A 107,435-nucleotide genomic window follows, 5' to 3' on the forward strand; every position below is an offset into this window, starting at 1 on the left:
ATATGTATTTGTGTGTTTGGCCAGATATGTATTTAATCAGAAAATCCATGCTGCCTATGTTTTGGCATGTTTTCAACAGGGGAGGCCGAGTACAGTGATGCAGTCTCTTAGACACAGGCATGCTGATGTCACCGCGTGTCTGCTTGGCTGGTTAAGCCCCAATGATAGATGGTATAAGAAGACTTTCATTCTGTGCAAACCAATCAGATATGTCATGAGAGGCTTCTGTGACTGCCTGGCCTGTGCAGGCTGATGTTAAATGGTAGGAATGTCAGTGGCAAGCATTGCAGAAACATTCATGAGCCAGGGGTGTAGCACACGTCTACTAATGTGCTATGTGCAAAAGTGTTTAAACCAGGACATTCCAGATTAGTGGGTACGTCGGTGTGTTTTATACATGGACACGTCCTGAATTGTGTTGCGCTTTTGGGTGTCATGGTTCAACTGAAGCAGATTAAAGTGACCTTGTGCTTAATTCCAGAAGGAGAGAAAAAAGTCATGTTTTGTTTTGTGTAGAAAATGAAAAAGAGAAAAAAATTATTACCTCAGTAAATTCCAAGGTTGTTAAAACAAACTAATAAAGTAGGACAGTTATTCTTACGTGACTCATAAATGCAGGGGATAATATATCTGACTTCACAAAAGTTTTTCTCTTGTGAGTTCTCAAATTATCTAAATGACCTTGTTTAAAGAAAACAAAATGAAACTTATAAATGTTATCTTACAATAGATGACTGTTTTATTTTGTATCATTGATAGTTGGTGAGTTTGCCGAAGCTTGTATGTTTGATCAAGATTAAGAGTTAAACAGAACCTTTTCACGGATCAAGCATTGACTCATAATAAATCATTTTCACCATGGTGTTGAGCCTGAAAATTATGTGTGGGCTTGGGACTGAGTGATGTCACATCGACCTTCTCCATTTCTCCTTTGAGAAAGCGGCCTGGCCGGCTTCCTCCTGAACTGTGCAAACACTGAATACAGTCCCCAGCAGATAGCTGCTATAGCCTGGGACAATGAATTCACAATGGGCTGATGGGGCGTGAATCTGTCTTACGTGCCATTGTTTGACTGGGGAGCAGGGGGATAAGCCTTCCCGAATTCCAGCTTCACCTGCTGATCCCTTTCCAAAACAGGCAGACAATGCCTGGCCGGGGGTGGGGGGGGGGGGGGGGGGCGCGGGGGTGTTAGCATTCAGCCAGTGCATCCTACACACTGAGCTAAACCATGCGAGGGAAGCACGCAGGCAGAGAAACAAAGTGAAAGACAAATCCTCAGAGAGGATAGGAAAAGGAATTAGATCCCAAAAAATAAAGACTGTCTTTAGTTCCTTTCTTACGCAATGGAACCACAGGAATCAGCCAGCTGCTGTTTCATTCCAGAATTCTTATTATTGTCTTCAGTAGTGCCAATGTGTGAAGGAAATGTTCATTTATATCTTTGTTTAATTCTTTTTATGATTGAGTTTGTCATGTCCGTTAAATATTTAGCTCTTTCCTTAATCTTAGGTATTAGTAAAGCAATATTTACAGATTTTAATTTTGTATTGTATTAATTGTATAATTGTATTACAATCATTATGCTTTACGTTGGATTGAAGAATAATAAAAGAATAAGAATCAAAGTGGCAGTAGTTCTAGACACTTTTCCTGGTCCTCACACTCTTTCATAGGGAACAGAACCAGTGGGGCCTCTCGTGATGAAGTACGATGCAAGGGGGTGGGGTTGGGGGCCGGTGCTGAATGTCTGGGGGTGAGATGCTCAGGCTGAACTGGGCCACCAGGGGAAGTGTCAGCTGTGTCGTGGAAGACAAATGATCACAGCAGGATCCATGTTCCCTCACAAGTAAGCGTCTTTCCACACTCGCTCATTGCACTGCTGCCACCAAGGCGAGCTAGTTCTCCCCCCATGGAGCCCAACACTAGTTTCAGAGAGAATTACAAAGAGAGGGGGGTAACAAAAAAGAAAAGAAATTTGATGCCTGAACAAAAAAATTCTTAGTCTGATTATGTGCGATGTATTATATAACCCCTATTTTGACAGTGATTGACTGGGTCGGGTTCCGTTTTTTTTAGCCTTTGTGTGTTTTGGGGTGTTTTTCTTTTTAGAAGAAATGAATGGAACTTAATGAATGGAGTTTTCTCATGTCTAAAAAAAAAAGACGTCTGAGAAATTGGGGTAATCCGTCACAGTTAGGTGCTGGACACTCCTCTGTGGAGCTGTTTGTTTTCCATGCGGTGACCCATTAGGGATGAAGGCACACTGGCTCAGATATCCGTTAAGCTTTTCTTGAAGAGGCTTCCGCATCAACGGCCAATCTTTACTGGCAGTGAAAAAAAATCTAATAAAAATTTACATTCCAGGATGCTCAAAGGCGATCTGGAAACACTCATGATAGTCGAGTCTCCAAATGACTTTCTTCCTACAGCACGATCGCTCAGCTTCTTTGCGTTTCTGTCGCATTGATTTCTGGGCCCTGTCTCTACTCTAAAAGGCTAGAAATGTATTAATGTATTAGAACTCACAAGCCATGCATGAATTCAGTCAGCAAAAAATTATTTTCTTTATGTGCTGGCATTGACATGGTAATGGTTATCGCTATCGTAAAAAAAAAAAATTCTGAAATTGATTGTCTTAAACAAATTATCACTGGTACGTTTTGATTCGTGAGTTGAATGAGACAGAACATTTTCTATTGGCTGAATAATAGATCTGAGTTCTGTGATGTCTGTGTTGAGTGTTTGTTTATTTTTCTTACGAAAAATTCAGCCTCTCATCATTAGAAAAAAATGACATTGAGATGTGAGATATTTGATGGACTAGTACTTAACTAATCAACAGAGGCCAATAAAAATAAATGGCTTATTTTCTTATTAAAAAAAGGCACAAATTCTTCTGATGTTTTTTTTCCCCAAGAATTTCTCAGCCAGCTGTGGAAACTCCCAGATTCTGTCTCTATTAAAAGATGGCTTTGTCATAAGGAAACATGGATTGCATTTTCCATTCCGTGTGACGCATCACAGGAGAATCTGAATGTGGTGCAGTGGGAGGGAGGGAGGCAGGGAGAACTCTCTCTGCAAAGAAGAACCGTAGAACTTCCTGTTGCTCTTACAGCTGTCACCTGGCAAATACAGCCTGTCACTGCTATAAAAGACCTGTGGTGCCCCCCCTGTCCCACAGCCCCCCAGTTCTTATTTAAATCTTTGCATGGCTGTCAGTGCCGCTCTGCCTGATGCCACTCAGACAGGGCAAGGGGGCATTTTGCACTCCTTTCCCACCCCCTCAGCCTCTCACTTTTCTCATAATCCTCCATCTCCACTCTGACCCATTTGGCTGTAAGTGCATTTTGAGCTATTTAATTAGCTCATTTCTTAATATTTGTTTTTATTCGCTTAACAAATGCCGTTTGTCCAGAGTGAATTGTCCAGCTGATATTTTATACCAAGTAAAAATGCAGTCCAGTTGGATGTTTACTGAGGTACCTCAGATCTAAGCACCTTACTCACTTAGATGAAGCATCTTACATCTTACTTATGAAATATACAAAAATATTCTCTCTATTATTCTACCACACCGCTACCTACTTTAGTAATGTTGGCTTGCCTGGCACATAGCTCCACTGGGGGGTCAACTTCTGCAAGTGACTTTTTTCTCCTGTTAACCATTTACACAGCTGGGCTTTTTCCAGCATGTAATTCAGGTTAAGTTCCTTGCTCAGGAATACAATGTAAGGAACTGAACGTAGGCATAGCGCCAGCTGTGAACCTGATAGGTCAAACCCATACTGCCCCGGTTTGTGTTCATTAACCCTCACAGTGTATGGAAGGAAATGCCACATCCTAGCATCATGAGGTTCATGAGGATGCAATATTCGCTCCATTACTCGACTTTTTACATGCACATTTTACCATTACATAAAGTGAATATATGATATATGTGGAATTTTGGAAAATATAAAGAGAAATAGATATTTCACAGCAGCTTTAAAAATATACTGCAATGACTATAAACAGCAATGTTTTGTTTTGTACATTTCGACATAAACATGTGGCATAAACTATTCGTTTACTGATGCAATTCGGATTAAGCAACTTCCTCAACGGCATAATAGCAGCATCCCACATGGGAATTAACACTGCACCCTTCGAGTTACAAGGTCTTCTCGTAAATCATTATATTAGAGTGTTATAAACCAGGAGCTTCTTCTGACCTCCTTCCCAGTTCGTAATAGGTGAACATACCTCCGGAGCTTTCAGTGTGCCACACACCGACACACCAGGAGTTCCTGTACTCACCCCATCATGTGCCAGACCTTTCAGATGAGTGTCACCTTTTAAATTGCAACCCTAATGTGTAATGGTGCACAACCACAAAGCTCACAGCTACGATGTGCTTAGATAAACTGAAGTATAAACATGCTACCTGAAGTTGAGTTTCCTCTCAGAACATGGCCAGGTTCCTTCATGTATTGTGTTCCTTCTTTATATTTCCATCATAATCATTTGTGCTTGAGTTTATTTAAGCATATAAATGTCTCTAGTCTGTTGACTTCTTGTTCATTTATTGTTTGAATTGCTCATTACCAAACTAAATTTTTGCAATTTCCTGCAATGTACTTCTGCATGGATTCCTTTTTTTTCTAATTTTTGAAAGACTCCCCGCAGTGCATTGTGGGACCTGCTCAGTAGGCCAACCAATAGCTCACACACTCATGCCTGTCTTGTGTATTTATGTATTTATTTATACTGCCGTGATGATTACTGTGTGTTTTCTCTCCACTGCTGATCTGACAAATCACTTCCAGACCAAAGTTATCTGCCGCAGCTCATTCTGCCTGTGGCTGAATCAAAGCTGTATAGCCTAACTGTGGAAATGCTGCTGCCCAGGATGGGAGGTGGTTAAATCCCACAAAATTATTTTGTGGTGTTTGTTTAGGACCATGTACATGTGGGAAAGTATCAAATGGCTCCATTAACGTCAGAATTTCCTCAGAAATTCACTGTAATAGTTGTGTAAAACATTTTAGTAAATGAATTTACAGATAATAACATGCCATTTATGCTGTTCCATGAAAGTGGCCTCACGGAGCAGCGTAGGCGCAGTTTTGTGTGGATATCTGGTTTGGGGTCCAGTGGTAGGGAGAGGTGCTGTGGAATGAATGAGCAGAGTAATTCATTATTCTTGTATTACCATGAAAAGGTGAACTCCATCTCGCCAGAGCATGTCGTGCGTTTATTTTCCTGTCCAGCGGTAAATAATGTTCTCTCAAGCGGAAGACCTCGCCAAACACAAAAAAGCACGAAGTGGAACTTTTTAGACACACTACCTCATCAGCTTTCAGCTGTGTCTGACACACAGAGAAAGAAACTTTACTCTCCCTATAATATAAACATGGCTCCCATATATTTTTTCCCACATTTTCTTAATGTTTATTCCATGAATTCCTCATATTCAATGTTTTTCTATTCTTTGCTTAGTTGCTTTTATTTAGCATTATTTTTTTGCAAACAAGTATATGGTTTTGGCTGAAAGCTTCTCATTTGTGCTATAATGTCCATCAGTCATTTCTAAATTACTGTTGAGCATGCTTGCGGTGGCCAGGGCCGGCCCTAGGCAACAAGTTTGTCGAGCGAGGGTGGGGGGGGAGTCTACTTGGTAAAATCCTTCCTACATGACATTTTTATGAACTGTTGCCGTTCCAATTTCAATTTATACCGCTAGTTTAGGCGATGAATAACGTAAACACGAAAACAACGCTATATACCTTAGATAAACATTGGATCGTGTGGCCCCCCCTCGTGGTCGTGTGGCCCGCCCCTAGCGGTTGTGGCCCTAAATGACCGCATAGAGCGTTTATGCCACGGGCCGGCCCTGGCGGTGGCTGGCCTCTCTCAGCCTCTCAGAGTTGATCCCTGGCACTCTCATTTTGAGCCAGGCCATTTGAAGATCTCACCTGGAGAGTATTGTTGTGCCGGAGGTACGAGGGGCTGGAGAGTTCATTTGCAATTTAATGATTGAGTGCAGGAACGCAAGTGAAAGTTGACATTTAATTTTGCTGGAAGGAATGTTGTTAATGCACCATTATGAAGTTCTCCACCACAGCCACAATAATTGGCATACACCCTTAAAAATACTAAAACCCTTTATTTCCCCCTTGTGAAATTCTTAAATTGGCTGTACGCCCTTCCTTTCTCCACCTACACCTCAATAACGGTTATAGTCTGTCTTTATACCCTGCATTTCTCTTTTGCAGCAGTGCTCTTTGTGGGAGATGAACCCACCCATAATAGCACAAATGAATGAAAGCCTTTGACATCTTTCAGAAACGTATCCGGTCTGTAAAAAAGCATAACAAAAGCCAAGAAATCAATGCTCTCCTGGAGTCACCGAGGGTGTCATCTGTAGGTCAGCCGGCTATCCTCCTGTATACCTGTGTCTCCTCTCCTGACATTGTACTCCTTTGTTTCATTTCTGTATTCAATGAATACAGCCATAGTGCTTGGACTTCCCTTCCAGATTTAAATTCCTGTTAAATATTTTACACCGGTCACGTATTGCAGCTGTGCACATCCATAACTTTTTCTGTGGTCAGTTGTTTTTATTGTGCTGAGCATCAGGAAAGAGCAGATTGCAATACATAAATTACAAGCTTCACACACAACCCCCACCCCCAGATATACTCAATGAAGGGCGTTCTCACAACTGTCAGAAAGAAAGCAGAGGGAATTCCATGGGCGTCAGCACATTGGTTTCTCTCTCTTTCTCTCCCTTTCACTTTCACCCACTAGACAAGCCATTTCAGTTTAACGAGGAAGTGCTCGTGACTAAGCCTTCTGATTCCCCATTCATTCGCAAGGGTGTGGGCCACGCAAAAAAGAAGCACCCTGTAAACCAATGTCCATTAATGAGATGCGTTTCTGTATGACAAAGAGGAAATACATAGACACGGCAGGGACGGGTCCTGTTTTTGCACTTCAGGCTATGTTAAATGAAGACAGCTCTCCCCGACAGAGGAGCACAAACATTCTGCACTTAGGGAAAGGCTGAGAAATGAGGTGTGTGACAGCCTGTGTGTCAGTTCCAGAGGAGGGGAGAGGCTAAAGGGTGTGCAGAGCCGTTTATCAAGTCTTCATGTGCGGTGTCCCGACGGCTTGTGCCTGTCCCGCAAGCCTTTTTTTTCTGCACATTAAAAAAGGGAACACATCGCTAATGCCATTTTTAGCAATGACCTCAGGAGTCACACCGATTGCATCCATCTGTTTACAGCTTGAGCCTGCAACTGGAACGCCAAAGTGTGATGTCACTGTTATGCTGATAGCTCTGGACAAAACATGCTTCTGAGCCACGTGCAGATAAGTCTTGGAATGGTATTATACTTTTTTTATTTCTGTTAGTGGACTGCTATAATCCCTATGTGTTCCTAAAGAAAAACAGTTCAGTCCCAAAGCAGGACACTGTAGGCAAAAATCCAAAAGTACAATTGAAAAGATAAACAAATAAAAAATCAAAAGCCAGAAAAGTCAGGTAATCAATAGGGGTTATCTGAAAACATATTCCTTGACACAGAGAAAAGGAGGTTGCGGTAAATATGATAAACAATGGAAAGTTTTGGCTTGTAAAAACAAAATAAAGGAAACATGATGGTGTTCCGACTGTCATATCTCTCCAATGGGTCTGGTGGTTTCACGATGGTTGTTTATTAGTGTGGAGGGGCCCTCTTTACTCCATGTCTGTCTTTGTCTTCCAGGAAACCAAAGGCCTTATCCACAGAGTACGATCTGGTACCCAAATCTGTGTTTTCCACTTCTGTTGAAATAGCGTGGGTAGATTAGTTTTCTCATGGGACAGTGGAGTTGTATTCCTGGTGCAGAACTCCAGATGATAGTATACCACAGTGCATGCAGGCAGTACTGGCCCCACTGGTGGCTGAACACTCTGAATTCATTTTGAATTGGTGTTTACATGTTATCGCTGACTGCTTGTATATGTCCAAGTATCCTATGACTATGAAGTCATATTTTGCAAATGCAAAAATTATATTTGATGATTCACTGTGGCCAGGTCAGCAGATTTTTTCAGATAGGGAATCAATCATATAACATCTTCACTGCCAGAAATGGGTATGCTCCCTAGGGATTATGGTCCTGGGCTGAACAGAGGGATAGGCTTCAGGGAGAGATAGACTTTGGTATATCAAGTTGATGGTCCATAGAAAATCCCTGATAGAGTGACATGAATTCCCTCCGTCTGTTGATGAATCAGCTGATTGCTGGGATGCATGGATATCTACCTCTTTAAATGTTGCCCCATGGTCCTAATGAAACAATATCTCTCTTCCCCACCTGACACATGGCATGCTGGCCCCCTCAGCCAAGCCCTGAGCCTATCCAAAGTCAAGCAGCTGACCGCCGCCCCCAGCCAAGCGCCCGTGGATGGATGAAATACCACCTTCTAAATTCAAAATTGAAGCGCTGCTCCTAGAACAGGACAGCCTGACACTGATATCAAAGCAGGCATGTTGTTATGATGCCTGGAAAAATCTTCACAACAACGATCCTGAAGTCATGTATAAATTCTGTTAGGCATCTTATGCATTTTAGACATCTTTAGGCACACTTCTCAAACACTGCCTATGCAACCAAAGCATGCATCAATGGGTAAACGTGTTATGTTCTGGACTGGCCAAGTCAGTCACCTGATTTAAATCCAATCGAGCATGCATTTCACCTGCTGAAGGGGGCCTGAAGACGGAAACCCCCTGAAACAAAGGTCAACTGAAAGCAGCTGCAGGCCTGCAGAAAAGCATTTACAAAGATACCAAACGATCAGTGATACCAATGGGGTTTAGACTTGTGGCAGTTATTGCATTTCAGGACTATGCAACCAAATATTAGACTTTATTGCATTGATTTACTTTAAAGTGCATCTATTAACTTACTTTTGTGTGGCTGAAAATGGGGGGACTCAACACAAAAACACCTGTTTTGGAAAACAGTGAAACATGAAACAAATGTAAATGTAATTACCATAATATATAAGAAATATATAGCAAAAATAATAGATTTCACTCTATTCATACTTTTGTAGGGAACTGTATGTTTAAACCTGAGATGTACCCTTTGTTTCCAAACTGCAACTCGAGGGTATAAATTACATGGAGCGGTCAACCAAACTCCTTGGGACATAATAATACAGCTTATTTCAATAAGCTGAAGCTGTCAGGGCTGTGAGACGCTCAAAGGAAAATAAACCAGCGCACAAGGGGTAAGAATAGAAGAAAAGAAACAGAGATTCCAGCCTTAATGGGCTGAAGTCAAGATAACGAGCAGATCAAAAAGGGGGACTGCAGGAAGAGCTCAGAATTAATGAAGAGACAAGGATCAAGTGATCAAGGTAATCATCATTACAGAACCCAAACCCAGCCACACCACGCATACATTTGCACACGCTACTGCTCTACACTCAGACAAGCCTTCACTGTCACGGTTGAGGAGGGTGGGACGCAATTGCGGACCGAGGGGATCTAAAAGTTAACCCTGAGGGGTAACCACAAAATCGCCGAGCGATAGAAAGGGAAGGGGAAAATACCAAATAAAGAGCCAAGTAATCGCTCCCTCCACTCACTGAAACTTCGGTCAGCGGGCTCAGAAAACTAAAAGAAATGAAACACCGCCGCAGTGTAGCTACCCAGAAAGAAAAACCCCACTAGAAAAACCGAGTGGAGTCACTTACAAAAGAAAAAGGGCACTCGCAGACTAGCAGGTAGAAAACAAAAGGAAAATTAAAGAGACGAGGGCAAAATATCCTCCACAGCGCAAAGAGATAATCAGCTCGAGAAGAAACTAAATGGTGATCAAATCTGGCAGATAGGATCAATACGGTAACTTCTGCCGATTCTTACACCCCTACACACCAAGAGCATGACAAACAATGAGTCTGCGCTGAACCCCAGAAATCAGGGGCTTGATATAGGCCTCCCACACCTGACCCTCATCAGGGACAATTAGCTCAGAGCAAATGCCTGTGAGGTGCCATCACCTCACCATAGCACTCACACACCTGCCCCTCGTCAGGGTCAATTAACCCACAGAAATCAGAGTGAGAGGTGCCACCACCTCACATTCACGTCTCACTCCTTCCTGTGGGATACTGAAAAGAAAGCTTTAGGAGAGGAACACACCGAATCACACTGGTCTAATCTCACCAGGAGTGCTCTCCCCTGCTCGCATAGGAGTCACACTTGGCTTGCACCTCAGCACCAGATTCGGTCAGGAGGTGAGAAACAAATGTGCCGGCCTGCGGGTCACAGCCAGACTCAGGCCAGAGCTGAGAGCAACGGTCATTATTTGGATAGAAGGTGATAATACATAGCTGGAACTGTGCCAGAACTGGCCTGCACATGCTGTGGATCTGGATTCTGCCTGCACACTGTGTTGACTCGTTGTACGTGTGGCAGCCGGGCCAAGTCACTGTTAGGGCTCCAACCCAGATATTGAGGTGGACTCGGAGCGGATCCAGGCCATACGCGTGGGACAGTCAAAACAAGTATTTTAAGACGACAAGTGCTGGACAGTACCAGATGATTGATTGATTGATTGATAGATAGATAGATAGATAGATAGATAGATAGATAGATAGATGTAAATATATAGAGTAATTTTTTTAACATATTCACCAGTAATACGTTAAGTCTAAAGTCAAACATTAGCAGAACCAGAAAGGATCAGAGCTTTTAGCCAAAAGTAACACATTTGGCCAGCCAAAATAAATGGTCATTTTCCCTACGTCATAAAAAGGCTTTGATGATGAAAGCCTGCCTTCACCAATCCGGGTGCATTCCTGCATTAAACGAGGCACAGCAGTCCCAACAACGTGCAGACAGCAAACAGAGCTTTAACTAGCCACAGGTTTTAACAGGACACTGACCACGGGCGGTGTTTGGGGAAGGCATAGGGCTTGGTCTGTTAGAGTGCTCTTTTTTTCCTTCAGCGTCTTACGAGCCTCTCCTCCCACAATGGATGCAAATTGCCAGCTAAAAATACAAATGAAGAGTTGTTAAGTCTTATTAGAAGGTCACACAAACCTGTCTGTCTGGTTTCAAGTCCCCATGTGGTTGGCTGTCTGTCCTTGAGCAAACATTTTTTTTTATTGTAGTGCTGTGTCTGGATCGGGAAGGAAAACAGTGAAATGTTTGTTCAGTTAGCCTTACAAATGTATCCTTGCTGTTAACTTTCATCACTCACAGGTTTCTGAAAACAAAATATAAATGATTCAAATTAAAGTGATACACAGATGTTCCAAGCGAAATTATATATTTTAAATACAGCCTCTGTAAGGAAGAGAGCACACTTTTCTTTCTCCCTGTTATTTTCTCCTCAGTTTGAAATCCCCGCTTGTGCCTCTCAACTCAGACCCCTGCAAAGAGCACTGTCTCCACGCTCGGGTCCATGACTATTTTAAAACTCACTGGTCACACGGCACTACAGTACCTCACAGCACTAGTATCGATCTGTTGGGGATAAGTGCGTCTCTCACAGGCTGCAGCTGAGTGCATGTGGGCATCTGACGCTTGCTTGGGAGAAACCAAAGCAGTAAGTTCCCTGTTGTTCAGTGGGCCAGTGTCTTTAGAAGTTCTTTTTCATTTCCTTTGGGACTCCATAACTAGGCACAATTATAAAGATAAGGAAATAAAATCCAGAAATGATAAATAGGATAAGTAGCCACAGGAGGACAATAACCAGCTTGAGTATGCGCAGCATATAAAAGATGTTTTAATGAAAACAAGTAAAAACATTCTTTACCAATAATAAATGGCTGTAATGTATGTCAAGTACCATTGCTTTTGTAAGCTTTTTAGTCCCCCTTGATAAGAGCTGGCTGTCTATTTTTGTTTCAGACATGATAAGATTATCTTGTTGCCTCTAAATTCAGGGCACCGCCAACTTAATTTCTACTTGCTGAATAAGTAGCTGAATGATGTTCAGAGTGCAATATCTGGATAGAACCGTAAGCCAAATGGTATTCAGACTCAATTCTTTTTGAAGATGTTCCAAGGTATTCATAATTTTTTTCTGAATACTTTAGTTTCTATTCTTGCCCTTTCAAATATTACTTTGTATATTCCTCACCTAGTGCATTGTAGATGGAGATATGCAAACATATATTAAACGAGTGTAATAATAATAATAATAATAATAATAATAATAATAATAATAATAATAATAATGTAATTAACTGGGAAATGTGATGTAACAATATAAATCAAATGATTCTGTTATGCTAGAACATAACATAATACAAATTAATATTAATACATTTTTTCTATTTTATTGCTGTCATCACACCATATTTAAACCATATTTAGGAAGAAAAAGAAAGAACAAATTGTCTTTTTGTCTGACTTGGACAACCGCTAGTTTTCTTTAGCTACTTTTCGTGACAGGAGCTGTGATGTAAGTGCTCTGGTCAGTTGGTTTGAGGGAATGAACAAGTGTATTTATATAACATGACTGAAGGGACCCAACTGAAAGCAATAAAAATGACATTAAATCTCAGGCTTTGTGTTAAATATGCCGTCTGATTTTGTCAGTGAACACATTTGATCTTTGAAAGTTGTATTACCCCGGTTTGACCCGAGCGGTGTTGAGAACACTCTCTGGACGAATGAGCAGAGAACAGCTTGTCCAGCAAATCTCTGAAACTGGCGCTTTCGCCCCTTCATGGAAACAGTAAATATTTGCAGACTGGATATATCGGGAAGGTTTATGCACGCCAGAGCTGAAGCTTGCGGTCGTTAATTATTCAGTTGACTCAGCATTGCTCTCCCCAAAATATTTAATCAAGAGCAACCTGTGAGTGTATACAGTTTATAAATTAGCCACATGTGCACTAGTACATGGCTGATGTGGAGGTAGTTCATGCCGAATAGGAGGAAGATGCTTTTTTTTTTCTTTTTTTTTCATCATAAAGACATCTGTCCCACATCTGCTCATGAAACCAGACTTCATGCTACTCTTAAAGGAGAGAGAGAGGTGTGAAAGGATGTGCATTGCACACAGCGTTTCAGATCACTGTCTCTTCTCTGGAGTCTTAGCCATATAAAAGAGAAACTTAACCACCACACACACACACACACACACATACGTGCGTACATACACATGCATATGACGTACAAATAACAAACATAAATATTTTAGATAACTACGCTTACAACTACACCACACACGTACACAAATCTGCCACACACACACACACAAAACTACACCCACATCAAATTACATAACACACACACACACACACACACACACACAACCGCACACATAATATGCTAGAAAACAACACTTTCAACTACATCACACATGTACACAACTATGCCACACACACAAAAACTACACACTTCAATTGCATTACACACACAAACACACACACACACAGAAAACTACACTTATATACAACTGATTAACAATCACAAACACATACCCCAGTGTACGCACACACACACACACACACATACACAGAAAACTATACCCAAGTGTATCTACGCACACACACACACACACACTCACACACACAGAACCCTGCCTTTCTCTTACTCACAGCTCAGCCACAGTAAGGATAGAGAGAAAGGTCGTTTGTTCCGGGGCATGGCTTCGCCTGGCGGAGGCCCTCTGGCATTCACACACACACCGCTCCCACGATCCAGCCATTCACCGCACGCCACAGAGAGCCCAAGTTCACCAGACTTGGATCTGGCTGAGGCGGTTTTGTTTTCCTCCATTGATGTTCCAATGGGAAAGTAAAATGCCATAGGGCTCCTGCCTGGTGTGGCTGGCTTTAATATCACCCGTGAATGGGATTCTGCTGTAATGTATCCCTGGATAGAAATACTATCCGCTCCAAATACCAGGGCCAATGCCACACTGAGGGTAACAACAGCGACAGTGCGACAAATATGCGATGCAAAGATCATCACTTTAGGTCCTGGACTGGTTCCTGGCTATTTTCACGCTAACAGGCATGGCAGCTTAAATAGTTGCCACTAGCTGGCAGACAGCTATTTTTGCTTCATTCATATCTGCAATATCATTACCTCTCTGAGCTCATTAATCAAAAAATGCAGCTGGTTTTCTGTATAAAATAATAAAATTATCTACGATCTCTTGTGTAATCAGAATGATTTAACCCAGTATTTAGGTCTATAATCATGATTAAAACTGTCTAATGTGAAGTGTGGAAAGATACTGTTATGTTGCAATATAAGAAACAACTACAGATGAAGGAAATGGCCCAGCAATGAGAATTGGTATTTAGACTTGTAAGGTATTAGTTACAGAGTGTTTTAGGACCTTTTACAGCTTAAAGGTCAGTTTTATGCCTCACTTTCTCTTCCTCACAGGCTTCCCCTGCATGACAGGGATGTTCCCAATATTCTACGCACGAGACACAGCCAAGACTGGAGCCAGCAATCCAGAGAGCACACAGACTATAGTGTATAGATTATATTGAGGGGTTTAGCCCACATAGCATTAGGCAGATCTGATGCTAATTCAGCTCACACAAGCTCTCACTACAGGGACTGCTTATACTGGCAACAATGCAGTAGCTTAAACTAGAGATGCAAGATTTAAAAAAGGTTTCATATTTATAATTATTAGGGATGATATTATTTTGTTCTGTCATGAGGGTCGTTTTGTGTCAGAGGGCAAAGGTGTGGGAGTCTATGGTAGATGGGGGAGTTTAAAATGAGGTACGTCAGGTAGTGAACAAAAAACATTTTATTATAGGAATTAATTGTAGATGGGGGATTTTTTTGGAGAAGCAAACAAGCAAATGGCAACACTGAAGACTACTTGCCTTTGTGAAGCTCTCTAATCCTCCCTCAGAATCGTCTGGAATCTTCTCCCTTTGACATTCTCTGAAATGATGGTTTCCTTCCATCTTACCCCACTGCTTATCAACCTTTCACATGCAAGATGCTATGCAGGAATATCCTATAAAAGATTTTAGTCTGGTCATGAATATCCACCATATTGTGGTAATATGCTGAAATGTGCAGTCCTCTCCTCTCAAAAAGACACAATGTAATACATTTAATTTAGTATTCACCCTGACAGATATAAAAAACAATCTATGTTATTATCAAATAATACTGTCAAAATATCATCCTTACATAAGAAGGAAAATATTTTACAAATTACATACAGATGCGACACTAAGTTTGCTACACAGTGATGCATTTTGCATTGAATCCTCCTGGTTGATACACTGCCCTTCCATCCATGGAATACCTGTTTTATGAAAATTAACAGTAAAACAAACATTTCCTTTCCCTTTCTTCAGACTTAAAAAATTAAACTCACATACCATGATTGAGTAAAACAATGAAAGATTAGGACTGGCAGGGTTGCTTGTAAAATATGACATCTGCAAAATTGCCTGAATATTTTGAAATATAGAGTCCACATATGAAAATGATCTTTGAGTAATTATGAAATAATTTTTTGGGGGGAAAATGACCCCCATTAATGGCCCAGTGCCAAATAAAACAGCAGAATTTCTGGAAGAAGAGGATAGTGGGAGAAAGTGGTTTCCCAGGTTCATAACAAAAAAACGATCTGTCATTTTTATACCTCTCCAGCCGGGCAGTATTTTAGCCCCATAGTGGACCAAAGGACAGGACTGACATCTAACATACAGCGGGAATTCGACCCCTTCCACCAGGGCACCTCCAAGACTCCCATGATATTCACAAAAACTACCACCCGTCAATAAATCCTCTCCATCCAGGACATCCTGGTTATATTGGCCCGCAAATCATCCAATGTAAAAAGAAATAGTTCTATAATAAATCTTCGTTGAAATCACAGGTTTAACATAGCGTATTTACTTCTACCATCTGTAAATCGTGAGGATTAACGAGGATAAATGAGGATAAATGTTGTCTGTGTAGGACAACATTTTTTTCCTCATATCTCCATGCCAGTCCTACTCTCAATTGACTGAGGAGACTCCAGCACTCCAGTCAGGCTTGAAACCACAATGGAGAGTTTCACATTAGGAGAAAGGGGGAAGTAGGGGTTAAAATTGGTTTAAAAAAAGAATAATGCACTGAAGTTGAATTGCATTGTATTATGTTTCTCCATCCCATACTTATTAATGATGACAAAGAGGTATTTAAAATAGCTTAAGAGTAAGCCAAGGGATAGTCATTTCTTCCACAGTCTTCCACAATAAACGTCACTCAACTGGCCTGCATATTTACTGTCACACATTTTGTACTGAACTTCTGTAATGCCACAAACCAAACATAACTTTGCTGATTACAGTAATGAATGTGTTTAAGCCATTTAATTGTACCTTTCATTTGGTCTTTTTATCTTTTTGTGTAAAACATCTGCTTTGCAGTCTAGTCATTGAGAATCTTCTGCCAGTGTCTGTGTTCCAGTGTCATCATTCATTCATACTTTCCTCTAAGCAATGTGCGAAATTTGGCGAGTACCTCAAAGTTGCCTGGATGATCTTTCGTCTTTAAATCTAAACTCTTTGGATTGTGAGCCCCACATGAGTAATACAGTGTGGTGGAGACAGGTGTCAAATCACAAATAAATAGTAGTTGCTGGATAAGACGTGAGGCATAACTACAGTTCACACATTGCATTACATTATGATCTCTTGGCAGGCATTCTTAGTGACTAACTGTAGAGGAGAACACCACTGCTACTCTCAGGAATACAACAATCTGATATGACCAAGAAGGCACAGAGGCCCATTTATAATTAAAAAATGTAATGCCTAACCTAACAACAATTTGTATGGCAACAGAAGAAAGTACCACAATCTTTACATAGCTATACCTATTCCACTATCCCAAAAGGAAATTCAAAGAAAGAAAGAAGGAAAGGATATCTATAGGGGATCAGGAGAGCCATGATGCAATTTAAAGTGGTGAGTCTTCCATCTGTGTCAAAAAATAATCTTAGGTGGATAAAATAATGAAAAGTCCAATGGCCCACATGGGTTCAAAGCCATTCCTTTCTTTTCATGTTAATGGGACAGCTTGAAAGGTACTTAGTTCGTGACAGATTTAATAGGCTTTTTACACCGGTTTTGCACTTAAATGTGTTTCCCTTAAATTAGTGCTGTTGCCAGCAGGAAAATGGATGGTGCTTTACACAAATCCAGTTTCTAACTGTTGCGCTCTCAAGATGTCCACCCTGATAAAACAAAACATGATTTGTACTGACAGTACATGGTAGTAGTTTCCAGGTACCCATTTGACTCAGGAGAGTCCTGGGAGAAAATGTATGACTCATGCTCAACAAAAACAGTAGTACGTTGAGTTTAACTGACAGAACAAATTTCTAAAATCAGAATTTCCTCTACAAAAGAAATGCTGATTGTGTCAATGAACTGATACTGCAAGTATGCTGGTTTACTGGAAACTTTGCAGTTAACAGGTGAATTGAAGTTGAGTAGAAACAGAACAAACGTGAGAAAAGATTACTAGGACTCGTCCCTCTGCTAAAATGCTTATTACGCTGTCTTCAATACGAGAGACCACTCACAAACTACAAAGATAACATTATACAGCAAAAATTACCCGTTTACCAGGTGTTGTCCATTAGCCGACCTCCATTGTCAACCTGTTAAGAGACAAACAGCCAGCCTATTTGTACCCAAGCTTGGTGGCATGTGCTCTCTGTCTCTCTCACGCACGCACACACGCACACACACACGCGCACGCATTCACGCATGCACACAGTCACAAATGCAAATTTAATCAACTTGTATGACTGCATTTCTTCTTTTTTAGCTTCCTAACTACAACATTCTGTGTAATGTTTATTCATGATTATTTGTGAATGTGTTATGCTTTTAAAATTTATTTTGACCGATGGCTTAGAAACTATGCAATATAAATTAAATATTGACAATAGAACCCTTCTCATTAGCTAGTGCTTCATGATTACATTTTTTATAATTACATACATTCTCTTATAATTTACTATTGTAATCACTTAATATAAATAACGTAATTTATTCTAACAAATATACACAACAGTAAAAATAATGTCATACTCAAGTTTCAGCGAGGAAAAGCAAATCCACAGATTTATTTGTATTTCTTTATTGTTTCCAAAAGACAGTAAAAATATGCAGATCAAGCTACTGTAACACTTAAAAATTCTGACACAGTTATGAGCTGCTGTCATGTCATGTTTTGCATTTATGAAGAGAATTCAACTTGGAATAACACATTCAATGAAGCAACAGTTTTGTCCTTTAAGCAACATTATCATTTCATTTAAATGAATAATGCAATAAATTAAAAATAAACCAAAAATGTGCAGTTAATGGCAAAGGCACATGTCCTTAAATTTTGTTTAATAATCATGAACTTGACTGGTACTACAGAATGCCAAGTGAGACCTTGCTGTCAAGACCCATCTATATACATACTGAACAGAACTTCAGCGTTATAGAGCCAGCAACTGCTGCGTCAACAACGAAGTGATACTTTAAAGGTTCAATCAATATTAAGTGCTTCTCTTCATGTTGCTATTCTGCAATAGCAGCATGGCCTATTCTATAGATCAATACTTTCACTCACACCAGTATACCAGGAATCTTGACCATATGAAAAAAATATAAAAAGTCAAAGAAGCATCTTCTTTTTTCAGTATACTGTAACACCAGTACAGCCAATGAATTTACAGACTCAGGCAAAAAATGGTTTCTGCACCCTATACATAGGACAAAAACCAAGGATACATGGTTTGTCATTGAAGGATAATGTACATAATGTACAGTCTGTCTTTGAGCATATTACTTGTAATTCAGAAACCCATGCCTCGTAAAAGTCAATACACACACACACAGCATATAACAACAGGATAACACAGAGCTGCTTTTCTACTTCTGAAAACATGATACTGGTGTTCCTATGATTCAATTAAAACTTTTTTTTACCTTATCAACATTACATTCCAACACATATAACATGGCAAACATGCAATACAAATCCTTAGTGACATGAGAGAAAAAAAAATACAGTATACATGTAAATTAATGTATAAATATATCAAAATATTTACAAAACACAGAAGATCTATTAATATAAGTTATTTTAAGACATGTTCCTTCTAATTTTACGCAAAGCACTAAGAAAGTGTTGCAAGTGTTCCTTTTGTTGTGTTTGGTGTCTGTTTTCTCACACAGTCATTCAGTGATATACCTGAAAACACACACACAAACAAGCACAAACACACGCACTTACAAACTCACATATGCAAGCACACGCGCACACGTACATACACACAAACAAGCACACACACACACACACACCCACAAACACAAGTATATACATACAAGGAACACTTAAAATTTTGAACTTTCTGGGACTGCTCCACTGGGTCTGGAACCTCGTTTTTGTGTTTCTGTCACAGTGTCTCAGGCCACATTCCTTACCTCTTATAAGCAGCGTTTCTCTGGCTAAAAGGCAGGCCCTGACGGCACTGGCACGCAGCTGGAGCATAATGGAGCCGTAATGACTGACCTCTCGGCAGCAGATAAACACTGCCGTGATTCCAACGACAGTCTGCCGCTGCTACACGCCTTTCAATCGGCTTGACGACAAGCTCCGCCCCTCTGCTCCACGCTCCACACTGCAATGCACGGGGAAGTGCTTTCTACAGATCTCTGAGGCCTTTGACCAAACTGACCCCAGGCGAACCATCTTCGCAATACTTAACGAGAATGCTGGGACTGCGGAAAAAAAAACATAGCCATGGCAAGACAGGCGGACTGTGGAGGCAGCTTGTGGCTTTTTTTTTTTTTTTAGGTTTTTACATACATATATATATATATAAAAAAAGCTTTTAGAATTTGGTCTTTATAGTGCCTCACATATATATATATACATAATGCTAAGCTTCCCCCCTCCCCCCTCCCAACACAGACAGAGCACAGCAGATAGTCTCAAGCTTTAAGAGGGACCAAAAGTGTGGGAGAGTACCGGACAGGGTCTCGTCAAGCACTTGCACAGTTCCGGTAAAGTCTTATTTGGAATGGGTTTTGTGTCGGGAGGGAAACCTCACAGCTGCGGGTGGTTCTCCACAGCCGAATACTCTGTCTCAGACACCCTGGAGGCATCAATGAGCTTGGCCAGGCCTGTCTTGGTGGAGTACTTGAAAATGAAGGCCTTCATGAGATCGTAGCGGTAGTTCTTGTTGATGAAGTTGTAGATGACGGGGTTGACGCAGCAGTGGATGAGGGAGAAGCACTGGGTGAAGTGCAGCGCCACGTACAGGAAGCTCTCCAGCCTGCAGCTGAAGGGCAGGATGCCCAGCAGGGAGAGGGCATCCACCAGGAGCACCCCATGGTAGGGCAGCCAGCAGACCAGGAACACCACGATGTAGGTGAGGATGATCTTGCGGCTGATCCGGCGCTCCTGGTCGGCGGAGGAGGAGATGGCGCCCGCCAGGAGGGCGTAGAAGAAGGCGATGACGGGGAAGGGGATGGCGAAGCCCAGGACTATGAAGCTGAGCTGGATGCCCACCATCCAGTCGCGTGGGCTGTCCGCCGGGTACACCGGCCGGCAGAAGGTGCTGTCCGAGTGCTCCGACTTCACCGCCCGCAGGAAGTAGGTGTCGGGGAGCGAAGCGACCAGGGCCAGGAGCCAGACCAGGACGCAGACGGCCCGCCGCACCGCCTTCTTCCGCCGGCTGTCCGAGTCCCCGAACAGCGCCACCGACAGGTAGCGGTCCACGCTCATGCAGGCCAGAAAGAAGATGCTGCTGAAGAGGTTGACACTGTAGACCAGGTGAGTGAACTTGCACATGGCCTCTCCGAAGGGCCAGTGGCCGTGCTGGATCAGGGAGCTCACCCACACGGGCAGGGTGGCCACCACGCACAGGTCGGCGATGGCCAGGTTGAGGATGTACAGGTGCGTCTCGTAGCGGTTGCGCTCGGCACGCACGTTCACCCACACCACCACCGAGTTGGCCACGAGGCCGATGATGAAGATGAAGATGTAGAGGGTCGACATGGCGTAGAGGACGCCGCTGCGGCTGAACCCGGCCGGGCACACCAGCGTCTCCACGTGGGACACGTTGCCATCCTCCGAGTTGTTGAAGTTGAGGTTCAGTTCATCCCACATGTCGATGATTTCAGAGAGGTCGCTGGCGCTCAGACTCATTCTGGCCTCTCTGGGTGGTGTCCCTCACAACAGACAGAAAACCTGGAGAAAAAGGCAATTAGCAGGTGACCTGTAAAGACTTGACACGGTGTTTGCATTGGATCTGAAATTTCAGTCCTGCAAGTCCACAGTATGCTGATTTTGGGGCACTTCAGCACTTAAACTGGCTGCTGACTGGAAATGCCGCAAAAAATCAGCAGAGACTGCAGGCCTCCAGGACTAGAGTCTGAGATCCCTGGTTTGGGTAAATGTGGAGATTATGGTTAAATGTTGAGAATGCAACCACTTCAAAAAGAAACATCAAAAAGTCTATTCAAATAAACGATCGGCAACAGAAGAATTTTCAAACGCCTGTGGTCCGGAGGCCAACAGAGTGTGAAACCCGACGCCGCTTTAAAGAATGTTTCCTCATTTGTTCATTATGAAGAGACATTTCCCATGGTTCCCTGAGTCCATCACTGCGCTACGAATAACAGGGAAGCTGTGGACGGGTGCAGCGCCACGGCCAGGGGATCAAAGTGCGGATTTATCGCCGGGGCCCTTTGAGACGCGCTGTCCTCGGAGTATGAGGCTAATCCGAGAAAGCAAACACGCTAACCGAGACCATGCCGCTATCCCGCTGAGATCTGCTCCGTCAGGGTCGCCCCGGCGACCTCTGCCCTCCCCGGGCCAGCAGCACTCGGCCCCGCTTGTAGTGCTGCCCCCCGAAGTAGATGTGTTGAGTTTCAGTGTGTGTGTGTATGTATGTGTGTAAATATGAGCCAATAAAAGGGTTTTTAGGTCATGAGATGACAAGCCTCTACCTAAATGTGTATGTGTGTGTGTGCGTGTGTGCTTGATGTGTATTATGGATTGGATTTTGGAAGTGGAAGTTTTCTCGCCTGACCGTGAAGAAATATACCTTGCACATATTTCCAGGGTGAAAAATGAAGGAAAAAATAAGCAAAATAAGTCCAAGGAGGAAACCTAAGGAGAACTTTGCACAACAGGGCTCAACTCTCATCACATTAGCAAAGTGAAAACTACAGCCGGACTAGTGCTTTGTCTGTGGGGTGGGGCGCACCCCATCAAATGATAGAGAGAGCGTGCTGCCATCCCCCACCCCCCGCCACCCCTCTCCAGAGATCAGCCAGAACCCCACTGAGGCCCATAAAAGCTCCTTGATTGACACGATGAATGGGGGGGGGGGGGGGTGCATGGTCTGGTTGGGGTGGGATGGAGCAGGGTGTCCCCTGAACACAGAAGAGGTGAAAGGTCCAACACTTCAATGGCGACGGGCTTTAAACAACACGACACTGCACCCGTGGATTGAGAAACCTGGGGTAAAGGCAAACTGCTGCTCTGCCAAGCCAGGAGTGAGATGTGAAACAGGATCTAAGGACTCAAGGGTGGCCTGCACAAGGGGTCACCAGGCCTTAAATACAGACCATCCACAGTCAAAGTCAGATAACTGACCACAAAGGGCAACTGGTCATAAAGAAGGGCAACCACAAATGCTGCAACTTGAGACCAGTGAAAGTGTGTAAATTGTTTCATGGTTGCTCAAGAAAGACTCTGTTCACTTTTCGCCTAGTGCAAGATTGGGGCAGTTGAGGGTAATGGGGGCCACAGCAAATTCATCAGCCAATGTTCTCTCTGAGATTTAGAGATCTCTGCTGAATTTGGTGCAATAGTTTGAATATGAAAGATCTTGAAAACTCTGTGCCAATGCCAGTAAGGAACTAAAACCACAAAAAAAAACCTTAAACCGCAAGAGACAGACCTCAGGCAACTGAAGTAATCACGCAGTTAAGAACAAATTCTAAATAACAACAAAATGTGTACTTTTGCTACATGGTTCTGCTTGTTTTGCTTTTCTTAAATGCAGAAATGGCACTGCTAAAGCTGTAAAATATCTATGCGGATATAATGCTTACCTAACAGCATACAAACTAGACTACCAGGCCATTGCAGTTGTTTTCTTAAGTAAACATTAATTTTCCCTGGAAATTACCCAGTAAGGTTTTAACGGCAGCTGCCAAATGCCTACCAAAAAAAACAACATCCTTAGTTGTCCACGTTAATCCTTAGATCATAATGTTGTTTTTTTCTTTCCCCTGAACACAGCCATTACATTCAGGGCTACTCTGAAAAAGTCAACGCTGGCAGTTAAACAGGATTGCAGGTAAAATGAGAGGACACTGCAGCACCTTAACACAACTCCAGGCCATCACTCCACGCCAGCGGCAGACACAGAACGGAAATAACAAATCATTTCTTACGCTGAGGCACAAACCCTGAGAAACGGGCGGGACGGAGGGAAAAACTACGCTGGGTTTTAACCTGCGGTTCTGTGGCTGGTTAAAAAAAAAAAAAAAAAAAAACAGCCGGACAGTGAGACTCTGACTGCCTGTTTACAGTGCGAAAACAGAGCGGCCCCTCACCTGATCCCACGGCCCCGGGCAGCCGGCGCTCACGGGCACAAAGGGCTCCCTGTGTGGACCCAGCGGCTGCAGAAGCCCCCCTCATTACCCCCCCCCCCCCCCAAACCACCACCACCTCACACACATACAGGCTCTTGCACTGTGGAAGCCCTGCTGCTACACATTGTCTCTATCTCCAGAGTACACACGAGCCGCCTCTTCAATGCATACACTCTGCCATTATATGTTAAATGCACTGCGTTAAAACCTGAGATATCCTGCTCTTCTGCATCCTTTACAAGCGGAGCTGATCAAGCAAATTTTCATCTGTTTGTGTAAAATGTAGACATATGCTTGCACGCATGCTCATCACATGGTATGATTGTTTAAATACATTTGAATATTATTATGCTAATAATACAGCTTTATGTATTATATGGAAGAAGGCAGCAGCTGAGATAATTGTTTTGATTCTTTGTTCCACTCCAAAAAAGAAGTGAACTTCTGTCACAGTTAATCGCATAATGCAGCACCAGTAGCATCACCATACAAATCGCCATTTAAAGTTTTTCAACGTGCTCAACGAGCGCATAAAACTACAAATGTTGTTTTTGTTTTTTCGTTATATATATATATATATATATATATATATATATATATATATATATATATACTGCAGTAAAATAATTTTGCATCGGATACAGAATGAGCAGGGTGTGATGACGTAGGGTGTGATAAAGCTTTTTATAATGTTAATCCAAAACCGCGGAGGTGCAACAATGGAAATCTGAGCTTTCTTTCAGTGGATGGATTTACTTTCGATGATTTAGCCACCTTTTGTGTTGCAAAAGAAACGCTACACTGAGAGGGATCACGGGTGGGTTCACAAGCTTTATGCGCCTCCTGAAATATCGTTCTTACCCTAGTATTGTGTCAATATTTCCACTATAAAACCAGTAACATCAAAGTTCAGTTTGATTGAACGAATGATGTAAAAAAATACAATAAAAAATAAAAAACTGTTTCCAAACTAATAGCTGAATATAATTTGAACCCGTTTATTAGCGTCTATGCGCTCTGAACATCGCTGTATTCCCTTCGTCAATTTGTTTTGTTGGGATGAAAATATGAACACATTTTCCAGCTATGTTAAGCGTTAAAAAACAATTACCGACCCTCTTAAATGTGTGTGCATTTCCCCGGTAAACAGGAAATGTCTTCATGCGTACAGTATGTGCATGTAATCACATGCATACTATATTGGGAAGTATATTAATTCAAATATTAGGATTACACAACTGTTTGCAAAGTTTGAACAAATACCAGCATTGTGGCATGCATACTTTTGAAAACATCCACCGTAACACCTTTACTTGAGTATAAATACACACGCAGCTGTTTTGTAGATGTAGTTTCAATTTGTGATGAAAATTACTTATAAAATCGTGCGCTCAGACGGGTCCCGGTCTACCTCGGATTGATCCCCATCGAGTACTGCGATTTTTCATAATGACTTTCAAAAATGTGTCCTGCATCAGCCCTATTGGATGCGTATGAACGAAGTGCAACCAGGCGTCTTTCACGGAATAGGAACATTTCAAGAGTTTGGAACTCACTGTTAATCCGTGCCACCAACTGTGAAAGCCCGGGGCGCTCTTAAAAAACTAATGACGACTACTAGCGCCAGCGCCAAAGGTTTCACGTAGTAGCAATGATTAGCTGAGCAACACCCGAACAATATCGCTTTTATCCAGACCTTACAGTATTCATCCGTAACGTTCAAACTTTCCAGTTTGCTTTTCCAAAAGGCAGAAAGAAGCGCTCAATAAAATATTGTTTTAAAGGGCTTAACAGCCGCGGAAGGCAAAACATATGACACTTCGGACGAGTTCTAAAAATATAACGGCCAAACCTTACTTGTGTGTGTAATATATCCTCCGGTGGTGACCCCTTCGATGATGTGCACTACCTGCAGGATACGACGAATCGGGGGTGTGATTCGAGGTCTTCAGAGTTTATCTCTCTAAGGTCTGTGGACTAGTCTACACGCAATACGGATAAGGACTGTCCCAGCTGGGTTACAGCGAAACTACCCAGTACGCTCGCATGCACTTGTTAATATACGGGAAGCTGCAACGCCTCCCGAGGTAATGCGGAAAACTGATTCATTGAAGTTTCTGCCAAAAAACAATAGGACTGACGAACGTGAGAAGCGTCGGATTTCCACTCCTTCCAAAATAGCAGCAAACAAACATTTGCAGTATCTGATAACAAAAAGTTTGTACGTCACCGTCACTATTTTGTTTTGAATTCAGCGCGTGTTGTCTTTCGCATTTATAAAGACTGTACATACAAATGCGAATGAATATCATTTTAGGTCGGTCAGTTTGGTGTTGCAGCGCTCACTTTACTTGCAATGTTTTATGATAAGACTTATAAGTGCCCGCAAATACTTAAAACAATTTATATGAATCTTTATTAAATAAGTTATTGTCAGAGACGGTTGCACTGTAATGATTACATAGTTAATGGTCAAAAAATGATTTAGGTTTTGTATTTCTCAAGGAGTTTCTCTTTTAATAGGAGCATATTTGTATTGATACGATACTTTCTAGGAAAATAATGCGTGCCATTTCCTTTTCACAACATGTACACATTGTATTTCAGGTTGATATTGCAGATACAGGTCAGCTAGTTCTAGTTATTTCATATCTAGTCCTAGCCACTCGCATATTTCACAAAGAACCAGCAGGGGTCAGACATAATATATATCCGAATGAATTGGAATAGCCCTTTAGTATAGTGCTCAGACTTGCTTTATCCAGTGCCTCTCTTAATGAGTGTTGCTATTTGTTAACTACATACTGACAGCTGAGCCTGTATGCAGGAAATTAATGAGTCGGAGAGTGTCACAGATGATTTTCCTAAAAGAAAGAAAGAAATAATTATAAATACATTTACAAAATAAAATAACATAATAATAATAATAATAATAATAATAATGTTTGTTGAGAGACCAGGTGAAGGGAACTTGTTCCTAGTGAGATCTCTTGTTTTGCTGTTGTCCTACATCTCTAGTGTCCTGTGTTATTACTGATGCATATCCTCTTGGAATGAACTCAAAGGCATCCAGGAGGTTGTATTTTAACTCACGTTAGAATAGTGTGAACAAGAGAGCTCACCTGTTCCTCTTCGCCTCAGCTGGAGTCTATATTTAACGGCATCCATTTCCATTGTGCCTGGCCATTGTGAAACAGCCCTGGGGGAGCTAGCTTGGAGGGAATGGACTACAAGAAAAATGTTATTTGTTTTGGAGCACATTGCCAAAGCACCTGTTAATGTACATTGTCAAATGAGTTTAATATGTTACAAAAAAACTGTAAGGTCCAGTATTTGTAATGAAATGTGTGAAGCTGAAATCAAACCAAGGGCATAATTCAATTAAAATCTCTGAACCACTAGATGAGGGGTCATATTTTCTTTGACTTTGACACTAATAAGTCACTATGCACCTCATACAGATAAAGGATTGATAACTGGGCAAAATTATTTTTTTCAATGTTTCCAGATTGTTCTGCGGCATACTAACATTCTAATTTGAAAAACTAGTTTCCATATTGAAAATGTCAAACCTCATGAAGCCCAACAAAAGGTGGAAAACAAAAACTATTTAGGTCTTCAAAGGAGAGAGAGAGAGAGAGAGAGAGAGAGAGAGAAAAATAAATAAAATACAGCACGTGTGTACGTCCCCATTGTCTTCCCAGATCAATAATCTTTGACTGTGACTGTGTGGTTTCAAAAGATCTCAGAGAAGCAGCCGTGTCATTGCGTAAAACCTTTGCCAGTTTCTTGTTTTCTTGTGTCTGGCTGTCTCATGAAAGGAAAGGAAGGATAAGTATGAACTGGCGCCTGGCCATGGCACGGGGAGTAGCAGCTGGGTGGACAATGCCCCCCTTCCCCCTACCCTACACTAAACCTCCTCCATATGCAACGCCCCCCATCTCCTCCACATCTGGACTCCACTGTGGATCACCCTGGCCACAGGAAGGGAAGCTCTCCAACTTCCTGTGCCACCACCTGATAAGGGTACTTTCCGATGTAGCAGTTCCCACAGAACCTGGGGGACTGTGAAACTTCATGAGCTCCTGAGTATCCTCACTTATCGGCCATGTGTCTGGGCTGCCCAGCACAACACGTCTGGTGACAACTGTAGGCTTAACAGAGATAGTTATTTCAGACTGCTGGGAGGGGCAACCCTGGCCTCCCATGCAATTCATGATTCCTGTGCAAGTGGAGAAACACCTACTGCTCATTAAATTCACAGGTGAATCGGCCACTGTTATTTATCACTCAACTTCTCTGCATGTTATCTCATTTTAGAGAACAGTTGTCACTACACTGGAACATGGCTCTTAAGTGAAGCTAACCTCCCCAGCAGCAGCAGAAGCAGCAGATGCTTTGAAGAGCTGAAGGCTCATCGACAGACCAGACCAGGGATTCCTTTTGTGAGGTGAAAGAGTGGATGTGAATTCTTCACATGCACCATCTGACATATTTTCATTTCGGCTTGACAAATCAATTGCAAAGTTGGCGATGTCCAGCATTGTTCATCTGGTGCTGGTTAGAAATGGGACAGAACAAAATAGAAATGAAGGCCTGTTAATATGGACTCCTGTTCAACACGTTTGGCGACTCCCAGGCATGACCTTTAGACAGCATTCAGAGAGGAAAGCAGGGAAATTAAATAAATCATCATTGCCAATGCCCCCTGTCATTTTTTTAATTAATAGTTTCATTAATCTCAGGGGGAATGTGTTGGCAGGATGGAGTAAGTTCTAAAGTAGATTTTAATGAAGGGTTGCCCTTTAATTCCGATTTAACCACAGCAAGCTCCTTTGCACTAAACAGAGGACAATTGTTTATCTGGCTTTGAAGGAATTAATGGAGTGAGCATTGATATTTTTTTCCGATTTAGGCCATTTGGACATGCTAAATCGTAGCCTGCTGAGAAAAAGAAAATAGGGCATTAGCAGTTTCCATAATGTCTCTACATTTACAAAAATCAATGAGACATTTCCTATGCCCGGTGTTATTTGTAGAATACAATGTTCCATTATGGACCCAGATATAAATATTTGAAGGATGGTGTTTGGTTCTAGGGATCTATATGTTAACAGCACACAGGGTGGTCCCCTAATAAAAGCTGCACATGGTACCACTTCAACAAACTATACATTAACAAACCAGCTTATCAAGCTAATAAAAAGCTGTTTATCAAGCAAGCAAGACCCATTCTGTTTGATTACATGGTTGTTTCAATGTACATACAATCCATTTTTTTAAACCCTTAAAATAAGCTTATGGGATTTGAAATTTGTAGTGCTTTGAAGTACCATTCACAAAAGCAGCTCTTTGGGATTTTTGAGTACTGATGAAACCTCACTCACAAAAGGGCATGCAATTAAGGTAATGCTCAATGTTAGTTCCAAATGATGATGGGGTCAGCTGGAAACCAATGAGGATACTGTCGCATTTCCCAGAAATTTGCCTATATCCCTGCAGGCATATGGAAAGTACATATTTTAGGATGGGTATTTGTTTCAGGAGGGCTGTTAACAATATTAGCATGTTGCTGATGAATACTCATATTATGAGAAGTGAAGATATATCAACCTCTGAGATCTCAAGTATGTTAAAATTATTAAGCAAATAAAATAAATTAATACAGCTATATCAGCCAATTTTCATTGCAAAACTGAAGTATAATGTGCAATGAGCTCTTGCAACCAGACAAATCCTTATTGTAAGCATATGATTGCAATAATTTAAATAGTGTTGGAAACACTCCTGTTTTTGTCTCACTATTGGGAACTGACAGTACTGTCATGCTGTACAGGAAAAACTTACTTTTAATGACATAGCTTTGGGTCACTGAAATATGTACAATCGATGAATTAGCATACGTATGTACACACTCACTTCAGGCAAATGTATACGTAGAGCTCCTGGTTATGACATGGATTACTTTATTGTTTATCTATGCCTATTAGACATTTCTGCCAGCTGCACTCTGGTAAATTAGAAAATGAAAATCAGATCATTAACAAAGAAATAAATTCGATTTAATGCATTATTGTGGTTTCATAATGTTGTCGAAGGAGAGCTGTGAACATAAAACAGAATGAATTCGGAAAGAATAAAATCAAAGTAATTAATTAATTAATTTAATTGAAGTATTCATAGCTAATATAAGACCATGACTTGGATACCACGCATTATACATGAGGTATTAACTCACATATCCTCAGAGGGAAACAGTGTATACTTGTAATTTAGCTTGTAATTTAGTATCAGATTGCAAATATCCATCCATCCAGGAGTATTTGCATTGAGCAAGACGTAGGAATACACCCTAGACAGTTCGCCCCTCCATCACAGGGCACACACACACCTTTGACTCACACACTCATACCTAGGCATTTTCGACTCTAATTGGAATTTAGACTCCAGTTAACTTAACCTGCATGTCTTTGGGCTGTGGTAGGAAACTCGAATAAAAGCAAATATTAGCTGGATGTTGAATTTATTGAAAATCATGAAGGAAATGTGCCATGGGTTCATATTAGAACACTTTTGATATACCACATAGTGTAAAATCACCAAATAAAACAATTCATTACATTACATTACATTATAGGCATTTAGCTGACGCTCTTATCCAGAGCGACTTACAACAGTGTAACCAAACTCAGGATCAAGTCCACTTAAGTCCATTGAACAACATGCAGATAAAAAGCCTTTACTATGATGCATACATTAAGGAGAAACAAGATAGTCTGAACCAAAAAATTTTTTTTTTTTTTTTTTTTTTTTTTATAGTTATGGGAGGGGGTTTAGGGAAGAGGAGAGAGGTACACAGAGAAGAGGTGCGTCTTGAGTTTCCGTTTGAAGGTGCTCAGACACTCTGCTGTTCTGACCTCCACTGGAAGATCGTTCCACCATCGTGGGGCCAGAACTGCAAAGAGTCGAGACCTTGTTGCTGCTCGTGTTGGGGGAGGAATCAGCCGCCCTGTAGTAGCCGATCGGAGCGATCTGGCCGGCTTGTAGGGTCTGATCATCTTCTGCAGATAACCAGGAGCTGACCCCTTGACTGCTTGGAAAGCAAGCACCAGTGTCTTAAACCGGATGCGAGCTTGCACTGGTAGCCAGTGGAGGGAGATGAGGAGGGGAGTGACGTGGGAGTCACAAGGGAGGTTGTAAACCAGACGTGCTGCTGCATTCTGGATGAGCTGAAGGGGTCTGGTGGCTGATGCTGGGAGGCCAGCCAGGAGGGAGTTGCAGTAGTCCAGACGTGACAGTATCATGGCCTGGACCAGGAGCTGTGTGGAATAATTGGTGAGGAGTGGTCTTATTCTGCGGATATTGTACAGGATGAACCTGCACGACCGGGTGGTTGCCGCGATATTCTCAGAGAGTGACAGCCTGTTGTCCAGCACAACTCCAAGATTTCGGGCACTCTGCGAAGGGTGTAGGGGAGTGTCTCCTAAAGAAATGGGCAGATGAGAAGTGGGAGAGGTAAGAGAAGGAATATGGAGAAGTTCCGTTTTGCTTGTGTTGAGCTTGAGCTGGTGTTTGGTCATCCAGCTCTGGATGTCACTCAGGCAGGCGGACATGCGATCGGAGACCTGAGTGTCTGTGGGAGAGAAAGAGTAGAAAAGTTGAATATCATCTGCATAGAGATGATATGACATGCCATGGGCGGCAATAACAGGGCCAAGGGACCTAGTATACAGAGAAAAGAGGAGGGGACCAAGGACGGAGCCCTGAGGGACCCCAGTTGTGAGGGGACGAGGAGCTGATACTGCACCGGCCCAGGCAACCTGGAAGGAGCAGCCGGAGAGATAGGACGCAATCCAGTTGAGGGCTGGTCCGCAAATTCCCAATTCTGTCAGGGAAGACAGAAGTGTAGGATGGTCAACGGTGTCGAAGGCAGCTGAGAGGTCAAGAAGAAGTAGGACAGATGAACGGGATGCTGCGTGTGCTGCGTGGAGAGACTCAGTGACGGAGAGCAGGGCAGTCTCCGTCGAGTGACCGGGTCTGAAACCAGACTGCTGAGGGTCTTGGAGGTTATGCTTAGAAAGAAAAGAGGAAAGTTGGTTAGACGCAGCACGTTCGAGAATTCAGTGACACCAACCATCTTTAGGGCAATTAGTGTAAATGCATTTGTCACAGTAAACAGAAAATAATTGTGCTCTGAACTAGAAATGTGTTACTATGACTATTTTATGGCAACTGCTTGATCATACAAAGGCTGATTATGATCCCATAATGTAGACGATCATGTATACACTGTCCAAGGACTCGCTTTCATAGTTTTATATCTTGTGATTCCCTGTTTAAACTTCAGTGGCAGCTTCGTACCTAATTCTTGTGCAATTTTAGGAGGTCTGGAGGAGTTCCAGGAGGTATCAATGTCTGTGCAGAACGCACAGCTGGTTTCCAGGCTCCTGCTCGAGTTCTTTGGCCAGCGATTTGGGTCCCCATGGAATTTAAGTCTAAGGGACCGTGACAGCCAGCTAGTGACCTCAATCCCCCTCTGCTACAATCAGGGCTCATACCACTGCCACTGTGGCAAGTGGCATTATCCTGTTGTTGTACAATTCTAAAAATGTATAGGATGTGCTAATCTGCTGAAAGGATATTAATCAGTTGAGCAATTCAAGTCAAGTAGAGTTGTTCGTTTCAGATGTGTCATTATTTTTGAGAAATGAAAAGTAAAAGGTAACATGCTTTAATGTTGAGGTGTGTGTGTGTGTGTTCACAATGATTAAAAATAAGTTTTATACATAAAATTAAATTTTATATATATATAATGTAAAACTGATTGTATGTTGTTGTTTTTCATTTTATTTTTTCTTTACCATATGAATTTCTGCAGCAATGAAGAAATGCAGCAATGGGCTGGAGAGAAAAATACATTATTTTTCGCAGGATGATAAGGGAATCCCACAGCAAACAAAAACTGAATACCAGCCTCTTGGGCTTTTTGTTCAATATACGCACAATGGAAATCAATCATACTGCCTAGATTATTAATGTAGCAAACTGCATTGCCATAAAAGCGTTGCTTAGTTCAACCGTCAAATGAAAGAGGTAGAACAAAGTTGCTATGTCAAATAATATGCAGTTATATGATTATGAATTGAACATGAATAAAAACACGACTAAGGAGTACAGAAGCGCACTTTCCACAATTTTCTGAATCCATAGTTTCACCCTGAAACACGGAGAGTAGAGTTCTGTGAACAGCACTGCGCAGGCGTAGCGTCTCGTTGCTAGACGATGTGTTGTAAAGCAAGATTGCAAACACGCTGAGGTTTCTGCGGCAAGTAATTTGCGAAAACTTTTGCTGACACTGATACAATTTGCAACAGAATATTTTTGGGCTATCCTTTAAGTAAATTTAACTTAACGCTGATTGCGAACGATTGGTTTAATTTTGTTCACTTGAACCTGCAAACCTGTTTGGTTAAGGATACGTGCATAAACTTAAGCATTGTAAATTCAGTGTATTCGCTTCTACGTGTAATTAGACTCTATCTAATTCCACATTTAAAAAATAAAATTGTTATACGTGTATACCTATTAGCATTTTCTGTTTCTGATTTTTTATTCTTTCATTTTCCTTCGTCAATCAGTGGTGTATAGTTGAACTGCGGAACTGTGGAGTTGTTTGGGTATTTACCCAAAGTGCCATGATCTGAAGACAGAAGAGATTTCTGGGGACCAACTGTGAACAGCTGGGAACTATGTCACACAGGTAAAGCCGACTCCGTATAGCTGCGTATTGGATAACTGCGTTTTGTTGCATGGAATAGGTTCCCAATTTAACCCCGTTGATTTTACTCATGTCCGTTTTGTACTAGCACAGAACGTCATAATCGCATCAATCACACTATGCCTTTACACACTTACACTCTAATAGCTCTAGCATTGTAGTCTGGGATAGTGATGTAAAAAAAGTCCAGTTCCATCCGTGCGCACGCAAAACATGTATATTATTCCACATAAAAGGCTGTAGTTTTATTTTTATTTATTTTTGTTAAATTCAAATGAAGCTTGCTCTGAGGCACAAGCATGAATATGTTGATAACATCTACAATACTAATGATGCCCTTTGGCATAGAAATGATCAACATTATTAAGCAAGCCATGTCTTGAGATTAAAGGGTTTGCTCTGGGGCTTTTGTGTCATCCATGGTTATATTTCTCTTTGATAATTAGTCTCCCACTAGCATTTCCATAATTTAAAAATTAATTAAGGTAAAATATCCAGTGAAGTGACCTGCACACCTGTTTTTACACAACAGAAAAAACAATACTGTTATTTCCTCTTTATATAATCTTTGCGCAGATGCATTGGTCAAGATCATGTGTCAAATGTTAAGAGTTCTGAGGAAAATATCTCAGAATAATCCCCTTGTGATCAATTTCTCAAACTTTCAATGCTTCTCATTTAGAAAACAGTATTGATTGACTGAGGGGAATCACTTTGATTACTAATAACCTTGTCTGAAATATGTTATTGGCATTTTAATTGAAATGTATAGAACTTTCCATTTAGAGATGCCATGGAGTGTTTTGTGAGCTTTGTGGTTGTATTTTGCTTCATGCTGCGTGGGAATTGGAAAGGCTTTTCTGCATTGTCCTCCATACTGTAAAATTCTCAGCTTCACCCACAGAGGCCATGATTATGACACAATGGGGAGTGCTCTTTCTCTCACTGTCCTCCCGGTAGATTTATGAAACTGGGGAGGTGGGGGTTCATGTGGAGGGATCCTCGCTCTGCATAGAGAAGGGTGTGAACGAGCTCCCAAGGAGAGGAAGTGCACATTGTGTTTCTGTTCCCATGGCAACAGAGCCATCAATGTGAACCTGGCCCTTTTTAGTGGACCCCCAAAAAAAAAGGCAGGGCAAGCAGATGTGTCAGCATTGTCATGATGGCAAGAACAAAAGACAAAAATGCTTCCATTTCCATACGCCCCCGTACCTACGCCCTCACCTCTGTGAGGAGCCCACAATCATCGGCTGTCAACCTGTTAGTCTCTGTCTAGGGCCTTCCTGATGTGTCACTCGGTGTTCAGGTTTGTGAAAGCCCTGTCTGGAATTCTTTAACCAGGGCTTTTGTTGCCACACGCGGTCAACGACAGGGAGGAGGAGGGCTCTCTCTATTTTTGTGTAAATCTCCTTTTCGCAGATTCCCTCTTATGCCTCCGCCCTCCACTCCAGCCCCCTCCCACAGCCCTTCAACACCCACTCCTGTTGTCCCCTCTTTTCATTTTGTGTTGCCCTCCTAACAAGGGTCACGGTGGGCAGGGTAAACACCCTGGGGCTAGCCAACAGAACGGGGGCCTCATAGGAATATGAAAAGAAGCACTAAGCGCCCTCCCTGTGGCCCCTCATTCTGGTTTTCAAGCACAGAGCCCAGACACTATAAAGACCAAAATCTCCCAATGGCAGGCGCATATATAAATGCCAGTACTGGGTGGGATGAGCCTTAGCTTTCCATGCATAGTTCTTCTTATTATTATCATTATTATTATTATTATTACTGGTCTGATGTACTAGCCTGCAAGCCATAGTGCTTGTCACACAGTATTACAGGAGAGTTTGTGCCAACTGGAAGAAAGGCCGCTCTCTCTCAGATGACAGCTAGTTGCCTGTGGGCATTCTGGGTCATTGCTGGAGGACATAATGCCCAAAGAAACCTATCCAAATGACATCCACCATACCCCTGGCTAGATGTGCAGTTTCAGACTCATTTGGTTATGATTGACAAATTCTCAAACAATTATTCTTCCAGTAATAGGGTAATAGGCAGATTTTATATTGATTTTAAGATACTGCTGTGGGTATATTTATTTGTATAACATGGTTGTCAATTTCCACAATTCAGCAATTTCCAGACTTGGTCTTTGTGTGCATAGAGACAGGGAAAAGCTTTCTAAGTGGTCACAAAAGTGTTAAGAGTTTGTTAAAAATCTAAAAAAAATCTTTCTGACATATACACAGCAAGGAGAATTATTTCAGGAATAAAATTACAAACATAAAACATAATTACATTCCTCTGGCCACGGAGAGTGGTTTTGCACCCCATCTGTCAGCGCACACTGCTCATTTTGAAGAGATCAGTGACATTTACCTATTGCAGGGATCTCAGACTCTAGCTCTGAGGACTGCATAATGTCTGCTGGCTTCAGGCGTGTTTCAGCTCTTTAGTGCTTGATTTGAAGTCCTTAATTGGCCTTAAAGAATCTGCTGAGTTTGTTTCCAAGGCCTAAATTGGCTGTTGATAAAAAGGAAACCACAAAAACCTGCAGACACTGCAAACCCTCTATGACTTGAGTTTGAGATCCCTGACATTGTGGCATGCCTGTTTCACCTCCTCCTCCTCCTCCTCCTCCTCCTCTTCCTCTTCCTGTTCATCAGTACCTATGGGAGGATGTGGACAGAGGCCCAGGGGGCCCTGCAGGACATGCTGGAGGAGGAGCTTCCAGCGGTCCCTCCCCGGCCGCAGAAGGACCGCCTCCTGGTCTTCCAGACCCTGGCCACGTTCTACGTGAAGTACCTGCAGATCCTGCGGAGCCTGGAGGCGGTTTACGACCAGATGGTGCACCCGCAGAAGCGGCGCGTCGTGCGGCACGTGCTGGACGGCGTGACGGGCCGCCTCCTCGAGCTGAAGAACGAGATGGTGGAGCTGGAGTTCTCAGAATTCCACTACTACGACGACATTCTGCAGGACCTCAAACTGACCCCCGTGAGTGCTCCGCCTCTCGTTCGCATTTGGGTTTTGCCCAATTAGGTGATGTTCTTATCCAGAGCAATTAAAGCCCAGTTCAGTTCAAAAGTGCATAAGCAGACAAGAAGAGAGATAAAAGTTTAGGGGAAAAAAAACTTTCAAATGTTGCGAAATGTCATAGGGATTACGCATGTCACAAGAAATGAGCCAATGGACTCAAGATTTGACATGCTGAGTCTGAGACTACAGCGGCCACAAGCAGATGTTCTGTAAAACAATGTTGTTCTCACTGAATCCAATTTACTCTGAAAAGAATATCATTAGCTGATCTAAGCCACCCATAACACTCCTTATTTTTAACATGCAATGCATTTGTACTATTGTAAGTAATTTAGGTGAAGTACCTTACTCAAGGTTAGAATGCCAGTGCCCTGCTTGGGACTCAAACTCGCAACCTCTGATTTACAAGCCTAGGTCCCTAACCATTATACGACGCTGCATTCTACATTTAACACCACTGCACAAGTTCAATTTGCATTCACATTGAACTAGAGTCGAACGTAGGCCTTGATAGGGTGGTGCAACAACACAAACAATTCCCAATGATGCTAATTTTGAAAAGTTGAATTGTTTCCATATGTATTCGTCACTGAGCTCCATTTGGAAATAAGCCTAAAAATGCTGCCAAGGAATTGCAATACTTCATTGAGTCTGCTTTGTAGCCAATTCAGACTGTTCCTGACAGACTTTTAAATTTTGACTCACCAGTTTTAGAAGACCAGTTCCACTGAGTTGCACCTAAATTTGGGATAAGGAAGGATCATAATAACTTTCCAAAGATAAAATATCTATAGACATACATTGTTGTGTTGTTTTTCATTTTTGTTAAATCTGCCTTTCTTACTGTTTTTTTCTTTTTTTTCTGTGATTTAGTAATTTTGTGCAAGATATTTAATTAACAAGGATGAGATTTTGTATATGAGGATGAACCTTATTCATCCTGATATAAAAAGGACCAAATCACATATATTTATGGCTAATTAAAGCATTAGCCTTGTTTACATTTACATTAAGTGTTTTTACTGTTAATGGAGAAATATCACATACTGATGTGCCTTTGTTTCTCTATCAATCCTCAATGCTGGTTTTCCTTATAGGGGGATCTGGAGGTCCCCATTCCACGCTACTTTGTGAGCGAGAAACTGCGTGTGCTGCGGGAACGGGAAAAGTTACTGGCCCAAATTCTCGCCCGTGGGGAACACCTGGATCCAGCGCCGGTGAGGGAAAGCCGTCTGAAATCCTATACTGCCATCTCAAATAGGAGTGACAACAGTACACTGCAAAAATAAAGAGGATAAATAAAGTTTATTTTTGCACATAGCACAATGCAGAATGCCATTCAATCTTATGAAGTTGATAACGACTGCATGTTCCTGCAGCACAGGCTGGTGCAGCTAATCGATTGGACTCTTTTATAAAGCATAAAAAAGTTTTCCATCCGTCTCTCTGTATCAGGAAGTCCGAGCGCGTGCCCTGCCCATAGACGAGGCGGTGCGTCTGGTGCAGGTGTCTGAGCGCGCTCGACAGGGCCGTCTCAGGGCCAGCTTTATGAAGGAGATCCGCAGGGAGGAAGAGAGGTACCGTCAGGGCCGGAACTGCAACGGCGACACCTTGGACCCGAACGCGGCAGCCACCCTCATCCAGAAGGTACCAGCTCACATGGGAAAGGCTCACCAGTATAAAACAGTAGCCATGTTTTGAGGCATCACTTACTATAGAAACATGCTCAATGTTTGGAGGTTTCATTGGTAGTCTAATGCTGCCTGGCACACCAAGTGGAGGACCTAAAACAGTGGTAACCTGAGGAGCATTAGCCAATGTAAACCCACCCTGCTAACAGCAGGACAGAGCCAGTTGTGTCCTCCTGCTACAGACCCCCAGTCAATGTCTGCTGATGAGCAATGAGATAACAGCTAGGGACCATCCATTCCATCCATGGCTTTGACATCCTTCAGACTGCTTTCTGTACTTTTATATATTGGCCTGTCATTACGATAGCATTGTAATGAAACAGTCAACTATGATCTACACCATTCACTGGCAATTAGACTACACACACATTGAATGCATTTTCAACAAGCTGTCCCATTTGCAGTATATGCATATTAGTCTCTACCAACTAAGAACATGATTGAGTTTGTGTTTTGGCTCTGTTTGTTGCCTGGCCCCTCTCCTCTAGCACTTGCTGTCTGACGTATTGCTAGTCCTTGTGGAACGTGACAGTCAGAGCGTGTGTTCCTGTTAGTTCCTGTAAGTTACAGAGGGAATTTCTGCACTTCCCAGGAAAAGGGGACGTTATGTGACGCAAGTACAGCTGAGGGAAGGCTTATGAAGAGTCATGTGATCTGACTCATCTTTGAAAACATCTGCTAGATAGAACTACCGGTATTCAAAGTGCCAAAGGGTATCATGAACTCAGGGAACATTTTTACATTGATTCTCTTCCCAAAAAGGGGGTAGGCAGGTTTAGTTTTTTAAGGTGTTCATTTTCTTGAGCTCTGTAATCTTGAAATCTTGTCCCACGCATTGTGATGTCTACAAAGGAGATTGTGCGCAGCAGCTGAAGAAAAGTACTGTCACAGAAGATATAACGTGACTGGGAGCCATAAGCTTTCTGAGGCTCTATGATGTCAAAACTAGGAGAAAAAATGAATGCATTTTTTCATAGGAATGTACTTCTTTTGTGTAGCCTGCCGGGACCTATAAAAATCGATATCGTTGTGGCTCCAGGTACCTCTGAGATTAAAGAGACTTTGTCCCTCAGCACCTGTGTTTTTGCAAAGGCATTTTACCATCAATAACAAGATGGAAAGATAAATGAGTATCTTAAGAACTCACTTGAGCTGGTTATCACTATATCTGAGGAGTTATGGGTCCATTTGAAAGGTGTGTGTGTGCACGCGCATACGGATTACAGATGGTATGGAGAGTGTGAAGCATTTTCTTAGCCTTGGAAACCTTTATTTATAGTTATTTAAGTCATGATATCACAAGGAATGCTACAGGAAACGATTTAGAAAAAGTTAAAAAACAATAAAAAAAACAGCTTTATGTTAAAGGAAAATGGTGGTTAAATCTCTGCCTTCTGCCTCATTTTAAGATGATGTATGTATGTGATATCGATGGTAGTTCTATGATTAGGGACAGGAGCAATATCAGGCAGTATGAAATAAGGTGATGAGCCAGTTTAATCCCTCCACTGTTTATACCCCTGATCTTGTGACTTACCCCATGTCTGATATATGGCCCCGGAGGGCTTAGCCTTTGTTGGCCCTTATCCTATTGCAGTAGGTATCTGCATTAATCATGAGCAATATGAGGAAGGATATCTGATGTTTGAAGGGAATTCTAATCCCAGTCATAACTGAGGATACATCATAGTGAGAACCCTGTGAGAATTATATTTAGAAGTAATATTAAGATTTCCAGTCCTCGGAGTACCATGTTAATTAAAAGTTGATTTCAGTGCAAATAAGAACCCTTATTTCAAGGGTGATCATGGCCGTCTTTTTATCAGGAGGCATCTTTGCTCTGCAAGGAATGGTGACGGGTCCATTGAAGTCAGTCTCTCATTCAGACCGTTTGGATTATGGGTCTCTTGCAGACACTTGCTTAAAGCAGGGGCGTCATATCGAATTCTTGCATGTTGGTCTGTGCTGCAACCTCTACTTGTTGTGTATAATTAACCCACGTATTGACTCAGTACAATACTTTCTTAGAAAAAATAATGGCGCATAAAGACCTACATATGGAGTCTTGACTTCCAAGTGTTAACACTGTGCATTTGGGCGAATAAATCAGGGTAATTGTTTAACTAATCACACCAATTAAGCAGGAAAACCCTTCAGGAGTTTTGACACTCGTGTATTAAATGAAGTGGGTTTTTGGTGATAAACAGTGGAACTGGTATGATGACGTGCTCAACTCTGCAAATTTCCTGTTAGAAAAATTGTCCTCAAATTCCAAATGAATAATGCAAGACAAAAAAATACTTTAAAAATACTGTTACATGAATACAGTGGCATGTTGGTGCATTTTGACAATCATGCCATTTTTAGTATAAGGCAGAGGACGGCAACAAGGGCCCCGTCTATTTCTGGGTTTCATGCAAACTTCTGGCCTAATTACTTACAGCCCTAACAGTTACATCATCTGACGTTTTCACTGCATTGATAAGCTCATGAATGCAAGCGGAAGGCTGTTCTTTTGTTCCCATTTGAAGCCTTTTACTGCGATCTAATCTACGAGTGAGCCAGTGTTGGTGTATGCAGCCAGTCAGCTCATTTAGCCAGGCTAATTGGTAGGTAACAAAAGCCCGCACATGCTCCGGCCCTCCAGGACCGGAATAGCCCCTGGTGTAAGGCATGATGCTCCGTGATATACAGTCTTGCATCATGGACCCTACGGTTGTATTCTGTCTGTGTGTTCCAGGTGTGGCTCGGGTACAGTACGAGGAAGAGGATGAAAAAGGAGCGACTGGAGGAGATGGTGTTTCTGGGGATGGTGGGTATTCTGAAATGCATCTTATTCATTCATACATTCAACAGGGAGGAGTGTAAAATATTTATATCGATAAAGGATAAATTCTGATGCGTGATCCTTTTCATCTGTTGTCACTGAACAGAACAGAGAACTGCCGACAGCATTGCACAACTGCAGTTCAATCATACCGTGTGCAATTCACAAATAGCATCATAAAATGACCAGAAGTGGAGGAGGGAAAGGTGTTTGAAAGATGAATCAGTGATAAAAAGATAAAGGAGAAAAAATTGAATGACAAATGAGCGTGTTTATGCAGCACTCAAAAAAGCATAAACACAGACACTGCGACTTGTACCAGCTCTCTGTGGTGTGCATCATAGTCACCACAAACGATACTTTACATTCATCATGAATGACAGAAAACAGTGCAAGTACAAGCTCAAATGCACACACATGCTCCACAGGAAATGTTTCAGCCTTTTATAACCACTATGAAAGCAGTTACTGAATGAGGAAAGGTCACGTGTTTTATAAGTTATTGATTGCCAAACTTGATTTTTTGCCCGTTTTTGTTTCAGTACCATTGCAGGTCTTTGTGTCAGAAACAAGGGAGTTGCAGTAATTTATGGTTTTCATGGGAAAAGCATAAAAAAGCATGGTCTCCTTTAGTGCAGGCATTTGTAATCCTATTATCATATGAGTAGTGTAATTGCTCCTGGGAAATGAAGTTATCTGATAACATAAGTTAAAAATAGAATTATAGCCTTTAAAAAAATAAGCTTGTCAAGGCCAGAGATTTACCAGTCTGTTCAAAGACCAAACAGAGGAGGTGCAAAAACACTGGTAACACATGCATAATAATGCACACACTCGCAGAAATGTGCACAGTAACATGAACAAACTCTACTACACACAGATTTAGAAGAGTAGCAGAGTCTGTATATATCTGTTTTTGGATTTTGTTCATTTTTTCAGAAAATATTTAGCATAGCACTATGGAATTTTACTTCAAGCAGCTTTGACAAGTCAGTAGTCATTACCTGTTTTAATTACATTCATAACTTAACTGAGTAGGGTACAATTAAAACTTAAATTGATGCTGTGTCAAGGCAGCAAGCAAATTAGCTCAACACATTTAACATTAAACCCTAAACTAACTTAAAAAGTCGAACATGTTAATGAGTAGACCTACTATTAATTTCTTTAACAAGTATTCAACACCATATAAAATGCCTATGGTCTCCCCAAAAGGACACTCCATGTAGATGGCTTTCCACACCATCCTATAGTTTGTTCACAATAAATGGAAGCACCTCTCCCCCTGCATCTTTTCCACAATCAAGCGCTCTGTTGTCCCCCTGCGTAGTACACATTTATTCCCAAGCTAAAATCATGTACGCTGCATCAGAATCAGACAGCGGTTGACAGGCAACCAGTCAGCTGGAACAGTAAACAGAGAAATGAGTGTGTGTGTTGAGGGATGCGATAAACACAGAGGGGAAGTGCCTGTGTGTGCGTATGTGTGTGTGTGTGTGTGTGCACGTGTGTGTGTGTGTGGCTTTGTGTGTGTGCGTGTGTGTGCATGTGTGTGTGTGTGTGTTTGTGTGTGTGCATTACCATCACATACACGCAAGCCCCTCTCCCCTCCCCTCCTCCTCCGTTCATGACCTGTCTCCCAGGTGTTTTCCATTCGTGGTTTCCACCAGCAGGAATGCTGTGTCTCACGCAGGCCTACGGCTCGCGCAGAGCAGCACCCAATCGCGGCCCTGACCCCCCCGAGCCCCCAGGCGTTAGTGGTACACCTCCATGTGGTTAGAGGAAGTGGCTCTCACTGTAAAATCAAGGGCTTGTGCCGCACAGCTGTGCTGCAGCATTTACTGAAGCAGCATGTGAAGGCAATATCAGTGCACAAGTCTGGGAACTGCAGCTTTATGCGTCTGTGGTGCAGTGTGGTCAGCCCTGCTGATGTTTCAGTCCCAGTCCTGCTGAAAACAGGGTGGCAGCATTTACAGTTACATTTGTCTGCCAGATGCTTTTGTTCCAAAGTTCCTAGATGGCGATTGCAAATAGCTCCAAGCTAACTACAATCTCCCGAACGGAGAGCCGATAGTAACATTACACCGCTGCTGTATATCTGATGAGGACTGCATTCAGTTACCAATGGGCAAAGACAAAGATTCTTAAAAACCCAGCATGCACAGGGCATTAATAAACGCAGTAGACTTCGTTAAGAAATGGATTATTGCATTTTGTTCCAACATTAATAAATATGAGTAAATCTGAAATCAAAAAGAAGAGTGTCTCCAGATGGAGAAGCAGTCAAGATGACAACCCCAGTATTGTTGGTTTTTACAGTATATGAACTGAACAATGGCAACAGTACTTATTGTGTGTTCAATTTACTGTCTGGCTTTCTTGGCCCTTTTTTGACTAATACTTTTATTAATTAATCTGAAATGGTTTAGTTGGCCAGTAAAAACTGTAAAAAATAAAATAAAATAAAATAAATAAAATAAAGATGGCAAACAAGTGGGAGTCGCAAGGCTTAATGGTAAAGTTAAAAAGCCTTTATTTGAACATGGCTAGGAAGAATTCAAACGTGCTGGGCCTACGCATTGTAGCCTCACATTTATTAATGATTTCTTATTAAGTTATTAATAACTCATCTAAGACATATTCTAAAGTGTTGCCAACTGCTTTCTATAAACTGCTTAAAAACTGGCTGGATTGATTTAAACAAGGCCGCCCCAAGATTTATGATGTTAAACAAACAGGAGAACAAAGGCACGTTGATATCAGCTTTTTAGGAGGCCATGTGCTTTTGACTATGTGCCATATCTATACTCTGAGTTAAGGGGAATAAAACATGAACTGAAATGAGCTCATTTATAATGTTATGCATCTGAAAGATGAAATATTTAAAAAATATTGCCAGATTTAAGGGATCAAGGCGGTCACTGTAATGTGCTGTATGTTTGGTCATAGAAGATATCTTGCATTATTCTGCAAGTATCGGCATAAACTTGTAGTAACTGTGCAAACTTTCTAAAGACAAATTAATTAGCTACCTGAATTTGACGAATGTCTGTGAATAGTCTTTGTGAATGGTCTCTTCCTACCTTTGCTGTTTCAAAAATGGCAGTGGAACAGATGGCGAATCAAAGATGCCATCTGCGTTTTATGGCTTACATTAAAAAACAATGCAATATTATTTTATTAATTCCCTTAGGGCCAATTTCATGTTTGGCCAGGCTAAAAAGAGTGCAGACACATTTACAGTTTCCAAGATAAATTTCAGCATATACTGTGTACTGCAAGATATCGTTCATATACATTTTTCATATATACGCCTACATTTTATTATTTAAAAACATGAAAATGTAACATGCATTCACCTGTGCTCGGCGTATTTTGTGACCCCCCGCCCCGCCCCGCCCCGCCCCGCCCCGCCCTGCCCCGCCCTGCCCTGCCCTGCCGCCCTGCCCCGCCCTGCCCCGCCCTGCCCTGCCCTGCCCTGCCTTCCCTGCAGGAGCCCCCTCCGCAGCAGGGGAGGCAGAGCGCTGCACAGGTGCGCATGCAGCAGGTGGAATGCACCCGCAGGCTGCTGCAGGAGAAGCACGAGGCCGACTTCCTGCAGGCTAAGGACAAAATCAAGGACTCGGTGAGGGAGGTGGAGGGGCCCGACATGCAGCAGACATTGCAGGAGCAGATTCGCCAGTGGTTCATCGAGTGCCGGTGAGACCCGCCCCCTCACCACCAGAGCTCCGCCCACCCACTCTGTCTCTGCTTACCGTTACATTACATTTATTTGGCACTTTTAGACGCTTTTATCCAAAGCGACGTACAAGCTTGCTGGTCAAGCTTTCTATAATAATAATAATAGGAGCACCTGTTTGTTCTTTGCCTCTGGGGCTGTGAATCTCCCATCGCTGAAAGGGTCCAGTGTAAAAACAGTGACTGTCTTTAGCGGCTCTTCGCAGTGGGGCTAGCGCTGGAGAGAGGCTGGGCCTTGGCGGGAGCCTCCGCAGACCCTCATTAGCGCATTCCTCTGTGATTTACGCGCTCGCAGCAGACTGCGCCGCCCGCTCCCGGGGAGCCCACGGCCCTAAATCATCTCAGCCGTGGGCCCCTGGAGAGGCACGCTGTCCACAGCCCACAACGGCAGCTCCCCGCGGCTTTGAGCAGCTCGCTTTTTCATTGGGCAATAATGTATCTGTGCCAATAATGTGAGGATAGTGGGATCTGAGCAAGTGCCCCACTGACCAGGCTGTGATCTCTTGTGATGGGAGAGTAAGAGTTGAACCCTATGAACCCTATAATAGGTGGAGCTACAGTGTATCAATCACTTGTTTGACCAAATGAAATCAGCTATTTATAATGATTGGTTCAAGTCAGTGAGCCACTGCTGGCATGTTGCAGCTGTGCCTGCTCAGCATTCCCAGGGCCTGCTGTAGGGTGTTGGTGCTCCCTAAACGAGAATGTCCTTGTGGCCCCAAAGTGTTCCAAAAAAAAACAAAAAAACTTTAGTTGTGTGGCCCAGGGATGGTTGTGGCCCTAAACGACTGCACAGAGTGTTTATGCCAGCGGCCTTCCCACTATTCTTTTCATTGTTGTATGGCCCATTTCCATAATGAAAGCTGCGGTATTGCCCGTATGTATGTAATTCTAGACAGCCCCAGAGAGCTGGTGGAAAACCTCTCGAGCCCAGGCCACAGAGGAGTGGTCTGTTTCTCAGCACCTCCAGCTTTTACATAGAGAAGGGCTGAGGGGCTACAGTCTGCTTTTTATTAAGATCTGATTCGAGCCATTACCCCATTACCCCATTAATGGAGACCTGCTCGTATGCCTCTGAGAAAGAACAGGGCCTAGCCTTTCAGTTGAGATGTTCAAATGTAAAATCTGAACAGGATTGCATATGAGATACTTTTAGACCACTGAAGAAACAGAATTCTATGGAAGTACAGGTAAGGTAGGTTAACTACTGTATTTCTTGATATGCTCTCTCCAGTGCCAAAATAGGGGATTTTTAAGTGTAGCTCGTCCTTTAAACTTGAGCTTTCCTTTAAACTGTTTTTTCACTGCAGAGATGCCACTGGGAAGTTTCCAGACTTCCCCAGCATAGATGAAGGGGGGTCGGCAGCCATATTTGCACAGAAGACACCTGAGCAGGTGAGTCCTTTGAGTTCCACAGACCCATGAATGACCCAGTGTATGTGCATCGCGCCACAGTGTTTACTGGGATGCTTACAATGCAAGAAGGATCAGGTTGCAGAGGAGCCACATGTACAGACCCCAGTCATAATTCAAGACCCATCCCATCACTGCAGCGACTGTCCTATTACAGGATGTCCAACTTACAGAAACCCTCCCTCTCTGGGGGATGTTGTAGTGTTTAGGGATCAGCCAGCGGAACTACTGGCCAGTTTCCTAACTAGTCTTGTCCATGAATTTTATGTCCCTGACCCCTTAACCTCTACCCTTAACCTTAACCCTTAACCCTTAACCTCAAACTCAACCCCAGCCCCAACCACAAACTGGTCATAAACCTTAACATTTCATAGTCAGCAGGACATGAGTATTTTATTAAAATGGATTGTAAGAAAAACAGGAAAAGACACTCCAATTTTAAGTTATCTAAGAGGAAACTTTACATATTAAGAAAATATTAAGTCAGCCAATAAAGCATAGACCCTAATGCTGACAAAGTTTTATCATTTTTCTCTGATAAAACTTTGGAACAATAAATACAAGCCTGTTTTTTTGGAAAGTTCCCTTCCTGGCGTTATCTCACATCCAAAGAGTAATTCACTCAGATTTTTCAGTAAGTGTTCTTAAAACGTTTTGTGTTAGGTGGGATGTAGCTCTGGCCTATTGCAGTGATTTAGCTCTAATCCCTGATAATGGATGGTTCCTGCTGGATCAGGTTGAGTGACTATGTCTGCTCTCCCTAGACAAAAGGGCCATTCAGACCCTCTGGAGGGCTTCACATGGTCAGTCGAGTAAAGAACTAAAAAAAGGCATAAACTTTCATCTTTAATGGTGTCCAGGACCACATTACTTTCCGGAGGCTTAACAGTAAGCAGCCTGCATAATTCATGCACTGCAGTAATGCATTTAGGCACTCCATGCATCTGAGCAACACATGTACAGATCTATCCATCAGGTTTTAAACCCTGTGTGTGTGTGTGTGTGTGTGTGTGTGTGTGTGCGTGCACGCATGCGTGCATGTGCGTTGTGTGTACGGTAACTGTTTTGAGGTCATTTAAATGAATTGATCAGTGCAGTTTGTGTGAAAGTGTTTACATTGTATTGACATTAACATAGACAGCAGATGCACAACCTGGGGCCCTTTACTGGCTCTTTAACTGTATGCTCAAATAAAGTATTAAAAATGTGTGTGTTTTTAAAGGTTGCTGCTGAACTGGCTGCCAAAGAGGAGGAGAAGGAGAAGAGGAAGAAAAGTAAAGGGAAAAAAGGGAAGTCGTCTGGGAAGGAGAAGAAGAAAGACAGGAAGGGAAAGGGGAAAGGAAAGAAGGGTGATGCAGATTCTGAGGTAGGGGCATGGCTTCACAGAGAAGATGGGTGGGCATGACATGTCACAGCTCAGCAAAAGGCCTGGTCGATTGCCTGCCACTGCTAACTACCTTTCCATTCGCTTCAAATTATGTCATTTTTACAATGTCAGTTATTGGCCAAATGGAAATTACCATTGTGTGCAATAAAACATCAGTTAGGTGACTTCATAAAAACTATGCCTTAGTATTTGTTACTAATGCTCTAGCTTCAGAAGCTTCTGAAGTAACTGGTCTAGATGTTCTTTAAGGCAGCCAGAAATGTTTCCCATGTTGCTTCAAACATCTACACATTTTAACATCTTAGAAAACTTAAATAAGGTTGCCTTGAAATGAATCCAGATAAAGCACAGTGCATGATTCATGCAGCTGCAGCTATGGATGCTTGTTTGTGAACACGGGGCTGATGTCCAGTTAGGTTTATAGCACTGTCACTCTACTTTTGAGCTAGCTGCTTAACCTGAATTGATTCAGCAAATATCCAACTGTATGAATGAATGGTCCATCAAATATGAACTGTGGAAGACTCATTGATACCTGCCAAGCAAATGAATAATGTCATGTTAAAAGCAGAATCCTGTAATCACTTCTCAGTGAGGACCTTGTGGTTATTGAGACACTGTAGTCACACTGCTAAAATTCCCATTGTGTAGCAGAAGTTAATTGCCGTAAAACTAGATCTCACTGGCTTGTGTGCTGTTCACAGGATCTTTAATGATTATAACATATAACATGCCTTTTAGGACACTTTTAGGTTTATAGTTTTAATAGTTTTTAGGTTAATAATGGTTAATGTTAAAAGTTTAGATATACACACATGAATGTAATGCAGAAATATATAAGGGGCTTGGTATAATTCAGGAAGGGGACCGGGTTCCATACCACAGAACTCCCTGTGCCTCCCTTTGGGAAATACTATGCGCCGTAAATTTCTTCTGTTTTTGTCATACATGCCAGAAATACAGTACCTCATGGGAGCTCACACTGTTTGCAGTTGGTGGTAATTCTCAAAGCAGCTGTTATATCAGTCGCAGAAACTGTATCGCTCCAACAAAATTTGACAGGATTGTGTTTTAAATTTTCCATTGAGGAGGCAAGTGAATTGATCTCCCATGTGAATTAATCAGTTGAACTATTTTACAGTGACACCACTGCTTCAGCTGCACTGTCCAGGTGAACACGAAAAAGTGCCTCCAAAATTTTTTGACACATTTAAAAATATATATATCACACAATGTAAAAATTAAATACACATGTATGCTGTGTGAAACATGGACACCTAACCTGGCTGCTTTGTGCAGGCTGCCCTTCCTCTGATTTGTGTTTAGGGTTCTGAATGAACCGCCAGGGCTAGCCTGTGCTACGTCACCGCAGGACACCGCTTTCAGGAAATGTCTCTGGTCCCGACGGAGCATTCCTCGCATGGTCCGGTAACACCGCGGGCCCAGCGTCCCTTCCCTCTTAAACCTTTCAGCGCTCCCCCCGCCCCGCCAGCTCGCTCTCCCAGAGGGTCCTCCCCGCCCTTTTCTCCTGTCACTGCTCTTTTCTGTTCGGCCTTACGCAAGCGCGTCGGCTACGGCGCGCTGATTAGCAGAGAGAGCGCGCGGAATGCAGAAAGAGGGGGAAAAAAAGACCAGATTCCAATTCCAGTCATTCGTTTAAACCAACGTGCCAATTATTTCTGTATAAAAAATTTAAAAAAACTGCCTCAAAGCATCAGGCTGTGTTAATCAGGGCCCGAAATGGAGGTCAGCATAAATCCAAGTGTAATTAAAAGCTGTGCAGCTGGGAGCTGGCAGCCATAAACCGCTTCGCTTCGCGCCGTAATGAAGTGCTCAGGTAAAATGAATTCATCTGGGCTCTCTGGTTTCAGACGGGGCGTTCGTGTGTTTAAGTGGGTTACCTATACGGCCGTGGCTGCACAATGCACGTTTTGTATGAGGCTCTCCTTTGAAGCTAGGGCCCATTTTTTTGTTCTTCAGGAGAGGACTATGATGGTGGGGTGGGGGGGGGGCGTAATTGGTGTGTGATTACAGGGGCCCTGTATTGGGTGTCCAGCCGAAACCAGATGGGCTCAGCGGAGAAAGAGGCTCTGTCCATCCCGGCCGAGCCCCAGCAGTCGTCTCTCACCTTTGTGAGATCACAGACTGAGAGAGCGAGGAGGACGGCACCACCGCTCTGTCTCCAGCTCGGACCCCGAGCCGCTAATTTAGCCCCGCTTCCCTGGGATGACGTGTCACGGCCGCTGGCGGCTACCTAAACAGTATGAGTTACAAGCGCACAGCAAGTTTGCCTAGCTGTGGTCAGGTTCGCTAGAATGGAGCCATTGTTTCTGTCGAGCACCATCATGAATAACAGAAAACTTCCCCTTAAATTCGTGCTGCAGAAAACGTATCACACATGGCTGGCGCTCAACAATCCATTCCTGAGTCTGCCTTGGAACCGTTTCAAGCGTGATTTTATAGCGCCCCTTTACCATCGGGTCAGGTGGGGTTTGTGATGGGGGGTGGGGGAGGAGAGTGGATATGCAAGAGATGGTGTAGAATTATCAGGATACAGTCAGCCTCCCTAAAATTGGATATTGGATTATTGTATAATCCAGTTGTGTTCCATATAATAGTGTACAGCTGCTCCTGTTTTAATCCCACTGACATCACTTACTCCTGTTACGTGCATACTCTACTTAAGTGCACAACAAACATAGCTGTCACAACCATAATTTAGTTATAGAGAATCGACTGCAGGTAAAAATCACCCTGGGGCAGAAAGACAGAAAAAGATCCGTGTAAAGTACAATCTGCAACAGCGACAGACAGATGGTGAGTGTTGAATGACAGGCGTCAGGTTGCGTATGTTTAAGGAGGGAGGTAGAATGATTAAATCAACCAATTAATCACATTTAATTTCATATAGCACCCAAAGAAATCGAAACCAACCATTTTTCAAGTAAAAACTATAACTGAAATGGACAGTTATGACATTTGTTTAATTGGAAATCACTCTGTGCGTCAGCAGTCAGGATTAATGAGCTGTGGTCTGTGATTCATTTGAGACAGAATCATTGTAATGGAACACTGTGCTGCTACAGAGATATTCTGTAAAATATTTACTCCTGGGGGAGAATAAAATGCACAGTAATGACCTCTGACAGTCCCTGCCAGGTCACTGAGCCATTGGTGAACAGCCCAGATGAAAGCAATGTGAAGAGAGATGCATAGTACAGATTATTAATAAAGGTTCATTTTTATATATAATTAATACAGATATTATTTAAAAGTAGTTTTCTGCATTACAAGAAGTAAATATTGGCCAGCTTAATGATTTCTTGTGTGCATTCTTTTAATATTATGACATACTTTGTTATGGCTCACTCTGTAAACATAGAACATACAACAGTTTAAAGTGCTAATACAGAACTATTGCTAAAGTAAGAAATCAATGACAATAAAAGCCAAAAGATTATTGTGAGATGATGGAAAAATAAAGTTATTACAACATTATTTGGCAAATGCCTTTTAAATTAAACTGTCTATTGGGGACACTGGGGAGGCAGATTCTTCCTAACTGGAACTTTTGCTGAAGGTCACCCTGTAATGTCCTCAGATGAACCCCACTATTACACCACACATATCACCCGTATTCTCCTCAGTGGGTGTACCTACAAGAATGATGTACGACTTGTTAAGGAAGGAAATGCAATTTTAATGTTCAGGTAAACCCAAAACAAGTAATAAATCAGGTTACACATACCAATAATATACAGTGTTTAATTATGGATTTCCTGACTACTGTACTACTGTAAACTAAGGTTTTTGTTTATTATTTCTTTTCTCTTTTTTTCTTTTTCCTTTTTGGAATGCATTCAAGGAACATTGGGTGGAAATATGCACTTCATCTGGTTTTAGCTCCTTAATCTTAAACATCCTTGACCTTTGTTGAAGGTGACCTTGGAGCGTATCACACCACAACCCTGCACATCACAGGAAGTGCAGACAGGACAAGAAGGGTGGAGACATATGGCCAGTGACAGTGGGCGTGTGTTGTCCTTAAAATTCGGACATCCTGGCAGTTCCTCTCCTACAGAGGTGTAATCTAAAAATATTTCCTGTAGAGGGTCCAGATGACCTTGCAAGAGGAGGAACTTGGTTTTAGCCCAGTGGTGCATCCACCATGCAGTATAGTTCATATTTCACCATTGCTGACTGGTAGGGTGTCGGACATGGCGATGCATGATTGGCCAAAGGTCACCCCTCTGGTGGAATATGTTGGAGGGATTTGATGTGCCTGTGCCAGCTTTTCAGATTTTCTTGATATGATACTATCCACCAAAATAAATCTGTGCAAATCCCAAAGAATTACACGTATGCCATGAGGAAAAAAAGGTATACAGGGAGTGGTTGAGCCTGCTATGAGGGAAGTAGCCATTCATCTGAAAAGCATGTTATGGAGCATTACACATAATGTATTCTGGACTGGCTCTTTCTGTTTTAGATGACTGTGGAAAAATGTGTTTACACTGAGGCTTAGAATATGTGTGTAGCTGGTTTTTATTAAAAGAATCATTTCTCCTCATATTCGCTATCTTCTCAGATCTTGGACTGTTTTCTGTATATAAACACAACATCATATTTGGCTGTCCAACACTGCGAGTCAAATAGGAATACTGGACCTTTATTTATTTTCTTTATTTATTTTATGTATATTGTTACTATCTCTATGTTTGATATTTGATGTGTGATGTTTAATTTGTTAACTTTTTAACTTATGGTGCTGTACTCACTGGAAACCTGAATTTCCCTAAGGGAACTTCCCTACGGGATCAATAAAGTTTCTATCTATCTATCTATCTATCTATCTATATCTTGGCATCAGGGGTTTCTGGCTATATTACTTGCATTTTTCCATGAATTTTGTATATACTGTTAGTGAAAACATGCCTTAAAAGTCCTGTTCCACATTTAAAAGCAGCATATATTGACAGCCATCATTTTTGCTCATGTTAATAATTTTACTGTTATCGTATTCTATTAGCCTTTATTCTGATATTCAACCATCAGAAATTTCAACAGGGTCATTCTATCTTGTTTCAGTGGAAACATAATGATTCTTCTCTTATTTCTTTATTTCAGGAGGAGACAGGTTGGAAAATGCCCCCCAGCAGTTTCCTGCCAGCGGTGGTTGAGGGGGCCAATACCTACAAAGGTAAATGCTCAGAATAACTCAGTTTTGTAGCGGTCACAGAGGACACACAGCGATGGATTACATCCATGTAAAGGGCCATCCCTGGGTCAGTTAATTATCTCAGTCCTTTAGACAGCATAACCATTCCTGCAGATGACTTAGAAACTTTAGAAAAGAAAAGATATATTTAAATTATTGTGATTTTGTGCTTTGGTTTTAAAAAAATTTATTTAAAAAATATGCCTGTCTGTAAGTGAGTTGTTTTCTCCCAAGCCAGGGAGAAATGTGACAACATTAATGCAAGTTGCACTGTTAAAAGTGTGCAGTCCTGCATACCAGGGGCTGGGAGTCGACGTAGACAGGATCCTTTTGAGGGAGTGAACTTGGTTTCAATAAGCAAAACTTATTTCAGGGCCATCAGAACCAAAGTAAGTGCTGAACTGAAGCCTGCTGCAGGCAGGAAGGGGGTGTGGGGGTGCTCCCTGAAATCAAGGTGAAATTGACAGATGAGACTTTGGGGATCCCCTTGTTATAAAGCCGATTGAAACTCCCTCCATCTGTCTCTGTCCTCTTGTCTAAGGTTGTTAGTCTAACTGTGTGTGTGTGTGTGTGTGTGTGTGTGTGTGCAATTTACCGCAGCAGTATCCGAAATGCAGATTGAATTGAGCGCAGTGGTGCTTTATTGTTGGTCCCTGGGAAACAGGGCTAGTTTCCTGCCATTGAGTGCTTCCAGAAAGAGCTTCCTCACAGCCTGCGTGTGAGAGACCGGCACTGGGGACAATGGGGCTCTGCACTGGATTGGGAATGGAGCGAGCTGTGCAAACCTGCTCCGACCTGCAGTCCCACTGCCCATGCTGCCAGCTGTGTGATTATACTGCCCTCTGTATCCAGCTGCCAGATCTTACCACCCTCTGACCCGGCTGGCTGACTGTGCCATCTCTGAATCAACAGCAAACAAAAGACACCTGTGTGTGCGGATTATGTGTGTGTGTGTGTGTGCAGTTACTCATGCACACATTATATGTAGAGGGCCACATTACTGTACATTAGAGTAATGTCAGAGTATTACTCTCAACACAGATGACGAAGGACGTGTCATAGTTCTCTGTCTTTATTACTGATGGGCTTTCAAAGACATCTGTATCATTGAGCCGTACTGGGGAGGGGGGGGTTGAATGGGGGGCAGGGGGCAGGGGGCAGGGTGTGTGTTCCAGGAATGAGCAAGGAGGTCAGCAGTATATCATCACGGCCACAGGCTGACAGAGAGACAAATCAATCTGCTGTTGTGACGGCAGCGCTAACTAGCTGAGCACTCCTTCCTGTCTCGCCCTGACCTTGGTCCTAATGGAGGAAGGCTCTGCCTGCTGCTTCCGAGTTTCGGTGAACCATGAACGTGTGTGTCATGGTGGTTTACTCAAACCGAAAACCCGGTGGCACTCCCTCTGTAAGATCCCAACAGGGAGCAATAGAACAAAGAGGCTACTTGGAAACCAGATGCCAAAGTGGGAATCTCCCCTCCAGCTCCCCCCAGAGGGCCCCAAACTTACAGAAATTGCATGCTGGATATTGTATTCTTCACTTTATTGCATTGGTGTTATCGACTTTACTGACTGCTGTTATGTGCGTATGCTGCTTGCACATAATCACAATGGTCCTAGGCATATTTACCTGTCGGGAGTCCTCTGTATACTTTTTCTCTGGTTAGACACTTGGATGTACCTGAACCTCATGCTTTCATGTGCGCAAGGGGGATGTTTGGCAGTGTGCCCATGGTCAGTGCGATCAATATTTACCCAAGTGAAAGTGAAGCGTGGTTGGAAGGCATTCAGATCCAGGGAAGAGATGGGAATCGGCTCCTTGTTCATCTGAAGGAGGCCTCAGTCCAGCTCTGGGCCCCACGTCTGGTGCTCCACAGGCAGTTGGCCTTGATAACTATACCATCACTCCTGAAAACTCCTCATTTCCTCCCTTCTCCTCCTTTTCTCTTATCTGACCTGGTCACCTGAGGTTAGACCCTACGGCTCCCTGGGGCCGCATGTGCTATACAGCTTCGGTGGTCTCTGGATCAACATGCCCTGTGAAAACACATCAATCACAGCAGAGATATTGGAAATCAATCACCAGTGTTATCTCAGCACGTCCATGGCGCTCCGAGCTTAGGCAAAACAACAGAGGCCATTTGAATGAATGATTGTGTCTTTGGTTTTTTATTCCTATCGGTTATCGCCTCCCCTGATATCTTTATTATTAATGGGGTACAGATTGGGGGTTGAATTCATTTTAATGGATGATTAATCAACTCATCTCTGAGTGTTTGAAGGTCACCATGGTGGTTTCACAGCCGCAAAAATCCACTGGCTCAAGCCCTGAAACGGACTTATGGTGACACAAGCTGCAGGTGCGGTCACGGGAGGGTGAAGTTTCATTCACTCCGTAATGGGTTGAGTTACTACATGCTGTCAATCATTTCATTGCCCCAATCGAACTTTGCTTTCCATGGCGAAGCACTAATTTTCAATCAAACCCATGTGTTACTGTGAAAGCCCCACCTAAGTTGTGGGTTGTTGGATATTTTGAGAAAGAAAAATGTTTTTGATGAAAGAAAATCTAAGTTGTAATAATAAGGTTGAAATCCCTTATTTTTGTGTTGTTAATTTGATTGCATATTGACAATATTCTTCATTGAAACCCATTGAATCCCCTATTAAGCACTGGACAATTGTGTTTTACAGTGTGAATGCTTTGTTGTGTTCATCCTCAAGGTAAAAGGTGTGGCACAGAATCACAGGAAAATATAACTTTATTTTAGTATTAAAAACATTTTTTAAAGTAATAAATATATATTCCTAGGAATAAGTGGCAGGCTTTTTATTCTGTCTACATGCAGAATTACTATTATTGTAGTTAGAAAAGGTTACAAAAAGTAAAACACCAGACATGCCTTTAGACATCAGCAGGAAGCAATTATGCACCCAAGTCAAAGCCATTTAATTCTTTTTCGTTATGATTTCCTTCAAGAATGTCAGCAGCCACAACCTGGGCCTAAGGTTACGTTCCTAAAGAATGAGGCCGTGAGATTTAATAGAAAGCAGGCTCCATATCCTGGCTTTACCTCTGCATATACGATTGGTTGAGCATTGTCATGACAACACCCCCCATCCCTCCGTACGTTGCTCATTTGTTTTGATTTTGTGTAATTTGTTGTTGAGCGTGTGCGGTGGAACAAATGCAGACTTTAAAAAAAAATGTTTTTTAATGTCGCTCTGTTATTCAGACAGTGACTTCCTGTGTTATTTGTCCTGTTTGGGCCTGATTTGGCTGAGAGAGGAGAGCTGCATACAGAATCTGAAAGATTCATTTATTCTTTGTGGGAAATGGTGACAGTTGGGTTTTCTTTGGAATGTACCCTCGAGCATTAAGCAAGATTTCTGGGTCAAAACATTTAAAAATGCATTGAAATGCATGCAAAACATCCTGCCTGTCAAGCGTGTGATTTCAAGGAAACGTTTCTGCCGGTCGATGAGCTTCCCATGGGTGTACTGCGCTGTTTTATCAGGTGTCTGTAATTTCTTTCTTCCCGTCGCGTTTTAGTGCTAATGGCGCGTAAACTCGTCCCTCAAAATCCGCGCAGAGTCGAGCGAGGAACACGGGTCGAGACCCAGACAGCGCGCGTCTGGCGGAATCCAACGGCGGCCCTCTAGCCCGCCTGCTGCTGCACCGCCCATCTGCTCTGACGCAGTGAGCACGTCCGCCATCCACCATTCGCCATCCGCCGTCCGCTTCCTCCCTCCCCTCCAGTCCAGCTGGTGAGCCCGCGTGCTGACGTGCCCCCCCGGTGGGAAACCTCGGCTTTTTTGTCCCAGCATGCCAGCGTCACGGGCCAGCAGCTTGGACCCGAACCGTGGATTTAATTTCAATTTCCTGGCCACGGTCCGCGCGAGTGGGAAACGCTCCTGAGGAAGAATCGAGCCCTCCCTCTCGTCCGCTCCGCTCGGACAAAAACAGGTTATTGTCCAGATTAAAGGAAGCACTTGAGCGCTGGAATACAATCGCTGTTGTTTGTGGAGCCTCTCCTTGTGGGGTTTGAATTTTAACTGCAGCTTTATTAGTTACACCTGAATCCTTACAGCGCAGCCTAACATCAGTAAAGAAACAATGCCTTTAATGCAGATGTTTTAAACACATCAAATACGCACAGCAAGAGGATTTAAGTACCCCCCTGACCTCCCCCGCAAAGTCAGCAACACATTTTGCACATAAAATATACCCTCTACTCCTACAGCTCCCACCTGACATCTTAGAGACATTTTAGATTTTTAAGAAACTTGGATATGAAATTATTTAATAATGAGAACAGGCCATTCAGCCAATGCATGCTCATCATTTTCCTTCTGTCTAGTCGTACGAGAATCTGTCAAGCCTGGACTGTAACACCTCAGAGGTCTCTGTCGCTGCTTATGAACTTAAAATATTCAGAAATATAAAATTTATAAACATTATTTTCTTTTTAAAGAAGTACAAAACATTTGTAAATCATCCCTTTTCAAATACAGTTTCCACTCTGAAGAATCGACAATTTTGCTTAACTCCCGCATGGATTCTGCACCAATATACTCAATATTGTTTTCTACTCTGAACTCTGTTAGAAAACATGAATGCTGGTCTACACTCATCTCAGCATAGGGAATACTCTGTTTACTGCAGTTTATGGGCTTACGTGCGGACTCTTTATAAAGAGGGGATGCATCGTATATGTGAAGCACTCAGGAAAGATGTTGCTTATAAAGATGTGTGTGGTCCCTTTGTGGAGCCACTTTCCTTTGACATTAGGTTATGAAATGATCAGCTTGATAATAAGCTTGTGAAATTTAGCATTTGCCTTATTTTAAGCTTAATGGTGTATTTTCTTTGTGCCAGGCTATTGCTAAAAAGGTATCTTTAGCAAATGTTATTAAAATAGGGCTTAGATGCCTGACCTTGAGGCTTTTGTTCGCCTCTAAAACAGGACTCTCCTAAACCCCACTGTTTTCAGTAGAATATAATTAATGCCTTTTTCACACCAAAACTGTGTTGTGGTAACACACCATGATGGATCAAAAAAGGTAATTTGGTGTATCGGATTGCCCCTGGTGCCTTGAAAAAAAATATTTTAAAAAGGAGATCACTGACCTGGCAAGCAGATTACGTTTCACAGTCAGAAGGTTCTTTCTGTTTGCCAAATGAAGCAAGTCCTTCAAGGCACGCTTTCAATTCTGCGGCATTTCAGAGTAATTGTTTTTATCGGGAGCTGTTTCATTTTTCACAAGAGCAATTGAAGCAGCTGTTATTGGGTTGTTTGTTTTGCTTCTTATTTGATGAAAACACAGTAACTCTTGAGGGAACAGGCGATCTGAAGGCTTTCAAACTGCTGAATGGCTGGCATCTTTGAGCTATGCTCAAGAGAATGTCAGCGGGCAGTGGTTTGATGAGTTAATGTGGATTAATATTTTCCAGAAAATGCCTATCTATATGGGCATGGACTAGAGGCTAGGTGAAACAGTAAAGGATGGGTTAGTACCAGCAGAAGCTAAACATGCGTGCGGAAAACATGTTTAAGGACCATATTGTGTGGGACATTTAACTGTGAGCAAGAACTGAGATTTTAAACTTATCTAGTCATACTCTGAGCCACACATGCACAAAATTTAAACAAGTGTTGTTTGTTGTGCATACTGAATTCAAGAAAGAATGCAAGAAAAATACCTGAATGACCTGAAAGCCATTTGCTTTTGGGAAACTGGGCCGCTTACTATCTTGTGTTTGTCTGTAAGGTCAACACCAGACTTCCACCTTCCTCCTATAATATTTTGCTTTGTGGCCCACTTCTATCTGAATTTCTTAATACTGCTGTTTATCTAGAAAGCATAGTCATGGCTCAGTCGAGACACTGTCAACGTTTCTCAGAGTTAAAGCTACAGGAGATGTCATCTTCCTGATTTGCTAACCCCTTGAGACCTTTAGCCTATTTGGCATTGCCAAAGTTTTTGCCAAGTTCCTTATACTTCAAGAAGACACTGAGTCATTGTACATTTAGCTTATTCCTTCATGTTTTAATAACTTTTCTCACTTAATGTAATCGGGGGCATGCAGCAAACTGGTGGCCAAATGTCCCCTGCATGACAAAGAAAGGCTAATACCAAGTGCGATTGAAAAGCTAAAAGAAATATGGGAATTTATACAGTTGTGTTTTAATGCTCATCCACAGAGGAGTTTGTGTGTACCATAGAGTGATTAAAGGCTACAGTAGTGTTGTTATGGTCATTCAAACAATGCCCTTAAAACTGACCAACCATCTGAGTTGAGGGAACTGACCGGGTGTAGCGAGCAAATAACAATAGCAGTGAAGCCTGTCACACGTTCGTGTCCAGAGAGGCAGGATAGAGTAATCATTATGGGAAGGGTAAACATTACGAGAGTAATCCAGTCTTAGTTAATCCAGCAGACACAGGAGGATCGGTGAGAGGGGGTCGAGTGGAATACCCAAAGCACGAATGAGCATGTCGCCATGGCTCCTGTGTCAATCATTTCTGTGACACGTCTGACATGGGATGGTTTAATTGTGTAGAACCTCTGTGGAGTGCCGTGTGGTCCATGGCCCAAATTGAAATGGACGAGCTGTCATAGTGGAATTCTTCAAAGCAATCCGAAGTTCCAGCTCAAAAACCTAGAATCTGCAGTCTTCTGATCCCATAATTGGATTACGTTGGGTGTTTTAAGTTCTGTGGAAATTAGAATGCGTATAAATGAAGGAAAGGGTGGCTCTTTAGCCCAGTTTAGGGTTAATCCAGTTAACCACAGAACGTGAACGTGAATCGGCTATGAATGTGGGGATTGTAACTGAGGATACAGGGAAAAGGGAGAACCCAGGGAATTCATGTTTTTATTCAAACCACAGAATGAATGAAGGCCATTCAATGTCTGAACTCTCTTATTTTCTGGGTTCTGCTTTAGTCAGCAGCAGACTGCTTACAGGATTTGTATGTTTAATAAATTTCTCAGTGGAGAGGTCTGCATAGGCTTGGATTCCATCAACATTTTCATTAACTTTGACTTACACACAAATTGAAGTGTTTGTTTTTTCTTCATAAAGAGACTTTGGCCAGTTCCGCAACATTTGCTTTTAACTGTAAGCTGAGTGAAGGACAAATGTCGATTGAAACCAGGTCTAAATGGATACGGTCGGTGACCATTAACGACAAATGTTTTGATTTGTGCCATTAATTAGCAGAAAAGAAGTGCTTGTCTGTAATTTTAACAGTTCTAACGGCATTAGTGGTCGACTGCTATTTTTATTTTAATGCTGACGAGATGAAGGAGGTCAGGGAGCTCACACCCAAAACAGTTCCAGTTTGGCCCCAGGTATCACCCCACAGACATATGCAGGGGCCAGGCAGGCCATGGCATGTGATAAGCGGAGATACAGATAGAGAGAGATACAGAGTCAGATGGCTAGTGAATATTTTTAATGCACGCTTATGGACGATTACAAGTCATTTTGTTTCAATAAAAGACCAGAAACGTGTTATGTGTGCTGATCACACACAAACTAACGTGATCAGAGTTCAGCAGATATTGCTATCACAGTGGCAAGGCAGCTCTCACCTGCTGATATAAGTAATCCTCAACAGAAAACTGCATACCAGTATGCCATGTTCTACTGAATATTTCAACATTATTAATCAATCGGTTGCAAACTGGGGCCAAATGCATGTTTGACGTATTTAAACTCTTTAGAAGCTGGGAGATTTTAAAATCACTCTACAGATGCTTAAGAATTTTTCACAGAAACATGTTGCTAATAAAAATATAAAATCAAATGAAAAAAATTATTATGTTCTGACTATTAGTGAAACTAAATATTTCCTGTAAAATCATCAATAATGTGCAGGATTACTGGTGTCAAAAAGGATTAAAGTATTCCAGTACTTATTTGACCAGGTTTGATCGCTAGTAGCATGCTTAACCCTAAGGTACAGAGACAGCCTCCCCCCTGAGTATGTTCAATAATTCAGCTAATTCCTACTCTGAATTTCGTTCTTCATAGTGGGCCAGATCAGTGATCAGTGAGAGAGAAGGAGAACTACAGTCTACATTTTTAAGTGCTCTGGGCCTGGTCTGAGCACTGTTTAATGAGCGCAGTCCACACCTGCCCCATGGTACTAATGCATCTGCACTCATCGGAGGGTATTCTTCTACCCAGGATGCACCAGTTAGAGAAAGCCATGTGGACAATGAGCCCCCTCCCTCCTCCCATAGCTTCCTCTTTCCCCTTCTCTGCCTGACAGCCTGCAGATCTTGCAGCTTGATGGAGGACTCAGTGAAGTGTTGTTTTGACCACTGTGGAATCTTAATTGCCAACTTCCTCCCCTTTACCTTTTTTTAGAGGTTGTTTATCGTGTTTCATTAATGGATGAGGAATGCCACCTTTTGTTACACTTCAGCCTAGCTTGTTGGGAGTACTGGCATCATTGTGTTTTAGCCCTGGAGTGCCTGGAGGGGCCATGTGTTCATGCTAAATCTCATTTGACCACACAGACACTGAACTGGTGGGTGGAAAACTGTATCTTTCACAACACAGAAATGGATTAGAATTTTGAGCACAAAATTTCATACTTTCTCATCAAAGATAGCTACAGCTGGTAGGCCTTTTCACATGATCAACCACATACACTTAGAAAGCTATCTTGCTGTTTTTCAGTTGTGAGTATGTGAGGAGTTTCTGGTGTGAGTGTGTCAGGTGTTCCAGTTGTGTTTCAGCTTGTCAATGGACTATTCAGATAATCTACACATAATTAAGATAAGTAAATAAAAACAGAGTTGTTACCTCGTAGATAATGCCCTTGCTTCATCGTATATCTTTACCCATAAAGGAGTTGATTATAGTCTAAAGAAATATTTAGTGTAAGAATTTGTCTTTTTAGTGAAGACAGACCCAAACTGGCATAATGTAAACTGTAGTGTTAAGACCGTCCGAGTGTGAATTGTTGTTTCTCAGGTGTGAATTGTTGTTTCTCAGGTGTGAATTGTCTTTCAGTCTGGGCGTTCTCTGTGTTTCAGAGGTGTGGCAGCACCGAGACGAGAGCCAGAACTTCACACAGACCTTTGACGCCCAGCTGGTGCGGGAGGAGAAGCGGGTGGAGGTGGAGGAAGAGGTCAGAGTTCAGGTGAGGGAGCGGACCCTGCGCACTGGAGCACTCCATCAGTTCGATAAATACAGCCAGCCACCGCTCATCTTCTCTCTGCAGTCAGATAACTGAGCCGAGCAGCCATGACACAAGAAGAGCATGCCTCTGACCAAGCTGGTGCAACCAGACTGCAGACACCTGATCCACCAGAGATGGCGTTGTTTTGTGGTCAGGCAGAGGAATAGCCCTACTTAACCAAATTGGCAGGGCCCTGCAGGTTCCCACGGCCTAGAGCTCTGAAATGACCTTCCGTTCTAGTGAATGCAGCTCTGCTGTCAACACAGTGTGGAGGGAGAAGCTGCAGGTGAAAATGCCTGTCAGTTTCTTTAAGCTTGAAGGGCAGAGCCATTGTTGAAATGACCTGATAATCTTGCACTTACATGGGTGGGTCTACAAGTAAAATGACCCGCCAATCTTGCGGTGTGTCGTGAGGAAATGTTGGTGAATTAGGATGTCAATATTGAGGTAGGGGCAGGGATGCAGGTCAAATGACCTGTCGGTTGTTGTTTGATGGGAGAAAGCCAAGATGGCATTTCAGTATAGATCACAGAAATATTTTGCTCTTCAAAGGTTGATGAGCTGATGAGACAAGAACTGAAGAACCTCAAGATAATAGTGGACCGAGTGAAAGATAAGAAGAAAAAAAAGGGAAAGAAAAAGAGCAAGAAGGTAAAAAGCAAATGTGTTCATATTATTTGACTGCTTTTACTGTAACTTTTCTTCTAGAGTATTACTTTCTGTTCTACAAATTTATGCCACAAGGGTCCTGCATATTTATCTACCATATATTGTACACTTAGGTATAGAAATAGTCTATACCTATGTGAAATTTTAACAGTTTCTGCAAAAAAAAAAAATCTGTAAGAATGCAATGTACTACAAATATTCTGCTGGGTTATTATACAAAGTAATGCTACTTTCAGATATTTTAATTTAGCACATTTTTATTTATAGAAATACACAACACTGAAATATACTAATCATTCAATTTCATATGAAATTGAATGATTAGTATATTTCAGTATATATATGTATATATATACATATACGGTATATGGACTTGAAAATAGGTTGGTATATATATATATATATATATATATATATATATATATATATACACACCAACCTATTTTCAAGTCCACATACTTACAGTCTATTGCAGTTTATTTCATTTCCATAAGGGAAAACAATCGGAAAGTCAGGTCTGCAAGTTCACAAAAATAAGCAGCTCAGCCTCCTTGGATTCCAAGTGGAGTCTGAACAGTAGTAATTGCTATGCTTCAAAGCTCTGATCATGGTGGAACTGGTAATGAACCTTAGCATGGGATCCCCATTGCTCCAGAAACTCATATCCGCACTGGCCTGATTCCAGTGCGGTCCAAGCAACTGCAAATCTGAGGGGGGTGTAAAAACAAGCACTGAAGCTAACGCTGACCCCACCACCACCATCATCATCAGGCATTCATGGTCAGGTGAATCTCTCTGGTCGACCTCAGCAGCATCATTACTCTATCAGCGGTGGCCTTCCTTTCCAGGTGGGATGTCCTGGTCTTTCTCCATCCTTCACGGGGATAGACAGAGAGGCCGCTGGCTGGTTGGTCCTGCCGGTCAAACACGGTCATGTCACAGCTCAAGCGATGCGTGTCTAAGTACACACGGCTGTACCAGGAGGCTGTGTGGGACTCATTACATACATTAAGTGAGTTTTAATGAGTTTTGCACACTGCCACATGTGTGGGGCTTTGAAGTGGGCTTGAGAGGCAGGATGTGCTGGGCCTGTCCTGTGTTACTGTGGGTGCTGAGGCCCCAAGTGGCTCCGTTGGGTTCTTTCTGGTTTTTTGAATATGTCCATTGTAAGGAGCTGCATATAGCCCTATCCAGAAATGAAGACTGATTAATATATTTGGCCACAGTTGTGACCCCATTTCCCATCCAAGAGATCATGTCCCAGTATTTGACATCCCTGTAACAGGTGTCTGAACTGGCATGTTGTCATTAAAAATAGATGATAAATGTTAAGAGTGGTTTATGGCAGTTGTCACAATTTATTAAACCATGAATGTACATTCAGTGGCAACTTTATTTGGTAAACCTGCTCATTAATGAAAAAAGCATGCAGACATATTGGAGAGGATAAATTGTTTTTAGACCAAACGTTACAATAGGAAAAGTTTGTGAGCTAAGCGACTTTGATTGTGGTATGATTGATGGTGCTAGACGTGGTTGTTCCAGCATCTCAGAAACAACTGCTCTTCTGGGATTTTCATGCTCTGCAGCCTCTAGAGTTTACAGAGAATGGTGCAAAAACAAAAAACATCCAGTGAGCAGCAGTTGTGTGGGCAAAAACATCATGCTAATGAGAGGTCAGAAGAGAATGGGCAGACTCCGTCAAGCTAATCTCAGTTTCAGGACCTGTGGTGTGATACTATCAAGTCAAAATGCCTAAAGAATGTTTCCAGCACCTGGTTGACTTCATGCCGCAAACAATTCAAGCTGTTCTGGAGGCAGAAGGGGGTCCTGCCTCATACTAGATAGGTACACCTAACAAAGTTGCCACTGCGTGTATATTATTGTATTATATTTTACTGTATTTAACTGCACTTAGAAAAATTATGTTCTGTTCTGCTTGACTATAGGTTGAAATTGGGGTTTGGATTAGGGTTGAGGTGAGGCCTGAGGGTTGGGTTGGAATTAGGGTTAGGGTGGTAGGGTTGCAGTGTAGGTCAGTTTTGTATTTGGAATGAGATTGAAGTTTGGGTAAGGTCAGGAGTGTATAGGTTGGGTTGGGGCTGGGCTAGGGTTGGGCTATTGGGTTTGGCTTAGGTGGTAGTTTAAGTTTGGATCTCTTTGGATGAGACAACATTGCTGACAGGTCCTTGAGAGAATGAGGAACATTGTTGCTGAGTTCAACACTCATTGTTAGAGGTATGGTTGCAATTTTTTATTATGCTGGCTCCCTCTGTTACTGGTAAGAGATTAAAATAATATTATGACTTCCTCTGCAGAAACATGGCACACATTTTATTGCATACACTAAAACCTTACACCTTTTTTAGAGGGCTGTTGAAGTCTGGAATTTTCCTCGTTGTATGCCTAAATATCTGATTTAGAAGGACAACTTCTTTCCCAATGCAGTGATGCTTGGTGATTTTTCTGTAAACAAAGTAAGACAACACACCCTGTTTAACTCCTGAAAGGGTGCCTGGTGTTGATTAATATCCCTCTTATGTAAGATCTGGCAACCTTCCTTTGTTATAGACAGATCCTCCTGTAGAGCATAATACAGCCAGCTTCTCATCCACTGATTCAGCTTCTCCTCTTCAGGCCGCTCATTTTGGCTGCAATTTACAGGATGCTGAAAGTTGTTCCGCTCTGGGATTTTCTGAAAAGTTGCTCCTCGCCCCATGACGGGTTGAGCGTGGCACGCAGCGCGTCCGCTCCTGCGGGCCTCCCACTGAGGATGAGTTAGGGCTCACAGGGGGGTCATTTCTGCTGGGGTCCGCTCAGTCCTGACAGCCAAAACCCCTTCTCCACAGCCCAACTGTAGGAATGCAAAGTTGTCTGCGATAAAATAAACAGTAAAATAAACAGCATGATGGCTTTCAGGTTTTTTGGAATGTTTTTTTTCAAAATTCCAAGTCAGTGTTCTGGAACTTCTTTGCTTTCAATGAGCAGTAATAACTGTTACATCAGCATTAGAATGTTCAGTTAAGAACATGCTCATCAAATATTTCTGATCATGCATCTTACAGGTTTAAAGAAGTGACTTTTGTGCTTGTAATATGTATTTGCTTGTATGTATTTCATATGTGATACAGGCAGCTCAACTCAATTTTTGCATGGTGTTCTGCTGTTTGCAAAGCCAAATTAATGCAAATTAATTTAGCATTTTTTAAATCCATCCCTGACAGTCATGAATGCACTGCTTTGCAATATCTGATCTGTGTGCCATCAATTTACTGAGAGCAAAGACTGGACCCTATCATTCTGTTATTTTTACACCATCCCTTTGTTTTGTTTGCATTTTTCTGTATAATGCTACTGTCTTATAACTCAAAAAATAAAAAAAGCATATCAAAAGATCTTTTTAATGCTCAATCTCACCCACGGACTCTCCCAATCTGGACCTTATAGCCTGTCACCATGTTTCTTGTCATTTTTCTCCTGTCATTTCAGTGGAAGGATTGTGAGTGACTACAGGTTCACAGGAACAAAAAAAAATATAAAAAGTAGAAAGGAAACCCATACTCTAAAGGTGATGATATAAGAGGGTGTCATTTTCCCACCCAGAGATGACTAACTGGTCATTTGGAGGTCAACATGCGCAGGAGGGAACAGACCTGTCTGTGCCATGTGTTCGGAAAGGCTGAGCGAAATGTTACTGGAAGATTCCAGCCTCACGACTGCCATTGCTTGGGTGGTTTGGAAGAACACAGTGTAACAAAACACATAGCTGAATCCTCCCTGTGGCTTCCAGCCAGTGGGCGTGTGGGTCATGGAGGATCCAAACATTCCATGACTCGAGCTAAGTGCAGTAACCAGTGTATATTCATTGTGTAATTATGTAATATGTTCAAATGTATATAAATATATTGTAACCTTTCATATCACTTTAAATTGGAATCTACTCATGTCACTCACTGAACTCGCTCTTCAGTTTCACTGAAGGTTGCTTTTGTGAATTAATGTCCCTCGGTACTGTATACATTTTATTTTATTGTGTTATTTATTTGGTCTGGAGGTTTTGTTTGTTTTTCTTTCTTTGTGCTCGTTCAATTGCAAAAAAATCTAAATAAATGTCAATATTACATCATAGTGAAATAATAATAATAATAATAATAATAATAATAATAATAATAATCCATGAAGAATCACTATCATCATTTAGAGTTAGACTCTGTTTAAAGTTGCCTGTTGCCCATACCAGCTATCTAATTGTGGTATCTGTGTGTCAGCTCTCCTCAGGTGGTCATTACCCACAGTCCATTTCTTTTAATGCCAAGGTCCATGCATAGAGATGCATTCAGAGACACTGACCACAATGAATCAAGACCTCGGTTATCACTCCATCCAAATGAGCCAAGATACCCTGATATCCTGAGGGTGTAGAACATTATGAGATGCCTTGAGATGTACAAGCAGAACCCACACATAGACTCAGGCCAGTTTTCCTTCATCTGCTCTGGGGCTGGCCTGTTGTCCCTGTTTTGATGTTGATTGATATTTAGAAAAGTTGTGAAAACCTTACATTTTACTGCACTTTTCTGAATTTTAGAAGAAGAAGAAAGGGAAGACTTCTAAGAAGAAGAAGAGGAGGGAGAAAGATCAGACAGCAGACAGGTCTGTGATGGAGTAGTTCTTCTGACAGTTACGTCCTTTGTTGATAAATTAGCTTGGTCATCATTAGACTGAACACAGTAAACACTGCAACGGTCCAGTGCAGCAGTGGTTTCAGGCATGTAAGCGTTGTCCAGGTACGACTTAGATTTAGCATTGAATGGAAAATAGGAATTAAAATGAAAAGTGGAAATGAAAATGTTGTTTTTTGGGTCCCTGGTTCATTTCATGTGTCATTGTTTGGGTTTGTTGTGAAACCTCTGGTGGAGGATTTCTCCATGACCAGTCTTGTGGTTTAGGAAACTTTGAGTACTCCACCTAATTGGTTTTCTTTTAAACTTCCCTTCCCACTAATAGCAAACATATTCTGATGATGTTACTTCCCCAGTGGAGGCTACAGAAAGTTCTTGTACAGTATATTATTTTTTAACCATTTTAGCCCTGATTCTTTTCCATCTCAGAAGTGTGCGCTGCAGGCAAAATTATTTTCACTCTGCTGTTCACCAGGCATTTCTTTTAAGGAGTACAGCTATTTGTGTGGTAGGGCAAAGCAGACTGCAGGAGCCTTAGAGATGTCTGGTTAGACCCTCCCATTCTGGGTGAAGATACAGACAATCTATGTGCCAGTCAGGGCTGCCGGCACTGGCACAGTCGGAATTCAACAGCAGACTGCTGGGCGTACCACCACACTGAACATCACTGCCTTGATAATAAGTAATGCATGTCTGAGGATCTGATGGGCTGCAGTGTTTTCTCTCTTTCTCTCTCTTTCTGTGTTTATAGGACGATAGAGTCCCTGTATGAAGAGCTGGTCTTAGAGGGAGTCCTGATCAAGCCATTGAACGTCAAATTGTCTGAATACATCGGTACTGGACACACCCTGCCACTCTCCCTAGTGTCTGTCCTCTCCTCACTGCTCCAGTGTCTCTCCCTCTACTCACTGCTCCAGTGTCTCTCTCTCCTCACTGCTCCAGTGTATCTCTCTCCTCACTGCACCAGTGTCTCTCTCTCTGCACTGCTCCAGTGTCTCTCTCTCTCTCCTCACTGCTCCAGTGTCTCTCTCTCCTCACTGCTGCAGTGTCTCTCTCTCCTCACTGCTGAAGTGTCTCTCTCTCTCTCCTCACTGCTGCAGTGTCTCCCTCTCGTCACTGCTCCAGTGTCTCTCTCTCCTCACTGGTGCAGTGTCTCTCTCCTCACTGCTGCAGTGTCTCTCCACAGTGTCTCTCATTTCATGTGTTCAATGTGAGGTTGTGTCCCATGCTCGTGTTCCAGTGCAGGCACCATGTTGACATTAGTCTGGATGCATGTCCAGTGCAGTGCAGCAGCTGAGCAGCAGCAGTGATGCACAAGCTAAAGCTGAAACACATTCTGTAAAAATGTGAAGAATGTTTTGCAAAGCACTCGACTCGCAGCCAAGAGCAGAGAGGAGACGTTAGCGTAGCATGACTCACGAGTGCGGTCAACAGCCCAGTCAGGCGGGGTTCCTCCTGCGCCCCGATCGCGCGCTCTCCGTCTCATTTCACGGGAGCGTTCTGCGGCCGTAACGAAAACAGAGGAAACAGGTCACTGAGGGAGCATCGACATTTAATAACATTTATTACATAAACATACGTGTCGGAATCCCCCCCGAAAGGAAACGTAGGAAACAAAGTGAACTCTGCTCTGCTTCTGTCTCCAGCACTCTATTATATATCTACCCCCCACCCTTTAAAAAAATACCCTTATCTAAAGTTGCAGGATACCAAGCTGGAAACACATTTCTCTGTGTTTGTGATGACGGGAGCTGTCACGACAGGGTTGGGTGGGCCACTTATGGATTAATATGGACAGTCAGCAGTATAGTCTCAGGATGAGGGCGTTTTTTGAATTCAAGAGAATTTTGGGGCTTTGTTGAGACACACCTGGAAGGCAGGTCAAGCTGGAGTTTGGTAGATGAAATGGTACTTACCTCTGGACTTTAGCTCGTGTGCATGAGCCCTTTGGCTGGCAGGACTGAAACCAGAAGCATGTGGCTGGTGACTGCTGTTGTTGGCGACGAGAAGAGGCACGTTGGGGAACCGTGATGTCTTCAATCTCCTTAGGAATCTCCTTCAAATTAGCTAAGGATATCACCCATGGATATAGGTTCTAGTAGTCAATTGGATATTCCAAATTAGGGTGGGAATAGGCCATATTCTGCCTCACATTATGTGCCAAATGAATAAATAAAAACAGACATAATTTTCCGCGATTTGTCCTGGTTTCCTTCCAATAGAGATGACTCAGTGCTGGCCCTTCCCGAAAAGGCCCCTCTTCTCGGAACAGAAGTGGTCGAATGGGCTCGCCATTGCAGTCAGGGCGGCCGAGTCGCTTTGGGTCTTCCACAGCAGACTGGAGAAAGACATGTTCACAGCATCTTAGCCAAACGAATGCTGAACCCTGAACAGTCATCATCTCAGCTGGCCCCACCTATGCTACATCTAACTCTACATCCGCAATCCCATTCACCACTTAAAGTATTACATTCTTAATATCCCTGTTAGGCCTACTATGGCACTCAACTTTATATTGTAGGTTTGTGTATGAACTACTTCTATCGACTGTGATCCTTATGACTTGGCATCATTAAATCATTAAAGTCACTGCATGCGATATAAATGTGGTGGCCTTGTGGCAGTGCTGTTTTGTTGTTATGGACACAGCAGGTTGTCTGTGGTCACTGGTGAGTCCTTTCATTTCATAGCTGCAACAGAGTTGCTGTGGTGGTCAAGTTTTTTGAGCGGTTTACTTGGAAAAAAGAATGACGTCAGCGGTGGTGATTCACATTGGTTTCCTTCCAGAAATGCAGTCTCATGACAACCCTCTCTTTTTGCTGTTGGACAGAGCAGGCTCTTCTGATAACTGCTTTTCATTCATTTTCATAGCTGTCCTTGTCAATCATTGCTGCAGTTACATGTGCAGTCACGGTTCACTTAGCGACTTCGGGGAAACTCCATCTGGGCTTTATCGTTTGGCGCTGGTGCGTGAGCTAATCCCACCACTCTGACAGAAACCTATATGTGTATGCCCTGTGACCTCTCCCTGCCCTTCTTGTTTACCCCACAGGTGAGTACAGCTACCTGGGCACCACCCTGCGCCAGGCTGACATCGAGCCCATGCCCTCTCTCTCCGACGTCCGTCAGCTTGTGGCCCTGTACGGGATTCTGCCCCTGGGTGAGTGCTCCATATTTTAATTCATCTGTCCTCACTAATCTACATTTACACTTAAGCATTTAGATGAGTGACATTCATTTACCAAGAGTTACTCAGTTTACTTTGTTTGCTTTTAACCTCACATAATCCAGTTCTCTGAGATACAGCTCCAGTTCCCTAACCGTTAAACTACACTGCCCTTTACCCGCCTGCCAGACGTCCTGTTCCAGGGTGTCTTGTCTTACACAACATTTGCATTTAGCCATGTCACGGGTGTTTAGAAGTGGCCCACTAGGCCAAGGCAAGCATCACCAAATAGGAGTATTAAAGATGGCAACAAGCACCAGAGCAGAGTGCGGTATCACTAAAAAAAATTTGCGCAAAGGCGATCAGGCTTAGCTGCTACACTGGTGAAAGAAATTAATTGTGCAAATATTTGACACATATCTTTCCTTACTACTGATCAAGAGCTTTTCATTTCACTACCAAGGAGCCATGGTGGACAGGCCGGACTGAATGGCACATCCTCAAAGGGCACACTGCCAAGCAACCAAAAGGATAAATGTTTATTATCATGTTATTAGCATTTTATTATCCATTAATATGTACCCAGCAGGTACATTTGTCTAGGTGCCTGACTTTGTGAGCTTTTAAAAGTGTATTTCATTTTATTTGTTTGGAGACACGCCTGATTGAGGGCCTGAAGGAACAGATCTCATGTCCCTGTCAATGTGCGCAGCCAGCCATGGGGAAACCTGGACATACTAGCCCCGGGAAAGGAGAAAAGTGAAATCTGAGACCCAAATTGATCTGCCCATTGATGTTGTGACATTAATATTTAAGGGAGAGGATGAGGTGCCACCAAAGTGCACAGGCCTGTGAACTGTGCTTGAACCCAGCAGGCTGAGGTAGCAGCCTGGGATCCCCTTGTGTCACCCCACCCCCCCACCCCCATTCATCTGGAGTACGGTTGTCAGTCCGATACAAGGCGATGAGCGGTGTAGGGTATCTGTTCGGCGCGTGTTGCATCCATGTTTCGAATTTCGCCCGTATCATAACCAGGGACTCTGCTCAAAGGGATTTGTGCCGGGAGCGGAATCAGAACCCGATCCGGAGGCTTCAGAAGCCGAGGGGCTGTTGTAATTCCTCCCGACCTGCCGGGCCACGACCTCGCGACTCGGTCCCGAACGAAAGCAGCTTTCACCGGCCACGTAGCTGCGCCAGCTACCCCGCGGCAGAAACCCACACGGGTACGCGGCACATCTCTCAGACGGGCGAGTCAGCGGCCTGTGCCAGTGTGCAGCTAGCCATGCCACACTGAGCTCTGGGTATCACATGGGAAACCCTGTAAGCGTGAGGCAGGTCCCTGTGAGAGCGAGGGCGGTGAGATAGACTGTATTTCAAATACAAATGACATTTTAAATACGGTATTTCAAATATGTGTATTTGCACATATATGATTGCTCACCTCTGCAAGGCAACCTGTGCCTCCAGAATTTTAATTATAATTTATAGATGCATTCATTTGGGAGTTATTTTTATTATTTTGTAAGGTAGTACATTTTGTGCCTTACCAAAAATTGGGAGGGACAGGATCCCAGGGGCCCAATTTGTCTCCCTCTCACGTCGTCCTGTTTCCCTTTCCTTGGCAGCAGTGTCCCGTCACGGCGGGTATTCTGCAGCAGGAGCTTTTTATTAGGGCGACAGCTGAAAACGCCGGACGTTTCCCCTCCCTGTTTTGCGTTAGTGCGCTCGAAGCCAAACTGGCGCGTTCTCTCAGGGGCCGCAGGTTAACACATTCCTGGTTTAGGACGCTAGCTCTCGGTTCAGCCCACCTGAGTGTTCTCCGCAGCTAGAGGTACAGGACTTGAGGATGTCATAAGCACAAACATCAAGGGCTTTTGCGTTCCAGCTGGTGGACGGAAAGAATGTTTAGCAATAGAGCCAAGTACAAAGTGGCCCGGAGACATTGGGCTCTGAAAATGGCTGTTTCCTGATTAATCTGGAAGGCTCGCGTGCCTGCCCTCTCCACAAAGCGTGTCGTCATAGCAGCCGGTGACCCGCAGGGAGCGGAGAGGAGCGCCAAGCGGCTTAGTCAGGCAAAGGGCTGTCAGCGAAGAAAAGGGGCGAATATTGTGTAAAAGAAAGGGAGAGAGAGAGAGGCAGAGAAATTGTATAATCAGTATAATCGTGGCCCAAAGGCTGGGGTGGCATTTGAGGGAGTTGAGGGCGCTGTGCAAAATTCTGCTGCAGAATAGTTTTGGCGGTCTGCATCCACCATATCATCACACCTGCACTCAAACACCTACGCACACAAACACAACCATCAGAGAATCAGCTAAACATTTTTCAATGCACAACACTTTCAACTTAAGACCTGTTTTTCTTGATGAACAAACTTGGCAGTTTTGGCAGGGATCACCCAGCACTAACTGATCCTTTGGTATCCATTGTGGCATCCATTGTCCCTTGTCTTACACATTCAATTCCACACAGAAGACACCAAGTCACATGGCATGATTTTGATCATAACAGAGATCATGTTTCAACTTAAAGCCTGTAGTTGCTAAAAGTATTCTGTGTAATGATTGAACTGCCAAATTCAGTACTATTAGGGTTAAAGGAATCACACTGCCTCTCTTGACATCCTGTCATATCCCTGGCCCTGACCCCACCCTGCCTCTGGACCATACCATGTCTGTCCACTTATATAAACACACACACACACACACTGTAAATGCACGATCTTTCCCCGAATCATAACGTGCATGAAATAACAAATCATGATTTATTGGCTGCAAGACACACAGTTGCGTTTTGCCACAGCTCCTTAGAAAGGAACCACATTTCAAAGGTTGTTGGGTGTCTCAGACTAAATTCACACCCCCACCCCCCACCCCCCAACACCACTGTATCCGGCCCACCACACAATGGGGGGAAATGATTACGCTTGATCCAATTCATCTTTTTATTGGGGCCGTGTATATACTCGTGTTGATTTTTTCGCAGGGGATGCTCCATTGAGCTACGCTTTGTCCATTCTTTGGAAAGTCCCTCTAAACGAAGTTTCTTTTGCATCAGAACAGCCAGACATCACTCAGTGCTTATTCTGCTGTTTTACTGTCATGTATAGAGCCTTTTTATATACTGTGCTTAGGCGTATTCACCGCATAATGCAAGGTACCAAGAACAATTCATTATACAAATACGATCCAAACTGCATCCTTATATGTATATCAGAACATTTACACACTTCCAAGTCTTACTTCCATCAGAAAGCTTGTCTTTATTTTCCTTTTATTTTTCATCTTTCTTTTCGTTTAATGTTATTGTCTCCCAGTGATTCTGAGCTCCCCATGACTCAATCTATTATGTTGGTGACATCGCCCCCTGCTGTCCAGTTATTTTGGGTGTCTTTCTGTGTAGTTCCAACAGCTGTGCCGTTCTGCTAGATCTGTACGACAGCTGATCAAGTATTCCTTGTGATCGGCGAGTCTAACTGCAGGGTGTGCGCTGAAATATCACAGCGATAAAATGCGCTTTATAAATACCTCATGCTTTGCATTTCACCTCCTGCCATGTGTGCGTACACCCTGGTGAATTCAGCACCTCGCGAACTCCAGCGGCCTTCTGCTTTGAAGTCCCAGGGGGCTGGTTCATGGAGGTTAGGGGCGGTTATTCAGAGACCGTTACGCCATAAGTGAGTAAGTAAGACATACAGAGGTCAGGTGGTCGAGCCTTAAGATGGTTTGGGTCATTTTTAGGCACGCATGCCACTAAATGATGGACTTTTTTGGGCTTCAGAACAGGTGGTGCATGGGCTCAGTTGATCTCTTATATTTGTGAGTCCAATAGCCGCTCACCTTGTTATTCCTCATGTGGATTCACCTGGAAGGACTCTGGGTGGAGCAGTGCATTCTGGGTACCAGGTTTCAGAGTTCAAAGAGCACATAGCCTTTCCATGGTTCTGCTTGTGACATTTGGCCAGGCCAGGATTAGGGGGGGGCAGGCGTCCTGGCCAGAGTCATGTTGTTTAGTGATACGGCTGAGGGGACAGCAGCGGGGGCACGGCTAATGGCTGTAGTGGGCCGCACTCTGTCCCACGATCGCCGCTGCACCTGTCCCGCGTCCGGTGGGTGTGCTGTATCTCACGCTCAGATCAGCGGCTTCCTCCCCCCCCCCCCCCCCGAGCCTGGCGGTTCACCACAGTAAACACACATCTGAGGCCACACAATGCCTCGCTCTGGACCCGCAGCCTAATTAAGCCATTGTTCCCCAGTTCCCAGGCCTTTAACCAGACTAACCATCGGCTGAATTCATTAAAGGCCTGGTATCCTCCTGACCCACTCTGAAACGATTCCAAAAAGGAAGGTGAGAGATGAGAAAAAACAAACTAAAGACGTTTATGGCCTCTGTGGTCAGAAAGTAGTTCATTTTATAGCCTTCAGACTCAAAACTCCAAATGGTAACTGGCTGGGGAAAGATGCGGAAATACTTTAAATCTGCCTGCGTGTTTGCAAAGACAGACAAGTCAAAAGTAAAGTTGAAGAAGAGGTAACACCAGCATTATCGAATTACCAAAAGCTGTCTGCCATTCTCATTGCAATTGAAAAATATCTTCAAACTCATTGAGTACATTGAAGATGTACTGAAATATATAGATTTCATCACGAAATATAACGTACTATTGAAATATTATTAAGAGCTAAGGTTGTTTATGTAAATTGCTGAAATATAAAATAACAAGTCTCACAGTAAATTCTCCCATCTCTTGTGTGTTCCTGTGTTTTCCGGGGATATGGCACGCAGGGTCCCAGGCGGTCCATGAGCGGGCCCCGCTGGTGAAGACCCTGCTGCTGGCCGGGCCCGCGGGGGTGGGGAAGAGAATGCTGGTCCACGCTCTCTGCACCGAGACCGGGGCCAACCTCTTCAACCTGTCCCCGGCCAACCTGGCTGGGAAATACCCAGGCCGCAGCGGCCTGCAGTACCTCCTGCACGTCGTCTTCAAGGTGAGCCCGCCAGGCCCCGGCCTGCTCTCCGCGTCCCAGCGGGTCTTCGCTGACTGCAGCGCACAGCACTTATATAAAAACCCCATCTGTTTAAACAATTTTTTTTTTCTTCCATTTTAGCACTCCAAGCTAAATAATTTGTGACACGGTAATGGAAATGTAGCTGACGGGAGTGCAGGGGAAAAAGGGCAGGTGTGGGAGTGTAAGGAACAGTTTGTGAGGGAGAAAGGAGCAGGAAAGGACCTCTGGGCCTGTGGTGGTCGATGACTGGCAGCCACACAGAGTATTTTACAGTATATTAAATACTTTCTTTTTTAGATGTCAGAAGAATCTGGAAACAGTCCTGCAGATCGCTGAGAAATTTAAACGAAACATCTGTTTTCACAATATTGATTGAAATTGATGTTACTTTTGAAACTGGCTGTAATCTGCAAACCTGTAATCTAAAACTGGTTCTATTTCAAATAACTTTAAGGTCTAAGTTGACACAGGGTTGATATGCAAACCAGCCAGTTACCTGGAGCTCCAGGACCTCCTGACATCTGAGCCCCGGTAGTGTGAGACAGGCTTGTGTTTTAAACCAGCTCCTAAGATCCTGCGTGAAAAGTGACTCCCCCCACCGTCCTCCTCCGGTTCATAAAGCGTGAAAAGTGCCGAAATGCGACACCCCCTCTGTCTTCGGGGCGATTTGTCAGGATCCTGACGTGGCGTTCTGCACAGAGGCACCTGAAAGAGGGAGAGAAAGGCGCAGACTCGCTCAAAGGCCTGGCTTTCGCGACCGCGCTCCAAACGCAAACACGCTGGGAGCCCACACTGACTGCTCACCCCATTGTCGGAAGGGAAATCCTTTCACCACCTCGCCATTAGTGCATTTTGGGAAGTGCGAGGCAGGCCCCCAGGAGGACTTCCTGCTTTGCAAAGCCCTGGCCAGAGAACAGGTGTTAATCTTACACCACTCACCCACTCCACCCCTCCCACCCATCTCCACACCAATCATATCCAATCATGCTGACCAATCACACTGAAGCCTGGTCTAGTTTTAAGGGGTTTACCTCACCATCAGCTCTAACATGTAAATGCAGGCTGTTGGACAACCTGGGGCCTAAGTTGCCACTAAGCTATCATTTTACCATTGACTTTAATCACCTTTGGTGCCCTTTGCTTATAACTTAAAACCGCTTTGAACTTGAATACATCAATTCTGGTAATAGAATCCAGGAGTTGTACAATCATAAGTGCAATTTAATGAAATAAACCAGCAAGAATGACTGGTCTAGAAATAGAACCCATGAACCGGACCTTAGTATCACTGGGTAGAACTCTGCCAATGGGGACAGCTGCGGAACATTGAATACTTGGAACCCGATAAAGGGTTTGCTCGTTAATAAAGTACATACATAATGCTGTCAGTGTCTAAAGGTCATTGAAGGGAGGGAATCATCAGAGGTGACAGTGTTACAGTGTTGTCATGTAGTTTTACAATTTTACTGCCCTGAATTATGTATTGTTATTTATGTCTCGAATGTGTGTCTTATTGGGCAATAAAATCTAATCTAATTCTGTTTCAGTGCATGCCAGTATTGTGTGGGATATGCTTTTCAGTGCATGGGTGCATCTCACTTGAATTTCAGCAGGGCTCATATTGCATTAATTTGGGGAAAATATAATGTTCTGCAACTTAAATGATAGGGGCAGGGAATTGTGGATGAATCACAGTCACAGTTTTTCATATTATTGGAACAGTGTCTAACCAACCTTTCAAAACTGCACTGTCAAACATCCAACTCAATGGCCCTTTCTCCAGTGACTTGGCGAGCCTGGATCGTACCATTTCCAGTACACCTCTCCTGCTTAGAAATGAGCAGGCTGTTTCACAACTCCTTTGTTTCTTAATGTCTGCAATACATGTTGTGTAAGGATGTTTTCTAAGTGCATGTTTGGCACATGTTTGTTTTTTCCCCAAACACAGCACACAATTCTCTCTCTCCCTCTCTCTCTCTCTCTCTCTCTCTCGCTCTCTCTCTCGCTCCCCTTCCTTCCCTCCCTCTCTGTCTCTTCCTTCCTCCCTTCCTCTCTCTCTCTCTCCTTCTCTATCTATCCTTCTCAACTGTCTGTCTGATTCTTTCTTTTGCATACGCATATACATTTTTCTCACTCAGGCTGAAAGAGGCTAATCTCCTGTGGGAGGTTTTTCAGCCACTTAGCTGGGCAGTACTTCTTCGGGAGGGTGGGTCTTGGGAGGGTGACTACACTAGACTTTCTCCAGCAGCCTTTTGAAGTTTCATCCCTGTATCATAAAGATTGGCCCTGACAGCATCTGCCAAGGCCAGCAGTAGTGCACACAGCTCTTCTCCTGTGCTGTACTGACGGAGGAGCGCGGGCCTGCCATGAATCAGTTTTATCCCCTTGGATGTGAACGGTTTCATTTTTTAATTTAAGCATGCAGTCAGATCCATTGTAAGGAGGGAGGACGCTCCTTGAGTGCTCTTAAAAGCAGTTGCTATGCCTTCTGAGCGTTTCGAGTTGAGGACTTCAGCTGCACCTCAGCCTTTTCTGATAAGAGACCTTTCAAATGTCGTGCGTGAAGCCTTTGGCTGATTATTTGTGAAGAAAGCCAGGTGTGGAAAAATTCTTCCCATCAGTGCCTCCCTTTGAGTGTCCGCAGTATGCCCCGAGCCTGGCCTCTCCTGCGAGGCGCTGACCCCGCGCGCATCCTGCACAGGATCCCAAGGCCTGCAGGCCTCCTTCAGTCCTGCGCAATACCACGCTTGTCACTCAGCGTCATGCCCATAGGCAGTGACAGTGCATAATTACCTCCAGTTCTTTCTGCGTTGAAGCCCTGTGGAAAGACTAGCACTCAGCCATTCCACCAGCACATTCCAACATCACTAGACTTTCAGTGCAAAGAAATGCACAATATTATTAATAATAATAATAATAATAATAATAATGGAGTCAAGGCCCTCTTGTCTTGTGCTTCGTGTTTCATGTATGCCATGGTGTGAGGTGGTCTATTGCTCTTTGCCTGGACCAGGTTGTGCCGTGGTTCACTGTGGTTTTTTGGGTGTGGGGTGGGGTGCAGGTGGCTCGTCTGCTGCAGCCCTCGGTCATCTGGATCGGCGACGCAGAGAAAACCTTCTACAAGAAAATCCCCAAGCCAGACAAAGAGGTGGGCCGCCCTTGCTCCACATAGCCTCAGTGGCCACACCCAAAAGCCCCATCTCTGAACAGGCAGCATCCTTAGCCCAGATGTGGAAAACCCAAGTTCAGAAAGTAAAAGTCCTCCCCAGTATTTTGCTCCAGTCACCTGGATTTGCTAATTTGCCCAATTCTTCAGCCAGGTGGTAGAACTAATTACGGAAATCAACTGGCTGAGTTCATGGGCAGAAGAAACATGTGGCAGGACTTTTACTTTCTGACCCCTGGACTTTCCAGCTCTGCCTTAGCCCTCTCTGAAACACACTCCTCAACCCGTCTGAAATCAGGACCTGGTTATCGCACGCTTGATCTGAACGTGCAAGAAATCCTGCTGGTGTTTTCATTCTTCCCTGAATTCCACAGCAGAACGAAAACAGCTCTCGCATACAAACTCTTAAACCACCGTGACACAATATGGAGATGTATTGGAAGGGTGGAGTGAAAGTGTTGGAGCAAGCCCCGTGCACTTACTTTTCTTATGAATAGCTGACGGTACATTGACCTAATGTCAGCACATAAAAACAGACCACAGTCTTTCATACTTTTTTACTGCATAAAAGGGTGTGGGCCTCCTCTGTTTTTATGGAGCGGAGGAGCAGACATAATTGTGTCACGGTCGACGGTTGTACGCAATAACACAATAACAACAGGTGTTACTCCGCGTGTTCTGGTTCAGATGAACGTCAACACGAGTTCCTCACAGAAAAGCAGCCATTGCCTTGCCATGGAGCGCAAGCAGGAACACGCACAAAGCAGCACGCATTCGCCTACCATAAGCATGGTGGGAAAAATATATCAATGAGCAGTTACATTAAAATGATGCAAATGTCATTCTACAGCAGTGTGTCATGGGAATGTAAGGAAGTTGAAAAAGATAAGTGTAAGATTCCGTTCATGGATTAATGAATTAAGAAAGTGCTAAAAGCTCAAACTGATAAGGGTGTGAGTGCCCCCTGCTGGCCAGTCTGTCTTCAAACAGGAATTCCACTTTAACCTTCTGTTTGGCTGAAGGAGGCAGGAAGTGAAGCCTCCTGTTATCTGGCAGGGCGTGCCACTTGTGTCTCTTCACACACGGTGCACTCCCTCTCCTCCGATTAATTCAAACTGACCATTTTACAATTTTTACAACACACCAGATTTGATCTTCAAAGCCGATTACATGCATTGTTGGCTTGATGGTGGAGAACTGAAATGGATGCAATATCTCTGCCTGCACCTGCAGTAGATTTGTTTGGACATTCTCTCTTTAGCGGTTTATGCTGTGATCTTTTTGCTTATTTGCCTCTAAATGCCGGTACTGTAATGTTTCAGTGAACTCTGTCAACTGCCACCAAGAAATATGGCTTCAGCCAGATAAGTAAATGGCCACAGTTAGGCCATGTCATCTGTTGCATGTGATTTTCCACTGCAGCACGCGCTTCAGAGGACAGCACACGCTAGTCTGCAATCTCCCTAAATCCAGAAATAAGCGCTGATGATTGGCTATTCCAAACTGAGCAGAAATGGGGAGGAGAAGCTTTTTAAAAGAAGGCACAGAGGTGACCTATCTTTACACGTCTGCACCTATAGCATTGTAACTGTATTCCAAAAGGCAATCCAGATCTTATCATATCAAGGTCCATGTTAGGGAGAATTATGGTCAGATAACAGTGCACTTGAACAACAGATTCAGGTGCACTTTGACTGCAATTGGGATGTGTATGGTGGACCAGCTTCTGTGAATTATTTATTAAATTGGAGATGAATATTATGTTAAAATATATGTTAAGTCAGAGATCATTCAGAGAGAAGCCCCAAAAAGGACTGCAAATAAATATTTCAGTCCTGCAGAAAAAGGTTTTCATTTCCGTTTTGGTCTAAAATGCTCCCCCATCTCACCGTAAGTCAAGCCATGGATTAATATCCTTGGTAAACACCACTGTTTTCAATTCAAGCATTTCAGCTCCACTGCCACAAAAAAAGCAATCGTGCTCTTCTAGCCACAAAAAAGCCTGACATGGAAACAGATATCTGTTTTATGTTAGGAAAGACTTAGTCCTCTCAAACTGAAAAAGTTTTTTGCTCATTCAGAAGCCAACGCTTGTTATGTAAATGAAGCACCGTTATTTGGAGGTTGTCCTTACCAATGAGGTCCCAGAAACGACACGCTGTTCAGTTTAGCTCGTCCTCGCTGGACAGTGTTTACTGTCTGTCAGTGGGATCTGCAGCGGTGCTTAAAGCAGGTCAGCAATGTGCACAGTCTGCTTATTTTCAAATGACAAGGCAAGTTCATCGCGTTTACCTCTGAGGTCAGATTGCACTGCCACCTCTTAACAAACGTGAGCTCGTGTGTCCCGCGTACCCATTTAAAGGCCAGGCATTGCCACATGCACAGGGCTGAGGCCCCTCTGTTCCTTCTGAGTGAGCTGGTCACAGTGACCAGAGGGCTTGAGCAGAGGTCTGCTTTCCTGTACAGTAATGGATTAAACAGAGTCAGGTTAAAGCTGATCTGCTGTGATACTGGAGTTCATTTATTTGCAGCATGAAAATAAATACATAGACCCCCCGCCACCACCTACAAACACGCACACACACACAGACACAAATACACAAACACAGAAACACACACACACACACACACACACACAAACACACAAACTCAGAAACACACACACACACACACACACTCACAAAGATACACATAAACACAGACACACACATACATATTCACAAGCACACATGCACGCACACGGATAAGCAAACATACAGACACTCAGATATGCATACACACAGACAGATACACATACCCGCACACACACTCACACACGTGAACAAATGCCCTCAGACAGATACACATTCACACATGAGCGCACAAATGCACATGCACACAGAGGAGCATACAGTACACACTGACATACACATAGATACACATACACCGATTCAAATACACATAGAGACACACACATACACACGCTCAAGCAGACACACTGCACGCACATGTAAAACTGAAAGTGTATTCCACTCTGCACTAAATGCCAGGAGGACATGATCAGACAGGAATGCAATGCTTCCTCTCTATTGCACAGACAAGCGGTCCCAAGGCTCTCCATGACAACACATCAACTGTCAGAGCTTGTTTTTTCAGACCTTCAGACAGGCAGATGTCACTTGTCTTGTGCTGACAGGACAAGTGATACTGTGCACACAGACCCAGACAACTTATGAGCAGAGTCTCCTCAACTAATCTCTCTCTCTCTCTCTCTCTCTCTCTCTGTCCCTCCCTCCCTCCCTCCCTGCATTCAGTTGAATTTAATTAAAATGTGCATTATTAGATTGTTGGCATGACATTAAACAGGAATGTGTTGCCAAAATATTTTAAAATACACAATGGAAAGGCATGTCTTAAAAGCAAATATTATCCATCCTCATTTGAACATCCCTCCCCTTGATCGACTAAAAAGAACACAAACACACATGTCGCACCCCCACAGACACACAGACCAAGACCCAGACACACCCAGACACACACACACACACATGGTCTCTGTGAAAAGCACATTCTGCATCCAACACATTCCAGGAAAACTTAGTTCTGCCAAACTGGAAGTAGGATGTCAAATGTCAAACAGACCTGTGAAGGCAGTGGAACACAGAACTACACTGCCCTCTTGTGGTAACAGATAAAATAAAACAAAGAAGAGAGACACTACTCTGTGGAGGGCAGATGAGTATAAAATGCAGTAGGTTTTTTTTTTTTCTTTAAACATTTGTAATGTTACATTATTACACTCAGCTCTGAATTAACAGTATGCATTTTCCCCACCTACTGTGGAAGGATGCTCTTGAGAATCCAGAGTTTCTGCTGAAGGATCAAATTGTTGCCGTACGTGAAATGTACACAGTCATTGTCAGTATGATTTCTCTTGTATGGATTGGACTGGACCTCAGGACCTCAATGTCCTTTGCAGTGCAAAGAGGGAAATGCATCTGAAACACTGTAAATATGTAGCACCTACCTGGCTGATGAACATTCACCACACATCGGCTGAGGTGGAGAGGGAAGGACTTATGAAGCCAGTTAATCTGTGGGATGGTTTGGTGGCCTCAGCCAGCCGTGGCTCCTGTCAGCGATGCGTCTGCATGGACCCGTTTCGGTTCGTTCCTGCAGTGGGGACAGGCTGTTTGCGCTCACGGCGGCAGTAGTCAGCGTCTCCTTCTGCCTCGGCTCACAGATGGAGCCCAAAAGGCTGAAGAAGGACCTCCCGAAGTTGCTGAAGCTGATCAAGCCCGAGGACCGCGTGCTGATCGTGGGGACCACGCAGCGCCCCTTCGACGCCGACCTCAAGCCCCTGTGCAAGGTCTACCGGAAGATCATCCTCATCCCCAGGCCAGACTACGCCACCAGGCTCGGTCAGTGGACCCCTCCACCCACCTCAGAGAAACACCTTCCGCAATTCCTCTGTGTTATCTCTCTCCTGCCTGTGCTGTGTAAACTGTGATCTGTGTTGCCTGTCTCCTGCCTGTGCTCTGTAAACTGTGATCTGTGTTGCCTGTCTCCTGCCTGTGCTCTGTAAACTGTGATCTGTGTTGCCTGTCTCCTGCCTGTGTCCTGTAAGCTGTGCTCTGCGTTGCCTGTCTTCTGCCTGTGCTCTGTAAACTTTGCTCTGTGTTGCCAGTCTTCTGCCTGTGCTCTGTGAACTGTGCTCTGTGCTCTGCGTTGCCTGTCTTATCCCTATGCTTTGTAAACTGTGCTTTGTGTTGCCTGTCTCCTGTCTGTGTTCTGTAAACTGAGCTCTGTGCTCTGTGTTGCCTGTCTTATCCTTATGCTCTGTAAACTGTGCTGTGTTGCCTGCGTTCCTCACCCCTGTGCGCGGCTGTGTTCAGCCCTGTGGAGCCGCTCTCTGGAGGAGCGTGGGGGCCAGCTGAGCCCTGAGCTGGACCTGAGCTCGCTGGCCAAAGTGACGGACGGCTACACGCAGGGCCGCATCCTGCGGGCTGTGCAGGCGGTGCTGACCCAGCGGCGGCTGGACCTGCAGACCCAGAGGCCCCTCAGAGCGCTGGAGTTCATCCCCCCCCTCGCCAGGCAGGACCCCGTCTACAAGGACGAGGAGGAGACCTTTAAGGTGAGCACAGGCCCCACGGCCAGGAAACACACAGGCCTGCTAACACACACTCATATACACATATACGCACGCACACACACACACAGACTCACACTCATATACACACATACACACACACTCACACTCATATACACATATACGCACACACACACACACACTCACACTCATATACACACATACACACACGCACACATACCTATACACACACACACACACACACACTCATATACACACATGCACATATACCTATACACACACACATATACATACATACACATACACACACACACACACAGCAGCTCAGTGCTTCTACACTGGTTGTTTAATATAAAAGGAAACCTTATCCGAGTCACTTCAAAAAAGACTAATCCAAAGCTCTGGCACACAGTTTTTGATTAAATGTGCTTAAAATTATAAATGGTAAATGGACTGCATTTATACAGCGCTTTTATCCAAAGCACTTTACAATTGATGCCTCTCAATTTACCATTTACCATTTTACCATTTAAAATTATTGACCTATACTGGAGCCAACTGCACTGGCCTTAGTGAGCAACGTCTCTCAACAAGACCAGGAGGTGAGCTTTAAAAAACAAAGCCCATTTTAGCCGCTCAATGTGCTTCAGCTCTCCTCATTCTGTCTTCTTTTAAGTTAGTATGTTCCTACTGGTTGTTTTATGTTCACATTTTGCACATCCCTGAAAGGGTGGTTTATTCTTTGCTATAAAATGAGGGAAGGACACCTGGAGAAGCCAAGAGTGTTTTCCTGATTTTGAACACTTGAGGGAGCACTTCACCTCCACATGAGAGATGTGACAGCCATAAAGCCTGAGTCTTTGGGTTTACTTCTATGCCACATGCCTGCTGAGATAAGTAGTATAGTATGAGCGTTTGTGGATATGTTTGTGCATGTAAGGTGTGCCTCTGTGAATGTGGATCTATGGGAGCATTAGCATGGTCGTGTTGCATGTACATTTGTGTGTCTATGTGGGTATGTATATGAGTTTATGTGTGTGCATGCATGTCTGTTAAAAAGTTATGTTTTCCATGTACAAAAGATGCATATGAGCATGTGTGTGTGTGCACGTGTACATGCATGTGTATATGTGTCTGAATGAGCCTGAATGAGTGCTAATGTGAATGTGTTGCCTATACTGTATGTGATTTTGTGTGTGTGTGTGTGTGTGTGTGTGTGTGTGCGTGCGTGCACTGTATGTGCGTGTGTGCACAGACCTGTAATCCTAATGACATGATGTACTGCTGGGCCCTAAATACAGTCTGTTGTGAGAGGGGGGGGCACTCCTGGAAAATAGGGGGGTTATTGGCAGACAGACCCTGCGGGACCAGCTAGCTTTGGCCCTAAAGGCTGGATTCACTGGAACACTAAAGGACAGCTGTGAGCTCTTCTCCTAAACGACCATCACTCACTCGGCACTGGCTTCAAACTCCTAGAAACTACTAGATGCATCATGCATCTTTCTGCCGTAGTCCATGGTTGCTCTACAATGTTGACTGGGTCCATGATGTAAAGAGGATGTAAATGACTGACCACTGAATCTCCTCTTTCTCTACTCTGGTCCTGCTAGGTCACCTGTCTCTTCACATTGTTTCTTGAAATGTTTTCATTCTGAATTTTGAATGTAATGCTAACACCAGTGGGAAATCACATTATGGTGATTATTTACTAGTTGAGCAGATGTCCTTACACAGAGAAACAATTTTTCATACCTTGCCCAAGTGTGATGTCTCTCCTGGGATTTGAACTGGCAGCCTCAGAACCTGGCCAGGCTGACGGGGGCATTCTCTGTGTTCTCAGGCCTGGTACAGCAGGACCCCGCTGGGCAAGAAGAGGGCACGGGCCGCCAGGGCCAGCGAGGAGGGGGAGATGGGTAACGGCCCCGAGAAAGGAGGGAAGGGAAAAAAGAAAATGATGGAGGGCAAAGCGAAGGGGAAGAAAAAGAAGAAGTGAGGTGTAGGCTCAAAGCAGTCTCTTCACTTGTGGAATCTCATCAGACACTCTCCATAGTGGAGAATGGACAGTAACACACTGAGTACACTGTCTCATTTAGAGGAGAACATCTTTCTCAACTCTAACCTCATTCTTGACCTCCATATTACTTCACATTTATACACATCTCAAACACTCATAAAGAGAGTGTGTGTACGTGTGTGTACATACATACGTACATGCATACACATTAACCCATTGTTTACTGTGCTGCATTTCAATCACCAGTGTTTTTTGTTTTAATGTTGATCATGATGATGAGAATGATGGTTTGAAATTTAGATTTCATGAATTTTACTATAATACATTCAACGCCTTTTCTGATTTAGGTTCCACCATGTCAAACATTTGGCCATGTATTTCAATAATTATGACTAATCCATTTTGGTTTGATTTGAAACTGCACATGACCAGAAATAAACCCTGGTATTGATCAAACTCAGTAATAAACTATTCCAGAATATGAGCGACAGTCAACATTGATAATATTTTTCTTTGTTTCCTTGGTTGTCCACTAATACCTCATTCTGCTGCAAAATTGGTGCAGTGACCTGTCTGTCAATGTTAGGAATGACTAGTGTCCTTTTTATAGCAGTCTGACCTATCCCCTAACGACACAACCTGTTTACACATGATGACTGCAACTACGTCTATTTTTAATTTCAACTTTTTTTTTCCAAGATAGATATTTTCCCATTGGCCTCCTCCTTTTTAATCTGACCATTTCATATTGCATTTCTCTTTTTTAACATATTGTAATATGACATTGATTTATTAAAATGGTTTTTTTACCTGAAGTTGGTTTGGAGTTGTATTGTACATGTGTGGCACAGGGACAGTCCCACTGATGCTTTGGTTCCCCGCACCTTGTCCATGGTTAGCATGCCGCACCTTGTCCATGGTTAGCATGCCGCACCTTGTCCATGGTTAGCATGCCGCACCTTGCCCACTCACAAGTATTTTCATCTCCTCTATGGTTCAGCATTGACTGATAAGCCAAAGATGTCAGGCACATCTTTCAGACACCCTGCAACAGCCCATCCTGTAAATCACACTACGATAATGGACAAAGTACAAATATGATCCAAGGGTGTGTTAGCCATCAAGTAACACTCCCTTATTTATTATTCATTCATGCATTCACTCAGTCATTCATTCATTCTGACTGCAAGGTTGAGGCAATAGTAAAAAATATATATATATATTTGTTACAGTTATATTTATTTATATAACCATAGCATAACTGTACTTTTGTCTTGAATTTGTAGCTAAAGATACATTTAATTCCTGTTGATTTTATCCGTATTTGCATTTGTGTTTTTATTTGACTTTACTGTACCTCCCAGGGGTGAGGGGGTGCTTTGAGTCCCCCGAGAGGGAGGCCTTCTCTGATGTTCACCCGTATGGAGCCGTATCGCTTCCTTCATGGCTGGCTTGTGAATTGCGCAGTTAATATTAAATTGAAAAGGGGAGAATGCGGGAGACGGGCTGCTGTCATCAGACGGCCCCAGGGCCCCCCAGGTCCACAGGGGCCCGGCCACTGCTGGGCCCCCGGTCCTCCGACCCCCTCCCCCACGTCCCCAGACATCACATCACCATTCCAGGCGAAGCCAGTAACGAGACCACCGCGGTGATGTAAGATTTTTATCAAGCAAAATAATGAAATAAGATGAAAACTATGAATTAATTAAACACTGCCTTGGCTTTTTCTTCACTCTCCCGGCAACAATTCCCATCGTTTCTGTGCCAGGGAGCTGCTAATTAGCCTGTGTAATTTTCAGTGTTGCTAATTACAGCCCGGGGGTGTGTGAGTGGGGGGGGAGGGGGTTAGGAGAGCGGGAGGGGGGCGGTGACTGCAGCGAGGCACCTTGTCCCGGCTCGGACTGCCGTTTCACTGCGTGTGCACAAGCCGAGCGGCTGACCCACTTCCCAGCGCCGCTCCCTCTGAGGTCGCGGGTTCACATCCAGCAGACAAGCCCCACCGTCCACTGCCCCGACCCTGCCCTTTTGACCGTCTCTCTCTCCCATTTAATGACCTGTCTCCAGCTTTTTGTTGTTCCTCCCCTACCTGCGCCCCCTCCCCCCTCCGTCTCCTCTCGCTTCTATCCGTCCCTCTCCCCGCGCCTCCTGCCCCATTTCTTCCCGCCAGATGTGTTTATGGAGCATGACAAACGCTGTCACCTTTGTGCTTCTTGGAGCTGAAGCTAACGTCTTTATCCGATTGTTTCTAACTGCGCGGTCCGCATTGCTGCTCATCTGCTCGCGCAAGGAAAGGCCCCCGGCTGCAGGTTTCATGTTCACGCTCACCGTCTCGCAGCGCAATTAAAATGCGCTCTCCTTTTCTTTCCTCTCTTTTTTTAAAGAATGCTGTGAAGCGCTTTGATCTTTCTCTTTCTAGATGAGAATAGCACGTCCATGAGATTTCAATTGGAGGAAAGGCAGAACAGCACAGAAATTCTATTTACTGGCCAGATACTCAATTGTAACTGATAAGGAGCAGCATGGAGCTGAATATCTTGTCAGAAAATAGAATGTCTGTCATGGTACTATCTGATGACCTCTAGGATCAGTTGCAATTTGCAATTTTGTGCCTGATGCTAGAACCTTCCGCCATCTGGAAAGTGAGCCTGCAAACTCCTGGCTATGAGTGCAGTCTTTTAATCGTTGCACCTCTGAGGTGCTACCTTGGAAACCAGGCCTAAGGACACCTGGAAAAGAGGCGGGCACGGACGCGAGCGAGGTCGAGCACACCGCCACATGCGGGCATGGCAGAGGGAAGAGCTTACCTCAATCTGAAAATAATTACAGACGGAAAAAAAAGAACAATTAGCCAGCTGGGTATTATAAAACAAAGCAATTAATGTTATGGTAATAAGCTGGATTTTAAGCAATTCCCTATCATTTGCTAATCATTTGTTAATTAGTCTGACTTGTTAATACATCAAATTGCAAGAGTGATTAATCGGACACATTCTGGTATTTAACAAACTCTTCCTAATGTGTAGCAGTTGGCAGGAATACTGCTCCACTTCTGGAGCAAGAGAGGCCCTTCTGGATGAAGTGGGGCCCTGAAGTTAGGAGCAGGGATGGAGGAGAGGCCCTGCAGTATGGAGAGGGTGGCCCTAAAAACACTGTATAAAAACACAGCTCATGTTTGGAAGTAAAATGGGCCCTGTAGTATGAAGAGGCAGACTAAAGTAGGAAGCAAGACCTGACGGTAGGGAAAGCGGGCCAGTAAAAAGGAGAAGGGCCCTCTGGGTTGTGTGGGATATAGAGGGACTGTGGGATTTTGCAGTACTTGCTACACATTTGATGTTCTTCTTACACAGAGCATTCCTCTGCATGTTGGGAGTTTTAGCAGTCTTGCCTATTGTGCTATGAATACGGATTCCTCTCTTGGGGCTACCAAACCCTGGCTACTGCCTGCAGGGAGGGAGATTAGCATTTAGCATGGGATGTGATTCCAGCACAGGGCACCAGATCCCGTTCCCTTTGCCAATTTAATTCTTGCCCGCCTTGCTCATGGGAAGGAAGTCCCATCGGACATCGATCTGCCTTCCAAGGGACACTGTGCTTCCACATTAACTGAGGGCCAGCGGTCTCAGTGCCAGCCACCTACTGGCAGGTACAGGAACTGCGATGGTCAGAGTTAAGCAGTGTGGCACAGTGTCAGTGCTAAGCACACAGCTGACCACAGGGAAGTACAAACAGTACAGCGGCAGAATTTCACAGAGAATTTCAGCACAATCCTGCTGAGAAGTTATCTATCCAACAGTAAACACATTAGTCCCACAGAAAAGCACAGCACGGCCACACACGTGGATAATATGAGAATGTGAAAACCACAGAGCCCTCACCCAGCTGTCATCAAACACCTGCTGTCCCTGACTGAGCGATAGCTCTGAAAGAGGCTTCCTACCTCCGGAAGGTTCCGACAATCACAGAATCCGTAAAGCACAACCGTGTATCAGATCCAGAAATCAGTCAAATTATTGGAACTACCTGAACCTTTTTGGCAACAGTAAACTTCCTGTTGATTCCTGCCAATTTAAATAAACTGTCATTTTCAGAAATATTTAGAAATAAATAATAAAGGTGCTTTACATATAATATGGGTTTCTCTCTTCTTTGTTTGGTTTATACCAATGTGCCACCAGCAAAGCAGCCCATACCTCCACCAGTCATATTCCTATTTAGAAATACATTTTTGGGAAGTATTTTACATTTTCTAACAAGATACATTTTGGCGTATTTTTCCCATCCCTGCCAGATGTCAGATGCAGGCCCAGGGTTGGACAGCTTCAGGGCTCGTTGGTGGGATGTAGGGGACAGTGTGGGAAAATGCAGTAATGACACGGGGGAGATGGACAGCAGCAGGTGCTGGCAGCAGCTTCTGGAATAAACGAGGGGTGTGTGCCTGTGTGTGTGCGTGTATGTTTGAGAGGGGGGTGTGTGATATATTATGGAAAGAAGAACCAGCAGTTTGTCACTCACCACAAGGTCTGTGTACCCTGAACTTCTTTTTTGAAGACACGCCAATAAATACATGTTGAATACATATGCTATAATGTATTATATAAATATATGAATGGTGCTGGAGCCTATCCCAGCATGCATTGGGTGAGAGGGAGGAATACACCCTGGACAGCTCGCCAATCTATCGCAGGGCTCACACGCCATTAAATTACACGCACTCATTACTTTAGAATCAATTTGGAGTCTCTCAAATTAGTCTAACCTGCATGTCTTTGGACTGTGGGAGGAAACCGGAGTACCCTGAGGAAACCCGATAACAAACATGGGGAGAACATGCAAACTCCACACAGAAAAGCTCTGGCTGGGATTCAAACCAAGGACCTTCTTGCAGTGAGGCAACAGTGCTACCCACTGCTGTCCATGATGCGATTGTGGCCATCACAAATGAAATGCGGCACACGGACTGATTTGGGGACAAGATTACAAAGACAAAAGTCAAGGTGAGTCGCTCTTGAGTCCTCACATAAATGATCAAGCTGGTTAATTAGCCTTTCGCTGTTGTAATTCATGCAAGGATGACAGCACATTCATATTCCTTTATGGTGATGACAAATGTGTAAATGGACAATTTATAGCATAGTGAAAAAGGTTTCAGAATGCTAACATGAAAGGAGAGGTCCTCCTCCATCAGTGCTCTTTGGGCTCCCATGAAAAGATCTCACATTGGGCTGCATCACCGCAGGTCACACAATCCCTTCACAATGAGAGCACAATCTTTAGAATATTTGGAATACTACCTCAATAACTAAATGTAACTAAAGGTCAATCTACACAGTTTTTTTCATATTGGGGTGAGCAAGCTAACTAGCAAATCGGCTTTTTTAACAAAACAAGGCTACCTTACACAGTAAGTAGATGACACAAACAATAAATGACACAAACACATGCATTTACTGGTAACTTCAAAACTTCAAAGCCCTTGTATGTGTTTTGAGTGCTTTGCCCATTGTTGCTTATTTTTTAAATGGCACCAGGCCCAGGTTAGAATCACCTGCAGGGGCAGAAATAGTACATTGAGAATGAACATTGAGAATCCAAAACAGCCAGAGCGTGCACGTATCATAGCTGCTATCATTAACATGTATTAAAGAGAGCTGCAGCACACTTCTTCTCAAGGTTAACATGGAAAAAAGACCTTCATCCAAGGCAATAAAAAGAAAACAACGAAATGTTTGGTAACATCTTTAGAATTTTTTAATCCCATTGACTGGACCGTGATCCCACGGCGGGCAGGACGGACCCGACAGTCATCGGGGGGGGAGGAACGTGGTACCAGGTGAAGGCCCCATTAAAGTACAGATGTTCTCCCCCCTCATTTACGCTGTGTTGGACCGGGCTAATTGGTGACCAGGCGCTGAAGGTCAAACACTCCAGAGGGGAATGTGTAAATCAGAGGTCTGGCTGTGTTCATGAGCAAGGGGTGGGTCAGGGTTAACTTAGCTGTGTCTATTTCTTTTAACAGCTCCCCAAACCAGAAGCTCTGGTAATTATCCACATAGCTTCCTCCGCACGTTCCCTTTCTTCCTACGCCGCCCAGGAATCCCTCGGGGACAAACCCAGGTCATTAGGGCGTCGCGTTGGAAAAACTGCGAGTCCGACAGTCCCACTTTAGTCATTACATGTTTCAAAGGAACAGCTGGCTTGTTTGTCAGCTGAGGACAGGTTTGCTGTGGTCAAGAGAGAAAAGTTTCTTCAACTTGTCTGAAAATATTTGGTAGGGTTCCTGAGGGTAATTTTATAGCAGCATGAACTTTAAAATGAGACGTGATAGTTTCCCACGTACTGATAGTAACTTCTGTATTCACACAAACTGTCAGGAGGTCATAAACCTTTGTTCTGCTGGCAAGACTGACAAAAAAGTGATGATGAGGACAGGTAAGTACTGGAAATCTGATTGCATTAATGGCAAGTGAAGGATTTTTGCATTTGAAATAGCCAGTTGGCAGGCTGGTATCAGGGGCTAATGTGTGACTACAGATCTGAAATACATTTTGGCTGTGTGTTGCCAAGTAACATGATCTGTATCAGGCCCAGGATGTTCTATCTTTAGCCAAATAGAGGGCAGGAAAACACTGCAGGAGCTCCAGGGGGATGTTTTTATCACAAAGTTTGCCTATACAGGCTTGAAAACTCGAGGAGCTAACCTCCTGAGTTTGCACATGCATCTCTGCCTCCTCAAGCGGCATCGACGCGCACCCCCGGCCACGGCAGGATGAGCGCTGAGGTCACGCCCGATCACCCGGTGGGCTCCGACTTCGTCGGGCAGCTGAAGGGGGCGATGGCGACGGGCGACCGCCGGAAAGCGGACGCGCTCCTCAGGGCCACGGCGGCGACGGGGGGGAACCCCGACGCCACGATCGAGCTGTCGAACGACGACTGGCTGAAGGACCCCTCAGTCCAGCTCCCGCCAGCCGTGCTGATGGGTGAGTTCCCCAGGCGATCCCTCGCCATGGCGATCTTTCCCACGAATCGCTCGATCCCTCCGTTGCTCCGCGGCTGAACGCCGGCTGAGCAGAGAGCCTCATTTGAGGGCGAAGCAGATGGAGAAACAGATGGGGAATTCGGCAGGGCCCGAGCCCTGCAGCAGCGTTCAGCTGGTGTGTCATTTCTAGCAGGGTGAACATGGATGAGTCGTTAAGTCCCCGCCTGATTGGCTCCAGCAAAGGGGCGTGGCTTCTCGCAGTTCAGAGCAGAGCACTCACTGTGTGCGATGGCAAGAAGTGCTAAACCTAAAATTGATGTGCACATCTGTTAGTGAAAAGACACACGGACATTGAAATGTCACATGGACATACTAACTTAATGACAGTTACATGAATAAAAGTTGGGTTTGAACAGACTAAAGCTGCACACTGTGCCCTCTGCTCATGATGAAATGCTGATATAGATCCTTCTGGGTCGATATTTTGTCCGGTATGCCTGCAAATGATATTGACTGTAGTTGATTGATTGTAGTTGACCAGCTTCTACCACAAATTGTTTGCATAATCGTTTTTTAATGGGAGATCTGAGAATGCGCATTAAATTTACACAGAGATGCAATCCTTTCTGCTGGATTCTGCATGATCAACAACATTCATTGGCCATGAATCTGGCAGAAGTGAACATTACATGGTTTTTATTTTTTTATGCATCTCGTCATAAGCGTGAATCTTCTTGATCTTCCTATCCATTTGATAGCTCCAAACAAAATAAACACCTTATCACACTGTATATTGGATTGTCGGATGTGCAGATGCTCGCTTTGCTGATTTGACAGCTCCACCCATTATCGGTGGGATAAAGTTTGTAAGCTAAGGATCCTTTTCTTGGTTCTGCTTCTCATCTAGATGGCATAATTCCCAAAAAGACATCAGGTAGCTCTTGCTCTTTATTAACATGCTGTGCTCAAATCCAGGCATTGTTGAATGAATGTGACTGCAGTACTGCTGCAGGTCCCAAAGGGCTGCAGCCTCTGCTAGCTGTCGTTGTGCTTCCACACTGAAGTGATTCAATTTTAGTCATTGATTGGCTAAAGAGTATACCCTTTCTCCCAAGGTCTAAATTGGCAGTTTATTGAATGTAAGTCCTGGCCTTCCAGTTTGATACAACTTAGCCTGGGACCAAGCAATTTTCTTTGGCCTGGGAAACTGAAGGACACAGGGCAAACACACACAGGTGCTCTTTCAGGAGGAGTTGGACTTGTCCGGTGATTTACAGGCATGAGAAAAAACAGTTTGTCCCCGAGGGTCAGACATCGATGAGAAAGCAAAATGGATGCTGTTGAGAAGGTAGAGTTGAGATTGATGGAATTTTTTTTTATCAGAACACATATCTTTTTGTATATAATATGGTCTATATGAACACCAAAAAGACAGTCATTGCATACCTCTGGTGTGTGTGTGTGTGTGTGTACAGTATAGAGAGAGAGAGAGAGAGAGTGTGTGTATGTGTGTGTGTGTGTGTGTGTGTGTTAAAGAGCTAAATAAAAATTAACATAGTTGTTATGCTCAGAGATCTGTTGACCTGCCAGTGATGGTCCGGTCCAGACCATCTCTAGACCAATACTTCTTTAATGTGATCATAATCCTGGAGATCTAACTTCCTGAAGGTTTTCATTTCAACCCTAATTTGGCACATCTGATTCTACAAATTAGCAGCTCAATGCAATCTTTAGCTGTTGAATTAGGTATGTTTTTTTTAACTTGTAGGACAGTAGCTCTCTAGGAACAGTGTTGGGCAGTCCTGTTAGAGACCCTTTTGGATTTTCTGCACAGTGGAAATTCTAGATCTTTTCATTGTTCCATACAGTGGAAGTTCTAGATCGTTCTGGTTTTCTTTATCTTTTGACCTCATCGTCCTGGCGGTGCTGTTTAATGACAGGTATTTATCGCCGCTGTAAGTAGATACGTGGGAATGTTAAGTGCCATTTGGGATGTCAGCGAGGGTAGCTGAGCGACCGTGTGGTCAGTCACATTACTCAATGCAACAACGCTGTCACCCATTGTTAGCCTCACGTCTGCTCACTGTGGTCTACAGTGGTGATATCACAGGGAATGTATTTTAGGCAGGTCTGTGCTCTGCCTGTTTACTAACCCTGTGACCCTTTCCACACCCTGACACACAGACCCAGGAGCAGTTGGGCGGTGGGAGGTGATGAGTAAACATGTAATACAGTTTACTCATCTATTTTTTTGTCTGGTCTAAAACCTTGTCCAGTTTGATTACAGTTAGATAGTATAGATATAGACAGAGTACAGAATATATACATTGAGATCTGGGAGGTTTTTTGTATTTTGTAACAATACATTTTAGCTCCCCTCTGTTGAGTTAACCAGTCTTGTGATTTGAAGTAGGGGCGTCCAGCGGGCATTCCACCCACCCTGCCAGCGCCAGCCTATAAATAATTTGGACAACAGACAAACAGAGGGCATAAATATCCCCTGTTGTGAGCAGAGGGGCAGGTAAGTCCCTGACGCCACCTGGAGCAAAGGCCATCCGCCAGCTGCCAGGACCACCGCCGTCCCGCTCGGTCAAGCCATTCCAGCGATGCTGTCGCGAAAGGGCCGCGCGATCGCCCCCCGCCCCCCTGCCCCTCCGAGCGGCGGCAAGGACTGGGACGGGGGCGTGGGCGGGCGCTGCTCCACCCAGAAAGCAGGGAAGGAGACAGCAGAGCCCCACCAGAGGACCAGCCTGCGCAGGAGCAGCCTCAGGCAGCCCGGCATGGCCTTCCCCTGCCCCCCCACGCTGGACGCCCTGCTGAGCCAGCACTGGAAGGACCTGCAGGACGGCTTCTCCGACTACGAGTCGCTCAACAGGGTGCTGGAGTTCCAGAGCGATGAGCTGCAGTGGACCTCCCAGAAGTGGGGTACGGTTTTTGTGTGCGGGTCGCGGCGTCAGGTCGGACAGGGGGGGAGGGTTTGGGGTTGGAGTTTGGAGAGGGGGCGGGGGTCCCCATAACACATCTAATTCTGTGGGTTCTGGGCTGGATCATTTTAATCTACCCATTGTAACCTACTCAGACCTATGTATAAATGTTAACACGCAAGGTGTTAAGCCTATTGAAAATCAAGCCAATGTTTTTTTCTAACCATTTGTAGGTGGAAAAAGAAATTTATACACCAACAAATGGACAAATGGTTATAAAAAAAACTTTGGCCTAATTATCAATTGCCTTCATTTTCACCTTGCATGTTAACATCTATATTTCTGCCCAGGTTGTAACAAGATCGATTTACATGATTTTTATACTGTGTGCTTTATGCACATCATTGTATCTGATGTGTTCCTTATGTAATGGGACCCTTATCTCCATTCTCTGTGGAGAACACAAAGTGCATGTGTCTAAGCTCCCAGGCATTAAAGGGCGTGTAACAATTGGTGGATGCCTTTTGCCCAGCCTGTTCTGGAATCCGCTTCACTGGGATCCGCCACATTGCTCTCAGCCCATTGTCTCCTAAAATCCATCGCTTTGTAAATATTCTAATACCAGAACATCACACCAGACCTATCAGATCGTTCTGGAGAGAATGACTCCGCCAACCTCTTAGAAGCTGGCAATGGTGCCGTTTCTTCATTACATTACATTACAGGCATTTAGCAGACGCTCTTATCCAGAGCGACTTACACAACTTTTACATAGAATTTTACATTGTATCCATTTATACAGCTGGATATATACTGAAGCAATTTCGGTTAAGTACCTTGCTCAAGCATACAACGGCAGTGTCCTTACCCGGGAATCGAACCTGCCACCTTTCGGTTACAAGCCCAGTTACCCACTGTGCTACACGCCGTCCTTCAGAAACATCTGCACGCGGGACTGGTCTGAACTAATCCCACAGGAAGAGCCACACTGTGTGATAATCCAGGATTAGAGCCATGGCAGGGTGTGCTTTCTCTCTCCCCACTTGCCCTGGCTTCAGAACTTTATTTCCATCTTTCCTGGGGGGGTTTATTTATTCTTTTTTTATTGGTGCAGTCGTGAACAATAGCCAAGCCCGGCATTATTCCGTTATTATAGAAGTATCTCCGGTTGGCCAATCACATGGTTCGTTGCGGCTCGCAAAGAACTCTCAGGAATTATAGGTGGCACAGATTATGTCCTTCAGCTATAATGGTGTAGTCAAAAGAAGTTCATGCACTTGAACCGAGTAATCCAACTGTTATAAAACTCTGAAATAAATCAAACCATTAACCGTGAAAAACAATGCGGTCCTGCAGTTTTGGCCCATTGCTGCCAATTGATGCAAAACCCATGCTTTAAAAAAATCTTGCAACAGTCCTTCTTAGGAAGGAGAGGGAAAGCTGGCCTGGGATAGTGCAGTTTTGTTTTGACAATAACAACCAGAGGCTGACATGTGAGCTGAGCAGTGCTAGACAGGAAACTATGGAAAATATTCAATTAGGTCACCCTCTGAACTTCTTGGAAAGTGAATTATACACATAGCAGCGTAACAGGGTTACTTTGGCAGATAACTGAGAGTGGAGGGGGGAGGGGGTGGATCACATGGTATTCAGGACTGCTGTTTGACTTATGATCACCTCCCATCAAATCTCTGATTGGACACCCGTTCCCTCCCCTCATTGGCTGCCCTTCTCAACATGCTCTAAAGCCATGCCACGCTGGATTAGCCCTTTGGGTCAGGTCTCACCAACAGCTGCAATCACCAAGGGGGGGGGTGTTCGGTCAGAAAAAAAAGGGCTGCAGGTTTGAATCACAGGGTGGGGTATATGTGTCCTGGAACCAGGTACTTAACGGGGCGACATAGCTCAGGAGGTAAGACCGATTGTCTGGCAGTCGGAGGGTTGCCGGTTCAAACCCCACCCTGGGCATGTCGAAGTGTCCTTGAGCAAGACACCTAACCCCTAACTGCTCTGGCGAATGAGAGGCATCAATTGTAAAGCGCTTTGGATAAAAGCCATTTACCATTTAACCTGAATTCAGTGGAGGTCCAGCTGTGTCCAGGGATAACGTGTCAAAATGCAAGCTATGCAAGTTGCTCAGAACAAGGGAATCTGGCAAGCAAATAAATAATGTACCGACCACCTTATGCCAACATTCCTACCGCAAAGCCCACAATCCCCAACCGCTCCCCCCCCCCCCCAACCATCAAATCATCTATCAACACCCACAAACCAGCAGGACCCAAGAGATCAACCCCATATCTCAAATGCAGTTCAAAGCCAGGAGCGTTCAGCCCAACAAACAAAGGCTATATATAAAACACAGAGAACAATGAGTTATTAATAGTCAAACAATGAGCCAGAGGGTTTGATTTTTGGGGGTGGAACTTCAGGAGGGGGGAATTCAAACAGAGGCCTATATAACCACATTCCGCGTGGCGGGAGGAGACGAGCACACGCGCAGTCCTGTGGATGGATCAGAGGTGCAGGCAGAGGCAGGCCATGTTCAGGACCTTGCGCTTGGAGGACCTGTGCTCCACTGTCAGGCTGGATGACTGCCGGGGGCGACTGGCGGATCGGGGCCCCGCGGCGGGAGAGGGGGCCAAGGGAGATGAGCAGTGGCAGGGGAAGACGAGGGACATCCGTGCTGTGAAGCTGTACTGGTCCGTCCTGACGGGGGACGCCCAGGAGCTGAGGACGCTGCTGAAGAGGAACTACGTGGATGTGGACGTGCTGTACGACATCGGCCACGAGGAGTTAGAGTGGCGCTCCAGAACAGCAGGCAATTTTGGGCACTCAGGTAAGGCCCAGGACACGTCCTCCTGAGAGCGAGAGAGGGAGAGCGTTCCAGCATTAATTTCAACCCCCCCCCCCGCCCCTGCCCCTGCCCCTGTCCCTGTCCCTGCCCCCCCCCCCTTGCTTCAGCTCCAGAATCCCTGAGAGCAATTCTGGAGGACAATCATTTAAAGCTTCTGTTACTGCTCATGGCAGGCAGTGGTCCCCATGTCATTAACCAGTGTGTGTGCACTGTTGGCTGCAAACATGATATCAGAAGGATTCTCTTAAACGCCCCTGTGGAGTGAACCGCGCGCATTCGTCTGGTGTTATTATTTTGAAAACAATTCTTCCATGTCAGTGATTTTAAAAAGGAGGATGCTGGGAAATGTAGTTCTGACACTGTGCCTCCCCTCCCTGTGGTTGCAGGTCTGTGGTCACTGGAGTACAAACGGGAGCTGACCAGTCCCCTCTGCATTGCGGCAGCCCAGGGGTACACAGAGTGCCTGCGCTACCTGCTGGAGCACGGCGCCCGGCCCAACCTCACCGCAGGGGGCAAGACCGCCCTGCACGAGGCCTGCGAGAACGACAACACCGACTGCGTCGAGCTGCTGCTGGAGCGCGGGGCCAGCGCCGGCCTGCCGAGCGAGGACGGCTACACACCCCTCCACCTCTGCAGGACGCCCCAGTCCCTCCGGTCAGCTCCCCCTTCGCCTTCCTCAGTCACGTCCCCCTCAGACCCGACACCCTGTTTGCTGCGGTTACCTACATTCATTCATACATATGCCCAACATCTCGTTCAGTACAGCCCCCTCTATTCAGGAACCTGGCATCTCATTCACCGCCATGGTCTGCTCTCTCAAAGCTGACGTCCTGGTGTCCCCTGTTTCTAACCCTCTCACATCGCACTCCCCTCCCCTACCCTTCATATGGTCTTTACCAGACTTACAGATGAGCTTACCAAGCTGGCTTACGTAACGGAACGATGCTGAGTCATCGATTTAATGGAGAAACGTCTCAAAGCAATGTTAATGAAACCTTACATCACAAGCCGGCGCACCTCCCATCTCTTATTACAGCACAGTGCAAGGAAAGATGAAGCATACATTTAAAATAGCAGCCAGCTGCTGGTGGCACGTTTGCTTATTTTTGTATTTGCTCAGCAGATGTGCTGATCTGCCTTACATTGCTTTGATTTGCAAAGTACCCTTAATCCAGCAGGGCATTTACTGGCAAGTCAGGCCATGTGATTCGCTCAAGGGTGAGATCACAGAGCCCTCCCTTCACATTCGAGCCTGATTCCATTGTCCAGTTAATGGTGCCGTATGTAAGTTTGTCTTAGAACACTTTTGTTCATATTTGGTTGAATTTCCTTCACATCCTGACAGATATCAATAAATTAAAAGCTCTAAGAAAAAATTCTGATCACTACCTAGCCAGCAATTCTGCATCATTTTTTCCAATAATGTTATGCTTGCTATAACCCATAGCTGTAAATTACCATTGGTATGTTCAATGTTTACGTTCATTATGAAGACATTACGTGTTCTCTTTTCTATGAATGACACAGGATGCACTGCACTCCTCTCCCTACTTTTCAACGCTCTACGTCCTCTCTCACCAGTACTCAAATATCAGGCAGCATACGTTTAGAGGGAGGGGCTTTGGAGGGAGAGCTGAAGGGCGGGGGTGGAATATTTTTTTCCCCTAAATCTAGCTCTCTCTTTTTAATTTCTCCAAACTTGCATACTGCTCATTTAAGCGTGGTTCTCCAGCCAGACAGCCCTTTGCATCCATACTTCATGCTCTTTATAGCAGGACTGACGGCATATTACCTTTCGATATGACTGCGTGGACAGCATTTTCACAGTTATGAAATGGTTCAAACGGTCACACTTTCAAAAGTCTGCACTGTCCTTGACAGTGAAAAGTGCATGGTTGAAATATGAAGCCCTTGCATGCAGTCTTTAATTTAAGTTAAGCTTAACTGAAACCAATTAGCTGAAAACATGGAAAGTGAAATGACTATCCCTAATGCTGAAATGTCGCACGGAAACATTGATTTTTCACACCTTCTGTACTAGACCATTTATACAATGCCAAAATAAATTTATGTTTTCATAATCGTGGCCTATGTATACTTTCCGTCTGAATGTGGAACTGCCTTTAAATTACGCGTGACTTATACACCTATATCTACAACTGATCTTTTTGAGAAATGGTTTTCAGGAACATTCTTTCGACGTGTCTGAATGATCATCGTTCAGCAAGTTGGACAGTCGTCCAGTCAAACTGCTTAAATGACAGCGACGTCTATAGAACTGCTACAGTGAGCTTCGGTAGGCGCAACACAGAAGCACGCGTTACAACCTCACGCTTCAGTGCCTGCGCTTGGAAAGTGACATGGGACTGCGGGATTTGGAGGAGCCAAAAGACAAGGGATAAACAAGAGGTGGCACAGGCCACGTAATTGCATCAAATGAGTGCGGATCGTTCAATTTGCTCGGCTAATGAAACATTCGTCGCGTACAGACGGCGGAAGCAGTGTGAGAGGGAAAGCAAACCGCAGAGCGAGGAAGACTGGCTGGCAAAACCGCGCTGTGATCTTCGCTTCGCGGCAAAACGTCCAATTCTCCCGGGCACCCCGGCGCGCACTTCCACACGTCGGCGGGGACGGGGCGAGCGGATTCTTCCTCTGATCACGGCGTGACGGACGAGGGGGCCGAGCTCATTAGCTCGTCGACAAGGCGAAGCTGCGAAGCGCCGCTCTAATGATGCTAGATTCGCGGCACGGGGGGGGGGGGGAGCTGGGGCCGCTTTCTCAAACAGCGGTCTGTCTGCGGGTTAACGGCGCCGCTGGCGCTCTCATCGACGAGTTCAAGGCTCCCCCAGCACCCGCCGCGCGGCTTTCTCCTTTCCTTTCTGCTTCACACTCTTCATTAAGAGCGCTGACCCAACCCGGTGGGGCAGGCCTAATTACGGCTCACCGATCTGACGCCATTCATCCCAGCTCCGTTTAATTTCCCCACAAAAGGACGCTGGAGAACAGAGCGCGAAAGAGAGACGTCAGACGGGCGCTGGAATCAAAGAGCCCGGCTCTCACAGCGGCCGTCCCCAGATTCTGCCCGTACACCAGCCATTACAGGACTGACATCAAGCAGCGCGCTCAGCCACGGGACACAGGGAACTAATATCCGTCACATTCATGTGAAGCGAGGGGCTGAACCCACTCCTTAAGTGCTATTGACGGTAATGATAATGGCCACGGCGACAACGCCAACAACGATGACAATGATGACGACAAATTTCCAAGACAGCATCTTATTCTGCACAACCATAATCAGAAAGCAGGAGCAATGGGGGTTCATATTTTGGTAATAGGACACTTTATATTTAGATCTCATTAATCAACTTTTAATGAAACATGATTATAATAATTTCTTAGCCATTAACATAATTAGTTTGCAGTGCAGACCACTCACTATACATAAACAGCTTCTGAATATTCATAAGCTGTTTGTCCTATCCTGTTAACTTATTTTACAGTATATGACCTGGGGCTATTTGTAGGGGGGGGGTGGTAGGGGATGATGTCTACTTTAGCACAGGTACTGCAATTAAATGTTAATAACATTTAAATAATATATTAATTAATTGTTAATGGATGTGTTCATTAATTAATGTAACCTTAATATAAAATCCCTGCCACATATTAGAGTATATATTCAATAGTATGTGACCTCCATTAGTCTAAAGCAATACTTACATCCCTCAGGGCGTAAATGACACAAGAACATACAGGAGATTTGCCTGTGAAGGATTATGATCTACTAATACTTTTAAAAAGAGCAGCGTGCAGTTCAGAATTTGTCCCAGAGTCAGGCTCCAGTCCGGGTTGCCTGTTGCTGGACCTGCTCATGTTTACAGAATATCTTTACCATGAATTTGAAATGAACAAAATGCCTAATTAATCAGGAAATTATACCGTTGTCCACCATAGCTATGTGTTTTTACCAGTGCTTGTGATAGAATGCTTTGTGAAATGTGAGCCAGCACTCTGTGCAATACCTCAGTGTGGCAAATTGCTTAAAAATGTCTTTTTATAATACTGGTCAACTTGTACACTGAGGCAAATGGAGACCAATGTAATTAAAATAAAACTGGCAGCTCGACTGCATTAAAAATAATCTTAATTAGTGCAAATGGCTAAGGAATTGGTGATAGCAGCATGTGAAGTTTCCTGATAAAAACACCGGTCTTATTGTTGTACTACAGTCATAAGCCTTAGCGCAATGATTTACAACCACACCATGTACATAGATTCAAAGGCACACTATGAATTTTAAATGAGTAGTAAAAGTAACAGTAAATTTCACAAGCAAATTACTGACTTTTAATCACTTAGTGGTGGCGATTCTGTATTACGGTGGTCCCCAGCTCTTGGAGAGACACAGTGTCTTGATGGTATGTTTTAAAATCTTAAAACTAAAAGCGGCAACCAGTTCAGACCCAAGAAGCCAGGAATAATCAAATGCTTTAATTTAACCCCCTCCCCCTTCTGTGTCCCTCCCTCCCGCTGCAGGTGTGCCAAGGCACTGGTGCGTCACGGCGCCAGGGTGGACGTGGCGAGCGAGGACGAGGGGGAGACCCCGCTGCACGTGGCTGCCCGCCACGGCCTGCATCACCACGCTCAGCTGTACCTGCGCTACGGGGCCGACGTCAACGCCCGCAGCGCTTCAGGGGTAACCCCCCTGGGGGCGGCGTGCGCGGGGGCCCAGGGCCCCGCGGACCAGGACGAGGGCCAGGAGGACGGCTACCTGCAGCTGTGCCGCATGCTGCTCGCGTACGGCGCCAACATCAACCTGGCGGACGGCGAGCGGCGCACTCCCCTGCACCAGGCCGCCCGCAACGTCCAGCGCCCCCTGGTGGAGCTGCTGCTGGAGCATGGCGCCGACGTCAACGCCCTGGACTACAACGGCGGCACGCCGCTCTCAGGCGCCCTGCAGAACGCCGTCATCAAGGCCCAGCTGCAGCCGCACCTGGTGGTGCAGACGCTGCTCAACCACGGCTCCATCAAGATGTGGCCCCTGGCCCTGCTCAAGGTACGGCACCACCGCCACAGGGCCACAGGGCTCCTAGCAACAGCGTAGCCTCCTGTCCTGAAAAGGGCTCGGCTGTAAGATCTGGAGACGAGCAGGTACCAATGCCAGGTACCAGTCCAGTAAACCTTCAGAATACCCAAATAATAAGATAAAAAAGATGGGGGGAAAAGTGTTTTGTTTTTTTTACCAGTATTATAGTCTTCTTCCACTAGAAGCCCTTCACATTCACACTGCTCAATACATCTGAATACAATATTCCTGTCACGTATTCATGTTTTTGATTGAAATTTGATTTCATTCAATGCCTGATGTTTATTTCAGGTTCTGACAGCCTGTGCTGCAGCTCCTAAAACAGTGGAGACCTTGTTCAACTCGTACACCCAAGTCATTGTCACGTACAAGTGGCTGGACGCCATTCCAGAGGAGATTGTACAGGTAGGCCAGACAAACACTGACTCCGCCTCCTGCGACTAACAGCCCGCCCCTCTCGCTTCCTCATTGCCTCTCAGGCAGAAGACAGAAGCACAGAACACCTCAATGCTGTGTCAAGACACAGCAGGAACTCCTCAACACTGTAAAACAAGGCAAAGCTTCAACTTTACTTTACCAAAACACAGTGAAAATATATTCAAAACCTGCAGCACTAAATCTAAATCTACTAATTCATAGGACAAAAAAAACAACTGGAAAGTCACGACTAAGACACCTAAGCAGTGTTCCACTGTACGTCCATGACACCACCACACAAGAGCGGGAACCTTGGCACAGGGGAAATGGCATAAATCTTGGGCGACGCCCTCACGGCACAGTGCCGGGAGAACGAGGGCGATCGCTTATCACATTACACTCCAAAACAAAGCTCCGAAGAGCGGGGAGGGCGGGGACACACATGACTCGCGCGTGGCGGGGATCAAAGTCCCAAACCTCCCAGACAGCCAGAGGAGTTTATTGCAGCGACTTTGCAGTTGAACTCCTCGTGATTAACGCGTGAGGCGGCGGCTCGGAAAGGGAGCGGCGCGGATCCAACGTGACTCCACCTCCCGACCCCTTCCTTCTATTTCAGTCTCATCGGTTGTAACAGTCATTAATTATGTCATTATCAAATAACCGCCTTTTAAAATCGGCATTAGTGAGGCTTGCAGGGAACATTTACCAGATCTAATTACTTTGTCTGAAACATTTGTGGACCTGTAGAGTAAAACTGTCTGACTCGGTGACGAACGTCTGGACTGACTGAGTCCATGTCAGTGTCGTCTGGAGGTCTAATTGAATGTGTCCAGTGCTTAAGGATGTGAGAGTTTCCTTCATGAACATGCACTATTATGTGAATGTTGCGTTCTGTGTTTCATATATTAAGTCTGGCTCCATAGTTTGCAAAGGCATTGCAATCCCTTTGATATGTGGATCTATGCATTTTGCCATACACTGCTGGTACAGCAGAAGAATAAGCTAACCACCGATGGTTCAATATAACTCCACATTTGGAAGCTGTCTGAAATTCTGTTTTTGGTTAGGTACATTAAAGGCAGGAAGAGATTTTCTTTTTAAGAGCACAAAATGTCCTCCGTATAAATTCTTCTCAGGATTTGTTCCTTCTGACAGAGAAGTAACAAATCCTGCACTCCAATATTCATGCTTGCATGTACTGTAGCTTCCTTTAGATTACCTTCCACAATCATATAAGCCACCAGTTAAAGTAATGGCTGACAGTATCACACTTTGATAAAAACGTGTAGCTGGTAGCTGACGTGGAGTGTTTTGGTGGAGAGGTCACGCTGGCCATCACTCTACTCAGACACAGGGGGTTGCCATCGTGAGCAAGAGCGCGGTCAGAAACTGCGCTGTCAAAAAAAACTACCTGTAAAACCGGGCGTGTCCCTTTGTCCAGATGCACCAGACCTTCTACGAGTCCCTCTTCGCCCTGGAGTGCAGGCCGCGCTGCCTCCAGCACTTCTGCCGCTCGGCCCTCCGGAAGCACTTCGGGAAAGACTGCCACCTGCAGGTGCCCCGCCTGCCCATCCCCAGATCCCTGCAGCGCTACATCCTGCTGGATCCAGAGGGCTTCCTGTGCTAGAGCGCCCGGAGCGCGCTCTCTTCGCTCCCAAGACGCCTGCGTCAGACGCCCGCTCACGCACCTCGAGGACAGTGGAACACAGCCACCAGTTTTCTCCCTGGAAATGAACAGATTAGACACTAAAGTGAGTTAGTCTCAATAATATTAACACATTACTGCAGGATGCAAATCAGCCAGCCATGAACAGGGAAACACGGTGGTGAACACAGACATCCCAGTCATCACCGCAGACAAAATGGGAAACGGCCACTTGAAATGGCAGGAAGCGGAGTTTCAGACGTAGGGCACCGTTGCTGCATTATTTCACCTGCAGAGGGCACTGTGGATTCAATGTGATCCCGCCATGCTGACGGCTCATACGGTGGTCACGGCTTTTTTCCTTATTTGTTTTCTGCTGAAGTTTGACACATTGAAATGTGCTGGCGTTATTGCATTTGATGTTTTGCAGATAGATGTTTTTAATTACTGTTACTGTTTCTGTATGTTTGCAATGGATTTTATTTTTTTCTTTCTTATGGGAGTGCTGCTTTTGATGTTCCATGTGTTAAAAAAGCATTTTCATTGATGCTGTATTGCTTTTAACAAGATGTATGTAAGGGATTCACACATAATGGGCAAGTAAAACCATGTGGAAATGGACCTAATAGGTTGCACATGAAAAAAAGCTGAGTGTTCCTCAGTATTAATGATGGTTTCTCCATTTTAAAATCACTTAAATAAATCTTGACCCTGTTATGGGTGAAATCTGTCCCTGTACCATTGTATGAACTTTAAGTTGCTTAATTAATTGAGGCATTCATCAATCCACTTTGTGTCTACACCAGGATGACAAATCAGGGACATTTGAATGTATATTTAGGTCATGAATCTTCATGACAAGACATTTAACTGTTGGAGGTAAAGGGAATATGACACAGAAAAAGAATATAATAATTGATAAATATGAATCACCCCAAGTTATACATTTAAAAACAAGGTGATTTTAAACTATACTTCAAAGTTATTGGTTTGAAACCAGGCATCTTCTGCAGTACCTGTTAGATTAGATTATGTGCACAAAACCCTTGTGAACTAAATTGTGATTATTTAAAATGACCCCTTGTCCAAAGAAAGACCAACTTTGAGACCAAATCCTTTGGCAAACCAGAGATCAATGTTAAGGTAATAATCCACCTGTCTGATGGATGTAAACAATCACAATATTTTGTTCATAAAACAAATCCCGGAAAAGGGGAAAAGGGTGTATCTAGTATTTTGTATTCTATAATGTTTTCTATTGAAATTAAATAAAGTATGAATTGTACTTCTGGAAGTTTTCATGAGCTCCAAAACTGTATGTTTTGTGTGCACATATATAAAGTAGTTTTACCTTGTTGCTCTGTGGCCCCTGGTATTATAAACTGAACTGTAAATCCTCTGTAATTTACAAAGCCCTGTTTAAGATGCTTTTTATAAAGCCAGGGGCTCCCAGTCCAGGCCTTTACAGCTCTCTACCCTGTCACGGGCACCCTCCGAAATCAGCATGTACGATCGGGGCCAGCGGAGAAGATCACAGTGCAGTACGGCCGCTCAAAAATGCTAATATGGATCCCTCTCTGGACCTGCGGAGGAAAACCAAGGTGTGAATCAGAGGTGTAACAGGACAGGAGACCCATCGCTTGAGTTAAAGGCACTGATGTAGACTTGGACTATAATGTCCAGCTGCAATTCTAAATATTTATATAAGTCACGGCCGTAACTTGGGTGGGTGCGTGGGAGGGCAGCGGAACGCACATAAAACTCATACAACTTTGAAGTAATCATATTTATTACTTCGGTTAT

The 107,435-nt window shown here is 44.0% G+C and overlaps 3 protein-coding genes and 1 long non-coding RNA gene across 5 annotated transcripts; 2 read left to right on the forward strand and 2 right to left on the reverse strand.

The window, feature by feature from the left end:
- Positions 1-18,112: 18,112 nt before the first annotated feature.
- On the reverse strand, positions 18,113-25,770 carry LOC135240660 (atypical chemokine receptor 3-like). The gene is made up of 2 exons (XM_064310456.1): positions 25,517-25,770; positions 18,113-21,239 (listed from the first exon to the last, which is right to left on the reverse strand). The coding sequence occupies exon 2, from the start codon at positions 21,195-21,197 to the stop codon at positions 20,094-20,096; it is 1,104 nt and encodes a 367-aa protein (XP_064166526.1). The 5' UTR covers positions 21,198-21,239; positions 25,517-25,770; the 3' UTR covers positions 18,113-20,093.
- A 7,247-nt stretch (positions 25,771-33,017) lies between these two features.
- Positions 33,018-85,703, forward strand: iqca1 (IQ motif containing with AAA domain 1). The gene is made up of 19 exons (XM_064310824.1): positions 33,018-33,419; positions 36,089-36,416; positions 37,556-37,675; positions 37,914-38,105; positions 40,890-40,961; positions 44,470-44,675; positions 46,025-46,109; positions 47,350-47,493; positions 52,642-52,714; positions 61,790-61,896; positions 62,488-62,586; positions 67,193-67,257; positions 68,038-68,120; positions 70,339-70,446; positions 75,235-75,434; positions 78,517-78,603; positions 82,844-83,021; positions 83,496-83,734; positions 85,551-85,703. Exons 1-19 carry the CDS (start codon positions 33,409-33,411, stop codon positions 85,701-85,703), a joined length of 2,550 nt encoding a protein of 849 aa, XP_064166894.1. The 5' UTR covers positions 33,018-33,408.
- Positions 64,844-69,172, reverse strand: LOC135240839 (uncharacterized). The gene is made up of 2 exons (XR_010325808.1): positions 68,706-69,172; positions 64,844-65,458 (listed from the first exon to the last, which is right to left on the reverse strand). It is a non-coding gene; the product is annotated as an uncharacterized LOC135240839 (long non-coding RNA).
- Positions 85,704-95,051: 9,348 nt separating the features above from the next.
- asb18 (ankyrin repeat and SOCS box containing 18) lies at positions 95,052-106,931 on the forward strand. Of its 2 annotated transcripts, none has more exons than XM_064311059.1 (5): positions 95,052-95,625; positions 98,868-99,135; positions 103,021-103,540; positions 103,862-103,975; positions 105,429-106,931. In XM_064311059.1, exons 1-5 carry the CDS (start codon positions 95,307-95,309, stop codon positions 105,612-105,614), a joined length of 1,407 nt encoding a protein of 468 aa, XP_064167129.1. In that variant the 5' UTR covers positions 95,052-95,306; the 3' UTR covers positions 105,615-106,931. The 2 variants fall into 2 exon arrangements, with proteins under 2 accessions (XP_064167129.1, XP_064167127.1); XM_064311057.1 differs by lacking the exon at positions 95,052-95,625 and adding an exon at positions 97,696-98,463.
- Positions 106,932-107,435: the final 504 nt, after the last annotated feature.

This window comes from Anguilla rostrata, chromosome 15 (genome assembly GCF_018555375.3).
Source record: "Anguilla rostrata isolate EN2019 chromosome 15, ASM1855537v3, whole genome shotgun sequence".
NCBI lineage: Eukaryota > Metazoa > Chordata > Actinopteri > Anguilliformes > Anguillidae > Anguilla > Anguilla rostrata.

What these genes read in the sequence shown, in the direction of transcription:
- iqca1 (XM_064310824.1), top strand. An exon ending in CAAATTGTCTGAATACATCG is followed by an intron (nt 68,121 to 70,338) that starts GTACTGGACACA and finishes TTTACCCCACAG; the next exon opens with GTGAGTACAGCTACCTGGGC. An exon ending in AGACTACGCCACCAGGCTCG is followed by an intron (nt 83,022 to 83,495) that starts GTCAGTGGACCC and finishes GGCTGTGTTCAG; the next exon opens with CCCTGTGGAGCCGCTCTCTG.
- asb18 (XM_064311057.1), top strand. Translation starts at nt 98,136, where the DNA reads ATGGATCAGAGGTGCAGGCAGAGGCAGGCCATGTTCAGGACCTTGCGC. An exon ending in AGGACGCCCCAGTCCCTCCG is followed by an intron (nt 99,136 to 103,020) that starts GTCAGCTCCCCC and finishes CTCCCGCTGCAG; the next exon opens with GTGTGCCAAGGCACTGGTGC. An exon ending in GGCCCCTGGCCCTGCTCAAG is followed by an intron (nt 103,541 to 103,861) that starts GTACGGCACCAC and finishes TGTTTATTTCAG; the next exon opens with GTTCTGACAGCCTGTGCTGC.
- LOC135240660 (XM_064310456.1), bottom strand. Translation starts at nt 21,197, where the DNA reads ATGAGTCTGAGCGCCAGCGACCTCTCTGAAATCATCGACATGTGGGAT.